Source organism: Nelumbo nucifera, chromosome 5, assembly GCF_055504915.1.
Source record: "Nelumbo nucifera cultivar China Antique chromosome 5, China Antique-T2T, whole genome shotgun sequence".
Classification (NCBI taxonomy): Eukaryota; Viridiplantae; Streptophyta; class Magnoliopsida; order Proteales; family Nelumbonaceae; genus Nelumbo; species Nelumbo nucifera.
In genome coordinates, this window is record NC_142653.1 from 25256820 (window position 1) to 25385298 (window position 128479).

Below are 128479 nucleotides of genomic sequence, written 5' to 3' on the forward strand. Positions count from 1 at the left end.
CGGACCCTCATGAGTGTCACGGAGTACGAGCTCGACTTCGGTAGGTCGCAAGCAACGCAGGTAGGGGAGCATGTAGGATCTCCGGTATAGCCGTTCGTCTATCATGACGTATTTGGCTGCCTAGCGCTGCACCCTTCCGGCTGCATTGCGATCCGCAGGGAGGGTCCCGTGTAGCAAGAACCTCGCGAGCAGGTCAATCCAGCTTGGCTCCGCTTGAACGATGGGAGAGACCTCCTCTGCCCCCCCGAGAATGCTAGGCCGAGGAAGGTCCTCTATGTACATGGTTCTCATGGTGATGTCGCTGGTGCCGGCTAACCTGGACAAGGCGTCGGCCTCGGCGTTCTTCGACCTAGGGATTTGTCCGATGAAGTGTGACTGGAAGTTGAGCAGGGCCTCTCCGACTTTGGCCAAGTAGGCGACCATGGTCGGCTTATGAGCTTCGTACTCACTAGTGACCTGGTTGACCACGAGCCGGGAGTCGCTGCAGATAATGATGTGCTTGGCTTTTACTTCTTTGGCTAAGGCTAGTCCAGCTATCAACGCCTCGTACTCCGCTTCATGGTTAGATGCCGCGAACTCGAAGCGTAGCGCGTACTCCGGTTTCGTGCCACTTGGGCCGTGCATAACTATTCCGGCTCCGTTGCCCCGTTGGTTCGAGGAGCCATCTACATGAAGGATCCAGGGCTCCTCATCCCGGATTGCGCTTGGCCTAGCTAGGAGAGATGCCACACCGGCTACTACCTCACGGGGTTCGGACTGAACTGGCCTAGGAGCTTCGGGCTCACCCGAACCGGGGACCTCGTGCTCAACCGGCCCGGGAACTTCAGAGCTGAATGTGCACTCGGCGATGAAATCTTCTAAGGCTTGAGCTTTAATGGCAGTTCGCGGCTTGTACTGGAGGTCGTACTCGCTGAGCTCAACGGCCCACTTCGTCAACCGACCAGACCTCGGGCTTAAGTAAGACTTGCCTTAGAGGTTTGTCGGTGAGGACGATAACAGCATGAGCTTGGAAGTACAGGCGGAGCTTCCGAGCTGCAACTACCAAGTGCGTATGCTAGCTTTTCTATCTCCGTGTATCTCGTCTCTGCTCCCTACAATACTTTACTAACATAATAGATGGGTCGTTGGACCCGATCTACTTCCATTATTAGTACCGAACAGACCACTTCGTCGCTCGCCGAGAGGTACAGTTCTAAGACATCGCCCTCCTCGGGCCGGGTTAAGATCGGCACACTAGCGAGGTATTTCTTGAGCTCGTCAAACGCGAGCTGGCAGTCTTGGGTCCATTCAAACCCTTTTCTCTTAATTGCCTTAAAGAACGGCAGACAGCGGTCCACCGACTTGGACATGAAACGGCTCAGGGCGGCTATGCGGCCATTCAACCTCCGAACCTCCTTCAACTTCCGGGGTGGTTTCATATCAAAATTGCCTTAATCTTATCCAAGTTGGCCTCAATGTCGCACCGGTTAATGATGTATCCTACGAACTTGCCCAAGGTCACACCGAATACACACTTGTTTGGGTTCGGTCTCATATTAAACTTACGCAAAATTTCAAAAAACAAAATGCAAATCTTGTATTAATTCATGTGAGAATTGAGTTTTGACAACCATGTCGTCTACATAGCATTCTACTTTACCGCCAATTAATGGTGCAAATAACTTATTTACAAGCCTTTGAAAGATTGCCCCCGCGTTTTTCAACCCGAAGGGCATAACCTTGTAACAAGTATAGACCGAACCCCGTGATGAAGGTAGTCTTTTCTTCGTCCGCCGGGTCCATCTTGATTTGGTTATACCACGAATAGGCATCCAAGAAACTTAGCAACTCATGCCCCGAGGTCGCGTCCGCCAAGCGGTCAATTCGGGGGAGTGGGAAGCAGTCTTTTGGGCAAGCCCGGTTTAGGTCGGTGTAGTCGACGCACATGCGCCACTTGCCGTTGGCTTTCTTACCAGGACGGGGTTGGTTACCCAGCTCGGGTAATGGATTTCTCTCATGAAGTCAGCTGCGAGGAGCTTCTCGACCTCCTCGTCGTCCGCTTTCCACCGCTCCGGGGCTAGGTTGCGTTTCTTCCGTCTAACGGGCCTAACTACAGGATCAGTATTCAGCTTGTGAGTTATAAGGTCGGGGTCTATACCGGGCATCTCTGTCGCGGACCATGCAAAAATATCCAAATTTTGAAGTAAGAAACTTACCGGTTCGGATCGTAGAGGTTCCCGGACGGAAACGTCGATCCGAAGCGTCCGAGCTGGGTCTGCTGCTAAGGTTGGAACTGCAACTGTTTCTTCCGTGGGCGCGACTCGTTCTTCGCCTTGCTCCGTAGGCCGCTCCAGCTTCGAGGTCGTCGACCACCTTGGTCTTTCCCTTCAGGGTGGCGACATAGCACTTGCGGGACTCGAGTTGGTCGCCCCGCCCTCCCCCCACACCGAAGTCCGTAGGGAACTTCATTACCAAATGGTAAGTGGAGACCACCGCCCGTAGGATATGGGTGATCGGCTGACCTATTATGGCATTGTATGGGGAGGGGGTCGCGACCACCAGGAAGTCGTGGTTGAGTCCGACTACGCAGGGCCATGTGCCGCCTTCCACAGGTACTGTTATTTTCCGAAGGGGCCGGACTTCTTCTCCGCTAAAGCCCACCAAAGGAGTGTTCGCAGGTTTCAAGTCGCTTTTCCGCAACTAAAGCTGGTCGAACGCAGCTTTGAAGAGGATATCTGCCGAGCTGCCCGAGTCAACGAGTACGCGCTTGACCTCGAAGTCGTTGATCCTTAGCTTTATCACCAGTGCGTCATCGTGGGGGTAGTGGACCCCTTGCACGTCATCTTCTCGTGAAGAAAATTGACTCTTCTGTCCTCGGCCGCTTCGGAGGATTCCGTTCTTCCCGGGCGGCTTCGCGAACCGACGTCCGAGCTGCTGCTGAAGTGCAACCCACGACGATCGAACCTCCTACTATAACATGGATGGTGCCCCGGACCGGCCTCTCTTCCGGAGGCTGCCTCCGTGACTGTTCGGCCAGCCCGCTGCTGGACTCGAGAGCATCCTTACCGTCCTCCCCTTGCCGATCTGCTTTATTATTATTATTGTTGATTTCCCCTCAAACGGGGTGGCCACTTCACATACGGGACGTCCTTGATCGCCATCAGGATTTCAGCCCACTTCGTGTTCACTGAGGTGTAATCAGTTCGGTCCGCTGTAGGAGCTCGGAACGACTGATCTGGCTTTGCCCCCCGAGCTACATCCTTTTTCTTTCAGCTGTCCCCTTGGTTGGATGGCTCTCCTTCCCTCTTCCTCTTTTCAGGCGCGCTCTCGCCCTTTTGGTTGATCTCCTCTTCGGTAGCTATGAACTTGTCCGCGAGCTTAAGAAAGTCAGTTATGGTCGCTGGTTGGTTGACGACCATTTTCCATTTGAACTCTTTGTGCGTCACACCTTTCTTAGCTGGTGCAAGGCACACGGCAGGGTCCAGGCGCGGTATCTACATGCAAGCATCGTTGAACCGCTTGACGTAGCCCCGGATGGATTCTCCTTCTCTATGCACTATGTTGAGGAGGCTTTCTTCAGTTCGCGGGCACCGCTTACTAGTAACAAAGTGGGACGTGAAAGCCTGCGCGAACTGCGCCCAACCTCTTGTCCAATGAAGACAGTAGGAAGCTAGGGTTGTTCCCTGGAGTTATCCATCTCCGTGCTTCATCCGATGTTGCTAGAGGAAGCCATGAGTGTTGAGTTTCTGGAGAGTAAAGAGATGTGAAAGTTTGGAGAAAGGCTTTTCGAAGCGCTTCCCACAGATGGCGTCAAATGATGTAGCGTGATCCGGTCACTCCTAGTTGGCACTCACGTGGCTCCTGAGAGGTACCTGAAACGAGGAGGAAGAAGAAGAATCCCCGGGGGGTTTGCCTGGCAGGAATGCTCTGACGATTAAGTCAGTATTTTGTGTGAGAAGCAAAGGGAAGACGAAGGCTAAGAGTGCAAATTGCGCAAGTGGTTCGAAGATACCTTGTTCCTTGAGAATAAGCCACTTATAACAAAATTCCGTTGCATCAGGCCCCCTGGCTTCTGACAGGGCAGGTATATTCGCCACTGTCAGTTTGCCACAACCGTTACAGGCAAGGTTGAGGTGGCATGCGTGGGGCCGTCGTCGCAGGCTATGTGCCTGTCAGGTGTAAGGCACCTTCTAAAGGTGGCAGGCGCGACGATGTCTGACGAGGGACATGGCTGCTGTCCTCAGATTTGTCGGGTATGGTGGTCGGGCAAGAGATCTTTTGGCGGTACGCCGAACTACCCTTTCGTGAGTTACCCTGTGCCGGGCTATCTCATGGGCGGCAAGCTGCCTGTGGCAAGCTATGCCGAGCTGTCTGGCCCGAAGTGTTTTCACCCCGGGGTGTGGTGTCTAGAGGTGGTTCGGTGAACTCCCGTCGGGGAGTGGCCCGAAGTGTTTTCACCCCGGGGTGTGGTGTCTAGAGGTGGTTCGGTGAACTCCCGTCGGGGAGTGGCCCGAAGTCCATCGGGAGGAGCTCGAGTATCGAGAAAGGTCAGGGTACCCCGACCTCGGGGCACCCCGAAGTGCCTTAACCCCGGGGAGGAGATGCAAGCAAGACAGCTTCTGGCCAGTAGTTTATCCGCCTAGTTGCCGAGCTCAACTCGGTGAGACCCCCCCCTTCCCCTCCCCCCCGAGTTGTGGTTATGTCAGTTGCGTTGTCACGCTGAGTCACTGTTTGAGCAAGGTCACGCCCACGTGTACCCGTGCTGCGAGGTCGGGCCAAATCACCCTCCATCAATTTAAATTTGCATGATACAAAGAATATAAAAAATTATGTTTTTAAAAGTCAAATAAATTAAATAAAATCAAAACAAAATTTACAACAATTTAAAAAAAATGCTATACAACTATTGAGTATACAAAAAATATTGACATTATCATTTTCTCCTATTGTTCTTGACTTTGATCATTGTAGGAATTGAAAATGGTGGAGGATAGGACTATTTAGATGAATTGTTGAATTGGTGTGAAGAGAATGGTGGAGGGTAGGGCTATTTATAGGAATTAAAAATAATTCAATTGTCCAAAATACCCTAGAAATGAGTCATTTTTTAGTTGTTGGGAGGGATATTTTGGTCATTGTAAAGTTATTTATCATTTTACCCAAAATGTCCCCCAAACTAGTTGTTATATAGCTGTTGGGGGGCATTTGTGTCATTTTTTCTTCCCTTTAAAACCAAAATACATGAATACCTTCCTATATAGTTGTTTATAGTTGTTTTGGGGTATTTCTATAAAAAAATCCCCCTATATAGCTACGGGCCATGCCGGCATGTGGGCCGTTGGCCTGGAACCCCTGGCCAAGCACGACCTAGACCATCATGCTAGGCCTGGCACGGTCCACATGCCGTCATGCCGTGTCATGCTAGGCCGGTCCAAATTCGTGTCGGGCTACACGCAACATGACCAGATTTACACATCAAGATTTGGGTGAAATGTGTTGATTCGAGGCAAAACTAATTTTAGTCAATAATTAATAGAAAGTTAATGCATTAATTATAATTTATTTTCACTCAAATGAAGAAAATTAAAAAATGACTAAAAAATTAATACTTGTATCTTTAATGGTTAACCTAATAGTTCTCCACAACCCAATCCATTTAAATAGACCCGATGGGGATCAACCAATTTCCAACCCGCCAAGTAAATAGATGGATTGTGTGAATTAGATATTGGGTGGAGTGAGTGGGTTCAGGGGGTTGGGTGAAAAATTGCCACCCCTAATCATATTTTTATTTGAGGCTAAGTTAAAGTCTAAATTCAAGCCATTTTTATTATTTAAAAAATATTTATGTCATTTATGATTCATTCTATAAATAATATATAATATCCAAATCCTTTGTTCGATGGAAACGGGTCGGATTCAAATCCGATTAATCAGATTTTTGAAAAAACAAAAACATGTCTTCTTCATCCTAGACAATCACTTCTCGTAACTTGGAAAGAAAGGTCGATAATTTGTTTTCTCCACTTACAAGGAAGTTTTTGTTCATCTTTAAATGATTTGGTGCACTATAATTCAGCTGTCCTAAACGCCCAATTATTAACCATTTAACCATATCCTTCGGTAATCAGTAAATCACAGGGCAATGGGCCCTCATAGACAAGAATGGTTCAATGGGCCATTATAAGATTCTTCTATGTCAAGCTTAAGGTCGCAGAAACTTCGCTCTACGGAATGCGTTTTCTTCGGTGGAAGGATCTTTACGGTTTCAAATATTTTGCAAAAGATTGTTGAACATGGGGCTAGGCACAAAAACTTGCAGTGCTTTTCGCAGTAGTGAAATACAACTCTAGAAAATAACTTTATAAATGGTCTGCCAAGTTAAGGTGGTAAGGTAAGGGAAGGCGTTCAGATGTGCTGGTTGGGTGAGTTTCATCAAAATATATATCCTCATATTTAAGTTTAATTTGGAAAGAGTACAAATATATATATTAAAACTGTTTCTGCTATGAACTTCCCAAGTGTCTCCCGCCCATGTATGTCATTGATTCCACCTACAAGGCATTAATCTCGTTAATTTGAATTTCAAATTTGGTCAAAAATCCATTAATCTCCATTAATTTTTGGCAGCCTTCCCCATAAATCTCGTTAATTTGGGCTATAATAGGCAAACCACAAAAATTCCATGAATTTCTGCTATCTTCGTCATTAATCCCATTAAATTAAGCCCCCTATAAACCACAACACACAAAATTAATATTATAATACTCTATTCGGAAGGATGGAATCCTGCTCTGTGCTCACCCGATTGATCCTTAGCATTCAATATGTTGCACACAAACATTCCTAACGAGTCTCTGTTTCCATAGGAATTTGGATGCTAAGATTCAGATTCGTTCTCACTTCCATTTTACCCTTCATAGATCAGAGGATGATCTAAAACAAGATTTACTGAAAGGGAAGCATGCCTTTCGGTAATAAAAAATGAAAACAAATAATCGGATCCTCATAAAACCCGTTTTAACGATCGGGCAAAAAAGACGACGAGCGCGACGAACCCGTGTTTCGGACGGTTCGCACTAACAGTGAATCATAGGTTGTATAAAATCAGTAGCAGTAATCAATTAATCAATAATAATAGAATTAACAGTCATTAATAAACGTTATTATCAGAAAAATACAAAAGTCAACTGTAGGTCTGTAGTTAACAGTAATTATTTTTAAATTACAATTAAATAATTACAGTATTTCCAAATTAACAGTAATTTAATAATTACAATATTTTTCTTAATTAAAGTATTTTCCATAATTTTTAATAATCTACATAATTACCAAAAATACAGTATTTATTACAGTATTTAATTAAATTAACAATATATTCAATAAAACGGTATTTTGTTAATTACAGTATTTATTTAAAAACAATGTATTTATATTACTTTTTAAAAAATGTATTTACAAAAACCAAGAAAATTAACAGTAATTATTTTTTAAAATTACATTTAATGACGTTTAAATAATTACAGTATTTTAATAATGTCGTATTTACTAATTACAAGTATTAATAATTACAGTATTTATTAAAAATAATGTATTTATTAATTAACAGTAATTTAACAATTACAATGTTTAAAAATTATAGTATTTGTCATAATTTTTAATAATTAAAGTATTTAATTGAATTTACAGTATTTTCAATAAATTAAATAACAGTATTTTCAAAAAAATAGCCAAAAACAAAGTAACAAAAATAAACTGTAATTAATATTAATTATTAAAAAATTAACAGTAACTATTTTTTGTAATTAACATTATTTTTTATAATGTTTAATAATTAACATTAGTGTGGAAAATACAGTTTTTATTAATTAATAGTATTGAATACAGTATTTAATTATAATTATAAGTAATTATCAGAAAATTAATAGTAATTATTTTGTATAATTAACGGTAATAATTTATATAATTAACAAAAATCAACACACAGTAATTTTATAATTAACAGTACTTATTAAAAATTACAGTATTTATTAATTAACAGTATTTTCGATAAATGCAGTACTTAGTTAATTAATAGTATTTATTAATTAATATTAAATACAGTATTTAGTTATAATTAATGAACAGTATTTATTACTTAACAGTATTTAATTATAATTAACAGTAGTTATCAGAAAAGCAACAGTAATTATTTAACAGTAGTTATCAGAAAATTACATTTATTTACATTTAAATAATTACAGTATTTCAAATAATTAATATTATTTATTAATTAACAGTAATTACATTTATATAATTATCAGAAAATTAACAGTAATTATTTATATAATTAAAAAAATAAACATATGGTTATTTTAAAATTATTAAAAAATTACCTTTAATTACACTTAAATAATTACTGTATTTTTAGTAATTAGCAGTATTTATTAATTAGAAGTATTAGTAATTACAATAGTTATTAAATAATTATTTTATAATTAAGAAAAATCAACATATGGTTATTTTATAATTAACAGTAATTATTTTTAAAAAATTACATTTAATTACATTATATGTTATTTTATAATTAACAGGAATTATTTTTAAAAAATTACATTTAATTATATTTATATAATTATAATATTTTTAATAATTGGGTATGGCAATTCATACTTTGATATAGTGACAAGTGAATGCAACATTTAAACTAGGGATAGCAATTTTTACCATACTCAGTGGGTACCCATCCCTACCCTCCTGAATGACAACAATGAGACAGGTTTTTTTGCTTGAAGAATGGGTTTTGAGGTTTTACAACCCATACGGGTACAGGTTAGTTTAATTAATAGTATTTTTCATAATCACAATAGTTTTAATAATTAACAGTATTAATTAATTAATATTATTAATTACATTAATAATTAATAAAAAGTAACAATTGTTTATAACTTAAGCAACTATTAGATCTATAAATTTGCAAGTTCAAGCAACTATTCTCTTTTGAGTTAGGTCTAGTTGAGATATGCACCATGCCCACACATTATCAGGGATAATTAGATTCGAAATCTAATTGAGTATCAAACTTTTGAAGTCCAATGATGGCTTTAGCGGATAGGACCCAAGCCAAATAACCCTAATAAGCTCAACTTGGAAGTTATATGCATATATGGTAAATATTATTATATAATATTTAAATAACAAATTTTATATTAATATATATAGAAATATTATATTTTTTATACTAGACAAGAATTAAATAAAAAATTTAATTTGTAAAAAATCATAATTTTATAATTAACACGGGCCTCTTAATCAACAGAAAATATGCAAGCCCAAGCCCAGCCCTTATATAAAGCATGAAGCTTGAGTTTGAGCCCGAGCCCGAAGCCTAATCTGTACACAAAATGTCTTATTTTCAATATACTTTTATAAACTAATATTATATTAATTTAGTAATAATTTAATAAATTAATAAAGTAATTTATATTTCCTAATAGTAAATTGATATTTATTAATAATTTAAGAAACATATATATAGATATTTATATTTATTATATATAACATAAGTACTTTTTTATATATGTAATAGTATTAGGTTGGGCATATTTAAGAAACCTCGAGCTTGAGCCCACGAGGCTGAAATCTTGTCCAAGCTTGGAAAATAACAAGTTAGGTTAGGCCGAGCCATTGGGTTACCAGGCACATGAATGGGCTTAATTGTATATATAAACAACTATATACATCAAAAATCATATGAAATAAAAATTTAAACATCTTTTTCTATTTTTTTTAAATGGACCTCTCATAGCTTGGTCTGATCTGTGGCCTGGCTTGGCCCAAGGCTCAGCACATGGACCAACCCAGCCCACGGTATGGCACGGGTCCGTGTGGACTCGGGCCGTTGGCCGTGCTAAACTGATCCCCCAAATTATCCTAGGGGGGGAGGCATGACCCATGACACCCCATGGGCTAGCACGACATAGCCCACACTTTGTGTTGGCCACATGCGAGTTGTGCCATGTCGGCACAGCACGACCCGATTTACACCTTTACTTGAACCCGCCCAATACTGGGGACGGGGCGAGGAAATTTGAGGATCCCCATCCTTGATGAGGAGTGGAGTGCCTTGCCTTTAAACTTGCTCGACATTGGGGAGTGGTTGCCTTGCCTTGAACCTGCCTGACACACGGGGACAAGGCGAGGATGAAGTAGAGTGTCTTGACTATGGGGCAGGGATAAGGATGGGGTACCCCGCCCTGAACCCACTCCGTAGTCATTCCTATATAATTGTTAATTATTAGTGAAATTAATAAAAAATGTTAACTTTTGTAATTATTTTTATTTATTTAAAGTTAATTGAAATTTCATTTAAAAATAATAAAAATAATAACAATTATTAAAATTACTACAAATCATTAATAAAACTAAATTTAATAAAAATATTTATTCATATTAAATTAATAATAATTATTTTCTATAAATCAACATTAAATAAAAAATACAATTATTAAAATTATAAACATTAACAATAACTTTGAATACTTTTAGTCAATTAACATCAAATTTTGATTATTAATTTAATATTAATTAATAGTAAATAAAATTATTAAATCTTTTAGATTTTCATGCATCGCACAGAACAAAAGAGAACAGTGACACCTGGGTGATTTTGGATCTTTTAGAGAAGCTGATTTTGGATCTACTTGACATAGACATAGACAAAGACTGCATCGTGGATGAATGAATAGTGACACCTGGGTGGAGTCTAGTCAAATTAAAAGAGAACAACGATTGATCTAGAAATGCAATATACCAACTGTTTTGCCTTGACAACGGTTTACAAGGAACAAAGAATTTGGAATTGAGAAAGCGAGATACGTGAGAAGTTTTCAATAAATCTGCAAGATAGGACCACCGACGCTTATATACCTAGTGGGTAGTGGCGTAGTGCCATCTTGGATTTAGACAGTGACATGAAAGTAGGTCTGTCTAGCGGTCCTTGTTGGTCAAATATTCTAACCAAATTAGGTCTGGTATTTCTATGGATCAGCTTATAATAATAGTAATATGCCTTTTACAAATAATAATAATAATAATAATAATAATAATAATGTATGTTTGTTGTGGAAGTTGCATGGAAACATTGGATGTTACTCTATTAGCTTGATGCATTCATCCGTTGTTGCACAAATCTCAATCATCATTTACTTTGCTTTTAAGTCTGTAAGTAGTAGGCCCAATTTAAACTTGAATCTGCCTTCAAAATGAATCTGTGTTTGTTCCAACACCATCACATGGATATGTGGTTATTTGTCAAGTGCATGCTTGTGGTTGTAGCCAGCCACTTGGTCCATGCCTCTGTACCATGGGTCTGTTGATGAATAACTTTTGAGAGAGAGAGAGATCTTCAACCGGTCCACTGGTTGCAAGGCAAAAGCCATGTGACCCTTTAAGATATGCAGGTTCATCAACAGACCCAATTGGCAGTCAAGCAGTTACTTCACAAAACACAAATGAAAGGATCGACAACACAGTCAGTCCCACCACATGCCCAATAATGTTTCCTCAAGTGGCTGGCCTCGGCTACATATTATCTCTATATATAACTACCCACATGCCGAATGAAAGTTCATCGGTTCTTTCTGGTTTAGCCCTTCACTTAGGTGCTTTCAGAACTGAAGCAAACTTTGAGATTCATATTAGTCATTCATTCTTTTCTACAAGTAACCTCAGAAGCCATGGGTATCCGATTGCCTGGAATTGTTCATGCAAAAGCAATTCTTCGACGTTCTCTTATTTCACCTTCTGCACCAACCGCTAATGTTCCCAAGGGCCACTTTGCAGTCTATGTGGGTGAGGCTCAAAAAAAGAGGTTCATTGTTCCAATATCCTACTTGAGCCACCCTTCCTTCCAAGATTTGTTAGGCCAGGCAGAGGAAGAGTTTGGATTCCACCATCCAATGGGTGGTCTTACAATTCCTTGCAAAGAAGATCAATTTCTCGACCTTACTTCTCGTTTGAGTGGCTAGTGATCATGAGAGGAGAGGAATGCAGGAGCCTCAAATGAAGTGAAGAGGTCAATCAAGAGAATTAACAGATCTGCACCTTGGTTGACATTCTCTGCTGCAACATCGCCAGATTGCAAGTTTAAACCACACTGGTGACTGGTTAGTGGTTACAAACAAGTGGGGAGGCAATATATTTCAAAGCTGCTGAATGGAGAAAGAACTGGTATTCAAGCTTTAATTTTCTCTGGTTTGCAGAGAATGGGAAGATGATGCTCAAAGCTACAGGGAAAGCACATTGACATTGTAATCAATCTCTTCAACTTTGTAAAGGATCTGCTAGCCACTCCAATGTATAATTTTATTTTTGTACATGACTAGGGAGTAAATCTCCCCAATACAAAATCATTCAATATAACTCATTTTCATCTTTTGTTGATCAAACCATCTTGTTTCATGCATGGTATCCTCTCTACTTTGAAGCCAAAAATTAGTGGCGGAATTAATATAAGATAGAGGAGCATTGTACGATATATTTTGTGTACCCAAGATGACCTTTCTCTCAAATTAGGAATTAACACCTGGTTGATCTTTCTCGCGAATTTCTAATGAGTTCGACTAATTACATCGAAATTCAGGACTGGATAGTGCTTGATTGGGTTAGATATCCTTTCCCTTGGTTTCTCCAAAAATTCCTTCACCAGTTTTTTCTATTTTCCAAATTTATTGCTTTTCTCAGTGTTTCTTTGGTAAAAAGGGAGAATTTGAGCTACATTTATCTGGGATAGCTTGCCCCTAATAATCCTGAAAAGTTATTCTTATTTATAAATTCCAAAAATATTGTTGTTTCATGATTGGAGTAGTAATTCATGCTTTCTCCCCCATATACCAAAATATAAAAAAATTAAGTTCTCTCCCTCAATCCAGAAGGATGCAACCTTCTTCCCAAGCACTTCACTTATGATTTATGAACGCATAAGCCTCAGCTTGCAAAAAAAAAAAAAAAATGTTGGGTATGTGTCCATCACTAAAGTGCCCGAATTCCCATTTCCCAGCTATAATGCATTTGATAATTAGGACACTAAGCCTCAAGCCCCCAACTATCAGCTAATGTATCACACACTGGCTAATTTAATGGATACCATATAGGCGAATTATTCCTCAAACAAGGAATCTTTCACTCATCACCATTTTTAAATGCAGCAAAATTGTCCAAATGGAGAAAGATATGATACCTGAAACTCTATATCTCTGAAACTCTAATTTCTATGAAGCTAAGAAAAATGTAAAGAGGAATTTATGATGGGATGACAAAACCAAAAGAAATCGGTAATTGTTATATGAATTCAAGCTGAATTTGAATAAATCACATCAGTTGTAATCTGGGACCATGAAATGGTGAAACAAACCCCTGCCTTTGTGCTGACAAGAGTTTGCTTTTATTTGATAGTACCTTAGTCTGTAATCTTCCCTCGTTTGTATATTTCTTTTTTCTTTCGCAATTTCTAAATACCTGAAAAACTTTAACCATTCAGAAAATGATGAGAACTTGAATGGATGTCAGACTAGTAGATAGATTGCTTTTCAGTTTTTAGGTACCATACTTTTTTTGGTACCCATTCAAACTCTGAGGGAATCTATAAAGTTAGAATTATGTCAGTGAAAAAACGAAAAAATAATTGAACAAAAATCTATTGTATAATTTTCAGGGAGGAGAAGGAACTTGTTTTCCCTCTTCTCCGACTCTTTTACAAAAAAGCTATTTACACTCAATCATTGCTTTACAAAATTTGACCATTTTCTCATAAACTATTCAAGGAAGATGTGAGATCAGTGAAGGCATCTTCTTTGCAAGGAATGGTGAGACCTCCCATTGGATGATGGAATCCAAACTCTTCTTCTGCCTGAGTTAGCAAATCTTGAAATGAAGGGTGGTTCAAATATGATATTGGAACCACAAATCGCTTCTTTAGGGTCTCTCCAACATAAACAACCAAGTGACCTTTTGGGACATCCAAGGCCGCGGAAGTAGAGTGGTTTGCAGTCAGGAAAGAACGTCGGAGAATCATCTTAGCATGAAACAAAGCAGGCAAGCGGATACCCATGGCTTCTATTCTGAAATCAGAAAGGAATTGAAGAAGATAAACTTTTAAGAATAGAGGTTGTGATTTGTGAGTATTTGGAAGGTGAGATGGTATCTTGGACTTGTATATGCATGTATATATGGAAGAAGCTAATTAACGATTAAAAAGCAATCCCTGTCAAATATTGAACCAGTGGTGAAGAGGCAGCTGAGTGGGGGCCTTGGTTAGAGACACAAGTCATGAGGGTTCACATGGGCTTGCCTCCAGATCTGTTGTCCTTGTTTTGGTTTGGTCTTCATTTGGGTCAGACCCAGAAAAAAAATGCCCAATGATTTATCTGCATTGAGAGGATAAAAATAGGCAATGCCCAATCACTTGGCAAACAGCCTAGAGTTTACAACCTTACTTGAGTTGACGGATAAACAGGCGTCCCTTGATTATGACTAGTTGCAAACACAAGACTGGAATAGCCGGGTCCCAAAGCTCTTTGGGAGAGGTCAGAGGTCATATCATTTTTTCTTTCTTTTTTATCCTTTCCCTCTCCGGCTCTCCCTATCTCTTATTGCTGTCACAATCAAATCTCTTCATCTTGGTGAAAGAAGACCAATGACTAAAAGGTTTCGGCTTCCCTCTCTAAAACCAAAATTCTATATACTAATCTCTATGTGGGCTTATTTCCGATGACTAAGAGCACCCCTCCAAATGAGAGGCGTGGGACATGGATACATGGTATGGTATTATCCGATTGTGAGATTTCATTAGCATATCAGGGTTGAATTTGTTATGGATTAAGATTTGATAGATTTGGTTTGTATTTTTAGGTCTTGGACCTCTCTTTAAGGTATTGTGTAATACTTGGGGCCCACAACTCTGCTCCCATTAAGCCTGATCCAAGATCATCTTCTTTTTTCTGGACTCTGGATTCCAATCGTCTGATTGGAACCTAAGATGATCTAGTCTAGCAGTTGCACCTTGGACCCATCCCGAGCCTGGTGGGCCTTTGGCCTTGGCTGGCCTAATGAAAGTTTTCAGCTTGCCTATATACGGCCCGTCGTTTTATCTTTGCAGATGGCCTGGTGAAGCTGAAGTCTATCATAACTCATTATGATAAACTCTAATACATAGAGTTTTTCTTTTCACCAAGAAGAAACAGGAAAGTAAGATGAGAATAAGAGACTAGAGAATTCTAGCAACTCTGAAGGAGGTGAACAATGATGCTTATATAGCTTTCTTTAAACAGGAAACTCTAATACATAGGCTTCTGCACTCATTATGTTTAGAAGAAATCACGCCCAAGAGATTGATCGAACGGGCTCTGATACCACTAATAGTTTGCGGATGATAGTAACAGAAAAAAAAAACAGTAAAATATAAGATAGAGAAGAGGGAAATGAACTTAGTAGATCGAGAGAAGAATTCTGTAGATGTATTGTATTGTTTCTCTCAGATATCCAAATCAGTACAGGAGGGAGATATTTATAATAGCTGGAATCGGTTGAAGGTGAACCGACTTACATTGAACGAAGACTGATATTAATTCACCTTGGGAGCAGAATCGGCTGACTTGGAAGCTAACTAATCTTGGGAGATGTAACGACTCATATTGGAAAGAAACGAACATTGGAAGAAGACTCGACTTACATAGGATAGTAGTTTTACATTGGAAGAGGACTCGACTTACATTAACATCTGTGCTTCTCAAGGATGACTCGAGAACACTGAATTAATGTTCCTGAAAATGTGTAGCAGCATTTAATAGCGATGAATGATTCCAACGAGTCGGTCAACATTCTTCTTCTAACTACCATAAATACCAAGATTATCCTTCTCTCTTTGAATTCTGATTTTCTTGAGAATTAAAATCAGTCTGATCACAAAGTGGATCATTAGCGAACCATCAAACATAAAACTCTTTTACCCACCAACCATTTGATCAAAGTCTCATTCAAGCTTCAGCCTCTCCCAATTGAGATTGTAATTCACAGTTTCTTAAAAAGAACCCAAGATTCCTTCGTCGCATATGGCAGGAATATATGTGGATGGATGGGACTTGCCACCCCATTTTCCTTAATTCTTACGATTGTCTTAACATCTGTAAGGTTTCGAATTCTGAAATTCGAACTAAGTATACAATGCTTCTTGATCTTCTTTTTCTCTTATTATAAGTTTCCCGTGATTGAATGAATCCACTGAGTCATACCCTTAGGAACATGCATGCATGGAACTACGAGAAAGGACATTGATAAGCATATTGGGAAGAAAAGGTTCAGAAAGTGTTGTTTACCGGTTATCACTGGCATAAATTAATGAACTTGGACCAGCCTTGCATCCTTCGTTCCAAATAGCCGAGATCTAAACTTTCAGTACGTTGGCCAAGGGCCTGCTTGGCTAATAATGGATAGATTCTCCTTGATGTTCCCTGGAGGATTTAAAGCTTCTAAGAGCTTCATTACCACCATTATAGATCAAAGTAAAACCATTCTAAATGATACTGATAAGAAAATTATGAGACCAATTCCTTCCAACTCTTCACAGAAAAGGTCAGGCTCCTAGCTGGCATAATCTTGGGCTTTATGCAACTTCAGAACCTTGAAACAATTTAAATTTGTTCTCTTCTCCTTTCTTCTAACCATATCATCACGGAATTATATGTCATTAACTCTAGTGGCTAAAAGGGAAATGGTATCATGTCCCACAGAATTCATGTATTCATGTTCATTCTCATTTATTTTGCCTCTACATCTAGTTTTTGGAAAATTTTCTGAAAAGAAATGTTCCGGCTTCATCCTTCCCAATACCCTTTAAACTTTCTTACTAACTTGAAAATAGGACTGAGAATCATGGTTCCTACTCTTGCAAAGGAATTTTTTATTCATTTCTAACAGAGCAAAAAATTAAAGCATTGCTGCTCCAAACTTTCGGCAATTTAAATGGATTTGGTGCACCATAAGGTATGTTGTGTTTGTTTTAATTATCTGGGTGGCTGAGGATAAGAGTAAGATGTCTTTGTTGGGGTTGATTTTGTTTGGGTTGAGTCTCGGTGATTTGATTTTGTTGGGGTCTTTGTTTTGGCTCAGGGTGATTCTGTTTATACCCATTGTTAATCATCTTTTTTCTTTTATAAAATTTTTTACATTTATCTTCAAAAAAAAAAAAAAAGAAATGGGAAAACCACGTTGTTGTCCCAATTAACCATAACCAGGTTCGTCATAGATATATCCCTTCAATAAATTACTGGGTTAGGCCCTTATGGACAAGAAAGACTCAATTGGCCCTCATGAGATTCCACCGTGTCATGCTTAAACTCCCAACAACTCCTCTCTTCAGAGTTGAGAGAGAGATGTATGGCACAAAAGGAATTCGCTATGAGTTGGGCAAAAAATAGGACCGAGCACAGCCTAGAAAGAACTGGTTGGCTGATAATGGGCCTTTATAGTAACAAAAGCCCATTCGGTATTTTAAGAGGCAATGCTTTGAGGCCTGTCATTCATTATGTCTAAGGCAAAGATGCCATCTTTGTTTGGTTTGGTCTAAAATCTGGATGCCTCTAGCAGAACTGGACGTTTAACTTCTCTTGGATTCTCATGGAAGTGAATAAACCTGAGAAGTGTGTTGTGTTAGGGGTGCGTTTTCGTGTCTCTGTGCTGCCAATGTTTATTCCTCGGTTGCCACATGATAAGTTCAAGTTGAGATAACAAAAGAGACTAGTGAGAAAATCAATTTGCTTTGTAATAGAAATCTACTTTGACATATTAGACTAGTTGCTGAATGAGTGAAAGATTGTACTTACAATACTCTTCCGCAGTTGGGATGCTGTACAACTGTTGCAAACTTGATATAGCTTGTTGAATTAATTTTTGATATGCTGGTTGGGTGAGTTGTTTCGTCATCATATCCGCTGTAAGATCCATATCAATCATCCTCAGACCCATGTAGTTTTTCTTAGGATCGGGTAAAGTCCGCAACAGATATTGGTCTATTGATGAACTGGCCTGGTTTTCGATTGTCGTTTGGCATATTCACCACGTATGGAGTGGTATCTGTGTTTTCAAATTCTGGAGAAGGATGCTGCCACCGGTGAATGGTGACATATAAAACCGAAACTCTTCTCTTTCCTGAGTCATAGCAGCTAAATCATGCATGAACTGCTTGTGGCTCTAGCTCTTCCTAACAGAAACACAATATATAGGCCTAGAGATATACTGATAACGGCATGAATCAGTTTTTGATAACAATAAAAACTGAGTGGACGTCATATATGGGACTCAAATTGCTCTTCGATCGAGCTGTGTTTGTAATGAGTAGGGCGTCGGAATCAGAAACTGCTCCAGGTTCTCCTCGACATAGAGGAAAAACGGCTTTGGAAGAGATCAGCAACTAGTTTAAGGAAGATAACAAATGAACTAGAACTGCAACACAACTGTTTTTCCACGGCCATGGTTACAAGGAACAAAGATATCGAATTTGAGAAAATAAAGCAAGATATGATAAAGGTGTAAGAAATTTGCAGGGCGGGATTGTCGATGCTTAAATACCTATCTCCATATATATATGATGTAGGTCCTTGTGTCGGAGAAGCACTCAACCAACTGGTCTGTGATAAATAGTGAATACAAGTTGAGGAAACTAGAAGAAATATTAATTGCATGTTACTCTGTTAGGTTGATGCATTGCCACAAATCCCAGTCATAAATTCTTGTTTGATTTCACTTTCAACTCTCAAGTTTGGTTTTGAAGCCCTTTCGGTCTCAGGCAGTAGGGCCCAAATTAACTTGAATCTTCTTTTACAGTACACTAATAGTTATTCGTACACCAACAGTCCAACACCATCACATGGATATCATATTACGTTGTCAAGTGTATGTTGTAGCTAGCGACCACTTGCATGGTGTCTCTGCAGTCTGCACCATGGGTTGGTGCCTGGTGGATAATTAGAGAGAGAGAGAGATGTAGTAGCTACATTGTTGATACATTGATGGATGCATGAGGTGGGGATAACATGCATGTAGTAGTTATGTTTTTGATGAGGTGGGTCTTGAACAGACCTAATGACCCATGGGTTACAAGGCAAAGCCATGTGATCATTGTAGATGGTGGTCCCTCGATGGAGACAGATGGACCCATGCATTTGTGCCAGTCACGAAAGAATTTACAAATAATTACCATACAATCAGTTCGATCCCCACTACTCATTTCAATGTTTACTCAAGTGGTCAAGTGGGATATTTGCGGTGCATCGTGATGTGATGTTAAAGAGTTATACAAGGCAAACCCATGAGGCGTGTTCAGAATTTGGTATATCCATCATCTAAGTCTGTCTAACTAGTCAATATTCATTCATTTGTGTAGGTGATTAGTTTTGGGCCACATTACATAGCGTGTTGTGTATATATATCTACCCTTACTCCCAAAGGAAGTGCATCGATCCATCTTTAATTTCAAGTCTAGCCTTTACACCTCCCTCTGAAATTCAGAGCTGAAGCAAACTTCGATATCCATTTTCGTCGGTCGCTCTTTTCGTTTTCAAGTTACCTCCTCAGAAGCCATGGGTATCCGATTGCCAGGGATGGTTCTTGCAAAAGCCCTTCTCCGACGTTCTCTTTTACCTTCTGCACCAACCGCTAATGTTCCCAAGGGCCATTTTGCAGTCTATGTTGGTGATCAGGCTCAAAAGAAGAGGTTCATTGTTCCAATATCTTACTTAACCAACCCTTCCTTCCAAGATTTATTAGGTCAGGCAGAGGAGGAGTTTGGGTTCAACCATCCAATGGGTGGTCTTACAATTCCTTGCAAAGAAGATCAATTTCTCGACCTCACTTCTCGTTTGAGTGGCTAGTGATCATGAGACGATCGGAACGCAGGAGTTTCAAATTAATTGAAGAGGTCAATCAAGAGAATTAACAGACAGGTCTGTACCTTGGTTGACATTCTCTGCTTCAACATCGCCAGATCCCAATTCTAAATTAACCGAAGTACTGTTTTACAAACAAGTGGGAAAAGGATACATTCAAAGCTGGTGAATGGAGAAAGGACTAGCATTCAACCTTTCTCGGCCGGTTTTTCAGAGAATGGGAAAATTATGCTCAAAGCTGCAGCCTGCAGGGAAAGCACATTGACATCGAGTCGATCTCTTCAACTCAATTTGCAAATTAAGCATCTATTTTGCCACTCCAATGCATAATTGCATATATAAATTTACTTTTGTACATGAACAGGGAGAAAATCTCCCCAATACAAACATCATCCAATAAATTCTTTTTCATATTTATTACAGAAAAATTTTCGGCGGGAATTCTGATCTTGATCAAACTATCTTGTTTCATTTATGGTAACCTCTCTCTCTGCTTTTATGTCATGAGTTTGTAACGTAATTAATGAAAGATCGAGGATATTTAATTTTTACGATACAACATTGTCTGTTGCCCAAATGATCGTGTTATATATATTGCAATTTACAGTTGATGATGGAAATAGTAGTTGACGCCAATATGATCTGTTTCACACCAACTCCAACTCTCCAAGTGAGCGAATGCCATTCATTCAGATTGCCATTTAGGACCTGATAATGCTGAGTTGATGCTATATCTTTTGGCTTTGCTCATCACTTCTTAAAAAAGCCACATTAATTTTTTAATCTTTCATAAATATTATCTTAATAGGTTAATTAATGGTTTTAGATTTTATCTTTTGGATAATGTTGTAATTAACCTGTAATATTAATAATTATGTTGTGTTGATGTAAAATATCCTTAAAATGATAAATCTAGCATTATTTTATAATTTATAATTTATTTTTTGTAGTTTAATTTATTTACATGAATCGAACCAAATGGTTGAATTGTTTGTCTTGTGATCCAATAACGTGACTAATTCTACATCTGGCGAGAGTTTGATAACATTATGGCTTTTAGCTTTGTGTAATTGAAATGTTATTTAAGACCTTGTAATTAAGAATTGTTTGGTAACTTTTGACAAATGTTAATTAAGATGTTTATAAACCCTTAGGATTGTGGGCGTAGTCTGTTTGGAGTAATTCAAGTTTTTTTCTCCATTCTTTTAAATCCCTAACTAACTAGCGAGGACCAGGAGTGATACATCTCTCAATTAGGAGTAATACCATTTTTTTTTCTGTTTCCATCTTTCTTCCGGAGTAGTAGGGCAATAAGTCTATCGTCCTCTTTCCTCGGCCATGAAAAGGAACAATTGAGTCAAAAAGCTGGGGCCTAACCTCCATCTCAGCCCATTATTCACTTTCCTCTTTTCTTCTGTCCAGAACCCTCTAAATTTCATATTTTTTTGAGAAAATTAGACACTTATTGAGTTGGATCAACGTGGCTTCCAACCCATCCAGTCCCACAAAACCATCTTAATTTAGGCTATTCTCCTATACTCGTCCCTCTCCTTTTTCTGCTATAACCAAAGCTCTAATGTTGAAACTCAAGGAGTTTAAATTCTACCAGGGCTGTCAATTGTATCTGGTTATCCAAGTCCCGATTTGAAATTTGATTTGATTATACTGCATTTGTATTTCTAATCTACCCCAATTAAATCTAATTATTTTGATTCGAGTCCGATAATATTATGACTACATGATAAGGCTGTTTAAATATCAAAGGCTCATAAAATCAAGTGTCTAGATAAAGCCAATATTAAATTTCCTTGTTAATCAAATATCTGCCATTTATGATTCATTTTATCAATAAAATATAATATTTTGATTATTTTTAATTTAATCTATTAATAATATATAATATCTGATTCCAATCTAAGTCCAATCAAAACCCGACATATTTGAGTTTGAATTTTAATAAAGTCGGATTAAGAGGTAGATCTGATATGATGATTTCCACCTCATTACAGAACTACCCTCCAAATCAAGCTTGTCGTAACCATTGCTAAAGAGTTTCTGTTCCATCATTCACAAACACTTCTAAGCTTTGCAACCTGAAAAAAAAAAAAAAAGAAGGAATGTGCTAATTGTCTATGTTTATTTTCAAATTAGGGAGATTATTGCTACTACCAGTACTGGATCAGTGGATTGTGATGGTTCAAATATGATATAGGAACCACAAATCGCTTCTTCTGACTCTGAGCCTCTCCCACATAAATGGCCAAGTGGCCTGGGATGGTTCATGCAAAAGCCCTTCTCCGACGTTCTCTTTTGCCTTATACATCAACCGCTAATGTTCCAAAGGGTCATTTTGCAGTCTACGTTGGTGACCTGCAGACCCAAAAGAAGAGGTTCATTGTTCCAATATCCTACTTGAGCCACCCTTCCTTCCAAGATTTGTTAGGCCAGGCCGAGGAAGAGTTTGGATTCCACCATCCAATGGGTGGCCTTACAATTCTTTGCAAAGAAAATCAATTTCTCGACCTTACTTCTCGTTTGAGTGGCTAGTCAGAGGAGCGAAATGAAACAGAATCAAATTAAAGTGGCTAATCAAGAAAATGGATCTCCAGCTCGGTTGACATTTGATGCCGCAACATCGGCCAAGATTGCAAATTTAAACTGCAGTAATGACAAACAAGTGGGAAGAGAATGCATTCAAAGCTGAATTAGAAAAGACTAATATTCAAGCTTTCTCCAGTTTTACAGCTAACGGGAAGATTGTGCTCAAAGCTGCAGGGAAAGCACATTGAAGCCAATCTCTTCAACTTTGCAAGACATCTGCTTGCCACTCCAGTGTATAAATTTAATTTTGTACATAATCAGGGAGTAAATCTCCGAAATACAAACATCATTCAATAAATTGTTTTTCATCTTTATTACTGTAAAATCTTCCTTAATTTTTTGATGTTGATAAATCTATCTCGTTTCATACAGGGTAACCTCTTTGCTTTGGCATAAAAAGTTTTTAGTGGAATTAATGCAAGATAGAGGAGGTTGTACCATACCCATGATCTGTTTCACGAACTCTTATTTGGTTAGACTTAGATTGCACTTCAGGACCTGATAGTGATTGATTGGATGGGATACATCCTTTCACTTGACTTCTCCGGAATGTCCTCCAACGCTTTTTAAACAGTAATTCTTTCAAATACATTCCTAAAATATTTTTTATTGCTTGGTTGTTTTCAAGCCTTTTTCTATCCCCCCCTAATGAGATCCATGTACTTGAATATCCCATCCGAGAAAACTCAGCCCTCTTATTTTAGCCTGGTCATCACTCACTTCTCCCTCTCTCATAATGACACCTCATCATGTATGGCCTATCCCACTATCCCTCTTTCCTCTATGTTTATCCCTATCTCTTCCTAAAATTATTCTTAAAATCTTTTTCTACCAAAATCTAATTTAATCAAGCCAAGAGGCGCCACTATCCCCACTTTCTCCTAAATTATCTATAATTCCTATTGATCTCCTAAATTATCTCTAATTCCTATTTATCCTCTCCCCCACTTTTCATATGTATATATCAAAAGAAAGTTTGAATAAAACAAATTCAAGAATTATTTAAATTATGTAATAACTTTAAAAATATTTATTAAAAACACAAAAAATGTCATAGATTTAATAATATTCATATTATTAATAATTTCATACTTTTATCAAATTCATAACGCAATTGTGTACTAACAATATAAATTATAATTTTACAAAATAGTAAATTTAAATATTATTCAAATAATAAAAATTTAAAATTTAAAAATATTATTCAAAATTTTCAATAAATAAACATTATAAATAACACAATATTAAAAATATTTAATATTAAATAAAAACTTTCAAATAAATAAAATTTAAATAATAAAAAATTTAAATAATGAAGTTATGTAATAAATTTTAAATAGTTAAAATAACAAAATTATGTAATAAACTTAAAAGTAGAAAATCATTATAATCTATTTCGTAATATTTTAATTAACAATAATTTTATATTTTACAATATAAACAACAAAATTATGTAATAATAGTATAACTTGTAATTTATGGATTATGAAATTCAATAAATAAGTAATATTGAAATAACTAAACAGTGATATTATTTAAATAGATGAATAATATTGTAAATAACTAATTTTAAATATTTAGATATTAAAAAATAATAACTAAAACATATTTTAAATATTATCTAAAAATTAAATAGATTAAATAAAGAAATTATGTAATAACTTTAAAAATTTTATCAAAAACCCAAAAATAATTATAATAGTTTTAATAATATTTGATAATAAGCATATAAAATATAAATATTTTAATTTTTCTGAAATATTTTTGAAATAATGAAAAATAGATTAAATAATTTAGAGGTGCTTTCAAATAACAAAAATGGGTAATAACTTTTCAAAAAAGTTTTTAATAGATATTAAAAAATAGAATAATAATTGCAATTTTTAATGTATTAATAATAAAAAACATTATTTAACTTATATGAATTCATAATTCTAGAAAATAACTTTCAGAAAATTGATATTTATTAATAATAATTTTAAAATATTAATTAATCTATATTTGTTATATATTTATATATAGTGAAATTTATTTTATTATATTTTTAGTAATTATTTTTTATATTTTTTTGATAAATATATTTTCAATATTTATGTATAAATATAATTTTTTGTTATTTAATAAAAAATTTCAATCAATCAATCAGTCAATCTATTTATCTATCTATCTATCTATCTATCTATCTATCTATCAGTATCGATTAACATTATTTTATGATATTTATTTAATGAATTAACAGTATTAGTAGAACATTGTTTATCAATATTTATTAATTAATTATGTTATTTCTTTAATTAAATAACACAATTAATAAAAAATACTGTTACAAAAAATACATCTAATATAGTTAAATAATTAAATAAATACCATAATTAATAAAAATATTGTTCATTAATGAATTACTAATTAATTATAACAAAGTACTGATAATTAATTAATAGTATTTTCATAAATACTATTTATTAATAAAATAAATAAATTGATTGAATAAATTCCATAATTAATAACAAAAATATCATTAAAAATACTGTGATTAATTATGGTTTTTATTTGTTTATTTAATTTAGGTATTTTGGTAAGATGGGGGGTATTTTAGTCAATTCAGGTCTAAGGAGGCCAAAACAAAATTCTAATCTAATGGTTAGGCTTAGATTGCAGTTCAGGACATGATTGCTTGATTGGATGAAATATCCTTTCACTTGACTTCTCCAAAGGTCCTCTAAGGCTTTTTAAAAATAGTGTTTTCGTGGTAAGAGGAAGAAATTGAGTTACACTAACCTGTAGGGTGTAACTTAACCCCAATAATTCTGAATAATAATTCTTTTTAATACATTCCAAAAATATTTTTTCTTCCTTGCAGTTTTTCTTTTTCAAAGCCTTTTTTACTGGCAGTAATTCATGTAGCGCTCCTTCCCAAATAGTATGATATCGATATGTACCTGAGTTCCCCGGCTATCTGTTGATGTATTGTACACTAAAGTTAATTCATTAATGGATCTCACCTAGGGTATGTATTCCTCAAATTAGGAACCATTAGGTCACCATTATGGGAATTTGATATGCAAAATTATCTACATAAATCTTGTGCTGAGAACCATGAAAATATAGGTTTGAGTATGAGAGCAAGTATTTTATGCCCAAGAGATGCTAGAGATTAAGACCATAGTCACTATACTCCTTCCAAACCCTTTAGATAAATGTGACCAACATTAATTAAATAATGACCTCTATTTTCATTTTTTTAGAGATTACTTGAATAGTGATTTTGTAGGCAGGGTGCCTATAATTAGGATCTATAACCCGATAATTACTCCCCCTCTCTCTAATGTCTCATATGCCATTAAACATGCCTTAAGTTGATTCCTTTATTTAATGTTACATTTTAGATGTATTTAAAATCAAATTCAAATTTATCATACAAGTGAAAGGATTCAAACCTTAGAATTGTTTTTGTAACAATTATAAGTCTATCATTATGCTATACCATAGTTGCTTGTCATAAACATATGCACTTTTATTCTTAAATAAATTATATCTTCTTAAGAAATTTTGGATAATAAATGATAATATAATATATATCTATATATATATATATATTAAAACTGGTCCTGCCATGTCAGCATAGCTCTCCTTGAAGGAAACTCCCTTCCTAATTTACTGTTTTTTTGAATTTTCTTCTTTTTTTATTCCACGTAATTGTGATTAAACCCAATGAAAGGCGAGAGACATTTGAACTTCCAAGACGTCTTCTGCCCCCCTTATTAATTCGTTTAACAAGCTGGAATGCCAGACGTTTGGACGTGCCAATCTTCTTCCAATTTCAATTCTTTATTTTGATTTTTTTTTTTTATTTAGATTTCCCGATTTCATTTGGGTTTTGCAAATAGATTAGGTTTTGTTAGCCATTCTCCAGCTCTAGCTCAAACCTTTGATTTCACTATCAAAGCTCCAGTCATTCTTCAAGACAGGTATGGTACAAAACTTTTCCTCTGTTATGTATATGAGGAACTACACATCTTGGAGTAACACCATCATATGGAGGTACAAGAAACATACAAAAAGACTGCGTTCAGGTTTGAAGTCTTTCTTTTGGATACCAAAACAGGGGCTCCGCCCCATTGTCCCTTTCAACCTATCCTTGAATGATGAAGATCTTTTATGGGGCGTTTTTTTTCTGGATTTTGAAAGGGGGGAAAGTTGGTTGACCAAGAATCCCATGTTTTTTTTTTCAGATTCATGTGGGGATCAAGGAAAATTTATTTTTCTGTGTATAAGTAATACGCATCTCCTATGTGGATAAATAACTTTCCCACCTTGAGAAAAATTTGTCAACACTTGAATGGGACAAAAATGCCCCTTTTAATAATGAATTTTTATGGCTAAAATGGCCATTGCCTTATTTACATGAGAAATAAAAGAATGTGGATAAATGCACTTACCTAGATAACTCTTTCCTAAAAAGCACTTATTTGGGTAAGTGCGCTTACCCGGAAAAATAACTTACCAAAAAGCGAACTAGGCCTTAATGTTTTACATGAACAGGTTATTCAAGTGGTAGTAACAACTAAGTTCATGTACCATAACACAAACCTTCGTTTCAGGCAAACTCTCTGTCCGAAAATCACATTTTAGATGGCAAAACATTCTCCCTCTACCTATCTGCGAAATATCATTTTATTTTAATGTTTGAGAAATCATCTCAAACAGTTCATCTATTTCTTCTAATATCGCTTTTAGGTGAACAGTTTTATTTTTTTACCTCTATTTTATGCATTGCATTCTTCATATAAACAGTTCACTGCTTTTGTTTGAGAAACCAAGTCTCTTCAGTTGCTTTGTGCTATGCATTCTCTCTTTTCTTTAGTTAGTAGTAGTTCAAATCTTTATTCTCTATTTTTCTAAGTGGAAGTTGAATGTAACATACAGTATATATGTTCTGCAATTGTAGATTTTAGAAGCACAACATCATCAAGGCCTTAAGAGGATTGGGAGCTTTGTCTTTGATCACCTGACAATGATACCAGAACAACTATCGACAGAACAGCGAAGGCATGGGAAGATAAATAGACCCCCACAACGACTTACCTGAGTTGGAGAGACGAAGATGAAAATTTCCTTGCAAATGTAACCTGACACAACCTGTCCACGATGGATGAATAGATCGTAATGAGGACTTGAGGATAGCCTACCCAATTGGAGATGAATAGATTGTTGTCGGTGTTGGTAGTTCCATTAGAACAATAGAGATGAGTTTCTAGATATCCATCTGTTGGGATTTTTGCTTAGACAAAGTAGGAGTTTCTACTTTCCTTTTTAGCGTCCCTTTTCTCACTTCTCAATTTTCTTCGGTCCTTTACAAGCCAACCCATGACTGGAACAACAATAAAACTTGCCTAGATTTCGTTCAGAATGGCCACTAGCCATTTTCCGATTAATTGGGCTTGGGCAATTGGAAGTAATTGATTGCGCGTATAGACCGTTTATACATTCGGGTAAGGACGACAAAGTAAATATGCATCATGCCCACACATTATCAGGGATAATTTGATCCGAAGTTTAATTGGGTATCAACCTTTTGGAGTGCAATGATAATTTTAGGGGATAGGGCCCAAGTTAAACAATCCCTAATAAGTTCAACTTAGAAGTTATATGCATATATGGTAAATATTATTATATATAATTTAAATAACAAATTTTATATTAATATATATAGAAAATGTTATATATTTTTATACTAGACTAGAATTAAGTAGAAAATTTAATTTGTAAAAAATCATAGTTTTATAATTAACGCAAACCTCTTTATTAGCAGGAAATGTGCAAGCCCGAGCCCGAACCCAGCTTAACCATCGGCCCTACATCTTGAGCCCGAGCCCAGCCCTTATATAAAGCCCAAAGCTCGAGCCTGAGCCTGAGCCTGAGCCTGAGCCCAAAGCCCGATCTATACACAAAGTGTCTTATTTTCAATATACTTTTATAAACTAATATTATATTAATTTAGTAATAAATTAATTTGTATTTCCTAATAGTAAATTGATATTTATTAATAATTTAAGAAGCATATACATTATTATATTTATTATATATAACATAAGTACTTTTTTATATATGTAATAGTATCGGGCTAGACTTATTTGAGAAAGCTCAAGCTTGAGCCCACAAGCCTAAAATTTTGTCCAAGCCTGAAAAATAGCGGGTCAGGTCGGGTCGGGCCGTCGGGCTACCTGGCCCATGAATAGGTCTAATTGTATACATAAAAAATCATATGAAATAAAAATTTAAACATCTTTTTCATTTTTTTTAAATGGACCTCTCATAGTTTGGCTCGGTTTGCGGCCTGGCCTGGCCCAAGGCTCGGCCCAACATGACCCAATTTACACCTCTACTTGAATTTGCCCAATACTGGGAACAGGGTGGGGAAATTTGAGGATTCCCCATCTTTGATGAGGAATGGGGTCCCTTGCCCCTGAACTCGCCCAACATTGAGGAGTGGTTGCCTTGCCTTGAACCTGCTTGGCATTGAGGATGGGGCAAAAATGGGGTAGAGTGTATTGATGATGGGGCAGGGACAGGGATGCCGACGCCCTGCCCTGAATCCACCCGTTGTCATTCCTATATAATTGTTAATTATTAGTGAAGTTAATAAAAATGTTAGTTTTTGTAATTATTTTTATTTATTTAAAGTTAATCAAAATTTCATTTAAAAATAATAAAAATAATAACAATTATTAAAATTACTATAAATGATTAATAAAACTAAATTTATTAAAAATTATTTATTCATATTAAATTAACAATAATTATTTTCCATAAATCAACATTAAATAAAAATTCAATTATTAAAATTTTAGATATTAACAATAACTTTGAATAATTTTGGTTAATTAACAAAAACTTTTGATTATTAATTTAATATTAATTAATATTAAATAAAATTATTAAATCTTTCCGACTTTCCCGTGCATCACACGAGCCCCTACTAGTTGATTATTAAAATTTATATATTAATAAAAAATAATACAAACTATATTGATTTTATGAAAATTAATACATTAAAATTTTAATTCTTCCAGCATTTTTCAATGATATTAAATGTGTTTCGATGTGTCACAATGTATATAAACCATTAAAATATGTTTTTGTTTAAATAACTCCATTATAGTTATATAAAACTTACATTTATTGTTATGAATATAGTTTTATGATTTATTTGAATTTTCTAGTGTATTTTGATTTTTCGTTTGTATCCATGCATATATATCCAAAGAGTATCCCGATATGTCTCTTAAAATTATCTTATTGATACATCTTGCGTTTTCGATACTTTGAACCTTGCCAAGTGCTTAATTATGAGTCCAGTAATAGAGGTTTAACTTAGATGGAATATAGAAAGTTGGAATCATATCCATGAAGAAAAATAAATTTGAACATGATTAATTTAGAACTCAAAAAAGAGAAGATGAAAAAAATACTATTGTATAATTTTCAGGGAGGACAAGGAACTTCTTTTCCCCATTCCTCAACTCTACAAAAAATCTATTTACACTTAATCATAAAATTTGATCAATTTCTCATAATAAACTATTCAAGGAAGTTGCGAGATCAATGAAGGCATCTTCTTTGCAGGGAATGGTAAGAGCACCCATTGGATGAACGAATCCAAACTCTTCTTCAGCCTGACTTAGCAAATCTTGGAAGGAAGGATTGTTCAAAGTGGCCTTTAGGGACATCCAACACCGCTGAAGTAGAGTGGTTTGCAGTCAGAAAAAAACGCCGAAGAATCATCTTAGTGTGAGACAAAGCTGGTAAAAGGATACCCATGGCTTCTATGGTGAAGTCCAAAAGGGTTTGCAGAAGAACAACTTTTTGTAAATTGGGAGGACTTTGGAAGGTAAGATGGTATATATATAGGAGAAGCGATTAGAAGGTAGCAATCCCTATCAAATGGTTGAATGAGCGGTTAAGAGGCAATTGGTTGGGTCATGATTTGGGACATAAGTCATGAGGGTTCATCCAAGAAATCCATTCATCCAATCTCTAGTCATCGTATTCCTCATTTGCGGGTTTTAAACTTCTTTTACAGGCATTACTTTTTAGGGTGCAAAAGGGCAAGAGAACTACACGATTATCATAAATTTGTAAGTAGAAACACATGTATTAACTCTATCAGTTTGTCAGAATAGTTCAAGAACTGATAGAGTTCTTGAGGTGGGAGAAGTTCAGAACCCGCAAATGAGGAATACGATGGCTAGAGATTGGATGAATGGGTTTCTTGAGGTGAAATCGCAGGTGAAGGCTTCAAGAACAGAAGCCCCAATCAACCAGTTGCAATGGCTGAAGGTCCAGAGGTGGAAGAACCCTAAATGGCAAAAAGTTGGAAATGGAGAGAAAGGCGCATTAACTGAGATAGGTTTTCCTTTTTTTTTGTTTTTTGACAAAAATAATAAAATAATAGATAAACACCTAATGAAGCAAAAACGCACCTAATAGTTGGGACAGGTATCACACAGCTATTAGGTAGTTACTTAATGTGCTTTACTAACGTGCCTATTAATAAGTAAGCTCCAAGCTTCTACTCTTTCTTTGTCAAATTGTTAATGATGCGTTCCCTACTGGTCATAGGCTGAAAAAAGCAATTAGAGGTTTGTGTATATGTCCTGCCCTCTTTGAGACAAAAATGAAGAGACTTATATTTTGCCCAATTGCAAAATTGGGTTGGTTTGGATCCGGCCAGAGCTTTCAGGCGGAGGTATACCCACACTCCCACAGCGATGTCTAGTGGGCCCCATTGGAATTGGATCGCCCTTGTGATAGTCAGACATCTACTTCCATCATATTTGTCAACATACTTTGGCACATCTGGCTTGCAAGAAATGCAGCAATATTCCACCATGAGATTTAGAGCCCTAAGTTAATTTTTTGTAAAGCCCATATATCCTGGACTCAGATCACCGAAAAGGAGATGGGTCGTCCATGATCCATATTATTACAGCAAGATGGGCAACTTAATTCATTACCACCCCGTCTTTTAGTGGATAAATTAAATTAAACCTCCTCTTGGTGCTGATTTGTGAAAATAAACTTGGATGGTGCTATACTGTTCATATTCATATGGTAGGGGATAGGAAGGCGTTCGGATGTGCTGGTTGGGTGTATTTCATCAATATATATCCCCTGTATTTGTTTCGGAGGACCAAGCCTGGCATTAATTGTTACTATGTTTAGAATGTATTGATCTATGCTTTTAAATTTTTCTGGGACAATGTTGAAGGTGCCAACCTATCAACTTAATTGATAAGGTCTCTGGCAGGCAGGTTGTAGTGGAGATTTATTATTAATTTGTTGTTGGGATCAATCCTGGTTTCATCAGGGTTGGGGGTTATGGGCTACTCTCCCTTTGTGTAGTCCCATGGAACCAAAAAAAATTAGAAGTTTGCTGCATGCATCAGTGATAGAATCCAAACTTTTTAATTTTTGGCATCATGCATGGAAGGAAGCGAAATTATGAAATGCTTCTAGCTCTTCTTAACATAAACACACAATAAACCTTGATAGAGAATTAGAGATACTAAAAGGGGTATCAACTGGATTTTCATACAATAAAAAATGATTGATTATATATAGAACCCAAATTCTTCCTCTACCTGTTCTTGTTTTGAGTAGTGTCGGAATCAAAAGCTGCTTCTGGATCTCTTCTAATTAGACAAAGACTGCCTTGTGGATGAATCAACAGTGACACCTGAGTGGAGTCTAGACAGAAGAGGACAACAGTTGAACTAGAAGTGCAATATACCAACAGTTGTGCCTTGACAATAGTTACAAGGAACAAAGAAATTGGATTTTGGAAAGTGAAATGTGAGAGAGTCGTTTCGATTAATCTACAAGATGGGACTACGGACGCTTATAAACCTAGTGTCTAGTGCCACCAAGGATTTAGATAGTGACATGCATGGAAGTAGGTCCTTGTGTTAACGTTGGCCAAATATATTATCCAAATTAGGTCTAAATCGTCAATTCTTTTGCCTTCAAGTCTGCAAGTAGTAGGCCCAAACTTGAATCCGCCTTCAAAATGAATATGTGTATTTGTACCAACACCATCACATGGATATGTGATTATTTGTCAAGTGTATGCAGCTATACTACACGCTTGCTTTCATGACTCTGTACCATGGGTTGGTGTGATACTGGATGATTAACTAGAGGGGAGGGGGGGGTAGGTGTGGATCTTCAACCGGTCCATTGGTTTCAAGGCAAAGCCATGTGACCTTTGAAGATATATATATATATATATATATATATACAGGTTCCTTAACCGACCCAATTAGCAATCAAGCACTTCACAAGACATGCATTACGATTGAAATGATCGACAACAAAGTCAGTCCCACCACTTAACCTCTGTTTCCTCAAGTGGCTGGCCAAGTGGGATTTATTGGGAAAGACGTTCTTTCAATTTTAAGCTATAACATGTACATTTTTTCTGCCCAGAGATCTTTGACAATGAATTACAAGACAAGACCATGTGGTTTCGTGATCGTGTGTTCAAAAGTTGGTATATCCCTTCAACCACTCATTCAATTATCTCTCTCTCTCTTATATATATCTTCCCACAATCTAAAAGAAAGTGCATCGATGTTTCAAGTCTAATCTTCACCTCCGTTTTTTCAGAGTTGAAGAAGCAAACTTTGAGATCCATATTCCGTCACTCTTTCTCTTTCCAATTCCAAGTTACCTCAGAAACTGATGAGGGAAGATTTGGCCCGACCTCTTGACCACCCAACACGTGGGAGAAGCAATAGCTCGGCACAGTAATACGCTCAAGGCATGAGCTCCGAAAGGAGGAACCAGTGGTTCGAGCTCCCCAAAAGGAGCCCGAACTCTCCCTTTGACCCCGAGCCTTACGAGGAGCGCAAAGGGCAACAACCCGAATTGGCCCACCCCAGGGCAGTTCGGGCTACACCTCTATCCGAACTCAAGACTTCACCTCGCACACCACTCCACCACTTCGTCTCCACGCCACCAAACTGAACAACCGTACCTAACACCAAAGGAGTCCGTATCCTGAGGCGGTGCACCTGACTGACTTAGGATCTTACGTTTGACAGTCGCACTTCAACGGCCACCTGCCACCGCCACCTCCAGTCACAAAGACGGCTCCGACAAAGAGAGTAGTGGTGGTTGCCTGCCCCAGCAAAGGTGATGACACCCGAACTGGCAGAAGTGCAGAGGTAATGATACCCGACCTGACAGGAGCTTGGGAGTGAGGGCGCGAAGTGGTTATAAAAGGCTCTCTTCCCCCCAAGAAGGAGGTATGTGATAACTTTGTGCCATCTGGTTTTTATCTTGCCTTTGAGAAGATACTAACTTGAGCTTCGGAGCACTCTCACTGGGTTCCTCCCCGGAGACTACTCGCTTTCTTCCCTATTTCAGGCACCTTTTGCTCCAGTCAGAGGCAAGATCGTTGACAGGTAGGACTGACTGTATTGTGCTCCATCAATTGGCGTCGTCCGTGGGAAACGCTTCTAAAAGCCTCCCTCTAAAATTCTCATAACCCCCATTTTTCCAAGAAACCCCAACACCCATGGCTTCTTCCAGTAATGTCGGATGTAGCACGGAGATGAACGCCACCGGGGAACAACTTCAAGTCCCCGTGGTGTGCATCGGAAAGTTCATCATCCCCCTTCCGGTGGATGGGATCCCCAGCCTGAATGCGCCACGAACGGTGGCGCCCGTGAATCTTCCCACCATGAACGTCCCCCTTCCTCTCCCTGTTGAGACAACCTTTACCGAACCAACTGTTGTCCCCCCCGGCGACTAGCCAAAACCAGTTTGATGACATGATGCAGTGCATGCGGGCAATGCAAGCCCAAATGCAGCAGTTCCAACAAGCATCGGCTTCAGCAGCACCAAGTACTGCACCACATCTCTCGGTATCACTATTAACAGCAGTTCCCCCAACCGCCTCCGAACTAACCACGGCTTCCACCTCGGCACCCCGCTCCGAAGCCGGTTAAGCCCTCCCCTCGGGGCGGACGCCTTCACCAAGGAGAAGCCTCCCAACTTCAGAACCCCTCCAAGAGTCAGGCCTCATCCCCGGGCCGGAGGGAAAGAAAAATCACCCCCGCCACGCAGCTCGCCGGCGGGTCGGGAACCTCGCCTGCCAAGTCAGCACCTTGGCACTCCAAGTTTGAGCTCCCGCCCACAGAGAACCAATTCAGTGTCCTAGCGGCGGACTACCAATAGTCCGGGCCCATCGAGCTCGGCAACACCGAGGCCAGCAGCGCCGGTACCAGGCCCACTCAGCAACGAAGACGCCGGCGAAGTCGCCGAACTACCATTCGCGTCCTGCCCGAACTCCGAGGTAAAGAAGAGACAAGCTCGGACGAGGTAAAAGCTGCCCCTATTCTCTCGGTCCCTCCCCCCTCTCATCAGAACTCCTTGTAGTCCCCATGCCCGAGAGATTTCAAACTCCCCCTTTAGACAAGTATGATGGGTCTTTCGACCCCAATGACCACGTCGATGCCTTCCAGTCCCAAATGCACCTGGCAAGGGCCAGGGAATCATGCATGTGCATGGCCTTCACTACCACCTTCAGGGGGTGGCCCCCACCTGGTACAGGAACCTGGCCCCCGGGTCAATAAGAAGTTGGACCCAGTTCATTCAGGTCTTCACCGCGCACTTCATTACCAGCAAGCGGTGCCCCCGGAACCGAGGAGAGCATCTTCGAGGTAGTCCAGAGAGAAGGAGAGTCCATCCGGGGCTACATCAAGCGGTTCAATGATGCGTGCTTGCAGATACCGCGACTGGACCCCGCGGTGCAGCTTGCGATAGCCAAGAGAGGAGTGACACACAAAGAGTTCAAGTGGCACATGGTAGTTAGCCAGCCCGCGACTATAGCTGAATTCCTCAAGCTCGCGAGATAAATTCATGAGAACGAGAGGAGGAGATCAACCAAAGGACCGAAAGCGAGATCGAGAAAAGGAAGAGGGAAGGCGAGCCCTCCAACCCAGATGATAGGAGGAGGAAAGATCCAGCTCGGGAGGCGAAGCCGAGCCAGCCGTTCCGAGCTCCCTTAGCAGCTTGGACGGACTATACACCCTTAAACGCAAAGCGGGCTGAGATCTTGATGACGATCAAAGACGTCCCGTACGTAAAATGGCCACCTCGCCTAAAAGAGAACCCCAACGAGAGGAACAAAAACTTGCACTACGGTTTCCATAGAGACCACGGTCATAGTACCGAATATTGTAATAATCTCCGGGACGAGATAGAGGGACTCATCCGTCGCGGGTACTTGAGAAATTTTGTACAGCATAATAATAATAATAATAAGACAGGTCGGCAAGGGGAGCACGGTAAGGATGTCCCCGAGTCCAGCAGCAGGCCGGCCGAACCATCGCAAAGACAACCTCCGGAAGAGAGGCTAGTTCGGGGAACCATCCACGTGATAGTGGGAGGTTCGGTAGCAGCGGGTTGTACTTCGGCGGCGGCCCGGGCATCAATTCGCGAAGCTGCTCGAGAAGAACAGAACCCTCCGAAGAGGCCGAAGACGAGAGGAACCGGTTTTCTTCATGGAAGACGATGCACGAGGGGTCCACTACCCCCATGATGATGCGCTTGTCATCAAACTAAGGATCACGGACTTCGAAGTCGGGCGCGTGCTTGTTGATTCGGGTAGCTCAGCGGACATTCTCTTCAAGTTGGCGCTTGACCAGCTTCAGTTGCAGAGAAGCGAGCTGAAGCCCGCAAACACTCCTCCGGTGGGCTTCGGAGGAGAGGAAGTCGGGCCCCTCGGAAAAATAACAGTACCAGTGGAAGTCGGCACATGGCCCTGTGCGGTCGGACTCAACTACGATTTCCTAGTGGTTGTGACCCCTTCCCCATATAATGCCATAATAGGGTGGCCAATCACTCATGTCCTACGGGCGGTGGTCTCCACCTACTACTTGGCAATGAAGTTTCCTATAGACTTCGGTGTGGGGGTAGCACGGGGTGACCAGCTTGAGTCCCGCAAGTGCTATGTTGTCACCCCGAAGGAAAAAACCAAGGTCGCCGACGACCTCGAACTGGAGCGGCCTACAGAGCAAGGCGAAGAACGAGTTTCGCCCACGGAAGAAACGGTCGCAATCCCAACTTCAACTGCAGACCCGGCTCGGACACTACAGATCGGTGCTTCCGTCCAGGAACCTCTACGAACCGAACTGGTGAGTTTCTTACTTCAAAATTTAGATATCTTTGCATGGTCCCGGGCCGATATGCCCGGTATTGACCCCAGTCTTATAACTCACAAACTTAATACTGACCACTGTAGTCGGACCCATTAAACAGAACAAATGCAACTTAGCCCTAGAACGCTGGAGGGCGGTCGGCGAGGAGGTCGAAAAGCTCCTCGCAGTAGACTTCATAAGGGAAGTTCATTACCCGAGCTAGGTAGCCAACCCAGTGCTGGTAAAAAAGGCAAACAGAAAGTGGCGCATGTGCGTTGACTACACCGACCTGAACCGAGCTTGCACGAAAGATTGCTTCCCCCTCCCCAGAATTGACCGCCTAGTGGACGCGACCTCGGGACATGAGTTGCTAAGCTTCTTGGACACCTACTCGGGCTACAACCAAATCAGGATGGACCAGTCCGATGAGGAAAAAACCACCTTCATAACCGAGTTCGGCCTGTCTTGCTACAAGGTCATGCCCTTCGGACTGAAGAATTCAGGGGCGACCTTCCAAAGACTCGTGAATAAGCTGTTTCAGCCCTTAATTGGCACGAAGATAGAATGTTACGTAGACGACATGGTCGTCAAGATACAGTTTTCGCATGAATTAATACAAGACTTAGATTCTGTCTTCCAAATTCTCCGTCAATTTAGCATGAAACTAAACCAAAATCCCAGGGTACATCGTCAACCGGCATGGTATTGAGGCCAACCCGGACAAGATAAAGGCCATCCTAGATATGAGACCACCCCGAAAAGTAAAAGAGGTTTAGAGGTTAAATGGCCGCATAGCTGCTCCGAGCCGCTTCGTGTCCAAGTCGGCAGACCGGTACCTGCCTTTCTTTAAAGCAATTAAAGGCAAAGGGTTCGAATGGACCCAAGACGCCAACTCGCGTTCAACGAGCTAAAGAAATACCTCGCTAGTGTACCGGTCTTAACCAGGCGCGAGGAGGGCGAGGTCTTAGAACTATACCTCTCGGCCAGCGACGAGGTGGTCAGTTTGGTACTAATAAAAGAAATAGATCGAGTCTAACGATCCATCTATTATGTTAGTAAAATTCCGTAGGGAGTAGAGACGAGATACCCGCAGATAGAAAAGCCGGCATACGCACCGATAATTGCAGCTCGGAAATTCCTCCCATATTTCCGGACTCACACTGTCATCGTCTTGATCGACAAACCTCTAAGGCAAGTCTTACTCAAGCCCGAGGTTTCCGGTCGGCTGACGAAGTGGGTCATCGAGCTCAGCGAGTACGACCTCTAGTATAAGCCACGAATTACTATTAAGGCCCAAGCCTTAGCAGATTTTATCGCCGAGTGCACGTTCAGCCTCGAAGTCCCTAGGCCGGTTGAGCCCGAGATCCCCGGTTCGGGTGAGCCCGGAGCTCCCAGGCCAATAGAATCCGAACCCCGTGAGGTAGCAGCCAGGGCGGCATCTCTCCTATTTAGGCCAAACGCGAACTAGGATGAGGAGCCCTAGATCCTTCACGTAGATGGCTCCTCGAACCAATAGGGCAGCGGGGCTGGAATAGTCTTGCACGGCCCGGGTGGCACGAAATTGGAATACGCGCTACGCTTTGAGTTCGCGGCATCCAACCATGAGGCGGAGTACGAGGCATTGATAGCCGGGCTGGCCCTAGCGCAAAAGGTAAGAGCGAAACACATAGTTATCTGCAGTGATTCCCGGCTTGTGGTCAACCAAGTTACGGGCGAATACGAAGCATGAGAGCTAACTATGATCGCCTACTTGGCAATGGTAAAGGAGGCTCTGCTCAACTTCTAGTCACACTTCATCAAGCAAATCCCGAGGTCAAAGAACACCGAGGCCGACGCCCTGTCCCGGTTAGCCAGCATCGGTCACAACGCCATGAGAACCGTGTACATAGAGGACTTACCTCGGCCTAGCATTCTCGGTGGGGCGAGAGGAGGTTGCTCCCATCCTGTAAGCAAAGCTGAACTGGATCGACCCACTCGCGAGCTTCTTGCTAGATGGGACCCTCCCTGTGGACCGCAATGCATCCAGAAGGGTGCAGCGCCAAGTAGCCAAATATGTCATAATAGACGAATGGCTGTACCGACGGTTGTACACGCTCCCCTACCTACGTTGCTTGTGACCTGCCGAAGCCGAGCTCATACTCCGCGACACTCATGAAGGTCCGTGCGGCAGACACTTAGGAGGCGGGGCCCTCGCCCCGAAGGCACTTCGACAAGGGTACTACCGGCCAACGATGAAGGTAGAGGCCATCGAGCTCGTCGAGAAAATGCGATAAGTGTCGAAGCATGCCAATATCCACCATCAGCCTGCCGCCGACCTCAAGTATCTCACCAGTCCATGGCCCTTTACGCAATGGAGCATCGACCTCCTAGGGCCATTCCCACTAGCAACAGGCGGGAGGAAGTTTTTAGTGGTGGCGGTAGATTACTTCACAAAGTGGGTAGAAGTTGAACCTCTCGCAACGGTTACAGGTCGAAACGTACGGAACTTCTTTTGGAAGAACATAGGATGTCACTTCGGGTTACCTCAGGTACTGATCTCCGACAATGGCAAGCAGTTTGAGGACATCAAGTTTCGGGAATGGTGCAAAGATATGGGGATTCGACAAAACTTCACATCGGTCGCGCACCCGCAGTGCAAATGGTCAAACAGAAGTGATGAACAGAGCTATCCTCCGCGGACTGAAAGCACGACTAGACCGAGCTAAAGGGTTGTGGACGGACGAGCTACCAAGTGTTTTATGGGCTCACCGAACTACAGAAAAAACTGCCACGGGAGAGACCCCCTTTAACCTCACCTACGGCATTGAAGCGGTAATCCCGGCGGAGATCGAAGTACCTACACTGCGACTAGAAGCATACGACGACCAGACAAACGGAGATGAGCTACGTACCAACCTCGATCTCCTGGACGAGGTAAGAGACCTCGCGTACATATGGACTGCAGCTTACCAGCAAAGAGTAGCTCGGTACTACAATGCCGGAGTAAAAAAGCGGAACTTCCGCGTCGGCGACCTGGTTTTCCGTAAGATCATGGCACCCGAGCCCGGCGTAAGCAAACTTGGACCGAATTGGGAACGGCCCTACCGAGTAAAGAGAGCACTCGGGGGAGCATACGATTTTGAAACATTAGAGGGTAAACAAGTGCCCCGAGCATGGAACGTCGTTAACTTAAGATGATACTACCTATAAATTACCAAGCGAAGTGGACTAGGAGTCACTATCGGAGCCCGAGGGTTAGAACGACGAGCTAACAAGGACCACGGCACCATAAGACTTAGTCACCTCTTCGGCATGGACACGCAAAAGCAAATGGTCGGTTCGGCAATATAGTCATCAGAGACATATAACAAGGACCTCGGCATCTCGTCATCGGAGGCATATGGCCGGTTCGGCAATATAGTCGGTTCGGAAAAAAGAGGGTGACAACAACTTAATCAAAAGAACGTTTCATTACAAAATACCCTGTTTACATTCCAAAAAAAAAAAAAACTCTGTTTACATTCTAACAGTCCGACAATCTCGGTCCTCACCCTCGGAAGGCACGTCGACGATACCCGAGGGTCCTACCTCCTTAGAATCTGGTTCACCATCAGCCGCGTCGGCCATCTCCTGAGTAATGCGCGAAGTAGTTATGGCGCTGATGTCGAGCTCGGGGTACGTATTCCCGATCATCCACCGGCTCGGTTTAAAACCCTTCTGTACGAGCCCACCATCAGGTCGTCAAAGCGCGGCGAGGCGATATAGTCTTCAACGGCCTTCTTCTTGGCATCCTCGATGCCCCGAGAAAAGATCTCTGTCCTCTCCCTAATATCCTCTTGAAGGTATTCGACCTAATGTTGCAAGTCCAGCCTCAAATCCGCCATGTGCTTCACCACCACTCCCATGGCCTCGGTGTCTCTCCGAGACCTCGCCAGCCTGGCTTGTGCAGCGCGAGAAGTCGCTTCGGCGGTGCGGGAAGCCTCTTCGGCAGCTCGTGCCCGCCTCGAGCTCCTTTCCGCTTGGGCCGCTAAGGCATGGATGGAGGAGTTCTCATACCAAAAGGAAAAATAACGGGAATGTTCAAAGAGCAATAGCAAGAAAGGTAATGACAAGGAGCCCAACAAAAAGTCGCTGACTTACCACCATGGCATAAGAGGCAGCATGCCCAGCTACATGGTTCAAAGGAAGCTCGGTCCACGCCGCGACCTCCTCGGGGTAAACGGCCTCCCTACTTTTTTTGAAGAGCGGGGTTCGGCGACAACACGCTCCTGAACTCGCCTTGGCCTCCCGAGCCTGAAGGCCCAGCTCACGTATAAGCAATCTCGGTGTAAGGAGGAGCCCCCATATAAGCAGCCTCGGCGTAAGGGGCCCCTGCCGCTTCTTGTCTTGGAGGGGCCATCTCGGGCTCCCCGGGTAGATCCACTAGTGGGTTCCGCATCTCGAGGCAGTTCGGCACGAGTTCGTTTGGCAACTCGCTTCCTCCTCTTCATGGCATGAAACAGGTTCCCACCACGAGTCTTCTCTGCGTCCATTACACCCGCAAAAAGAGCTCGGCGTCGGGAAAGCGAAAGAGCGGAAAGCAAAACAAAAGGCAAGCCTCCGAGCAAGGAACCTACCCGAACTCAGGCCGGCCTGGATGAGCTTGGCCTCCGTCGGATAATGGTGGTATTTTAGCCCAAGCCGGGCCCATTCCCGGAGGCCCTTCGCCATCTCCCTATCTAGTGTAACACCGGCATCGGGGGCAGCCATCCCCCACCCGGTTTGGAACGGCCACCCCATTGCACTTCACACCCTGAAGTAGTCTCCTTTCCACGCCGGGACCTTGTTGGGAAGATCGTGTAAAAGCTTGAAACCCGGGCGAGGAGACAGGTAGTACGCCCGCCTACACCCGGGAAGGGGACCCGCTTGCTTCTAAAGCATTAGAATGGAAGAAAAGATCTCCAGGTCTAAAGGCAAAATCTGTTCGCAAAAGTGGGAGATAGTCCCAACCAAATTACGGATAAAATTCGGGTGGAGCTGGCCGACGGTAACGCCGAAGTGGTTCATAACCTCGACGATGAGGGGGTGGAAAGGTAGGCGCAACCCAGCGACGAGCTGCTCCCGGAATATCACGATCTCGTCGGGACCGTGTCTCCAAGGGAAGTCGCCCGAGGGTATAAAGTAAGTGTATTCCCTAGGTAGGTTGAGCTGGGTGATAAGGGGAGTAAAGCCCCTCGGGCATCATGGTTGAGGGCCCAAACTTGTCTATTGTCCGACCTCGACGGGAGGAGGACGCCAAACTACCCGAGGCGACTCGGCCTACGGGTTCGAACTCTTCCTCGAGCTCTTCCTCGAGCTCTACCTAGGGTTCACTAAGGTTGTCGGGGGATGCAGCTCGGTTCGTAGAACCTGCATCCGATCCCCTCGAAGAACTGTCTAAGCTGTCCGAGCTAGACATCGGGAGGAAAAGAATACCGGGAGGAAAGTACCGACTCACCCAGAAAAAGCAAACAGACTACGGAAGGTTGACGCGAGATAAAAACTTGGACGCAAGCTCAAGAAGCAAACGCAGGAGAATGGCAATGAAAAGCGGCCGGGGGTCCCCCACTATTTATACCCACAGTGACCGAAAACCGATGGTTCCGATCGAGGCAAATCCAACGGCCCACGATCAAGCTGACCGCACGCCTCCTAAGACCGAGACGTGATTGGCCGCACGTCTTTTGAAACTGAAGCAGCGCCGATGCACGTCTCCCCGAATTAAAGGCGGCAATGACGCGTTTTTCAATTTTGAAATAATGCCCGCTGTCACGTCTCCCGGCGGCGCGTTTTTTAAATTTTGAAATAACGCGCGTTGTCACGTCTCCCAGCATTTAAAGAAGGATTGGTGCGTTTCCCGACTTTTCGGTGCTCGAGAAACCCGTAAATCTCCTGACGAAGGCACACTTCGCGCTATCAGTCAAACCGGTTCAAAGTACGGGTCAAATCCACCCGCCACCTCGTGAACTCCCCGCGCCGGGGCAAGCCCCTTAGCGCGAGGAGTGGGGGGCAATTGATGAGGGAAGATTTGGCCCGACCTCTTGACCACCCAACACGTGGCAGAAGCAACAACTCGGCACAGCAGTACGCTCAAGGCGCGAGCTCCGAGAGGAGGAACCAACGGTTCGAGCTCCCCAAAAGGAGCCCGAACTCTCCCTTTGATCCTGAGCCTTACGAGGAGCGCAAAGGGCAACAACCCGAACTGGCCCACCCCAGGGCAGTTCAGGCCACACCTCTATCCGAACTCAAGACTTCCCCTCGCACACCACTCCACCACTTCGTCTCCAGGCCGCCAAACCGAACAACCGTACCAGACACCAAAGGAGTCTGTATCCTGAGCGGCGCACCTAACCGACTTAGGATCCGACACTTGACAGTCGCACTTTAACGGCCACATGCCACCGCCACCTCCAGTCACAGAGACGGCTCCGATAAAGAGAGCAGTGGCGGTTGCCTGCCCCAGCGAGAGGTGATGACACCCGAACCGACAGAAGTGCGAGAGGTAATGATACCCGACCTGACGGGAGCTTGGGAGTGAGTGCGTGAAGTGGTTATAAAAGGCTCTCTTCCCCCCAAGAAGGAGGTATTTTGTGCCATCTGGTTTTTTATCTTGCCTTTGAGAATATACTAACTTGAGCTTCGGAGCACTATCACCGAGTTCCTCCCCGGAGACTACTCGCTTTCTTCCCCGTTTCAGACACCTTTTGCTCCAGTCAGAGGCAAGATCGTTAACAGGTAGGACCGACCGGATTGCGCTCCATCAGAAACCATGAGTATCCGATTGCCTGGGATGGTTCAAGCAAAAGCCCTTCTCCGACGTTCTCTCTTACCTTCTGCACCAACGGTTAATGTTCCCAAGGGCCATTTTGCAGTCTATGTTGGTGATCAGGCTCAAAAGAAGAGGTTCATTGTTCCAATATGTTACTTAACCAACCCTTCCTTCCAAGATTTATTAGGTCTGGCAGAGGAGGAGTTTGGGTTCAACCATCCAATGGGTGGTCTTACAATTCCTTGCAAAGAAGATCAATTTCTCGACCTAGCTTCTCGTTTGAGTGGCTAGTGATCATGAGAGGAGCGGAATGCAGGAGCCTGAAATCAATTGAAGAGGTCAATCAAGAGAATTAACAGATCTGCATCTTGGTTGACATTCTCTTCTGCAACATCGCCAGATCGCAAGTTTAAACCGCATTTCTTACAAGTAAGAAGACAATATATTCAAAGCTGCTGAATGGAGAAAGGACTTTCGTTTAAACTTTCTCTGGTTTTACAGCAAATGGGAAGATTGTGCTCAAAGTTGCAGCCTCAAGGAAAAACACATTAACATGGAAATCAATTTGCAAAGCATCTGCTTTGCCACTCCAATGCATATATAAATTTACTTTTGTACATGACCAGGGAGTAAATCTCCCCAATACAAACATCTTTCAATAAATTCCTCTTCATCTTTTGTTGATCAAACCATTTTGTTTCATTCATGGATACCTTTCTATTTTGATGTAAAGAATTAGTGGCCGAATTATTAATACAAGATAGAGGAGTGTTATCATAGGATAGATTATGGGTATTGGTTGCAATTAACAGTACTGTTGAAAATTGTGACCCAACAGTTGAAGAAAATAGTCTGGGGTTAGCTTATCTCCCATAAATTCTGGAGTACAGTAGTTCTTTTTAATAAATTTATTGTTCTTGCTTGGAATAATTCATGTATTTTCCCCTAAAATGGTTTGAGATCCAAGTAACCCAACCCCAATTACCTAACCATATAGGTGTTGCATACACATGCAACATAAAAAGGGTCAATTGCTGAAGCCCTCAATTATCAGTTGATTTATTGGACGCAATAGCTAATCCAATAATGGATCCTATCAAGGGGAATTATTCTTCAATGAGGAAACCATTCAGTCACCATGAATTTTGAATTTAATTTGCAAAATTATACAAATATAGAAAGTCAACTTGAATAGTTGCAGGATTAGCAGGGAGAGTGGGTATAATCAAAATGTCGAACAATATGACCTTAGTTCTGATCAGACACCTGTTTCCTTACAAATAAATTTTGTAAATTGAGCACTGCATATTGTAAATTGTGGGTCTGTCTATATCTCAGACATGATGTTTGTATACCGTAAATGGTGGGTCTAGACCTGATGATCTTGTTTGTATACTTGTTTTTTACTTTTTATTTGGCAATTTCTATGATACTGGAAAGATATGGTAGCTGTAAAAGCTTTAGTCAATATGATACCCATGTGAATTTGAATGGATACCAGTTCATTAATTGGTTATAAAGTTTTTAAGTGCCATATACACCTTTTTGGTATGCAATCAAAGATTTAACTTGGAGAGATGGAATATAGAATTATGTCAATCAAAAATGTTTGAACAAAAATAATTTACAACTCAAAAAGATATTGGTAAAAAAAAATTCTATTAATTGATACGGAACTTTTTTCCCTCTTCCTCAACTCTTGTACAAAAGGCTATTTAAACTGAATCATTGCTTTACAAAATTAATTTGATGATTTCTCATAAACTATTCAAGGAAGATGTGAGATGAAGGAAGGCATCCTCTTTGCAGGGGATGGTGAGAGCACCCATTGGATGATCGAATCCGTACTCCTCTTCGGCCTGACTTAACAAATCTTGGAAAGAAGGATGGTTCAGATGTGATATGGGAACCACAAACCGCTTCTTCTGATGAGCCTCTCCCACATACACCGCCAAGTGGCCTTTTGGGACAACCAATGCCACCGCTGAAGCAGTTTGGTTTGCAATCAGAAAAGAGCGTCGAAGCATCATCTTAGCGTGAGACAAAGCAGTAGGCAAACGGATACCCATGGCTTCTACCTACGGTGAAGTCAGAAAGAATTTGCAGATCTAAGAACAAATTATCTTTTAAGAATAGAGAGGCTGTGATTTATGAGGACTTGATTGGAAGGTGAGATTGTATATGGGACGACTAAGTATATATATATATAACTAGAAGAAGCAATCAGAAGTCAAATAATCCCTATCAAATATTGGATGAGTGGTGAAGAGGGGTTTGGGTGGGTCATGATTAGGGACATAAGTCATGAAGGTTCACATGGCTTTGCCGCCAGCTCCATTGTCCTTATTTTAGTTAATTAGGTATTGATAGGGACAAGGAATGCCCAATTATGTCTCTAGATGAGTGAGAGGACGAAAATAGCTTAGACAATGCCCAATCACTTGGGAAACAACGTAGAATATTCTACAACCCAACTTGATGGATGCATGGATAAGCTAGCAGTCGCCCCTTGGTTGTGAATTGAATTATTACAAATACATAACTGGAAATTCTGGCCCTACAGCCTAGCTAGAATCCAACTATGACTTGTTGACTAGCCTGTCGAAATGGTTTTGAATTGTTGTACGTAGCTCCTCGCATAGTCACTACGAGTAGAATGTGCTTTTTAATGTTTTCAAATTTGGGAGAAGGATGAAGGTTCCTACTGGCTCAGTTAGTAAAGCTTCATGGAACAAAAAAAAAGAGAGAAATTCACTGCACCGGTGGCCGGTGTTGGGTTGTTATGGAAATCCAAAAATTTTTTCTTTCCTGCCTCATGAAATCCAAATTATGAACTGCTTCTAGCTCTTCTTAACACAAGCACAATAAGCCTAGCTTGAGAGATACTGATAGCTCATAGCATGCATGCCTCATTTGGATCTTGATGAAAAAATGGATGGGTAATGGTGAAACTCTAATATATTTCTCCTAGCTCTATGCTGTTCTTGTTTTGAGTAAACTGTTGGAAACTTGGAATCAAAAGCTACTTCCGGCCGGTTCTCGTTGACATGGACAAAGACCGGCTTGTGGATGAATCACCATTAATGACATGCCTATATATATATACTGCGTCGAGTCTAGTCAAAAGAGGACAATAATTGAACTTGAACGGCAATACCAATTGTTCTAATTTCCTTGACAATGGTTACAAGGAACAAAGAATTCGGAATTGAGAAATGAAAGAAAGAAATGTTAGATTTTTCGAATAATTGTGAAAGGACAGGAATACCACCAACAACACATGGATGTGTGGTCGATCACTTGTTAAGTGTATGTGTGTAGCTAAGCCAACACTGGGCATACCCCCACCCCTGTACAAGTATACGATGAGTACTCGGTGTGGAAGATTAACTCAAAAAGAGAAATCAAGAACATGTTGCAGTTGTTAGGTATGTAATACGGATCTTCAACAGATCCATTGGTTGCAAGGTACAAATTAAGCCATGTGATCCTTGACGGTATGCAGTTCCCTCAACAGACCCAATTGCTGGTCACTTCAGAAAACATGTATTAATTAGGAATGAATTGAAAGGCGATTGACACTACAATCACTTCCCCACAACTTATCCCAATGTTTACTCAAATGGTCTAGCTTTAGTCATAGTGGGAGGATTTGAATTGAAGTAGTCCATCATGATGTGCTGGCATTTTGAAAATACAATATATATATATATATATATGTTTGCTCTCCAAAAATCTTTGACAAGTCGTTACAAGACAAGACCATGTGATTTCATGATATGTGTTCAAAATTTGGTATATGGATCCGTCTAATCCCTTGTTCATTTGACTGACGTCGGGCCACATAGTACTACTATATATCTATCTACAGCTCTCTCTCTCTCTCTCTCTCTCTCTCTCTTTATATATATACTCTACCCACATTCTGAAAGAAAGTGCAACGATCTTTCCATAGTCTAGCCTTCACCTCTGTACTTTTCAGAGAGACTTGAGATCCAAGTAGCTTCAGAAGGGATGGGTATTCGATTGCCTGGGATGCTTCATGCAAAAGCCCTTCTCCAACGTTCTCTCTTGCCTTTTACATCAACCGCTAATGTTCCCAAGGGTCATTTTGCCGTCTACGTTGGTGACCTGCAGACCCAAAAGAAGAGGTTCATTGTTCCAGTATCCTACTTGAGCCACCCTTCCTTCCAAGATTTGTTAGGCCAAGCAGAGGAAGAGTTTGGATTCCACCATCCAATGGGTGGTCTTACAATTCCTTGCAAAGAAGATCAATTTCTCGACCTTACTTCTCGTTTGAGTGGCTAGTGACCATGAGAGGAGAGGAATGCAGGAGCCTCAAATGAATTGAAGAGGTCAATCAAGAGAATTAACAGATCTGCACCTTGGTTGATATTCTCTTCTGCAACATCGTCAGATCTCAAGTTTAAAACCGCACTGATTACAAACAAGTGAGAAGACAATATATTCAAAGGTGCTGAATGGATGAAGGACCAGCATTCAGCAAGTTTTCTCCAGTTCTATAGCAATTGGAAGGATTATTGCTCCGAGTTGCAGCCTGGAGGAAAATTAAAACACAATGACATCGAATCAATCTCTTCAACTTTGCAAAGCATCTACTTTGCCACTCCAAACTTGGAGCATATATAGATTTACTTTTGTACATGACCGGGTAGTAAATCTCCCCAATACAAACATCATTCAATAAATTCCTTTTCGTCTTTTTTGATCAAACCATTTTGTTTCATTCATGGATACCTCTCTACTTTGATGTAAAGAATAATAATTAATGGTGGATAAATTACAAATACCGAAGTTAGTTTGTAATTAACAGTGTTGAAAATTGTGACCTAACAGTTGAAAAATGCGACTCTGGTTGCAATTCAGGACCTGATAGTGCTTGGTTGGATGAGATCATGAGATAACCTTTCACTTGATGAATTTGTCCATATGGTGCTTCAAGGTTTTTCGATCGAGGAGTACAGAACTTGTTTGTGATTTGCTACCATAAAGCTGTGTTCATAGTGTCTTGTTGGTAGTAGACCTGGGCTCATAAATTTGTATACAGCCAGCTGATAAGTCTGCAGTAGTATAGAGCGTACCTTTTTACAGCCTTTTGTGTTATTAGTACAGTACCTTTACAGCTCCAAGCGCGCATGATTTACAGCTTCACAGTGCTTTTGTGGTATTTAGTGCTACAAACATTTTTTTAAAAGCTGTAGAATTTCTATATAACTATCTCTCTCTATATATATATATGAATTCAAGCTGAATTTGAATAACTCATGGGATGAAAAAGGACCAAAAGAAATTGATGATTGTAATATGAATCCAGGCCGAATTTGAATAAACTACATTAGATGTAATGTGGAGCCATGAAATTATGGCACTAATCCATGCCTGTGTGCTAATAATTAGAGTTTGTGCTTATTTGACAGAACCTTAGGCTGTGTTTGGAAACAATGTAAATAAATGTGAATGTAAAGATGTAGAGTGTAAAATGGTTCATATAAATTGTAAAGTTGGGTTAATTTTACACTAGTAAATTTATCTTCTTACCAAATAGATTTTTAGCTGTAATGAATGCAAACATGAATTTTAATAAAGCATATGCTTTTTTAATCAAACACCCATTTGAATGCAAATTTACTTCTTTTTTATTAATGTACTTTTACATTTTATTATCAATGTAAATATGCATTGGTTTATCATTTGTCAATGTATAAATGTAATGTTGCCAAACACAGGCAAAAGTGAACCAAAGTGCAAATTTACCTTGAATCAGGATTTCTTTACATTGTTTCCAAACGCAGTCTTAGACTCAGTTTGGAAGGAGTATAAATACAAATATGTACAATACAAATACATACAAAATAATACAAAATGTAAGATTTTGCACTCTACATATTTGTATTTGTATTTGTATTCTTCCCAACTGAGCCAATTTGTAAGCTGCTGTTGTGTTGTTTGTGTACTTTCTTTTATTTTTATTTTTTTGAGCAATTTCTACGATACCGAAAAGGTATGGTAATTGAAAAACTTTCATAAATCACACCCGCATGAAGTTGAATGAGTACCCGTTTTGGTTTTCAGATTTTAGGTGCCGCTTATACGATCTTTTTGGTACCCAACCAAAGGTTTAGCTTGAGGGAATAAAAAAAGCTATTATTATGTCAATGAAAAAAGTTCGAACAAAAATGATTAATTTAAAACTCAAAAAGATATGGATAAAAAAAAAAGAAATCTATTGTATAATTTTCAGGAACTTGTTTTCCCTCATCCTCAACTCTTCTACAAAAAGCTATTTACACTTGATCATTAATCGCTTTACAAAATGTCATCATTTTCTAATCATAAACTAGACAAACAAGATGTGAGATCAAGAAAGTCATCTTCTTTGCAGGGGATGGTGAGAGCACCCATTGGATGATCGAATCCGAACTCCTCTTCGGAACCACAAATCGCTTCTTCTGACTCTGAGTCTCTCCCACATAAACGGCCAAGTGGCCTTTTGGGACATCCAAGGTTGCTGATGAACTAGATTGGTTTAGAGTCAGGAGGAAAGAAGGTCGAAGAATCATCTTAGCATGAGACAAAGCAGTAGGCAAACGGATACCCATGGCTTCTACGTACGTACGGTGAAGTCAGAAAGAGTTTGCAGATCCAAGAACAAACTTTTAAGAATAGAGCTAATAGCTAGGTTGCAATTTGTGAGGAATTGGAAGGTGAGATGGTATATCAAACCTGTATTGCATATATATATATATATATGGTTTTGCCTCCAGATGAATTGGTTGAGCCTTGAGTAGGGACATAAGTCATGAAGGTTCACATGGCTTTGCCTCCAGATCCATTGTCCTTATATTTTAGTTAATTAGGTCTAGATAGGGACATTAAGGAATGCCCGATCATGTCTGTAGAAGTGTAGAGTGAGAGGACGAAAATAGATCACAATGCCCAATCACTTGGGAAACAGCCCTAGTGTCTTGTCTACACAACCCAACTTGACCTTGACCTTGAGGAAGGAATTAATTAATAAGCAGGCGCCCCTTGATTGTGAGTTGCAACAAATACATGACTGGAAATTAATTCTGGGCCCTACTGCCTCTGCCTGGTATCTATCATGCACCCATTCTGGCCTTTACAAGTTTTGTTGTAATCTGTACGTAACGTGTGAGTTGCTGACTGGGTCAAGTGTATGCTTATAGCTAGCTAGTTAGTCACCACTTGGCCGGTGTTGGTGCATGCCCCTCCCTGTACAATGGGTAATGGGTCGGTGTGAAAGACATCTCGACAGTAGAGAAACCCTTGCAGTTATTGATAAGACGGATCTCCAACAAGGCCATGTGATCATCCTTGACGATATATGCGAGTCCCTCCCTCAACAAGTCAACAGACAACAGACCCAATTGCCAGCCACTCCTTATCTCATTGTTTACTCAAATCCTTATCTCTAGTGGGATTTGCAGTCCATTGTGATGTGCTGATGAAAATTTAATTTGTAGATACAATATGTTTGCTCTATCCAAAAATCTTTGACAAGTAGTTAAAAGACAAGACCCTCTAACCACTTGTTCATTTGATGAGTGATGTCGGGCCACATACTATCTATTTACAGCTCCCTCTCTCTATATATCTCTACCCACATTCTGAAAGAAAAGTACAACCATCTTTCCATAGTCTAGCCTTCACCTCTGTACTTTTCAGAAGAGATGGGTATCCGATTGCCTGGGATAGTTCATGCAAAAGCCCTTCTCCGACGTTCTCTTTTGCCTTCTACATCAACCGCTAATGTTCCAAAGGGTCATGTTGCAGTCTACGTTGGTGACCTGCAGACCCAAAAGAAGAGGTTCGTTGTTCCAATATCCTACTTGAGCCACCCTTCCTTCCAAGATTTGTTAGGCCAGGCAGAGGAAGAGTTTGGATTCCACCATCCAATGGGTGGTCTTACAATTCCTTGCAAAGAAGATCAATTTCTCCACCTTACCTCTCGTTTGAGTGGCTAGCTAATGAAAAGAGGGAAATGCAAGAACCTCACATTAAAGAGGCCAATCAAGAAAAATGGATCTGCAGTTCAGTTAGCATTCTGTGCCTAGCTACAACATCGCCAAATCAGAGGTTTGAACCACGATGATATCAAGCAAGTGGGAAGAGAACACATTCAAAAGCTGAATAAGAAAATGGAAGCTTTCTCCAGTTTTACAGCCAGCGGGAGAAGATTGTGCTCAAAGCTGCAGGGAAAGAACATTAACATTGATATATAAATTTACTTTCGTACACTCCAATGTATAAATTTACGTTTTTACACGACCAGGGAGTAAATCTCCCCAATACAAACATCATTAATTCAATAAATTCTTTTCCGTCTTTAATACTGCAAAATCTTATTGGTTACTTTTTGTTTTGATGTTGATAAATCCGTGCATCTTGTTTTATGCAGGATAACCTCTCTCCTTTCGTATTAAGAATTGTAGTGGAATTAATACATGGTAGAGGAGGGTATTGTACCATACATTATGTACCCAAGTTAGATTGCGATTAACAGTTGCCGAAAATTGTTAACCGTCCGGGATGATTTATCTCACCAACTCTCAGTACCTGATAGTGCTCGATTGGATGCTGAGACATCCAATCAAAAATAATGTTTTCTTGGTAAAAGGAAAAAGGTGAGCTATACAGACTGTAAAGTAGATTTTCGATTATGAGTTGGAAATTAAAAGATATGATATCTGAAAAATATTTGGCCAATTAACTGGAATCAAGAAAGTGGTACGAAATTAGTGTTATTTATCAAAATTCATGGGTGGGTTTTGATTGGTCAATTTTTTTTTCATACCATATCTTTCTTCCATCATAGATTTTCCCATTTTTTCTTGTTTGTTGTATGAGATCAACCTGATTTCTTATTCTTTGGTTATATTGATGCCTTCATTTGATAATTAGGATATTGGGTTCATACCCCTAAGAGTCTGTTTGATTTACAGTCAGAATTGGAATTAAAATCCTCTGAAATTAAAATTGGAATAGTCTATTCCCATTGTCAGTTTGGTTTAGACAAGAATGGAAATAGGAATTGAAATTAGCAGAAATAGAATTTTATTCCTTAAAAAGAGACAGTAATTAGGATATTGGGTTCATACCCCTAAGAGTCTGTTTGGTTTACAGTCAGAATTAGAATCAAAATCCTCTGAAATTAAAATTGGAATAGTCCATTCCCATTGTCAGTTTGGTTTAGACAGAAATGGAAATAGGAATTGAAATTAGCAGAAATAGGATTTTATTCCCAAAAAAGAGACAGAAAATGATCATTCCCTCAAATGATAAAATGCTATTCCAGTAGAAATGGGAATAAGATTCTGATTCCAGCCAACCAAACAGTTGGAATCGAAATAGCTTATTCCAATTCTAATTCCAGTAGGGCTGTTCACGGGTCGGGTTGGGTCAGTTTATAAGGGTTTTCCCAACCGACCCGACTTGGTCGGGTTACATGAGGTGGAAATCGAAACTGACCCACTGGTAGGCAAAACTGACCTGATCGGTTTGAGTCGGGTTGGATTGATTTGAGTCGGTTTCGGTTTTGCTCCTATACAAAAATGATAGAGAAGCGTAGAACTAGGAGGACACCTAATTCTAATTGTAATTGACTAATGGGTTGCCTATTTAGTATAAAAGACTAGAGAAATTAGAAGATATGGCTGTTCTAGTTCTAGTAGAAGAATAGTAAGTAAGAAACTAGGAACTACCGAACTAGAAAACTAATTGGTTCGGTTTGGTCCGAATCGGTTTCAATTTTTACATAAGAAAACCGAAACCGACCCGATATATCGATTTATGATTTTGCCCAACCTAAAATCGACCGATACTAATGAAAACTCGACTAACTCGGATTAGATCGGTTTAATCGAATTGAACCTTCTTATGAACAGCCCTAGATTCTAGACCCCTATTCCCGCAAACCAAACGGGACTATCAATTGATGTATTGATCGGTAAAACTAATTCACTAATGGATCCCATTCCTCAAACTGGAATCATTCGGTCACCACCGTTTTGTATTTGATATACAAAACTCCAAATAAAATCTTGGGCTGAGAAGAGCGGAAACATAAGTTCGCAGAAGATACTTTGTATACAAACTCACGAGAGTATCTGAGTGCTCAGATATTCAATCAATATTAGGTTGGATGTATAATTGGTTTTTTTTTTTTATTTTATAGAGTCAAAAAAATTGAACAACAAAATTTTTTTTTTTTTAATATTATAACTATACCCCCAGTCAAAAATGTAATAGACTGTCTCCCGATTGTCTCATACACTTGTGAGAAAAAAGGTAAATTACAAAGAGCCCCCCGTATTATGGGGTCTGTAACAAAGACCCCTTATACACGAACAGCACCTCAGATTCTTTCATATTTCTCTCTCTCCCGATCTCTCTTTCTTCCCCTTCCCCCTTTCTCGTATCATTTGGGAAGAATAATCTGACGATGTGAAATTTCAATTCTCCCTCTGGCTGTCGGTCTAAACAAGCCCATTTTAGATTTATAGGCTGAAGCTTTTTGATCGATCAGTTGGCTCTTCTCGGTCAATCCAAGACTCCGATCCTTGAAAATTGCTGCTCGAGAATCTGGCACTGCCAAAAATCTCCCGTCACCACTGTAAATGAAGCTTGCGTCGATACTCTTAAATTCAATTTGGTGACTTGCACCGGATTTCAGCAACAGGTCCACGGAAGGATCAGCATAGAACAAAACCCTAGGCCCTGAGATATCCAAGCTGAATTTTTTTGAAGGTTCTAGAGATTCCGGGGATACGTGAGAGGAGATCCCAAAGTTGGAGTACAGAACGGGATTCAAGGCCTACAACCACGCAATCGCTCTGGCTGTAATTTTGTATTGATGTAGAGTATTCCTTCTAGGTTCCACATGGGAGCCCATTTAGAGAGAGAGAGAGAGGGAGAGAGAGAGGGATTACCACCGATCACAAAGCTGGTCAAAATGGTTCCACACGGGAACCCATTTTGACATCGTCAGATTATTCTTTCCAAATGACACGAAGAAAGGGGAGGGGAGAAAGGGGAAGGGAAAGAAGAGAGATGTGTGAAGGAATCTGAAGGGATTTACCATCGTTACTCTTTGTGTATTGTGAGGTCGGAGAAGATGAACAGTATTTTTCTTCTTATTGTTAAAATAGTTATTATAAAGGTAATACAAGGATTAAAAAATATTGTAACAACGGATTTCAATGAAAAATTAATGAAAGAGGGTCTTTGTCTCAAGGTCATAGTATAAGGAAGGTTTTTGTCGCAAAACAAAATACAGAGGGGTTTTTGTAATTTACTCAAAAAATGTCAAAATTGGAACCATACTCAATATACTCCTTCCAAGACCCAGATAACTGTGATCAACATTAATTAAATAAAGGTAGGTTGCCGAATAGAAGCGAGCTGGTATAATCATGGTTTTGAAAACCGGGTCGGACCTGTTGCCATGGAACCTGTTTCATTTTATCCTAAAACTGTTCTTAGGCCAAAAATCATTAATTTGGTTAGTAATCTATTGACAATGATTTTTTGCTATTTTTTATTTTAATTATTTATTAAAATTTTTATTTTTTAAACCCAAAACAGTTTAAATCCTTGGAACATAGACACTTATTCATTACAAACAAGTTGTAAATTAAGCGCTGCATGCTGTAAATTGCATACAGCCTAACAAGTGTGCGTTGGTATATGGAGTAACATTGAGAGCTTATTCAAAAAAAAAACAAAAAAAAAACGTTTCATAAAGTTGGTTTGAATTTCATGTTAGCGGTGGCAATTGCGGGCTGGTTGGATTGGGTTTGAAGTTCAACCCAAATCATCCGCTCAAATCCATTAATTTTATATTTATGTACTTAAAATAAAAAATTTGTTCTCATTAGTTATAGCTTGGTGCTAATAGTAATTGTTATTTATATAAGTAGTGAAGGTTCAAATTATATTGCATGTATATTATTTTTACACAAGTGGCGAAGCCATTTAATTATGTTTGGGTTTTGGGTTTGATCGAATTACTTGGTTCAAACCGGTCAGACCAACAATTTGAATTATCTATTTGGATTGTCTTGAGCTAATCACATCAAGAGTGGTTGAACCATTTAGATTCGGATCGGTCTGGTTGGACTGGACCAAACCGGTTCAGTCGGTGGCGGATTGACTTGAATCGACCCTTGTCGGGTTGTGCACGGGTTAGGGACCGAACCAACTAGTCCGAAGCAGGTCAATGGAATCAATCCAAGTCGGTGTAGATTCGGACCAAGTTATGTGGATACGGGTTGGGATGGTTGGACCGAGCCGAGGGCCAAAGAAATCGGGTCAGATCTCGGATCGGACTAGGTCAGGTCCATTTCGAGTTCGGGGTTGACACAAATCTGGATCTGGTTGGGTTCGGGCTGGGGTGGTCGAACCAAATAAACTGAACCGAGGTGATCGGGTCTATTCAGATTTAGACCGGGTTGAACTGTTCCATACTCGGGTTGGGTTTATTTGAATTATACCGATTTGGGTAGAGGTCTAAAATGGGTCGTGCCGGGCCTGCGGCTCGCGAGGCCATCCTGGGCTGTGTCGCCCTCCCTAGGGATAATTTGGGTGGTCGGCCTGGCACAACCCATGGCCCAAGCCCGTGCGGGCCTGGGCTGTGCCAAGCTAGGCCATATTGGTTTTTTTTTCGCTTTTTTGTTTTTTTGCTTTTTTTTGTTTTCTTGTCATTTTTTATTTTTTTATTTCTTTGCTAAGTAAAACTAAAATATTTAACTTTCCTTTGGGAACTATTTGAAAAAAATAGGAGAGCTAACAAAGAAATGAAACAAATATTTAACCGACTAAGAAGTCAAAGAAACAAAGACTAAAGTGAATAACAAATTGGAATAAAAATAGGAATTTTATTTCATTTATGATGTAGCGCGATCCGGTCACTCCTAGCTGGCACTCACGTGGCTCCTGAGAGGTACCCGAAACGAGGAGGAAGAAGAAGAATCCCCGGGGGGTTTGCCGGCGGGAACGCTCCGACGATTAAGTCGGTATTCTATGTGAGAAGCAAAGGGAAGACGAAGGCTAAGAGTGCATATTGCGCAAGTGGTTCGAAGATACCTTGTTCCTTGAGAATAAGCCCCTTATAACAGAATTCTGTTGCATCATGCCCTCCGGCTAATGATAGGGCAGGTATATCCGCCGCTGTCGGTCTGCCACAGCCGTTACACGCAAGGCTGAGGTGGCACGTGCGGGGCCGTCGTCGCAAGGTACGTGCTTATCGGGTGTAAGGCACCTTTTAAAGGTGGCAGGTGCGATGATGTCTAACGAGGGACATGGCTGTTGTCCTCAGATTTGTCGGGTACGGTGGTCGGGCGGGGAGATCTTTTGGCGGTACGCCGAACTACCCCTTTCGCGAGTTACCCTGTGTCGGGCTATCTCACGGGCAGCGAGCTGCACTGTGGCAAGCTATGCCGAGCTGTCCGGCCCGAAGTGTTTTCACCCCGGGGTGTCTAGAGGTGGGTCGGTGAGCTCCCGTCGGGGAGTGGCCCGAAGTCCATCGGGGAGGAGCTCGGGTATCGAGAAAGGTCGGGGGCACCCCGACCTCGGGGCACCCTGGAGTGCTTTAACCCCGAGAGAGGAGATGCGGGCAAGACGGCTTCCGGCGAGTAGTTTATCCGCCCGGTTGCCGAGCTCAACTCGGTGAGACCCCCCCCCGAGTTGTGGTTATGTCGGTTGCGTTGTCACGCCGAGTCCCTTGTTTGAGCAAGGTCACGCCCACGTGTACCTGTGCTGCGAGGTTGGGCCAAATCACCCTCCATCAATTGCCCCCCACTCCCTGCGCTGGCGGTGATGACCCAGTGCGGGGAGGTCATGACGCGCCGGGTGGATTTGGCATCGGTATTTATGCCGCTTTGTTGCGCGCTCCGTCCAACTAGACCAGTCTAGTGCCCGGTTCGATCGATAAAAGACTCGAGTCGCGTCCAGATCACGCACGGACTTCATGCGACTTGGACTTCGAGGACGTCAAAAACGCGCTAAACCGTTTTCGCCTCGATGATCCCGCAGCTGTGGCTATAAATAGGGGGACCCTTGGCCATTTTCTTCGCCACAAAGCTTTCGTCGTTAGCGTTTGAGCTCGCGCCAAAGGTCTCTTAGCTCGGGTCTTCCGGTTCGGTTGCGTTCCTTTGGTGAGTCCTCTCGAGCTCCCTTTTCCCTTCTAGTTTGTTTCTTTCCCTTAAGTCTGCTATGTCGTCTAGCGTAGACAGCCTCATCAACGAGCCCGAGGTGGGTACCTCGGCTCGGGGTGTCCCCTTCTACCTCCCAGCCATCCGATGCACGGGTGGCTTCGGGTCATTTGGCATCCACTTCCCACCGAGGTCGGGTGCCGGATCAGTTCGGCCCTTCCACCATGACTATGGAGAGACTCCAGGACCTCATACAGAAGTTCCATCTTCCTGGGGAGTACTCTTACGGTCTTCCTACCGGTAGTTTCCCATGGGAGCACGGTCCTGATGAGATCGTGGTCTTCGGGGAACAATTAGTAGCCGGTCTCCGACTTCCTCTCCACCGCTTAATTTCCGAGGTGCTGGTGCACTTCAACATAACCTTGGACCAACTTCATCCAAATTCCATACGGAATATTGCTGGGACCATTTCTCTTTGCTTCGACCGTTCCCTTCTTATTGACCTGGACATCCTTAGCACCATTTTGGCCATAAAGAAGAGTGCTTCGGGCACTCTCCCCGGGCACGAGACGGTCTTACTACCTATCTCCCCGCCTGGGGTTCAAGCTTATGCACAAACTCCCAAGTAAAGTCCCGGCATGGAAGCGGGACTACTTTGTAGTTCGGAGGAGCACGGGATGGCCCTTCCCTACTGGCTGGAGGGTGGCTGTTCAAGACCCCGGTGTCATCTTTGATGGTAAGACCAAGAAGGCACTCCAGACGCTGGCTCAGCTCGGGTTAAATTATAAAGACTTCACATCCGATGAGAAGCTTGTCTAGGCCGGCTTGAGCTTGGGTAGGTTTTGCTTTACTTCGGCCTTTTGTATGTATGTTTGTTTCGGGATTGCTAATGTTGAACTTCACTGCAGGTCCCATGGAGGCAGAGAAGATTGACAACCAAAGACTCTTCCGCCGGATGAAGAGGAAGAAGCGCGTAGCCAAGAAGGCACACGTTGAGTCTCCCCAAGCCTCGGCCAAGACTCAACCTCCGCAGAATTCAGCTCCGGGGCCCGAGGTGGTAGCGGAGCCTGTCATCGACTTGGAAGGAGGGGTTGTGCCTCGGGGGCCCGAGGTGGTAGCGGAACCTGCCGTTAGGCCCACCAAACCTGCTGCCAAGCCCACTGAACCTCCTTGTTGAGAGCGTTGCCGAGGCTAGTGCTGCGGGGGGCTGCTGCCGGGGCTCATCCTGCCGAAGCTACCGCCGAGGCCTCCGAGAGTTCCACTCACGATGTAGAGATGACGACGTCTAGCTCGGAGGGTCGGGGGAGTGAAACCGTCCTGAACCCCTAGTGCAGCCTGGAGAAGAGCAAGCTGGCTGCATACCCGGGGGAGGTCGGCGAGTGGGGTGATCTTACTCCTGGTCAGCTTGGTCTCTTCTCTTCCTTTTTTTTTTTTTTTTTTGGTTTCCCTCTTGATTGGTTTCCCTTTTGCAGGTGAACACCGCCATTCGCGCCTTGACCCTTCAATCAGATCGGCACCTGAGGTGGGCTTTGGAGGCTGAGAAGTCATCCCGCACAGCCCATATTGAGTTGAGGGCAGCTCGCTGTTAGGTCCACCGCACGGAGAGTGACACCTTGGCTCAAAAGAGCTTCATCGAGGTGTTAATGGCGAGAGAAGGGGGAGCTGGCCTGAGACAAAGATAAGCCGAGGGCCGAGGTAAACAGGCTTAAGGTCGGTCAAGAGGCTTTAGGGCTTGAGGTGAACAGCCTCAAGGCTGAGAGGGATGCCCTGAAGCTCGAGATGCAAGGCCTCAAGGAGGCAAAGGGGAAGGCTGGAGCACGAGGTGGAGTACCTCCAAGAAGATATAAGAGAGAAGGCCGCGATCTTCGAGGGTGCTCTCAAGGAGGCCAAGACTCGGGCCGTCATTGACTTTGTCAAATCTTCAAGGTTTGACGACGTGATGACCGAGGCCTACCGCAAGGGCTTCAAGCTCGGTCGGTGGCTAATCAGGCACCTCTACCCCGACCTGGATACGAGCACCATCACCACTTCATGAATCACCGACGACATCGTGCGTCGGTCAAAAGATGATCCAGATTCCGAAGATGAGGGCGCCAAAGATGAAGCGAGAGGATGCTGGCCCAGTTACTACCCCCATGGAGGTCCCTAACAAAGGCAGCGAGCTTCCAAAGTAGTTTGCTCCCTGTATTTGTAAACTTAATCTTCTCCCTTTTTCTTTCTTGTAATCAAGACGTTCTTAATGGAATTCATGTAATGAATCTTCCGCAATGAAGCGAGTTTTTCTTTTTGTCAAAAGTTTGTGCAATTTATTTTTGTCGAAATGGTTATCTCACCCCAAGTTGTTAACCTATCAAGTTGAACTTTCGAAGTGGGTGTTCCTTAACGGCCATCATGGCCCTGAACCGTTTAATAGGGGTAGCCTTGTGTACGCCGGGGTGAGGGACATAGTAGGGCGCATGCCCGACCTGTCTGCACCCGAGGTAGGTTGCCGTCCGTTATCCTTAACAGGTCCAACCCTTTGCATGCCGGGCGGGCTATTTGTTGTAAGGTTCATGCCCGGGCCGCCTGCACCTCAAGCGTTGCAAGTACTTAGTTCATGCTGATGGGGCAACTTAGTTTTGTATGCTACCGAGGTTTCTTCATTAGCTCGGCGTTTCAGCCCTTAGGGCTGGAGGAGTGTCTCGTGGCCCATTCTCGGAGTCTGCCCATGCCACAGAGGCGGCCGGGTCCTGTTGTGCCGAGGTCATATTAGCTCGGTATTCCGGCCCTTAGGCTTTGGGAGTGGCTCGTGCCCTACTCAATTCTTACGAGATAGTATTGTCTTAGGTTGACAATATTCCATGCCCGAGGTACTTGTTTCCCTTCGAGGGTCTCGAGCTCGTACGTTCCTTCCTCGAGTACTCGCTTCACTCGGTAGGAACCTTCCCAGTTGGACCCGAGCTTGCCGGCGCCGGGCTCGGGTACCATAACTTTACGAAGGACCAGGTTGCCAACGCGGAGGTTCCGCCTCTTGACCCTGGCATTATAGTACCGAGCTACTCTCTGCAGGTAGGCTACGGTCCTGATGTACGCGAGGTCCCTTACTTCGTTGAGTAGATCGAGGTTGGTACGTAGATCATCTTCGTTTGTCCGATCCTTTGTATGCTTCTAGTCGCAGCGTAGGTACTTCGATCTCTCCGGAGATCAACGCTTCGGTGCCGTACGTGAGATTGAAGGGTGTTTCTCCCGCGGCAGTCTTCTCCGTGGTCCGGTATGCCCATAGAACACTTTGGGTAGTTCATCTGCCCACAATCCTTTAGCTCGGTCCAATCGTGCCTTTAATCCGCGGAGGATGGCTCTATTCGTGACTCTGCCTAACCGTTTGCTTGAAGGTGTGCGGCTGAAGTAAAATTCTGTCGGATTCCCATGTCTTGGCACCAGTCTTGAAATTTGATGTCCTCGAACTGCTTGCCATTGTCGGAAATCAATACCCGAGGTAATCCGAAGCGGCACACGATGTTCTTCCAAAAGAAGTTTTGAACATTTCGGGCTGTGATCATTACGAGGGGTTCGGCTTCTACCCACTTGGTAAATTAGTCCATTGCTACTACTAAGAACTTCCTTCCACCCGCTGCTGGCGGGAATGGCCCGAGTAGATCGATGCCCCACTGTGCAAAGGACCACGGGCTGGTGAGATACTTGAGGTCAACAACGGGTTAGTGGTGAATATTGGCATGTCTCTAGCATTTGTCACATTTTCCCGACGAGTTCAATGGCATCTGCCTTCATTGTTGGCCAATAATACCCTTGTCGAAGTGCCTTTTGGGCGAGGGCCCTACTCCCCAAGTGTCCGCCGCACAGACCCTCATGAGTGTCACGGAGTACGAGCTCGACTTCGGTAGGTCGCAAGCAACGCAGGTAGGGGAGCATGTAGGATCTCCGGTATAGCCGTTCGTCTATCATGACGTATTTGGCTGCCTAGCGCTGCACCCTTACGGCTGCATTGCGATCTGCGGGGAGGGTCCCGTGTAGCAAGAACCTCGCGAGCAGGTCAATCCAGCTTGGCTCCGCTTGAACGATGGGAGAGACCTCCTCTGCCCCCCCGAGAATGCTAGGCCGAGGAAGGTCCTCTATGTACATGGTTCTCATGGTGATGTCGCTGGTGCTGGCTAACCTGGACAAGGCGTCGGCCTCGGCGTTCTTCGACCTAGGGATTTGTCCGATGAAGTGTGACTGGAAGTTGAGCGGGGGCCTCTCCGACTTTGGCCAAGTAGGCGACCATGGTCGGCTTATGAGCTTCGTACTCACTAGTGACCTGGTTGACCACGAGCTGGGAGTCGCTGCAGATAATGATGTGCTTGGCTTTTACTTCTTTGGCTAAGGCTAGTCCAGCTATCAACGCCTCGTACTCTGCTTCATGGTTAGATGCCGCGAACTCGAAGCGTAGCGCGTACTCCAGTTTCGTGCCACTTGGGCCGTGCATAACTATTCCGGCTCCGTTGCCCTGTTGGTTCGAGGAGCCATCTACATGAAGGATCCAGGGCTCCTCATCCCAGTTGCGCTTGGCCTAGCTAGGAGAGATGCCACACCGGCTACTACCTCACGGGGTTCGGACTGAACTGGCCTAGGAGCTTCGGGCTCACCCGAGCCGGGGACCTCGTGCTCAACCGGCCTGGGAACTTCAGAGCTGAATGTGCACTCGGCGATGAAATCTTCTAAGGCTTGAGCTTTAATGGCAGTTCGCGGCTTGTCCTGGAGGTCGTACTCGCTGAGCTCAACGGCCCACTTCGTCAACCGACCAGACCTCGGGCTTAAGTAAGACTTGCCTTAGAGGTTTGTCGGTGAGGACGATAACGGTATGAGCTTGGAAGTACGGGCGGAGCTTCCGAGCTGCAACTACCGGTGCGTATGCTAGCTTTTCTATCTCCGTGTATCTCGTCTCTGCTCCCTACAATACTTTACTAACATAATAGATGGGTCGTTGGACCCGATCTACTTCCATTATTAGTACCGAACAGACCACTTCGTCGCTCGCCGAGAGGTACAGTTCTAAGACATCGCCCTCCTCGGGCCGGGTTAAGATCGGCACACTAGCGAGGTATTTCTTGAGCTCGTCAAACGCGAGCTGGCAGTCTTGGGTCCATTCAAACCCTTTTCTCTTAATTGCCTTAAAGAACGGCAGACAGCGGTCCACCGACTTGGACATGAAACGGCTCGGGGCGGCTATGCGGCCATTCAACCTCCGAACCTCCTTCAACTTCCGGGGTGGTTTCATATCAAAATTGCCTTAATCTTATCCAAGTTGGCCTCAATGTCGCACCGGTTAATGATGTATCCTACGAACTTGCCCAAGGTCACACCGAATACACACTTGTTTGGGTTCGGTCTCATATTAAACTTACGCAAAATTTCAAAAAACAAAATGCAAATCTTGTATTAATTCATGTGAGAATTGAGTTTTGACAACCATGTCGTCTACATAGCATTCTACTTTACTGCCAATTAATGGTGCAAATAACTTATTTACAAGCCTTTGAAAGATTGCCCCTGCGTTTTTCAACCCGAAGGGCATAACCTTGTAACAGTATAGACCGAACCCCGTGATGAAGGTAGTCTTTTCTTCGTCCGCCGGGTCCATCTTGATTTGGTTATACCACGAATAGGCATCCAAGAAACTTAGCAACTCATGCCCCGAGGTCGCGTCCGCCAAGCGGTCAATTCGGGGGAGTGGGAAGCGATCTTTTGGGCAAGCCCGGTTTAGGTCGGTGTAGTCGACGCACATGCGCCACTTGCCGTTGGCTTTCTTACCGGGACGGGGTTGGTTACCCAGCTCGGGTAATGGATTTCTCTCATGAAGTCAGCTGCGAGGAGCTTCTCGACCTCCTCGTCGTCCGCTTTCCACCGCTCCGGGGCTAGGTTGCGTTTCTTACGTCTAACGGGCCTAACTACGGGATCAGTATTCAGCTTGTGAGTTATAAGGTCGGGGTCTATACCGGGCATCTCTGTCGCGGACCATGCAAAAATATCCAAATTTTGAAGTAAGAAACTTACCGGTTCGGATCGTAGAGGTTCCTGGACGGAAACGTCGATCTGAAGCGTCCGAGCTGGGTCTGCTGCTAAGGTTGGAACTGCAACTGTTTCTTCCGTGGGCGCGACTCGTTCTTCGCCTTGCTCCGTAGGCCGCTCCGGTTCGAGGTCGTCGACCACCTTGGTCTTTCCCTTCGGGGTGGCGACATAGCACTTGCGGGACTCGAGTTGGTCGCCCCGCCCTCCCCCCACACCGAAGTCCGCAGGGAACTTCATTACCAAATGGTAAGTGGAGACCACTGCCCGTAGGATATGGGTGATCGGCTGACCTATTATGGCATTGTATGGGGAGGGGGTCGCGACCACCAGGAAGTCGTGGTTGAGTCGACTACGCGGGGCCATGTGCCGGCTTCCACAGGTACTGTTATTTTCCGAAGGGGCCGGACTTCTTCTCCGCTAAAGCCCACCAAAGGAGTGTTCGCAGGTTTCAAGTCGCTTTTACGCAACTAAAGCTGGTCGAACGCAGCTTTGAAGAGGATATCTGCCGAGCTGCCCGAGTCAACGAGTACGCGCTTGACCTCGAAGTCGTTGATCCTTAGCTTTATCACCGGTGCGTCATCGTGGGGGTAGTGGACCCCTTGCACGTCATCTTACGTGAAGAAAATTGACTCTTCCGTCCTCGGCCGCTTCGGAGGATTCCGTTCTTCCTGGGCGGCTTCGCGAACCGACGTCCGAGCTGCTGCTGAAGTGCAACCCACGACGATCGAACCTCCTACTATAACATGGATGGTGCCCCCGGACCGGCCTCTCTTCCGGAGGCTGCCTCCGTGACTGTTCGGCCAGCCTGCTGCTGGACTCGAGAGCATCCTTACCGTCCTCCCCTTGCCGATCTGCTTTATTATTATTATTGTTGTTTTGTACAAAGTTCCTTAAATATCCGCGACGATGAGTTCTTCAATCTCGTCGCGGAGATTTTTACAATTTTCAGTACTATGACCGTGATCTTTGTAATAGCTACAATATAGATTCTTATTTCTCTCATTGGGATTTCCCCTCAAACGGGGTGGCCACTTCACATACGGGACGTCCTTGATCGCCATCGGGATTTCAGCCCACTTCGTGTTCACCGAGGTGTAATCAGTTCGGTCAGCTGTAGGAGCTCGGAACGGCTGATCCGGCTTTGCCCCCGAGCTACATCCTTTTTCTTTCAGCTGTCCCCTTGGTTGGATGGCTCTCCTTCCCTCTTCCTCTTTTCAGGCGCGCTCTCGCCCTTTTGGTTGATCTCCTCTTCGGTAGCTATGAACTTGTCCGCGAGCTTAAGAAAGTCGGTTATGGTCGCTGGTTGGTTGACGACCATTTTCCATTTGAACTCTTTGTGCGTCACACCTTTCTTAGCTGGTGCAAGGCACACGGCAGGGTCCAGGCGCGGTATCTACATGCAAGCATCGTTGAACCGCTTGACGTAGCCCCGGATGGATTCTCCTTCTCTATGCACTATGTTGAGGAGGCTTTCTTCGGTTCGCGGGCACCGCTTACTAGTAACAAAGTGGGACGTGAAAGCCTGCGCGAACTGCGCCCAACCTCTTGTCCAATGAAGACAGTAGGAAGCTAGGGTTGTTCCCTGGAGTTATCCATCTCCGTGCTTCATCCGATGTTGCTAGAGGAAGCCATGAGTGTTGAGTTTCCGGAGAGTAAAGAGATGTGAAAGTTTGGAGAAAGGCTTTTCGAAGCGCTTCCCACGAGATGGCGTCAAATGATGTAGCGTGATCCGGTCACTCCTAGTTGGCACTCACGTGGCTCCTGAGAGGTACCTGAAACGAGGAGGAAGAAGAAGAATCCCCGGGGGGTTTGCCCGGCGGGAATGCTCGACGATTAAGTCAGTATTTTGTGTGAGAAGCAAAGGGAAGACGAAGGCTAAGAGTGCAAATTGCGCAAGTGGTTCGAAGATACCTTGTTCCTTGAGAATAAGCCACTTATAACAAAATTCCGTTGCATCGGGCCCCCCGGCCCGACGGGGCAGGTATATTCGCCCCTTGTCGGTTTGCCACAACCGTTACAGGCAAGGTTGAGGTGGCATGCGTGGGGCCGTCGTCGCGAGGCTATGTGCCTGTCGGGTGTAAGGCACCTTCTAAAGGTGGCAGGCGCGACGATGTCCGACGAGGGACATGGCTGCTGTCCTCGGATTTGTCGGGTATGGTGGTCGGGCAAGAGATCTTTTGGCGGTACGCCGAACTACCCCTTTCGTGAGTTACCCTGTGCCGGGCTATCTCATGGGCGGCAAGCTGCCTGTGGCAAGCTATGCCGAGCTGTCCGGCCCGAAGTGTTTTCACCCCGGGGTGTGGTGTCTAGAGGTGGTTCGGTGAACTCCCGTCGGGGAGTGGCCCGAAGTGTTTTCACCCCGGGGTGTGGTGTCTAGAGGTGGTTCGGTGAACTCCCGTCGGGGAGTGGCCCGAAGTCCATCGGGAGGAGCTCGAGTATCGAGAAAGGTCGGGGTACCCCGACCTCGGGGCACCCCGAAGTGCCTTAACCCCGGGGAGGAGATGCAAGCAAGACAGCTTCCGGCCAGTAGTTTATCCGCCTAGTTGCCGAGCTCAACTCGGTGAGACCCCCCCTTCCCCTCCCCCCGAGTTGTGGTTATGTCGGTTGCGTTGTCACGCTGAGTCCCTTGTTTGAGCAAGGTCACGCCCACGTGTACCCGTGCTTTGCGAGGTCGGGCCAAATCACCCTCCATCAATTTAAATTTGCATGATACAAAGAATATAAAAAATTATGTTTTTAAAAGTCAAATAAATTAAATAAAATCAAAACAAAATTTACAACAATTTAAAAAAAATGCTATACAACTATTGAGTATACAAAAAATATTGACATTATCATTTTCTCCTATTGTTCTTGACTTTGATCATTGTAGGAATTGAAAATGGTGGAGGATAGGACTATTTAGATGAATTGTTGAATTGGTGTGAAGAGAATGGTGGAGGGTAGGGCTATTTATAGGAATTAAAAATAATTCAATTGTCCAAAATACCCTAGAAATGAGTCATTTTTTAGTTGTTGGGAGGGATATTTTGGTCATTGTAAAGTTATTTATCATTTTACCCAAAATGTCCCCCAAACTAGTTGTTATATAGCTGTTGGGGGGCATTTGTGTCATTTTTTCTTCCCTTTAAAACCAAAATACATGAATACCTTCCTATATAGTTGTTTATAGTTGTTTTGGGGTATTTCTATAAAAAAATCCCCCTATATAGCTACGGGCCATGCCGGCATGTGGGCCGTTGGCCTGGAACCCCCGGCCAAGCACGACCTAGACCATCATGCTAGGCCTGGCACGGTCCACATGCCGTCATGCCGTGTCATGCTAGGCCGGTCCAAATTCGTGTCGGGCTACACGCAACATGACCAGATTTACACATCAAGATTTGGGTGAAATGTGTTGATTCGAGGCAAAACTAATTTTAGTCAATAATTAATAGAAAGTTAATGCATTAATTATAATTTATTTTCACTCAAATGAAGAAAATTAAAAAATGACTAAAAAATTAATACTTGTATCTTTAATGGTTAACCTAATAGTTCTCCACAACCCAATCCATTTAAATAGACCCGATGGGGATCAACCAATTTCCAACCCGCCAAGTAAATAGATGGATTGTGTGAATTAGATATTGGGTGGAGTGAGTGGGTTCAGGGGGTTGGGTGAAAAATTGCCACCCCTAATCATATTTTTATTTGAGGCTAAGTTAAAGTCTAAATTCAAGCCATTTTTATTATTTAAAAAATATTTATGTCATTTATGATTCATTCTATAAATAATATATAATATCCAAATCCTTTGTTCGATGGAAACGGGTCGGATTCAAATCCGATTAATCAGATTTTTGAAAAAACAAAAACATGTCTTCTTCATCCTAGACAATCACTTCTCGTAACTTGGAAAGAAAGGTCGATAATTTGTTTTCTCCACTTACAAGGAAGTTTTTGTTCATCTTTAAATGATTTGGTGCACTATAATTCAGCTGTCCTAAACGCCCAATTATTAACCATTTAACCATATCCTTCGGTAATCAGTAAATCACAGGGCAATGGGCCCTCATAGACAAGAATGGTTCAATGGGCCATTATAAGATTCTTCTATGTCAAGCTTAAGGTCGCAGAAACTTCGCTCTACGGAATGCGTTTTCTTCGGTGGAAGGATCTTTACGGTTTCAAATATTTTGCAAAAGATTGTTGAACATGGGGCTAGGCACAAAAACTTGCAGTGCTTTTCGCAGTAGTGAAATACAACTCTAGAAAATAACTTTATAAATGGTCTGCCAAGTTAAGGTGGTAAGGTAAGGGAAGGCGTTCAGATGTGCTGGTTGGGTGAGTTTCATCAAAATATATATCCTCATATTTAAGTTTAATTTGGAAAGAGTACAAATATATATATTAAAACTGTTTCTGCTATGAACTTCCCAAGTGTCTCCCGCCCATGTATGTCATTGATTCCACCTACAAGGCATTAATCTCGTTAATTTGAATTTCAAATTTGGTCAAAAATCCATTAATCTCCATTAATTTTTGGCAGCCTTCCCCATAAATCTCGTTAATTTGGGCTATAATAGGCAAACCACAAAAATTCCATGAATTTCTGCTATCTTCGTCATTAATCCCATTAAATTAAGCCCCCTATAAACCACAACACACAAAATTAATATTATAATACTCTATTCGGAAGGATGGAATCCTGCTCTGTGCTCACCCGATTGATCCTTAGCATTCAATATGTTGCACACAAACATTCCTAACGAGTCTCTGTTTCCATAGGAATTTGGATGCTAAGATTCAGATTCGTTCTCACTTCCATTTTACCCTTCATAGATCAGAGGATGATCTAAAACAAGATTTACTGAAAGGGAAGCATGCCTTTCGGTAATAAAAAATGAAAACAAATAATCGGATCCTCATAAAACCCGTTTTAACGATCGGGCAAAAAAGACGACGAGCGCGACGAACCCGTGTTTCGGACGGTTCGCACTAACAGTGAATCATAGGTTGTATAAAATCAGTAGCAGTAATCAATTAATCAATAATAATAGAATTAACAGTCATTAATAAACGTTATTATCAGAAAAATACAAAAGTCAACTGTAGGTCTGTAGTTAACAGTAATTATTTTTAAATTACAATTAAATAATTACAGTATTTCCAAATTAACAGTAATTTAATAATTACAATATTTTTCTTAATTAAAGTATTTTCCATAATTTTTAATAATCTACATAATTACCAAAAATACAGTATTTATTACAGTATTTAATTAAATTAACAATATATTCAATAAAACGGTATTTTGTTAATTACAGTATTTATTTAAAAACAATGTATTTATATTACTTTTTAAAAAATGTATTTACAAAAACCAAGAAAATTAACAGTAATTATTTTTTAAAATTACATTTAATGACGTTTAAATAATTACAGTATTTTAATAATGTCGTATTTACTAATTACAAGTATTAATAATTACAGTATTTATTAAAAATAATGTATTTATTAATTAACAGTAATTTAACAATTACAATGTTTAAAAATTATAGTATTTGTCATAATTTTTAATAATTAAAGTATTTAATTGAATTTACAGTATTTTCAATAAATTAAATAACAGTATTTTCAAAAAAATAGCCAAAAACAAAGTAACAAAAATAAACTGTAATTAATATTAATTATTAAAAAATTAACAGTAACTATTTTTTGTAATTAACATTATTTTTTATAATGTTTAATAATTAACATTAGTGTGGAAAATACAGTTTTTATTAATTAATAGTATTGAATACAGTATTTAATTATAATTATAAGTAATTATCAGAAAATTAATAGTAATTATTTTGTATAATTAACGGTAATAATTTATATAATTAACAAAAATCAACACACAGTAATTTTATAATTAACAGTACTTATTAAAAATTACAGTATTTATTAATTAACAGTATTTTCGATAAATGCAGTACTTAGTTAATTAATAGTATTTATTAATTAATATTAAATACAGTATTTAGTTATAATTAATGAACAGTATTTATTACTTAACAGTATTTAATTATAATTAACAGTAGTTATCAGAAAAGCAACAGTAATTATTTAACAGTAGTTATCAGAAAATTACATTTATTTACATTTAAATAATTACAGTATTTCAAATAATTAATATTATTTATTAATTAACAGTAATTACATTTATATAATTATCAGAAAATTAACAGTAATTATTTATATAATTAAAAAAATAAACATATGGTTATTTTAAAATTATTAAAAAATTACCTTTAATTACACTTAAATAATTACTGTATTTTTAGTAATTAGCAGTATTTATTAATTAGAAGTATTAGTAATTACAATAGTTATTAAATAATTATTTTATAATTAAGAAAAATCAACATATGGTTATTTTATAATTAACAGTAATTATTTTTAAAAAATTACATTTAATTACATTATATGTTATTTTATAATTAACAGGAATTATTTTTAAAAAATTACATTTAATTATATTTATATAATTATAATATTTTTAATAATTGGGTATGGCAATTCATACTTTGATATAGTGACAAGTGAATGCAACATTTAAACTAGGGATAGCAATTTTTACCATACTCGGTGGGTACCCATCCCTACCCTCCTGAATGACAACAATGAGACAGGTTTTTTTGCTTGAAGAATGGGTTTTGAGGTTTTACAACCCATACGGGTACAGGTTAGTTTAATTAATAGTATTTTTCATAATCACAATAGTTTTAATAATTAACAGTATTAATTAATTAATATTATTAATTACATTAATAATTAATAAAAAGTAACAATTGTTTATAACTTAAGCAACTATTAGATCTATAAATTTGCAAGTTCAAGCAACTATTCTCTTTTGAGTTAGGTCTAGTTGAGATATGCACCATGCCCACACATTATCGGGGATAATTAGATTCGAAATCTAATTGAGTATCAAACTTTTGAAGTCCAATGATGGCTTTAGCGGATAGGACCCAAGCCAAATAACCCTAATAAGCTCAACTTGGAAGTTATATGCATATATGGTAAATATTATTATATAATATTTAAATAACAAATTTTATATTAATATATATAGAAATATTATATTTTTTATACTAGACAAGAATTAAATAAAAAATTTAATTTGTAAAAAATCATAATTTTATAATTAACACGGGCCTCTTAATCAACAGAAAATATGCAAGCCCAAGCCCAGCCCTTATATAAAGCATGAAGCTTGAGTTTGAGCCCGAGCCCGAAGCCTAATCTGTACACAAAATGTCTTATTTTCAATATACTTTTATAAACTAATATTATATTAATTTAGTAATAATTTAATAAATTAATAAAGTAATTTATATTTCCTAATAGTAAATTGATATTTATTAATAATTTAAGAAACATATATATAGATATTTATATTTATTATATATAACATAAGTACTTTTTTATATATGTAATAGTATTAGGTTGGGCATATTTAAGAAACCTCGAGCTTGAGCCCACGAGGCTGAAATCTTGTCCAAGCTTGGAAAATAACAAGTTAGGTTAGGCCGAGCCATTGGGTTACCAGGCACATGAATGGGCTTAATTGTATATATAAACAACTATATACATCAAAAATCATATGAAATAAAAATTTAAACATCTTTTTCTATTTTTTTTAAATGGACCTCTCATAGCTTGGTCCGATCTGTGGCCCGGCTTGGCCCAAGGCTCGGCACATGGACCAACCCAGCCCACGGTATGGCACGGGTCCGTGTGGACTCGGGCCGTTGGCCGTGCTAAACCGATCCCCCAAATTATCCTAGGGGGGGAGGCATGACCCATGACACCCCATGGGCTAGCACGACATAGCCCACACTTTGTGTTGGCCACATGCGAGTTGTGCCATGTCGGCACGGCACGACCCGATTTACACCTTTACTTGAACCCGCCCAATGCGGGGACGGGGCGAGGAAATTTGAGGATCCCCATCCTTGATGAGGAGTGGAGTGCCTTGCCTTTAAACTTGCTCGACATTGGGGAGTGGTTGCCTTGCCTTGAACCTGCCCGACACACGGGGACAAGGCGAGGATGAAGTAGAGTGTCTTGACTATGGGGCGGGGATAAGGATGGGGTACCCCGCCCTGAACCCACTCCGTAGTCATTCCTATATAATTGTTAATTATTAGTGAAATTAATAAAAAATGTTAACTTTTGTAATTATTTTTATTTATTTAAAGTTAATTGAAATTTCATTTAAAAATAATAAAAATAATAACAATTATTAAAATTACTACAAATCATTAATAAAACTAAATTTAATAAAAATATTTATTCATATTAAATTAATAATAATTATTTTCTATAAATCAACATTAAATAAAAAATACAATTATTAAAATTATAAACATTAACAATAACTTTGAATACTTTTAGTCAATTAACATCAAATTTTGATTATTAATTTAATATTAATTAATAGTAAATAAAATTATTAAATCTTTTAGATTTTCATGCATCGCACAGAACAAAAGAGAACAGTGACACCTGGGTGATTTTGGATCTTTTAGAGAAGCTGATTTTGGATCTACTTGACATAGACATAGACAAAGACTGCATCGTGGATGAATGAATAGTGACACCTGGGTGGAGTCTAGTCAAATTAAAAGAGAACAACGATTGATCTAGAAATGCAATATACCAACTGTTTTGCCTTGACAACGGTTTACAAGGAACAAAGAATTTGGAATTGAGAAAGCGAGATACGTGAGAAGTTTTCAATAAATCTGCAAGATAGGACCACCGACGCTTATATACCTAGTGGGTAGTGGCGTAGTGCCATCTTGGATTTAGACAGTGACATGAAAGTAGGTCTGTCTAGCGGTCCTTGTTGGTCAAATATTCTAACCAAATTAGGTCTGGTATTTCTATGGATCAGCTTATAATAATAGTAATATGCCTTTTACAAATAATAATAATAATAATAATAATAATAATAATGTATGTTTGTTGTGGAAGTTGCATGGAAACATTGGATGTTACTCTATTAGCTTGATGCATTCATCCGTTGTTGCACAAATCTCAATCATCATTTACTTTGCTTTTAAGTCTGTAAGTAGTAGGCCCAATTTAAACTTGAATCTGCCTTCAAAATGAATCTGTGTTTGTTCCAACACCATCACATGGATATGTGGTTATTTGTCAAGTGCATGCTTGTGGTTGTAGCCAGCCACTTGGTCCATGCCTCTGTACCATGGGTCTGTTGATGAATAACTTTTGAGAGAGAGAGAGATCTTCAACCGGTCCACTGGTTGCAAGGCAAAAGCCATGTGACCCTTTAAGATATGCAGGTTCATCAACAGACCCAATTGGCAGTCAAGCAGTTACTTCACAAAACACAAATGAAAGGATCGACAACACAGTCAGTCCCACCACATGCCCAATAATGTTTCCTCAAGTGGCTGGCCTCGGCTACATATTATCTCTATATATAACTACCCACATGCCGAATGAAAGTTCATCGGTTCTTTCTGGTTTAGCCCTTCACTTAGGTGCTTTCAGAACTGAAGCAAACTTTGAGATTCATATTAGTCATTCATTCTTTTCTACAAGTAACCTCAGAAGCCATGGGTATCCGATTGCCTGGAATTGTTCATGCAAAAGCAATTCTTCGACGTTCTCTTATTTCACCTTCTGCACCAACCGCTAATGTTCCCAAGGGCCACTTTGCAGTCTATGTGGGTGAGGCTCAAAAAAAGAGGTTCATTGTTCCAATATCCTACTTGAGCCACCCTTCCTTCCAAGATTTGTTAGGCCAGGCAGAGGAAGAGTTTGGATTCCACCATCCAATGGGTGGTCTTACAATTCCTTGCAAAGAAGATCAATTTCTCGACCTTACTTCTCGTTTGAGTGGCTAGTGATCATGAGAGGAGAGGAATGCAGGAGCCTCAAATGAAGTGAAGAGGTCAATCAAGAGAATTAACAGATCTGCACCTTGGTTGACATTCTCTGCTGCAACATCGCCAGATTGCAAGTTTAAACCACACTGGTGACTGGTTAGTGGTTACAAACAAGTGGGGAGGCAATATATTTCAAAGCTGCTGAATGGAGAAAGAACTGGTATTCAAGCTTTAATTTTCTCTGGTTTGCAGAGAATGGGAAGATGATGCTCAAAGCTACAGGGAAAGCACATTGACATTGTAATCAATCTCTTCAACTTTGTAAAGGATCTGCTAGCCACTCCAATGTATAATTTTATTTTTGTACATGACTAGGGAGTAAATCTCCCCAATACAAAATCATTCAATATAACTCATTTTCATCTTTTGTTGATCAAACCATCTTGTTTCATGCATGGTATCCTCTCTACTTTGAAGCCAAAAATTAGTGGCGGAATTAATATAAGATAGAGGAGCATTGTACGATATATTTTGTGTACCCAAGATGACCTTTCTCTCAAATTAGGAATTAACACCTGGTTGATCTTTCTCGCGAATTTCTAATGAGTTCGACTAATTACATCGAAATTCAGGACTGGATAGTGCTTGATTGGGTTAGATATCCTTTCCCTTGGTTTCTCCAAAAATTCCTTCACCAGTTTTTTCTATTTTCCAAATTTATTGCTTTTCTCAGTGTTTCTTTGGTAAAAAGGGAGAATTTGAGCTACATTTATCTGGGATAGCTTGCCCCTAATAATCCTGAAAAGTTATTCTTATTTATAAATTCCAAAAATATTGTTGTTTCATGATTGGAGTAGTAATTCATGCTTTCTCCCCCATATACCAAAATATAAAAAAATTAAGTTCTCTCCCTCAATCCAGAAGGATGCAACCTTCTTCCCAAGCACTTCACTTATGATTTATGAACGCATAAGCCTCAGCTTGCAAAAAAAAAAAAAAAAAATGTTGGGTATGTGTCCATCACTAAAGTGCCCGAATTCCCATTTCCCAGCTATAATGCATTTGATAATTAGGACACTAAGCCTCAAGCCCCCAACTATCAGCTAATGTATCACACACTGGCTAATTTAATGGATACCATATAGGCGAATTATTCCTCAAACAAGGAATCTTTCACTCATCACCATTTTTAAATGCAGCAAAATTGTCCAAATGGAGAAAGATATGATACCTGAAACTCTATATCTCTGAAACTCTAATTTCTATGAAGCTAAGAAAAATGTAAAGAGGAATTTATGATGGGATGACAAAACCAAAAGAAATCGGTAATTGTTATATGAATTCAAGCTGAATTTGAATAAATCACATCAGTTGTAATCTGGGACCATGAAATGGTGAAACAAACCCCTGCCTTTGTGCTGACAAGAGTTTGCTTTTATTTGATAGTACCTTAGTCTGTAATCTTCCCTCGTTTGTATATTTCTTTTTTCTTTCGCAATTTCTAAATACCTGAAAAACTTTAACCATTCAGAAAATGATGAGAACTTGAATGGATGTCAGACTAGTAGATAGATTGCTTTTCAGTTTTTAGGTACCATACTTTTTTTGGTACCCATTCAAACTCTGAGGGAATCTATAAAGTTAGAATTATGTCAGTGAAAAAACGAAAAAATAATTGAACAAAAATCTATTGTATAATTTTCAGGGAGGAGAAGGAACTTGTTTTCCCTCTTCTCCGACTCTTTTACAAAAAAGCTATTTACACTCAATCATTGCTTTACAAAATTTGACCATTTTCTCATAAACTATTCAAGGAAGATGTGAGATCAGTGAAGGCATCTTCTTTGCAAGGAATGGTGAGACCTCCCATTGGATGATGGAATCCAAACTCTTCTTCTGCCTGAGTTAGCAAATCTTGAAATGAAGGGTGGTTCAAATATGATATTGGAACCACAAATCGCTTCTTTAGGGTCTCTCCAACATAAACAACCAAGTGACCTTTTGGGACATCCAAGGCCGCGGAAGTAGAGTGGTTTGCAGTCAGGAAAGAACGTCGGAGAATCATCTTAGCATGAAACAAAGCAGGCAAGCGGATACCCATGGCTTCTATTCTGAAATCAGAAAGGAATTGAAGAAGATAAACTTTTAAGAATAGAGGTTGTGATTTGTGAGTATTTGGAAGGTGAGATGGTATCTTGGACTTGTATATGCATGTATATATGGAAGAAGCTAATTAACGATTAAAAAGCAATCCCTGTCAAATATTGAACCAGTGGTGAAGAGGCAGCTGAGTGGGGGCCTTGGTTAGAGACACAAGTCATGAGGGTTCACATGGGCTTGCCTCCAGATCTGTTGTCCTTGTTTTGGTTTGGTCTTCATTTGGGTCAGACCCAGAAAAAAAATGCCCAATGATTTATCTGCATTGAGAGGATAAAAATAGGCAATGCCCAATCACTTGGCAAACAGCCTAGAGTTTACAACCTTACTTGAGTTGACGGATAAACAGGCGTCCCTTGATTATGACTAGTTGCAAACACAAGACTGGAATAGCCGGGTCCCAAAGCTCTTTGGGAGAGGTCAGAGGTCATATCATTTTTTCTTTCTTTTTTATCCTTTCCCTCTCCGGCTCTCCCTATCTCTTATTGCTGTCACAATCAAATCTCTTCATCTTGGTGAAAGAAGACCAATGACTAAAAGGTTTCGGCTTCCCTCTCTAAAACCAAAATTCTATATACTAATCTCTATGTGGGCTTATTTCCGATGACTAAGAGCACCCCTCCAAATGAGAGGCGTGGGACATGGATACATGGTATGGTATTATCCGATTGTGAGATTTCATTAGCATATCAGGGTTGAATTTGTTATGGATTAAGATTTGATAGATTTGGTTTGTATTTTTAGGTCTTGGACCTCTCTTTAAGGTATTGTGTAATACTTGGGGCCCACAACTCTGCTCCCATTAAGCCTGATCCAAGATCATCTTCTTTTTTCTGGACTCTGGATTCCAATCGTCTGATTGGAACCTAAGATGATCTAGTCTAGCAGTTGCACCTTGGACCCATCCCGAGCCTGGTGGGCCTTTGGCCTTGGCTGGCCTAATGAAAGTTTTCAGCTTGCCTATATACGGCCCGTCGTTTTATCTTTGCAGATGGCCTGGTGAAGCTGAAGTCTATCATAACTCATTATGATAAACTCTAATACATAGAGTTTTTCTTTTCACCAAGAAGAAACAGGAAAGTAAGATGAGAATAAGAGACTAGAGAATTCTAGCAACTCTGAAGGAGGTGAACAATGATGCTTATATAGCTTTCTTTAAACAGGAAACTCTAATACATAGGCTTCTGCACTCATTATGTTTAGAAGAAATCACGCCCAAGAGATTGATCGAACGGGCTCTGATACCACTAATAGTTTGCGGATGATAGTAACAGAAAAAAAAAACAGTAAAATATAAGATAGAGAAGAGGGAAATGAACTTAGTAGATCGAGAGAAGAATTCTGTAGATGTATTGTATTGTTTCTCTCAGATATCCAAATCAGTACAGGAGGGAGATATTTATAATAGCTGGAATCGGTTGAAGGTGAACCGACTTACATTGAACGAAGACTGATATTAATTCACCTTGGGAGCAGAATCGGCTGACTTGGAAGCTAACTAATCTTGGGAGATGTAACGACTCATATTGGAAAGAAACGAACATTGGAAGAAGACTCGACTTACATAGGATAGTAGTTTTACATTGGAAGAGGACTCGACTTACATTAACATCTGTGCTTCTCAAGGATGACTCGAGAACACTGAATTAATGTTCCTGAAAATGTGTAGCAGCATTTAATAGCGATGAATGATTCCAACGAGTCGGTCAACATTCTTCTTCTAACTACCATAAATACCAAGATTATCCTTCTCTCTTTGAATTCTGATTTTCTTGAGAATTAAAATCAGTCTGATCACAAAGTGGATCATTAGCGAACCATCAAACATAAAACTCTTTTACCCACCAACCATTTGATCAAAGTCTCATTCAAGCTTCAGCCTCTCCCAATTGAGATTGTAATTCACAGTTTCTTAAAAAGAACCCAAGATTCCTTCGTCGCATATGGCAGGAATATATGTGGATGGATGGGACTTGCCACCCCATTTTCCTTAATTCTTACGATTGTCTTAACATCTGTAAGGTTTCGAATTCTGAAATTCGAACTAAGTATACAATGCTTCTTGATCTTCTTTTTCTCTTATTATAAGTTTCCCGTGATTGAATGAATCCACTGAGTCATACCCTTAGGAACATGCATGCATGGAACTACGAGAAAGGACATTGATAAGCATATTGGGAAGAAAAGGTTCAGAAAGTGTTGTTTACCGGTTATCACTGGCATAAATTAATGAACTTGGACCAGCCTTGCATCCTTCGTTCCAAATAGCCGAGATCTAAACTTTCAGTACGTTGGCCAAGGGCCTGCTTGGCTAATAATGGATAGATTCTCCTTGATGTTCCCTGGAGGATTTAAAGCTTCTAAGAGCTTCATTACCACCATTATAGATCAAAGTAAAACCATTCTAAATGATACTGATAAGAAAATTATGAGACCAATTCCTTCCAACTCTTCACAGAAAAGGTCAGGCTCCTAGCTGGCATAATCTTGGGCTTTATGCAACTTCAGAACCTTGAAACAATTTAAATTTGTTCTCTTCTCCTTTCTTCTAACCATATCATCACGGAATTATATGTCATTAACTCTAGTGGCTAAAAGGGAAATGGTATCATGTCCCACAGAATTCATGTATTCATGTTCATTCTCATTTATTTTGCCTCTACATCTAGTTTTTGGAAAATTTTCTGAAAAGAAATGTTCCGGCTTCATCCTTCCCAATACCCTTTAAACTTTCTTACTAACTTGAAAATAGGACTGAGAATCATGGTTCCTACTCTTGCAAAGGAATTTTTTATTCATTTCTAACAGAGCAAAAAATTAAAGCATTGCTGCTCCAAACTTTCGGCAATTTAAATGGATTTGGTGCACCATAAGGTATGTTGTGTTTGTTTTAATTATCTGGGTGGCTGAGGATAAGAGTAAGATGTCTTTGTTGGGGTTGATTTTGTTTGGGTTGAGTCTCGGTGATTTGATTTTGTTGGGGTCTTTGTTTTGGCTCAGGGTGATTCTGTTTATACCCATTGTTAATCATCTTTTTTCTTTTATAAAATTTTTTACATTTATCTTCAAAAAAAAAAAAAAAAGAAATGGGAAAACCACGTTGTTGTCCCAATTAACCATAACCAGGTTCGTCATAGATATATCCCTTCAATAAATTACTGGGTTAGGCCCTTATGGACAAGAAAGACTCAATTGGCCCTCATGAGATTCCACCGTGTCATGCTTAAACTCCCAACAACTCCTCTCTTCAGAGTTGAGAGAGAGATGTATGGCACAAAAGGAATTCGCTATGAGTTGGGCAAAAAATAGGACCGAGCACAGCCTAGAAAGAACTGGTTGGCTGATAATGGGCCTTTATAGTAACAAAAGCCCATTCGGTATTTTAAGAGGCAATGCTTTGAGGCCTGTCATTCATTATGTCTAAGGCAAAGATGCCATCTTTGTTTGGTTTGGTCTAAAATCTGGATGCCTCTAGCAGAACTGGACGTTTAACTTCTCTTGGATTCTCATGGAAGTGAATAAACCTGAGAAGTGTGTTGTGTTAGGGGTGCGTTTTCGTGTCTCTGTGCTGCCAATGTTTATTCCTCGGTTGCCACATGATAAGTTCAAGTTGAGATAACAAAAGAGACTAGTGAGAAAATCAATTTGCTTTGTAATAGAAATCTACTTTGACATATTAGACTAGTTGCTGAATGAGTGAAAGATTGTACTTACAATACTCTTCCGCAGTTGGGATGCTGTACAACTGTTGCAAACTTGATATAGCTTGTTGAATTAATTTTTGATATGCTGGTTGGGTGAGTTGTTTCGTCATCATATCCGCTGTAAGATCCATATCAATCATCCTCAGACCCATGTAGTTTTTCTTAGGATCGGGTAAAGTCCGCAACAGATATTGGTCTATTGATGAACTGGCCTGGTTTTCGATTGTCGTTTGGCATATTCACCACGTATGGAGTGGTATCTGTGTTTTCAAATTCTGGAGAAGGATGCTGCCACCGGTGAATGGTGACATATAAAACCGAAACTCTTCTCTTTCCTGAGTCATAGCAGCTAAATCATGCATGAACTGCTTGTGGCTCTAGCTCTTCCTAACAGAAACACAATATATAGGCCTAGAGATATACTGATAACGGCATGAATCAGTTTTTGATAACAATAAAAACTGAGTGGACGTCATATATGGGACTCATTACTCTGTTAGGTTGATGCATTGCCACAAATCCCAGTCATAAATTCTTGTTTGATTTCACTTTCAACTCTCAAGTTTGGTTTTGAAGCCCTTTCGGTCTCAGGCAGTAGGGCCCAAATTAACTTGAATCTTCTTTTACAGTACACTAATAGTTATTCGTACACCAACAGTCCAACACCATCACATGGATATCATATTACGTTGTCAAGTGTATGTTGTAGCTAGCGACCACTTGCATGGTGTCTCTGCAGTCTGCACCATGGGTTGGTGCCTGGTGGATAATTAGAGAGAGAGAGAGATGTAGTAGCTACATTGTTGATACATTGATGGATGCATGAGGTGGGGATAACATGCATGTAGTAGTTATGTTTTTGATGAGGTGGGTCTTGAACAGACCTAATGACCCATGGGTTACAAGGCAAAGCCATGTGATCATTGTAGATGGTGGTCCCTCGATGGAGACAGATGGACCCATGCATTTGTGCCAGTCACGAAAGAATTTACAAATAATTACCATACAATCAGTTCGATCCCCACTACTCATTTCAATGTTTACTCAAGTGGTCAAGTGGGATATTTGCGGTGCATCGTGATGTGATGTTAAAGAGTTATACAAGGCAAACCCATGAGGCGTGTTCAGAATTTGGTATATCCATCATCTAAGTCTGTCTAACTAGTCAATATTCATTCATTTGTGTAGGTGATTAGTTTTGGGCCACATTACATAGCGTGTTGTGTATATATATCTACCCTTACTCCCAAAGGAAGTGCATCGATCCATCTTTAATTTCAAGTCTAGCCTTTACACCTCCCTCTGAAATTCAGAGCTGAAGCAAACTTCGATATCCATTTTCGTCGGTCGCTCTTTTCGTTTTCAAGTTACCTCCTCAGAAGCCATGGGTATCCGATTGCCAGGGATGGTTCTTGCAAAAGCCCTTCTCCGACGTTCTCTTTTACCTTCTGCACCAACCGCTAATGTTCCCAAGGGCCATTTTGCAGTCTATGTTGGTGATCAGGCTCAAAAGAAGAGGTTCATTGTTCCAATATCTTACTTAACCAACCCTTCCTTCCAAGATTTATTAGGTCAGGCAGAGGAGGAGTTTGGGTTCAACCATCCAATGGGTGGTCTTACAATTCCTTGCAAAGAAGATCAATTTCTCGACCTCACTTCTCGTTTGAGTGGCTAGTGATCATGAGACGATCGGAACGCAGGAGTTTCAAATTAATTGAAGAGGTCAATCAAGAGAATTAACAGACAGGTCTGTACCTTGGTTGACATTCTCTGCTTCAACATCGCCAGATCCCAATTCTAAATTAACCGAAGTACTGTTTTACAAACAAGTGGGAAAAGGATACATTCAAAGCTGGTGAATGGAGAAAGGACTAGCATTCAACCTTTCTCGGCCGGTTTTTCAGAGAATGGGAAAATTATGCTCAAAGCTGCAGCCTGCAGGGAAAGCACATTGACATCGAGTCGATCTCTTCAACTCAATTTGCAAATTAAGCATCTATTTTGCCACTCCAATGCATAATTGCATATATAAATTTACTTTTGTACATGAACAGGGAGAAAATCTCCCCAATACAAACATCATCCAATAAATTCTTTTTCATATTTATTACAGAAAAATTTTCGGCGGGAATTCTGATCTTGATCAAACTATCTTGTTTCATTTATGGTAACCTCTCTCTCTGCTTTTATGTCATGAGTTTGTAACGTAATTAATGAAAGATCGAGGATATTTAATTTTTACGATACAACATTGTCTGTTGCCCAAATGATCGTGTTATATATATTGCAATTTACAGTTGATGATGGAAATAGTAGTTGACGCCAATATGATCTGTTTCACACCAACTCCAACTCTCCAAGTGAGCGAATGCCATTCATTCAGATTGCCATTTAGGACCTGATAATGCTGAGTTGATGCTATATCTTTTGGCTTTGCTCATCACTTCTTAAAAAAGCCACATTAATTTTTTAATCTTTCATAAATATTATCTTAATAGGTTAATTAATGGTTTTAGATTTTATCTTTTGGATAATGTTGTAATTAACCTGTAATATTAATAATTATGTTGTGTTGATGTAAAATATCCTTAAAATGATAAATCTAGCATTATTTTATAATTTATAATTTATTTTTTGTAGTTTAATTTATTTACATGAATCGAACCAAATGGTTGAATTGTTTGTCTTGTGATCCAATAACGTGACTAATTCTACATCTGGCGAGAGTTTGATAACATTATGGCTTTTAGCTTTGTGTAATTGAAATGTTATTTAAGACCTTGTAATTAAGAATTGTTTGGTAACTTTTGACAAATGTTAATTAAGATGTTTATAAACCCTTAGGATTGTGGGCGTAGTCTGTTTGGAGTAATTCAAGTTTTTTTCTCCATTCTTTTAAATCCCTAACTAACTAGCGAGGACCAGGAGTGATACATCTCTCAATTAGGAGTAATACCATTTTTTTTTCTGTTTCCATCTTTCTTCCGGAGTAGTAGGGCAATAAGTCTATCGTCCTCTTTCCTCGGCCATGAAAAGGAACAATTGAGTCAAAAAGCTGGGGCCTAACCTCCATCTCAGCCCATTATTCACTTTCCTCTTTTCTTCTGTCCAGAACCCTCTAAATTTCATATTTTTTTGAGAAAATTAGACACTTATTGAGTTGGATCAACGTGGCTTCCAACCCATCCAGTCCCACAAAACCATCTTAATTTAGGCTATTCTCCTATACTCGTCCCTCTCCTTTTTCTGCTATAACCAAAGCTCTAATGTTGAAACTCAAGGAGTTTAAATTCTACCAGGGCTGTCAATTGTATCTGGTTATCCAAGTCCCGATTTGAAATTTGATTTGATTATACTGCATTTGTATTTCTAATCTACCCCAATTAAATCTAATTATTTTGATTCGAGTCCGATAATATTATGACTACATGATAAGGCTGTTTAAATATCAAAGGCTCATAAAATCAAGTGTCTAGATAAAGCCAATATTAAATTTCCTTGTTAATCAAATATCTGCCATTTATGATTCATTTTATCAATAAAATATAATATTTTGATTATTTTTAATTTAATCTATTAATAATATATAATATCTGATTCCAATCTAAGTCCAATCAAAACCCGACATATTTGAGTTTGAATTTTAATAAAGTCGGATTAAGAGGTAGATCTGATATGATGATTTCCACCTCATTACAGAACTACCCTCCAAATCAAGCTTGTCGTAACCATTGCTAAAGAGTTTCTGTTCCATCATTCACAAACACTTCTAAGCTTTGCAACCTGAAAAAAAAAAAAAAAGAAGGAATGTGCTAATTGTCTATGTTTATTTTCAAATTAGGGAGATTATTGCTACTACCAGTACTGGATCAGTGGATTGTGATGGTTCAAATATGATATAGGAACCACAAATCGCTTCTTCTGACTCTGAGCCTCTCCCACATAAATGGCCAAGTGGCCTGGGATGGTTCATGCAAAAGCCCTTCTCCGACGTTCTCTTTTGCCTTATACATCAACCGCTAATGTTCCAAAGGGTCATTTTGCAGTCTACGTTGGTGACCTGCAGACCCAAAAGAAGAGGTTCATTGTTCCAATATCCTACTTGAGCCACCCTTCCTTCCAAGATTTGTTAGGCCAGGCCGAGGAAGAGTTTGGATTCCACCATCCAATGGGTGGCCTTACAATTCTTTGCAAAGAAAATCAATTTCTCGACCTTACTTCTCGTTTGAGTGGCTAGTCAGAGGAGCGAAATGAAACAGAATCAAATTAAAGTGGCTAATCAAGAAAATGGATCTCCAGCTCGGTTGACATTTGATGCCGCAACATCGGCCAAGATTGCAAATTTAAACTGCAGTAATGACAAACAAGTGGGAAGAGAATGCATTCAAAGCTGAATTAGAAAAGACTAATATTCAAGCTTTCTCCAGTTTTACAGCTAACGGGAAGATTGTGCTCAAAGCTGCAGGGAAAGCACATTGAAGCCAATCTCTTCAACTTTGCAAGACATCTGCTTGCCACTCCAGTGTATAAATTTAATTTTGTACATAATCAGGGAGTAAATCTCCGAAATACAAACATCATTCAATAAATTGTTTTTCATCTTTATTACTGTAAAATCTTCCTTAATTTTTTGATGTTGATAAATCTATCTCGTTTCATACAGGGTAACCTCTTTGCTTTGGCATAAAAAGTTTTTAGTGGAATTAATGCAAGATAGAGGAGGTTGTACCATACCCATGATCTGTTTCACGAACTCTTATTTGGTTAGACTTAGATTGCACTTCAGGACCTGATAGTGATTGATTGGATGGGATACATCCTTTCACTTGACTTCTCCGGAATGTCCTCCAACGCTTTTTAAACAGTAATTCTTTCAAATACATTCCTAAAATATTTTTTATTGCTTGGTTGTTTTCAAGCCTTTTTCTATCCCCCCCTAATGAGATCCATGTACTTGAATATCCCATCCGAGAAAACTCAGCCCTCTTATTTTAGCCTGGTCATCACTCACTTCTCCCTCTCTCATAATGACACCTCATCATGTATGGCCTATCCCACTATCCCTCTTTCCTCTATGTTTATCCCTATCTCTTCCTAAAATTATTCTTAAAATCTTTTTCTACCAAAATCTAATTTAATCAAGCCAAGAGGCGCCACTATCCCCACTTTCTCCTAAATTATCTATAATTCCTATTGATCTCCTAAATTATCTCTAATTCCTATTTATCCTCTCCCCCACTTTTCATATGTATATATCAAAAGAAAGTTTGAATAAAACAAATTCAAGAATTATTTAAATTATGTAATAACTTTAAAAATATTTATTAAAAACACAAAAAATGTCATAGATTTAATAATATTCATATTATTAATAATTTCATACTTTTATCAAATTCATAACGCAATTGTGTACTAACAATATAAATTATAATTTTACAAAATAGTAAATTTAAATATTATTCAAATAATAAAAATTTAAAATTTAAAAATATTATTCAAAATTTTCAATAAATAAACATTATAAATAACACAATATTAAAAATATTTAATATTAAATAAAAACTTTCAAATAAATAAAATTTAAATAATAAAAAATTTAAATAATGAAGTTATGTAATAAATTTTAAATAGTTAAAATAACAAAATTATGTAATAAACTTAAAAGTAGAAAATCATTATAATCTATTTCGTAATATTTTAATTAACAATAATTTTATATTTTACAATATAAACAACAAAATTATGTAATAATAGTATAACTTGTAATTTATGGATTATGAAATTCAATAAATAAGTAATATTGAAATAACTAAACAGTGATATTATTTAAATAGATGAATAATATTGTAAATAACTAATTTTAAATATTTAGATATTAAAAAATAATAACTAAAACATATTTTAAATATTATCTAAAAATTAAATAGATTAAATAAAGAAATTATGTAATAACTTTAAAAATTTTATCAAAAACCCAAAAATAATTATAATAGTTTTAATAATATTTGATAATAAGCATATAAAATATAAATATTTTAATTTTTCTGAAATATTTTTGAAATAATGAAAAATAGATTAAATAATTTAGAGGTGCTTTCAAATAACAAAAATGGGTAATAACTTTTCAAAAAAGTTTTTAATAGATATTAAAAAATAGAATAATAATTGCAATTTTTAATGTATTAATAATAAAAAACATTATTTAACTTATATGAATTCATAATTCTAGAAAATAACTTTCAGAAAATTGATATTTATTAATAATAATTTTAAAATATTAATTAATCTATATTTGTTATATATTTATATATAGTGAAATTTATTTTATTATATTTTTAGTAATTATTTTTTATATTTTTTTGATAAATATATTTTCAATATTTATGTATAAATATAATTTTTTGTTATTTAATAAAAAATTTCAATCAATCAATCAGTCAATCTATTTATCTATCTATCTATCTATCTATCTATCTATCTATCAGTATCGATTAACATTATTTTATGATATTTATTTAATGAATTAACAGTATTAGTAGAACATTGTTTATCAATATTTATTAATTAATTATGTTATTTCTTTAATTAAATAACACAATTAATAAAAAATACTGTTACAAAAAATACATCTAATATAGTTAAATAATTAAATAAATACCATAATTAATAAAAATATTGTTCATTAATGAATTACTAATTAATTATAACAAAGTACTGATAATTAATTAATAGTATTTTCATAAATACTATTTATTAATAAAATAAATAAATTGATTGAATAAATTCCATAATTAATAACAAAAATATCATTAAAAATACTGTGATTAATTATGGTTTTTATTTGTTTATTTAATTTAGGTATTTTGGTAAGATGGGGGGTATTTTAGTCAATTCAGGTCTAAGGAGGCCAAAACAAAATTCTAATCTAATGGTTAGGCTTAGATTGCAGTTCAGGACATGATTGCTTGATTGGATGAAATATCCTTTCACTTGACTTCTCCAAAGGTCCTCTAAGGCTTTTTAAAAATAGTGTTTTCGTGGTAAGAGGAAGAAATTGAGTTACACTAACCTGTAGGGTGTAACTTAACCCCAATAATTCTGAATAATAATTCTTTTTAATACATTCCAAAAATATTTTTTCTTCCTTGCAGTTTTTCTTTTTCAAAGCCTTTTTTACTGGCAGTAATTCATGTAGCGCTCCTTCCCAAATAGTATGATATCGATATGTACCTGAGTTCCCCGGCTATCTGTTGATGTATTGTACACTAAAGTTAATTCATTAATGGATCTCACCTAGGGTATGTATTCCTCAAATTAGGAACCATTAGGTCACCATTATGGGAATTTGATATGCAAAATTATCTACATAAATCTTGTGCTGAGAACCATGAAAATATAGGTTTGAGTATGAGAGCAAGTATTTTATGCCCAAGAGATGCTAGAGATTAAGACCATAGTCACTATACTCCTTCCAAACCCTTTAGATAAATGTGACCAACATTAATTAAATAATGACCTCTATTTTCATTTTTTTAGAGATTACTTGAATAGTGATTTTGTAGGCAGGGTGCCTATAATTAGGATCTATAACCCGATAATTACTCCCCCTCTCTCTAATGTCTCATATGCCATTAAACATGCCTTAAGTTGATTCCTTTATTTAATGTTACATTTTAGATGTATTTAAAATCAAATTCAAATTTATCATACAAGTGAAAGGATTCAAACCTTAGAATTGTTTTTGTAACAATTATAAGTCTATCATTATGCTATACCATAGTTGCTTGTCATAAACATATGCACTTTTATTCTTAAATAAATTATATCTTCTTAAGAAATTTTGGATAATAAATGATAATATAATATATATCTATATATATATATATATTAAAACTGGTCCTGCCATGTCAGCATAGCTCTCCTTGAAGGAAACTCCCTTCCTAATTTACTGTTTTTTTGAATTTTCTTCTTTTTTTATTCCACGTAATTGTGATTAAACCCAATGAAAGGCGAGAGACATTTGAACTTCCAAGACGTCTTCTGCCCCCCTTATTAATTCGTTTAACAAGCTGGAATGCCAGACGTTTGGACGTGCCAATCTTCTTCCAATTTCAATTCTTTATTTTGATTTTTTTTTTTTATTTAGATTTCCCGATTTCATTTGGGTTTTGCAAATAGATTAGGTTTTGTTAGCCATTCTCCAGCTCTAGCTCAAACCTTTGATTTCACTATCAAAGCTCCAGTCATTCTTCAAGACAGGTATGGTACAAAACTTTTCCTCTGTTATGTATATGAGGAACTACACATCTTGGAGTAACACCATCATATGGAGGTACAAGAAACATACAAAAAGACTGCGTTCAGGTTTGAAGTCTTTCTTTTGGATACCAAAACAGGGGCTCCGCCCCATTGTCCCTTTCAACCTATCCTTGAATGATGAAGATCTTTTATGGGGCGTTTTTTTTCTGGATTTTGAAAGGGGGGAAAGTTGGTTGACCAAGAATCCCATGTTTTTTTTTTCAGATTCATGTGGGGATCAAGGAAAATTTATTTTTCTGTGTATAAGTAATACGCATCTCCTATGTGGATAAATAACTTTCCCACCTTGAGAAAAATTTGTCAACACTTGAATGGGACAAAAATGCCCCTTTTAATAATGAATTTTTATGGCTAAAATGGCCATTGCCTTATTTACATGAGAAATAAAAGAATGTGGATAAATGCACTTACCTAGATAACTCTTTCCTAAAAAGCACTTATTTGGGTAAGTGCGCTTACCCGGAAAAATAACTTACCAAAAAGCGAACTAGGCCTTAATGTTTTACATGAACAGGTTATTCAAGTGGTAGTAACAACTAAGTTCATGTACCATAACACAAACCTTCGTTTCAGGCAAACTCTCTGTCCGAAAATCACATTTTAGATGGCAAAACATTCTCCCTCTACCTATCTGCGAAATATCATTTTATTTTAATGTTTGAGAAATCATCTCAAACAGTTCATCTATTTCTTCTAATATCGCTTTTAGGTGAACAGTTTTATTTTTTTACCTCTATTTTATGCATTGCATTCTTCATATAAACAGTTCACTGCTTTTGTTTGAGAAACCAAGTCTCTTCAGTTGCTTTGTGCTATGCATTCTCTCTTTTCTTTAGTTAGTAGTAGTTCAAATCTTTATTCTCTATTTTTCTAAGTGGAAGTTGAATGTAACATACAGTATATATGTTCTGCAATTGTAGATTTTAGAAGCACAACATCATCAAGGCCTTAAGAGGATTGGGAGCTTTGTCTTTGATCACCTGACAATGATACCAGAACAACTATCGACAGAACAGCGAAGGCATGGGAAGATAAATAGACCCCCACAACGACTTACCTGAGTTGGAGAGACGAAGATGAAAATTTCCTTGCAAATGTAACCTGACACAACCTGTCCACGATGGATGAATAGATCGTAATGAGGACTTGAGGATAGCCTACCCAATTGGAGATGAATAGATTGTTGTCGGTGTTGGTAGTTCCATTAGAACAATAGAGATGAGTTTCTAGATATCCATCTGTTGGGATTTTTGCTTAGACAAAGTAGGAGTTTCTACTTTCCTTTTTAGCGTCCCTTTTCTCACTTCTCAATTTTCTTCGGTCCTTTACAAGCCAACCCATGACTGGAACAACAATAAAACTTGCCTAGATTTCGTTCAGAATGGCCACTAGCCATTTTCCGATTAATTGGGCTTGGGCAATTGGAAGTAATTGATTGCGCGTATAGACCGTTTATACATTCGGGTAAGGACGACAAAGTAAATATGCATCATGCCCACACATTATCAGGGATAATTTGATCCGAAGTTTAATTGGGTATCAACCTTTTGGAGTGCAATGATAATTTTAGGGGATAGGGCCCAAGTTAAACAATCCCTAATAAGTTCAACTTAGAAGTTATATGCATATATGGTAAATATTATTATATATAATTTAAATAACAAATTTTATATTAATATATATAGAAAATGTTATATATTTTTATACTAGACTAGAATTAAGTAGAAAATTTAATTTGTAAAAAATCATAGTTTTATAATTAACGCAAACCTCTTTATTAGCAGGAAATGTGCAAGCCCGAGCCCGAACCCAGCTTAACCATCGGCCCTACATCTTGAGCCCGAGCCCAGCCCTTATATAAAGCCCAAAGCTCGAGCCTGAGCCTGAGCCTGAGCCTGAGCCCAAAGCCCGATCTATACACAAAGTGTCTTATTTTCAATATACTTTTATAAACTAATATTATATTAATTTAGTAATAAATTAATTTGTATTTCCTAATAGTAAATTGATATTTATTAATAATTTAAGAAGCATATACATTATTATATTTATTATATATAACATAAGTACTTTTTTATATATGTAATAGTATCGGGCTAGACTTATTTGAGAAAGCTCAAGCTTGAGCCCACAAGCCTAAAATTTTGTCCAAGCCTGAAAAATAGCGGGTCAGGTCGGGTCGGGCCGTCGGGCTACCTGGCCCATGAATAGGTCTAATTGTATACATAAAAAATCATATGAAATAAAAATTTAAACATCTTTTTCATTTTTTTTAAATGGACCTCTCATAGTTTGGCTCGGTTTGCGGCCTGGCCTGGCCCAAGGCTCGGCCCAACATGACCCAATTTACACCTCTACTTGAATTTGCCCAATACTGGGAACAGGGTGGGGAAATTTGAGGATTCCCCATCTTTGATGAGGAATGGGGTCCCTTGCCCCTGAACTCGCCCAACATTGAGGAGTGGTTGCCTTGCCTTGAACCTGCTTGGCATTGAGGATGGGGCAAAAATGGGGTAGAGTGTATTGATGATGGGGCAGGGACAGGGATGCCGACGCCCTGCCCTGAATCCACCCGTTGTCATTCCTATATAATTGTTAATTATTAGTGAAGTTAATAAAAATGTTAGTTTTTGTAATTATTTTTATTTATTTAAAGTTAATCAAAATTTCATTTAAAAATAATAAAAATAATAACAATTATTAAAATTACTATAAATGATTAATAAAACTAAATTTATTAAAAATTATTTATTCATATTAAATTAACAATAATTATTTTCCATAAATCAACATTAAATAAAAATTCAATTATTAAAATTTTAGATATTAACAATAACTTTGAATAATTTTGGTTAATTAACAAAAACTTTTGATTATTAATTTAATATTAATTAATATTAAATAAAATTATTAAATCTTTCCGACTTTCCCGTGCATCACACGAGCCCCTACTAGTTGATTATTAAAATTTATATATTAATAAAAAATAATACAAACTATATTGATTTTATGAAAATTAATACATTAAAATTTTAATTCTTCCAGCATTTTTCAATGATATTAAATGTGTTTCGATGTGTCACAATGTATATAAACCATTAAAATATGTTTTTGTTTAAATAACTCCATTATAGTTATATAAAACTTACATTTATTGTTATGAATATAGTTTTATGATTTATTTGAATTTTCTAGTGTATTTTGATTTTTCGTTTGTATCCATGCATATATATCCAAAGAGTATCCCGATATGTCTCTTAAAATTATCTTATTGATACATCTTGCGTTTTCGATACTTTGAACCTTGCCAAGTGCTTAATTATGAGTCCAGTAATAGAGGTTTAACTTAGATGGAATATAGAAAGTTGGAATCATATCCATGAAGAAAAATAAATTTGAACATGATTAATTTAGAACTCAAAAAAGAGAAGATGAAAAAAATACTATTGTATAATTTTCAGGGAGGACAAGGAACTTCTTTTCCCCATTCCTCAACTCTACAAAAAATCTATTTACACTTAATCATAAAATTTGATCAATTTCTCATAATAAACTATTCAAGGAAGTTGCGAGATCAATGAAGGCATCTTCTTTGCAGGGAATGGTAAGAGCACCCATTGGATGAACGAATCCAAACTCTTCTTCAGCCTGACTTAGCAAATCTTGGAAGGAAGGATTGTTCAAAGTGGCCTTTAGGGACATCCAACACCGCTGAAGTAGAGTGGTTTGCAGTCAGAAAAAAACGCCGAAGAATCATCTTAGTGTGAGACAAAGCTGGTAAAAGGATACCCATGGCTTCTATGGTGAAGTCCAAAAGGGTTTGCAGAAGAACAACTTTTTGTAAATTGGGAGGACTTTGGAAGGTAAGATGGTATATATATAGGAGAAGCGATTAGAAGGTAGCAATCCCTATCAAATGGTTGAATGAGCGGTTAAGAGGCAATTGGTTGGGTCATGATTTGGGACATAAGTCATGAGGGTTCATCCAAGAAATCCATTCATCCAATCTCTAGTCATCGTATTCCTCATTTGCGGGTTTTAAACTTCTTTTACAGGCATTACTTTTTAGGGTGCAAAAGGGCAAGAGAACTACACGATTATCATAAATTTGTAAGTAGAAACACATGTATTAACTCTATCAGTTTGTCAGAATAGTTCAAGAACTGATAGAGTTCTTGAGGTGGGAGAAGTTCAGAACCCGCAAATGAGGAATACGATGGCTAGAGATTGGATGAATGGGTTTCTTGAGGTGAAATCGCAGGTGAAGGCTTCAAGAACAGAAGCCCCAATCAACCAGTTGCAATGGCTGAAGGTCCAGAGGTGGAAGAACCCTAAATGGCAAAAAGTTGGAAATGGAGAGAAAGGCGCATTAACTGAGATAGGTTTTCCTTTTTTTTTGTTTTTTGACAAAAATAATAAAATAATAGATAAACACCTAATGAAGCAAAAACGCACCTAATAGTTGGGACAGGTATCACACAGCTATTAGGTAGTTACTTAATGTGCTTTACTAACGTGCCTATTAATAAGTAAGCTCCAAGCTTCTACTCTTTCTTTGTCAAATTGTTAATGATGCGTTCCCTACTGGTCATAGGCTGAAAAAAGCAATTAGAGGTTTGTGTATATGTCCTGCCCTCTTTGAGACAAAAATGAAGAGACTTATATTTTGCCCAATTGCAAAATTGGGTTGGTTTGGATCCGGCCAGAGCTTTCAGGCGGAGGTATACCCACACTCCCACAGCGATGTCTAGTGGGCCCCATTGGAATTGGATCGCCCTTGTGATAGTCAGACATCTACTTCCATCATATTTGTCAACATACTTTGGCACATCTGGCTTGCAAGAAATGCAGCAATATTCCACCATGAGATTTAGAGCCCTAAGTTAATTTTTTGTAAAGCCCATATATCCTGGACTCAGATCACCGAAAAGGAGATGGGTCGTCCATGATCCATATTATTACAGCAAGATGGGCAACTTAATTCATTACCACCCCGTCTTTTAGTGGATAAATTAAATTAAACCTCCTCTTGGTGCTGATTTGTGAAAATAAACTTGGATGGTGCTATACTGTTCATATTCATATGGTAGGGGATAGGAAGGCGTTCGGATGTGCTGGTTGGGTGTATTTCATCAATATATATCCCCTGTATTTGTTTCGGAGGACCAAGCCTGGCATTAATTGTTACTATGTTTAGAATGTATTGATCTATGCTTTTAAATTTTTCTGGGACAATGTTGAAGGTGCCAACCTATCAACTTAATTGATAAGGTCTCTGGCAGGCAGGTTGTAGTGGAGATTTATTATTAATTTGTTGTTGGGATCAATCCTGGTTTCATCAGGGTTGGGGGTTATGGGCTACTCTCCCTTTGTGTAGTCCCATGGAACCAAAAAAAATTAGAAGTTTGCTGCATGCATCAGTGATAGAATCCAAACTTTTTAATTTTTGGCATCATGCATGGAAGGAAGCGAAATTATGAAATGCTTCTAGCTCTTCTTAACATAAACACACAATAAACCTTGATAGAGAATTAGAGATACTAAAAGGGGTATCAACTGGATTTTCATACAATAAAAAATGATTGATTATATATAGAACCCAAATTCTTCCTCTACCTGTTCTTGTTTTGAGTAGTGTCGGAATCAAAAGCTGCTTCTGGATCTCTTCTAATTAGACAAAGACTGCCTTGTGGATGAATCAACAGTGACACCTGAGTGGAGTCTAGACAGAAGAGGACAACAGTTGAACTAGAAGTGCAATATACCAACAGTTGTGCCTTGACAATAGTTACAAGGAACAAAGAAATTGGATTTTGGAAAGTGAAATGTGAGAGAGTCGTTTCGATTAATCTACAAGATGGGACTACGGACGCTTATAAACCTAGTGTCTAGTGCCACCAAGGATTTAGATAGTGACATGCATGGAAGTAGGTCCTTGTGTTAACGTTGGCCAAATATATTATCCAAATTAGGTCTAAATCGTCAATTCTTTTGCCTTCAAGTCTGCAAGTAGTAGGCCCAAACTTGAATCCGCCTTCAAAATGAATATGTGTATTTGTACCAACACCATCACATGGATATGTGATTATTTGTCAAGTGTATGCAGCTATACTACACGCTTGCTTTCATGACTCTGTACCATGGGTTGGTGTGATACTGGATGATTAACTAGAGGGGAGGGGGGGTAGGTGTGGATCTTCAACCGGTCCATTGGTTTCAAGGCAAAGCCATGTGACCTTTGAAGATATATATATATATATATATATATATACAGGTTCCTTAACCGACCCAATTAGCAATCAAGCACTTCACAAGACATGCATTACGATTGAAATGATCGACAACAAAGTCAGTCCCACCACTTAACCTCTGTTTCCTCAAGTGGCTGGCCAAGTGGGATTTATTGGGAAAGACGTTCTTTCAATTTTAAGCTATAACATGTACATTTTTTCTGCCCAGAGATCTTTGACAATGAATTACAAGACAAGACCATGTGGTTTCGTGATCGTGTGTTCAAAAGTTGGTATATCCCTTCAACCACTCATTCAATTATCTCTCTCTCTCTTATATATATCTTCCCACAATCTAAAAGAAAGTGCATCGATGTTTCAAGTCTAATCTTCACCTCCGTTTTTTCAGAGTTGAAGAAGCAAACTTTGAGATCCATATTCCGTCACTCTTTCTCTTTCCAATTCCAAGTTACCTCAGAAACTGATGAGGGAAGATTTGGCCCGACCTCTTGACCACCCAACACGTGGGAGAAGCAATAGCTCGGCACAGTAATACGCTCAAGGCATGAGCTCCGAAAGGAGGAACCAGTGGTTCGAGCTCCCCAAAAGGAGCCCGAACTCTCCCTTTGACCCCGAGCCTTACGAGGAGCGCAAAGGGCAACAACCCGAATTGGCCCACCCCAGGGCAGTTCGGGCTACACCTCTATCCGAACTCAAGACTTCACCTCGCACACCACTCCACCACTTCGTCTCCACGCCACCAAACTGAACAACCGTACCTAACACCAAAGGAGTCCGTATCCTGAGGCGGTGCACCTGACTGACTTAGGATCTTACGTTTGACAGTCGCACTTCAACGGCCACCTGCCACCGCCACCTCCAGTCACAAAGACGGCTCCGACAAAGAGAGTAGTGGTGGTTGCCTGCCCCAGCAAAGGTGATGACACCCGAACTGGCAGAAGTGCAGAGGTAATGATACCCGACCTGACAGGAGCTTGGGAGTGAGGGCGCGAAGTGGTTATAAAAGGCTCTCTTCCCCCCAAGAAGGAGGTATGTGATAACTTTGTGCCATCTGGTTTTTATCTTGCCTTTGAGAAGATACTAACTTGAGCTTCGGAGCACTCTCACTGGGTTCCTCCCCGGAGACTACTCGCTTTCTTCCCTATTTCAGGCACCTTTTGCTCCAGTCAGAGGCAAGATCGTTGACAGGTAGGACTGACTGTATTGCGCTCCATCAATTGGCGTCGTCTGTGGGAAACGCTTCTAAAAGCCTCCCTCTAAAATTCTCATAACCCCCATTTTTCCAAGAAACCCCAACACCCATGGCTTCTTCCAGTAATGTCGGATGTAGCACGGAGATGAACGCCACCGGGGAACAACTTCAAGTCCCCGTGGTGTGCATCGGAAAGTTCATCATCCCCCTTCCGGTGGATGGGATCCCCAGCCTGAATGCGCCACGAACAGTGGCGCCCGTGAATCTTCCCACCATGAACGTCCCCCTTCCTCTCCCTGTTGAGACAACCTTTACCGAACCAACTGTTGTCCCCCTGGCGACTAGCCAAAACCAGTTTGATGACATGATGCAGTGCATGCGGGCAATGCAAGCCCAAATGCAGCAGTTCCAACAGCATCAGCTTCAGCAGCACCAAGTACTGCACCACATCTCTCAGTATCACTATTAACAGCAGTTCCCCCAACTGCCTCTGAACTAACCACAGCTTCCACCTCGGCACCCCGCTCCGAAGCCGGTTAAGCCCTCCCCTCAGGGCGGACGCCTTCACCAAGGAGAAGCCTCCCAACTTCAGAACCCCTCCAAGAGTCAGGCCTCATCCCTGGGCCGGAGGGAAAGAAAAATCACCCCCGCCACGCAGCTCGCCGGCGGGTCGGGAACCTCGCCTGCCAAGTCAGCACCTTGGCACTCCAAGTTTGAGCTCCCGCCCACAGAGAACCAATTCAGTGTCCTAGCGGCGGACTACCAATAGTCCGGGCCCATCGAGCTCGGCAACACCGAGGCCAGCAGCGCCAGTACCAGGCCCACTCAGCAACGAAGACGCCGGCGAAGTCGCCGAACTACCATTCGCGTCCTGCCCGAACTCCGAGGTAAAGAAGAGACAAGCTCAGACGAGGTAAAAGCTGCCCCTATTCTCTCAGTCCCTCCCCCCTCTCATCAGAACTCCTTGTAGTCCCCATGCCCAGAGATTTCAAACTCCCCCTTTAGACAAGTATGATGGGTCTTTCGACCCCAATGACCACGTCGATGCCTTCCAGTCCCAAATGCACCTGGCAAGGGCCAGGGAATCATGCATGTGCATGGCCTTCACTACCACCTTCAGGGGGTGGCCCCCACCTGGTACAGGAACCTGGCCCCCGGGTCAATAAGAAGTTGGACCCAGTTCATTCAGGTCTTCACCGCGCACTTCATTACCAGCAAGCGGTGCCCCAGAACCGAGGAGAGCATCTTCGAGGTAGTCCAGAGAGAAGGAGAGTCCATCCGGGGCTACATCAAGCGGTTCAATGATGCGTGCTTGCAGATACCGCGACTGGACCCCGCGGTGCAGCTTGCGATAGCCAAGAGAGGAGTGACACACAAAGAGTTCAAGTGGCACATGGTAGTTAGCCAGCCCGCGACTATAGCTGAATTCCTCAAGCTCGCAGATAAATTCATGAGAACAGAGGAGGAGATCAACCAAAGGACCGAAAGCGAGATCGAGAAAAGGAAGAGGGAAGGCGAGCCCTCCAACCCAGATGATAGGAGGAGGAAAGATCCAGCTCAGGAGGCGAAGCCGAGCCAGCCGTTCCGAGCTCCCTTAGCAGCTTGGACGGACTATACACCCTTAAACGCAAAGCGGGCTGAGATCTTGATGACGATCAAAGACGTCCCGTACGTAAAATGGCCACCTCGCCTAAAAGAGAACCCCAACGAGAGGAACAAAAACTTGCACTACAGTTTCCATAGAGACCACGGTCATAGTACCGAATATTGTAATAATCTCCGGGACGAGATAGAGGGACTCATCCGTCGCGGGTACTTGAGAAATTTTGTACAGCATAATAATAATAATAATAAGACAGGTCGGCAAGGGGAGCACGGTAAGGATGTCCCCGAGTCCAGCAGCAGGCCGGCCGAACCATCGCAAAGACAACCTCTGGAAGAGAGGCTAGTTCGGGGAACCATCCACGTGATAGTGGGAGGTTCGGTAGCAGCGGGTTGTACTTCGGCAGCGGCCCGGGCATCAATTCGCGAAGCTGCTCGAGAAGAACAGAACCCTCTGAAGAGGCCGAAGACAGAGGAACCGGTTTTCTTCATGGAAGACGATGCACGAGGGGTCCACTACCCCCATGATGATGCGCTTGTCATCAAACTAAGGATCACGGACTTCGAAGTCAGGCGCGTGCTTGTTGATTCAGGTAGCTCAGCGGACATTCTCTTCAAGTTGGCGCTTGACCAGCTTCAGTTGCAGAGAAGCGAGCTGAAGCCCGCAAACACTCCTCTGGTGGGCTTCAGAGGAGAGGAAGTCAGGCCCCTCGGAAAAATAACAGTACCAGTGGAAGTCGGCACATGGCCCTGTGCGGTCAGACTCAACTACGATTTCCTAGTGGTTGTGACCCCTTCCCCATATAATGCCATAATAGGGTGGCCAATCACTCATGTCCTACGGGCAGTGGTCTCCACCTACTACTTGGCAATGAAGTTTCCTATAGACTTCGGTGTGGGGGTAGCACGGGGTGACCAGCTTGAGTCCCGCAAGTGCTATGTTGTCACCCTGAAGGAAAAAACCAAGGTCGCTGACGACCTCGAACTGGAGCGGCCTACAGAGCAAGGCGAAGAACGAGTTTCGCCCACAGAAGAAACGGTCGCAATCCCAACTTCAACTGCAGACCCGGCTCGGACACTACAGATCGGTGCTTCCGTCCAGGAACCTCTACGAACCGAACTGGTGAGTTTCTTACTTCAAAATTTAGATATCTTTGCATGGTCCCGGGCCGATATGCCCGGTATTGACCCCAGTCTTATAACTCACAAACTTAATACTGACCCTGTAGTCAGACCCATTAAACAGAACAAATGCAACTTAGCCCTAGAACGCTGGAGGGCGGTCGGCGAGGAGGTCGAAAAGCTCCTCGCAGTAGACTTCATAAGGGAAGTTCATTACCCGAGCTAGGTAGCCAACCCAGTGCTGGTAAAAAAGGCAAACAGAAAGTGGCGCATGTGCGTTGACTACACCGACCTGAACCGAGCTTGCCTGAAAGATTGCTTCCCCCTCCCCAGAATTGACCGCCTAGTGGACGCGACCTCGGGACATGAGTTGCTAAGCTTCTTGGACACCTACTCGGGCTACAACCAAATCAGGATGGACCAGTCCGATGAGGAAAAAACCACCTTCATAACCGAGTTCGGCCTGTACTGCTACAAGGTCATGCCCTTCGGACTGAAGAATTCTGGGGCGACCTTCCAAAGACTCGTGAATAAGCTGTTTCAGCCCTTAATTGGCACGAAGATAGAATGTTACGTAGACGACATGGTCGTCAAGATACAGTTTTCGCATGAATTAATACAAGACTTAGATTCTGTCTTCCAAATTCTCCGTCAATTTAGCATGAAACTAAACCAAAATCCCAGGGTACATCGTCAACCGGCATGGTATTGAGGCCAACCCAGACAAGATAAAGGCCATCCTAGATATGAGACCACCCCGAAAAGTAAAAGAGGTTTAGAGGTTAAATGGCCGCATAGCTGCTCTGAGCCGCTTCGTGTCCAAGTCGGCAGACCGGTACCTGCCTTTCTTTAAAGCAATTAAAGGCAAAGGGTTCGAATGGACCCAAGACTGCCAACTCGCGTTCAACGAGCTAAAGAAATACCTCGCTAGTGTACCGGTCTTAACCAGGCGCGAGGAGGGCGAGGTCTTAGAACTATACCTCTCGGCCAGCGACGAGGTGGTCAGTTTGGTACTAATAAAAGAAATAGATCGAGTCTAACGATCCATCTATTATGTTAGTAAAATTCTGTAGGGAGTAGAGACGAGATACCCGCAGATAGAAAAGCTGGCATACGCACTGATAATTGCAGCTCGGAAATTCCTCCCATATTTCCAGACTCACACTGTCATCGTCTTGACTGACAAACCTCTAAGGCAAGTCTTACTCAAGCCCGAGGTTTCCGGTCGGCTGACGAAGTGGGTCATCGAGCTCAGCGAGTACGACCTCTAGTATAAGCCACGAATTACTATTAAGGCCCAAGCCTTAGCAGATTTTATCGCCGAGTGCACGTTCAGCCTCGAAGTCCCTAGGCCGGTTGAGCCCGAGATCCCCGGTTCGGGTGAGCCCGGAGCTCCCAGGCCAATAGAATCCGAACCCCGTGAGGTAGCAGCCAGGGCGGCATCTCTCCTATTTAGGCCAAACGCGAACTAGGATGAGGAGCCCTAGATCCTTCACGTAGATGGCTCCTCGAACCAATAGGGCAGCGGGGCTGGAATAGTCTTGCACGGCCCGGGTGGCACGAAATTGGAATACGCGCTACGCTTTGAGTTCGCGGCATCCAACCATGAGGCGGAGTACGAGGCATTGATAGCCGGGCTGGCCCTAGCGCAAAAGGTAAGAGCGAAACACATAGTTATCTGCAGTGATTCCCAGCTTGTGGTCAACCAAGTTACGGGCGAATACGAAGCATGAGAGCTAACTATGATCGCCTACTTGGCAATGGTAAAGGAGGCTCTGCTCAACTTCTAGTCACACTTCATCAAGCAAATCCCGAGGTCAAAGAACACTGAGGCCGACGCCCTGTCCCGGTTAGCCAGCATCAGTCACAACGCCATGAGAACCGTGTACATAGAGGACTTACCTCGGCCTAGCATTCTCGGTGGGGCAGAGGAGGTTGCTCCCATCCTGTAAGCAAAGCTGAACTGGATCGACCCACTCGCGAGCTTCTTGCTAGATGGGACCCTCCCTGTGGACCGCAATGCATCCAGAAGGGTGCAGCGCCAAGTAGCCAAATATGTCATAATAGACGAATGGCTGTACCGACGGTTGTACACGCTCCCCTACCTACGTTGCTTGTGACCTGCCGAAGCCGAGCTCATACTCCGCGACACTCATGAAGGTCTGTGCGGCAGACACTTAGGAGGCAGGGCCCTCGCCCAGAAGGCACTTCGACAAGGGTACTACTGGCCAACGATGAAGGTAGAGGCCATCGAGCTCGTCAGAAAATGCGATAAGTGTCAGAAGCATGCCAATATCCACCATCAGCCTGCCGCCGACCTCAAGTATCTCACCAGTCCATGGCCCTTTACGCAATGGAGCATCGACCTCCTAGGGCCATTCCCACTAGCAACAGGCGGGAGGAAGTTTTTAGTGGTGGCGGTAGATTACTTCACAAAGTGGGTAGAAGTTGAACCTCTCGCAACAGTTACAGGTCGAAACGTACAGAACTTCTTTTGGAAGAACATAGGATGTCACTTCGGGTTACCTCAGGTACTGATCTCTGACAATGGCAAGCAGTTTGAGGACATCAAGTTTCAGGAATGGTGCAAAGATATGGGGATTCGACAAAACTTCACATCGGTCGCGCACCCGCAGGCAAATGGTCAAACAGAAGTGATGAACAGAGCTATCCTCCGCGGACTGAAAGCACGACTAGACCGAGCTAAAGGGTTGTGGACGGACGAGCTACCAAGTGTTTTATGGGCTCACCGAACTACAGAAAAAACTGCCACGGGAGAGACCCCCTTTAACCTCACCTACGGCATTGAAGCGGTAATCCCGGCGGAGATCGAAGTACCTACACTGCGACTAGAAGCATACGACGACCAGACAAACGGAGATGAGCTACGTACCAACCTCGATCTACTGGACGAGGTAAGAGACCTCGCGTACATATGGACTGCAGCTTACCAGCAAAGAGTAGCTCGGTACTACAATGCCAGAGTAAAAAAGCGGAACTTCCGCGTCGGCGACCTGGTTTTCCGTAAGATCATGGCACCCGAGCCCGGCGTAAGCAAACTTGGACCGAATTGGGAACGGCCCTACCGAGTAAAGAGAGCACTCGGGGGAGCATACGATTTTGAAACATTAGAGGGTAAACAAGTGCCCCGAGCATGGAACGTCGTTAACTTAAGATGATACTACCTATAAATTACCAAGCGAAGTGGACTAGGAGTCACTATCAGAGCCTGAGGGTTAGAACGACGAGCTAACAAGGACCACGGCACCATAAGACTTAGTCACCTCTTCGGCATGGACACGCAAAAGCAAATGGTCAGTTCGGCAATATAGTCATCAGAGACATATAACAAGGACCTCGGCATCTCGTCATCAGAGGCATATGGCCAGTTCGGCAATATAGTCAGTTCGGAAAAAAGAGGGTGACAACAACTTAATCAAAAGAACGTTTCATTACAAAATACCCTGTTTACATTCCAAAAAAAAAAAAAACTCTGTTTACATTCTAACAGTCCGACAATCTCAGTCCTCACCCTCGGAAGGCACGTCGACGATACCCGAGGGTCCTACCTCCTTAGAATCTGGTTCACCATCAGCCGCGTCGGCCATCTCCTGAGTAATGCGCGAAGTAGTTATGGCGCTGATGTCGAGCTCGGGGTACGTATTCCTGATCATCCACTGGCTCAGTTTAAAACCCTTCTGTACGAGCCCACCATCAGGTCGTCAAAGCGCGGCGAGGCGATATAGTCTTCAACGGCCTTCTTCTTGGCATCCTCGATGCCCTGAGAAAAGATCTCTGTCCTCTCCCTAATATCCTCTTGAAGGTATTCGACCTAATGTTGCAAGTCCAGCCTCAAATCCGCCATGTGCTTCACCACCACTCCCATGGCCTCGGTGTCTCTCCGAGACCTCGCCAGCCTGGCTTGTGCAGCGCGAGAAGTCGCTTCGGCAGTGCGGGAAGCCTCTTCGGCAGCTCGTGCCCGCCTCGAGCTCCTTTCCGCTTGGGCCGCTAAGGCATGGATGGAGGAGTTCTCATACCAAAAGGAAAAATAACGGGAATGTTCAAAGAGCAATAGCAAGAAAGGTAATGACAAGGAGCCCAACAAAAAGTCGCTGACTTACCACCATGGCATAAGAGGCAGCATGCCCAGCTACATGGTTCAAAGGAAGCTCGGTCCACGCCGCGACCTCCTCAGGGTAAACGGCCTCCCTACTTTTTTGAAGAGCGGGGTTCGGCGACAACACGCTCCTGAACTCGCCTTGGCCTCCCGAGCCTGAAGGCCCAGCTCACGTATAAGCAATCTCAGTGTAAGGAGGAGCCCCCATATAAGCAGCCTCGGCGTAAGGGGCCCCTGCCGCTTCTTGTACTGGAGGGGCCATCTCGGGCTCCCTGGGTAGATCCACTAGTGGGTTCCGCATCTCGAGGCAGTTCGGCACGAGTTCGTTTGGCAACTCGCTTCCTCCTCTTCATGGCATGAAACAGGTTCCCACCACGAGTCTTCTCTGCGTCCATTACACCTGCAAAAAGAGCTCGGCGTCAGGAAAGCGAAAGAGCGGAAAGCAAAACAAAAGGCAAGCCTCTGAGCAAGGAACCTACCCGAACTCAGGCCGGCCTGGATGAGCTTGGCCTCCGTCAGATAATGGTGGTATTTTAGCCCAAGCCGGGCCCATTCCCGGAGGCCCTTCGCCATCTCCCTATCTAGTGTAACACCGGCATCGGGGGCAGCCATCCCCCACCCGGTTTGGAACGGCCACCCCATTGCACTTCACACCCTGAAGTAGTCTCCTTTCCACGCCGGGACCTTGTTGGGAAGATCGTGTAAAAGCTTGAAACCCGGGCGAGGAGACAGGTAGTACGCCCGCCTACACCCGGGAAGGGGACCCGCTTGCTTCTAAAGCATTAGAATGGAAGAAAAGATCTCCAGGTCTAAAGGCAAAATCTGTTCGCAAAAGTGGGAGATAGTCCCAACCAAATTACGGATAAAATTCGGGTGGAGCTGGCCGACGGTAACGCCGAAGTGGTTCATAACCTCGACGATGAGGGGGTGGAAAGGTAGGCGCAACCCAGCGACGAGCTGCTCCCGGAATATCACGATCTCGTCAGGACCGTGTCTCCAAGGGAAGTCGCCCGAGGGTATAAAGTAAGTGTATTCCCTAGGTAGGTTGAACTGGGTGATAAGGGAGTAAAGCCCCTCAGGCATCATGGTTGAGGGCCCAAACTTGTCTATTGTCCGACCTCGACGGGAGGAGGACGCCAAACTACCCGAGGCGACTCGGCCTACGGGTTCGAACTCTTCCTCGAGCTCTTCCTCGAGCTCTACCTAGGGTTCACTAAGGTTGTCGGGGGATGCAGCTCGGTTCGTAGAACCTGCATCTGATCCCCTCGAAGAACTGTCTAAGCTGTCCGAGCTAGACATCGGGAGGAAAAGAATACCAGGAGGAAAGTACTGACTCACCCAGAAAAAGCAAACAGACTACGGAAGGTTGACGCGAGATAAAAACTTGGACGCAAGCTCAAGAAGCAAACGCAGGAGAATGGCAATGAAAAGCGACTGGGGGTCCCCCACTATTTATACCCACAGTGACCGAAAACCGATGGTTCTGATCGAGGCAAATCCAACGGCCCACGATCAAGCTGACCGCACGCCTCCTAAGACCGAGACGTGATTGGCCGCACGTCTTTTGAAACTGAAGCAGCGCCGATGCACGTCTCCCCGAATTAAAGGCGGCAATGACGCGTTTTTCAATTTTGAAATAATGCCCGCTGTCACGTCTCCCAGCGGCGCGTTTTTTAAATTTTGAAATAACGCGCGTTGTCACGTCTCCCAGCATTTAAAGAAGGATTGGTGCGTTTCCTGACTTTTCGGTGCTCGAGAAACCCGTAAATCTCCTGACGAAGGCACACTTCGCGCTATCAGTCAAACCGGTTCAAAGTACGGGTCAAATCCACCCGCCACCTCGTGAACTCCCCGCGCCAGGGCAAGCCCCTTAGCGCGAGGAGTGGGGGGCAATTGATGAGGGAAGATTTGGCCCGACCTCTTGACCACCCAACACGTGGCAGAAGCAACAACTCGGCACAGCAGTACGCTCAAGGCGCGAGCTCCGAGAGGAGGAACCAACGGTTCGAGCTCCCCAAAAGGAGCCCGAACTCTCCCTTTGATCCTGAGCCTTACGAGGAGCGCAAAGGGCAACAACCCGAACTGGCCCACCCCAGGGCAGTTCAGGCCACACCTCTATCCGAACTCAAGACTTCCCCTCGCACACCACTCCACCACTTCGTCTCCAGGCCGCCAAACTGAACAACCGTACCAGACACCAAAGGAGTCTGTATCCTGAGCGGCGCACCTAACTGACTTAGGATCTGACACTTGACAGTCGCACTTTAACGGCCACATGCCACCGCCACCTCCAGTCACAGAGACGGCTCCGATAAAGAGAGCAGTGGCGGTTGCCTGCCCCAGCAGAGGTGATGACACCCGAACTGACAGAAGTGCAGAGGTAATGATACCCGACCTGACAGGAGCTTGGGAGTGAGTGCGTGAAGTGGTTATAAAAGGCTCTCTTCCCCCCAAGAAGGAGGTATTTTGTGCCATCTGGTTTTTTATCTTGCCTTTGAGAATATACTAACTTGAGCTTCGGAGCACTATCACCGAGTTCCTCCCCGGAGACTACTCGCTTTCTTCCCCGTTTCAGACACCTTTTGCTCCAGTCAGAGGCAAGATCGTTAACAGGTAGGACCGACCGGATTGCGCTCCATCAGAAACCATGAGTATCCGATTGCCTGGGATGGTTCAAGCAAAAGCCCTTCTCCGACGTTCTCTCTTACCTTCTGCACCAACGGTTAATGTTCCCAAGGGCCATTTTGCAGTCTATGTTGGTGATCAGGCTCAAAAGAAGAGGTTCATTGTTCCAATATGTTACTTAACCAACCCTTCCTTCCAAGATTTATTAGGTCTGGCAGAGGAGGAGTTTGGGTTCAACCATCCAATGGGTGGTCTTACAATTCCTTGCAAAGAAGATCAATTTCTCGACCTAGCTTCTCGTTTGAGTGGCTAGTGATCATGAGAGGAGCGGAATGCAGGAGCCTGAAATCAATTGAAGAGGTCAATCAAGAGAATTAACAGATCTGCATCTTGGTTGACATTCTCTTCTGCAACATCGCCAGATCGCAAGTTTAAACCGCATTTCTTACAAGTAAGAAGACAATATATTCAAAGCTGCTGAATGGAGAAAGGACTTTCGTTTAAACTTTCTCTGGTTTTACAGCAAATGGGAAGATTGTGCTCAAAGTTGCAGCCTCAAGGAAAAACACATTAACATGGAAATCAATTTGCAAAGCATCTGCTTTGCCACTCCAATGCATATATAAATTTACTTTTGTACATGACCAGGGAGTAAATCTCCCCAATACAAACATCTTTCAATAAATTCCTCTTCATCTTTTGTTGATCAAACCATTTTGTTTCATTCATGGATACCTTTCTATTTTGATGTAAAGAATTAGTGGCCGAATTATTAATACAAGATAGAGGAGTGTTATCATAGGATAGATTATGGGTATTGGTTGCAATTAACAGTACTGTTGAAAATTGTGACCCAACAGTTGAAGAAAATAGTCTGGGGTTAGCTTATCTCCCATAAATTCTGGAGTACAGTAGTTCTTTTTAATAAATTTATTGTTCTTGCTTGGAATAATTCATGTATTTTCCCCTAAAATGGTTTGAGATCCAAGTAACCCAACCCCAATTACCTAACCATATAGGTGTTGCATACACATGCAACATAAAAAGGGTCAATTGCTGAAGCCCTCAATTATCAGTTGATTTATTGGACGCAATAGCTAATCCAATAATGGATCCTATCAAGGGGAATTATTCTTCAATGAGGAAACCATTCAGTCACCATGAATTTTGAATTTAATTTGCAAAATTATACAAATATAGAAAGTCAACTTGAATAGTTGCAGGATTAGCAGGGAGAGTGGGTATAATCAAAATGTCGAACAATATGACCTTAGTTCTGATCAGACACCTGTTTCCTTACAAATAAATTTTGTAAATTGAGCACTGCATATTGTAAATTGTGGGTCTGTCTATATCTCAGACATGATGTTTGTATACCGTAAATGGTGGGTCTAGACCTGATGATCTTGTTTGTATACTTGTTTTTTACTTTTTATTTGGCAATTTCTATGATACTGGAAAGATATGGTAGCTGTAAAAGCTTTAGTCAATATGATACCCATGTGAATTTGAATGGATACCAGTTCATTAATTGGTTATAAAGTTTTTAAGTGCCATATACACCTTTTTGGTATGCAATCAAAGATTTAACTTGGAGAGATGGAATATAGAATTATGTCAATCAAAAATGTTTGAACAAAAATAATTTACAACTCAAAAAGATATTGGTAAAAAAAAAATTCTATTAATTGATACGGAACTTTTTTCCCTCTTCCTCAACTCTTGTACAAAAGGCTATTTAAACTGAATCATTGCTTTACAAAATTAATTTGATGATTTCTCATAAACTATTCAAGGAAGATGTGAGATGAAGGAAGGCATCCTCTTTGCAGGGGATGGTGAGAGCACCCATTGGATGATCGAATCCGTACTCCTCTTCGGCCTGACTTAACAAATCTTGGAAAGAAGGATGGTTCAGATGTGATATGGGAACCACAAACCGCTTCTTCTGATGAGCCTCTCCCACATACACCGCCAAGTGGCCTTTTGGGACAACCAATGCCACCGCTGAAGCAGTTTGGTTTGCAATCAGAAAAGAGCGTCGAAGCATCATCTTAGCGTGAGACAAAGCAGTAGGCAAACGGATACCCATGGCTTCTACCTACGGTGAAGTCAGAAAGAATTTGCAGATCTAAGAACAAATTATCTTTTAAGAATAGAGAGGCTGTGATTTATGAGGACTTGATTGGAAGGTGAGATTGTATATGGGACGACTAAGTATATATATATATAACTAGAAGAAGCAATCAGAAGTCAAATAATCCCTATCAAATATTGGATGAGTGGTGAAGAGGGGTTTGGGTGGGTCATGATTAGGGACATAAGTCATGAAGGTTCACATGGCTTTGCCGCCAGCTCCATTGTCCTTATTTTAGTTAATTAGGTATTGATAGGGACAAGGAATGCCCAATTATGTCTCTAGATGAGTGAGAGGACGAAAATAGCTTAGACAATGCCCAATCACTTGGGAAACAACGTAGAATATTCTACAACCCAACTTGATGGATGCATGGATAAGCTAGCAGTCGCCCCTTGGTTGTGAATTGAATTATTACAAATACATAACTGGAAATTCTGGCCCTACAGCCTAGCTAGAATCCAACTATGACTTGTTGACTAGCCTGTCGAAATGGTTTTGAATTGTTGTACGTAGCTCCTCGCATAGTCACTACGAGTAGAATGTGCTTTTTAATGTTTTCAAATTTGGGAGAAGGATGAAGGTTCCTACTGGCTCAGTTAGTAAAGCTTCATGGAACAAAAAAAAAGAGAGAAATTCACTGCACCGGTGGCCGGTGTTGGGTTGTTATGGAAATCCAAAAATTTTTTCTTTCCTGCCTCATGAAATCCAAATTATGAACTGCTTCTAGCTCTTCTTAACACAAGCACAATAAGCCTAGCTTGAGAGATACTGATAGCTCATAGCATGCATGCCTCATTTGGATCTTGATGAAAAAATGGATGGGTAATGGTGAAACTCTAATATATTTCTCCTAGCTCTATGCTGTTCTTGTTTTGAGTAAACTGTTGGAAACTTGGAATCAAAAGCTACTTCCGGCCGGTTCTCGTTGACATGGACAAAGACCGGCTTGTGGATGAATCACCATTAATGACATGCCTATATATATATACTGCGTCGAGTCTAGTCAAAAGAGGACAATAATTGAACTTGAACGGCAATACCAATTGTTCTAATTTCCTTGACAATGGTTACAAGGAACAAAGAATTCGGAATTGAGAAATGAAAGAAAGAAATGTTAGATTTTTCGAATAATTGTGAAAGGACAGGAATACCACCAACAACACATGGATGTGTGGTCGATCACTTGTTAAGTGTATGTGTGTAGCTAAGCCAACACTGGGCATACCCCCACCCCTGTACAAGTATACGATGAGTACTCGGTGTGGAAGATTAACTCAAAAAGAGAAATCAAGAACATGTTGCAGTTGTTAGGTATGTAATACGGATCTTCAACAGATCCATTGGTTGCAAGGTACAAATTAAGCCATGTGATCCTTGACGGTATGCAGTTCCCTCAACAGACCCAATTGCTGGTCACTTCAGAAAACATGTATTAATTAGGAATGAATTGAAAGGCGATTGACACTACAATCACTTCCCCACAACTTATCCCAATGTTTACTCAAATGGTCTAGCTTTAGTCATAGTGGGAGGATTTGAATTGAAGTAGTCCATCATGATGTGCTGGCATTTTGAAAATACAATATATATATATATATATATGTTTGCTCTCCAAAAATCTTTGACAAGTCGTTACAAGACAAGACCATGTGATTTCATGATATGTGTTCAAAATTTGGTATATGGATCCGTCTAATCCCTTGTTCATTTGACTGACGTCGGGCCACATAGTACTACTATATATCTATCTACAGCTCTCTCTCTCTCTCTCTCTCTCTCTCTCTTTATATATATACTCTACCCACATTCTGAAAGAAAGTGCAACGATCTTTCCATAGTCTAGCCTTCACCTCTGTACTTTTCAGAGAGACTTGAGATCCAAGTAGCTTCAGAAGGGATGGGTATTCGATTGCCTGGGATGCTTCATGCAAAAGCCCTTCTCCAACGTTCTCTCTTGCCTTTTACATCAACCGCTAATGTTCCCAAGGGTCATTTTGCCGTCTACGTTGGTGACCTGCAGACCCAAAAGAAGAGGTTCATTGTTCCAGTATCCTACTTGAGCCACCCTTCCTTCCAAGATTTGTTAGGCCAAGCAGAGGAAGAGTTTGGATTCCACCATCCAATGGGTGGTCTTACAATTCCTTGCAAAGAAGATCAATTTCTCGACCTTACTTCTCGTTTGAGTGGCTAGTGACCATGAGAGGAGAGGAATGCAGGAGCCTCAAATGAATTGAAGAGGTCAATCAAGAGAATTAACAGATCTGCACCTTGGTTGATATTCTCTTCTGCAACATCGTCAGATCTCAAGTTTAAAACCGCACTGATTACAAACAAGTGAGAAGACAATATATTCAAAGGTGCTGAATGGATGAAGGACCAGCATTCAGCAAGTTTTCTCCAGTTCTATAGCAATTGGAAGGATTATTGCTCCGAGTTGCAGCCTGGAGGAAAATTAAAACACAATGACATCGAATCAATCTCTTCAACTTTGCAAAGCATCTACTTTGCCACTCCAAACTTGGAGCATATATAGATTTACTTTTGTACATGACCGGGTAGTAAATCTCCCCAATACAAACATCATTCAATAAATTCCTTTTCGTCTTTTTTGATCAAACCATTTTGTTTCATTCATGGATACCTCTCTACTTTGATGTAAAGAATAATAATTAATGGTGGATAAATTACAAATACCGAAGTTAGTTTGTAATTAACAGTGTTGAAAATTGTGACCTAACAGTTGAAAAATGCGACTCTGGTTGCAATTCAGGACCTGATAGTGCTTGGTTGGATGAGATCATGAGATAACCTTTCACTTGATGAATTTGTCCATATGGTGCTTCAAGGTTTTTCGATCGAGGAGTACAGAACTTGTTTGTGATTTGCTACCATAAAGCTGTGTTCATAGTGTCTTGTTGGTAGTAGACCTGGGCTCATAAATTTGTATACAGCCAGCTGATAAGTCTGCAGTAGTATAGAGCGTACCTTTTTACAGCCTTTTGTGTTATTAGTACAGTACCTTTACAGCTCCAAGCGCGCATGATTTACAGCTTCACAGTGCTTTTGTGGTATTTAGTGCTACAAACATTTTTTTAAAAGCTGTAGAATTTCTATATAACTATCTCTCTCTATATATATATATGAATTCAAGCTGAATTTGAATAACTCATGGGATGAAAAAGGACCAAAAGAAATTGATGATTGTAATATGAATCCAGGCCGAATTTGAATAAACTACATTAGATGTAATGTGGAGCCATGAAATTATGGCACTAATCCATGCCTGTGTGCTAATAATTAGAGTTTGTGCTTATTTGACAGAACCTTAGGCTGTGTTTGGAAACAATGTAAATAAATGTGAATGTAAAGATGTAGAGTGTAAAATGGTTCATATAAATTGTAAAGTTGGGTTAATTTTACACTAGTAAATTTATCTTCTTACCAAATAGATTTTTAGCTGTAATGAATGCAAACATGAATTTTAATAAAGCATATGCTTTTTTAATCAAACACCCATTTGAATGCAAATTTACTTCTTTTTTATTAATGTACTTTTACATTTTATTATCAATGTAAATATGCATTGGTTTATCATTTGTCAATGTATAAATGTAATGTTGCCAAACACAGGCAAAAGTGAACCAAAGTGCAAATTTACCTTGAATCAGGATTTCTTTACATTGTTTCCAAACGCAGTCTTAGACTCAGTTTGGAAGGAGTATAAATACAAATATGTACAATACAAATACATACAAAATAATACAAAATGTAAGATTTTGCACTCTACATATTTGTATTTGTATTTGTATTCTTCCCAACTGAGCCAATTTGTAAGCTGCTGTTGTGTTGTTTGTGTACTTTCTTTTATTTTTATTTTTTTGAGCAATTTCTACGATACCGAAAAGGTATGGTAATTGAAAAACTTTCATAAATCACACCCGCATGAAGTTGAATGAGTACCCGTTTTGGTTTTCAGATTTTAGGTGCCGCTTATACGATCTTTTTGGTACCCAACCAAAGGTTTAGCTTGAGGGAATAAAAAAAGCTATTATTATGTCAATGAAAAAAGTTCGAACAAAAATGATTAATTTAAAACTCAAAAAGATATGGATAAAAAAAAAAAGAAATCTATTGTATAATTTTCAGGAACTTGTTTTCCCTCATCCTCAACTCTTCTACAAAAAGCTATTTACACTTGATCATTAATCGCTTTACAAAATGTCATCATTTTCTAATCATAAACTAGACAAACAAGATGTGAGATCAAGAAAGTCATCTTCTTTGCAGGGGATGGTGAGAGCACCCATTGGATGATCGAATCCGAACTCCTCTTCGGAACCACAAATCGCTTCTTCTGACTCTGAGTCTCTCCCACATAAACGGCCAAGTGGCCTTTTGGGACATCCAAGGTTGCTGATGAACTAGATTGGTTTAGAGTCAGGAGGAAAGAAGGTCGAAGAATCATCTTAGCATGAGACAAAGCAGTAGGCAAACGGATACCCATGGCTTCTACGTACGTACGGTGAAGTCAGAAAGAGTTTGCAGATCCAAGAACAAACTTTTAAGAATAGAGCTAATAGCTAGGTTGCAATTTGTGAGGAATTGGAAGGTGAGATGGTATATCAAACCTGTATTGCATATATATATATATATATGGTTTTGCCTCCAGATGAATTGGTTGAGCCTTGAGTAGGGACATAAGTCATGAAGGTTCACATGGCTTTGCCTCCAGATCCATTGTCCTTATATTTTAGTTAATTAGGTCTAGATAGGGACATTAAGGAATGCCCGATCATGTCTGTAGAAGTGTAGAGTGAGAGGACGAAAATAGATCACAATGCCCAATCACTTGGGAAACAGCCCTAGTGTCTTGTCTACACAACCCAACTTGACCTTGACCTTGAGGAAGGAATTAATTAATAAGCAGGCGCCCCTTGATTGTGAGTTGCAACAAATACATGACTGGAAATTAATTCTGGGCCCTACTGCCTCTGCCTGGTATCTATCATGCACCCATTCTGGCCTTTACAAGTTTTGTTGTAATCTGTACGTAACGTGTGAGTTGCTGACTGGGTCAAGTGTATGCTTATAGCTAGCTAGTTAGTCACCACTTGGCCGGTGTTGGTGCATGCCCCTCCCTGTACAATGGGTAATGGGTCGGTGTGAAAGACATCTCGACAGTAGAGAAACCCTTGCAGTTATTGATAAGACGGATCTCCAACAAGGCCATGTGATCATCCTTGACGATATATGCGAGTCCCTCCCTCAACAAGTCAACAGACAACAGACCCAATTGCCAGCCACTCCTTATCTCATTGTTTACTCAAATCCTTATCTCTAGTGGGATTTGCAGTCCATTGTGATGTGCTGATGAAAATTTAATTTGTAGATACAATATGTTTGCTCTATCCAAAAATCTTTGACAAGTAGTTAAAAGACAAGACCCTCTAACCACTTGTTCATTTGATGAGTGATGTCGGGCCACATACTATCTATTTACAGCTCCCTCTCTCTATATATCTCTACCCACATTCTGAAAGAAAAGTACAACCATCTTTCCATAGTCTAGCCTTCACCTCTGTACTTTTCAGAAGAGATGGGTATCCGATTGCCTGGGATAGTTCATGCAAAAGCCCTTCTCCGACGTTCTCTTTTGCCTTCTACATCAACCGCTAATGTTCCAAAGGGTCATGTTGCAGTCTACGTTGGTGACCTGCAGACCCAAAAGAAGAGGTTCGTTGTTCCAATATCCTACTTGAGCCACCCTTCCTTCCAAGATTTGTTAGGCCAGGCAGAGGAAGAGTTTGGATTCCACCATCCAATGGGTGGTCTTACAATTCCTTGCAAAGAAGATCAATTTCTCCACCTTACCTCTCGTTTGAGTGGCTAGCTAATGAAAAGAGGGAAATGCAAGAACCTCACATTAAAGAGGCCAATCAAGAAAAATGGATCTGCAGTTCAGTTAGCATTCTGTGCCTAGCTACAACATCGCCAAATCAGAGGTTTGAACCACGATGATATCAAGCAAGTGGGAAGAGAACACATTCAAAAGCTGAATAAGAAAATGGAAGCTTTCTCCAGTTTTACAGCCAGCGGGAGAAGATTGTGCTCAAAGCTGCAGGGAAAGAACATTAACATTGATATATAAATTTACTTTCGTACACTCCAATGTATAAATTTACGTTTTTACACGACCAGGGAGTAAATCTCCCCAATACAAACATCATTAATTCAATAAATTCTTTTCCGTCTTTAATACTGCAAAATCTTATTGGTTACTTTTTGTTTTGATGTTGATAAATCCGTGCATCTTGTTTTATGCAGGATAACCTCTCTCCTTTCGTATTAAGAATTGTAGTGGAATTAATACATGGTAGAGGAGGGTATTGTACCATACATTATGTACCCAAGTTAGATTGCGATTAACAGTTGCCGAAAATTGTTAACCGTCCGGGATGATTTATCTCACCAACTCTCAGTACCTGATAGTGCTCGATTGGATGCTGAGACATCCAATCAAAAATAATGTTTTCTTGGTAAAAGGAAAAAGGTGAGCTATACAGACTGTAAAGTAGATTTTCGATTATGAGTTGGAAATTAAAAGATATGATATCTGAAAAATATTTGGCCAATTAACTGGAATCAAGAAAGTGGTACGAAATTAGTGTTATTTATCAAAATTCATGGGTGGGTTTTGATTGGTCAATTTTTTTTTTCATACCATATCTTTCTTCCATCATAGATTTTCCCATTTTTTCTTGTTTGTTGTATGAGATCAACCTGATTTCTTATTCTTTGGTTATATTGATGCCTTCATTTGATAATTAGGATATTGGGTTCATACCCCTAAGAGTCTGTTTGATTTACAGTCAGAATTGGAATTAAAATCCTCTGAAATTAAAATTGGAATAGTCTATTCCCATTGTCAGTTTGGTTTAGACAAGAATGGAAATAGGAATTGAAATTAGCAGAAATAGAATTTTATTCCTTAAAAAGAGACAGTAATTAGGATATTGGGTTCATACCCCTAAGAGTCTGTTTGGTTTACAGTCAGAATTAGAATCAAAATCCTCTGAAATTAAAATTGGAATAGTCCATTCCCATTGTCAGTTTGGTTTAGACAGAAATGGAAATAGGAATTGAAATTAGCAGAAATAGGATTTTATTCCCAAAAAAGAGACAGAAAATGATCATTCCCTCAAATGATAAAATGCTATTCCAGTAGAAATGGGAATAAGATTCTGATTCCAGCCAACCAAACAGTTGGAATCGAAATAGCTTATTCCAATTCTAATTCCAGTAGGGCTGTTCACGGGTCGGGTTGGGTCAGTTTATAAGGGTTTTCCCAACCGACCCGACTTGGTCGGGTTACATGAGGTGGAAATCGAAACTGACCCACTGGTAGGCAAAACTGACCTGATCGGTTTGAGTCGGGTTGGATTGATTTGAGTCGGTTTCGGTTTTGCTCCTATACAAAAATGATAGAGAAGCGTAGAACTAGGAGGACACCTAATTCTAATTGTAATTGACTAATGGGTTGCCTATTTAGTATAAAAGACTAGAGAAATTAGAAGATATGGCTGTTCTAGTTCTAGTAGAAGAATAGTAAGTAAGAAACTAGGAACTACCGAACTAGAAAACTAATTGGTTCGGTTTGGTCCGAATCGGTTTCAATTTTTACATAAGAAAACCGAAACCGACCCGATATATCGATTTATGATTTTGCCCAACCTAAAATCGACCGATACTAATGAAAACTCGACTAACTCGGATTAGATCGGTTTAATCGAATTGAACCTTCTTATGAACAGCCCTAGATTCTAGACCCCTATTCCCGCAAACCAAACGGGACTATCAATTGATGTATTGATCGGTAAAACTAATTCACTAATGGATCCCATTCCTCAAACTGGAATCATTCGGTCACCACCGTTTTGTATTTGATATACAAAACTCCAAATAAAATCTTGGGCTGAGAAGAGCGGAAACATAAGTTCGCAGAAGATACTTTGTATACAAACTCACGAGAGTATCTGAGTGCTCAGATATTCAATCAATATTAGGTTGGATGTATAATTGGTTTTTTTTTTTATTTTATAGAGTCAAAAAAATTGAACAACAAAATTTTTTTTTTTTAATATTATAACTATACCCCCAGTCAAAAATGTAATAGACTGTCTCCCGATTGTCTCATACACTTGTGAGAAAAAAGGTAAATTACAAAGAGCCCCCCGTATTATGGGGTCTGTAACAAAGACCCCTTATACACGAACAGCACCTCAGATTCTTTCATATTTCTCTCTCTCCCGATCTCTCTTTCTTCCCCTTCCCCCTTTCTCGTATCATTTGGGAAGAATAATCTGACGATGTGAAATTTCAATTCTCCCTCTGGCTGTCGGTCTAAACAAGCCCATTTTAGATTTATAGGCTGAAGCTTTTTGATCGATCAGTTGGCTCTTCTCGGTCAATCCAAGACTCCGATCCTTGAAAATTGCTGCTCGAGAATCTGGCACTGCCAAAAATCTCCCGTCACCACTGTAAATGAAGCTTGCGTCGATACTCTTAAATTCAATTTGGTGACTTGCACCGGATTTCAGCAACAGGTCCACGGAAGGATCAGCATAGAACAAAACCCTAGGCCCTGAGATATCCAAGCTGAATTTTTTTGAAGGTTCTAGAGATTCCGGGGATACGTGAGAGGAGATCCCAAAGTTGGAGTACAGAACGGGATTCAAGGCCTACAACCACGCAATCGCTCTGGCTGTAATTTTGTATTGATGTAGAGTATTCCTTCTAGGTTCCACATGGGAGCCCATTTAGAGAGAGAGAGAGAGGGAGAGAGAGAGGGATTACCACCGATCACAAAGCTGGTCAAAATGGTTCCACACGGGAACCCATTTTGACATCGTCAGATTATTCTTTCCAAATGACACGAAGAAAGGGGAGGGGAGAAAGGGGAAGGGAAAGAAGAGAGATGTGTGAAGGAATCTGAAGGGATTTACCATCGTTACTCTTTGTGTATTGTGAGGTCGGAGAAGATGAACAGTATTTTTCTTCTTATTGTTAAAATAGTTATTATAAAGGTAATACAAGGATTAAAAAATATTGTAACAACGGATTTCAATGAAAAATTAATGAAAGAGGGTCTTTGTCTCAAGGTCATAGTATAAGGAAGGTTTTTGTCGCAAAACAAAATACAGAGGGGTTTTTGTAATTTACTCAAAAAATGTCAAAATTGGAACCATACTCAATATACTCCTTCCAAGACCCAGATAACTGTGATCAACATTAATTAAATAAAGGTAGGTTGCCGAATAGAAGCGAGCTGGTATAATCATGGTTTTGAAAACCGGGTCGGACCTGTTGCCATGGAACCTGTTTCATTTTATCCTAAAACTGTTCTTAGGCCAAAAATCATTAATTTGGTTAGTAATCTATTGACAATGATTTTTTGCTATTTTTTATTTTAATTATTTATTAAAATTTTTATTTTTTAAACCCAAAACAGTTTAAATCCTTGGAACATAGACACTTATTCATTACAAACAAGTTGTAAATTAAGCGCTGCATGCTGTAAATTGCATACAGCCTAACAAGTGTGCGTTGGTATATGGAGTAACATTGAGAGCTTATTCAAAAAAAAAACAAAAAAAAAACGTTTCATAAAGTTGGTTTGAATTTCATGTTAGCGGTGGCAATTGCGGGCTGGTTGGATTGGGTTTGAAGTTCAACCCAAATCATCCGCTCAAATCCATTAATTTTATATTTATGTACTTAAAATAAAAAATTTGTTCTCATTAGTTATAGCTTGGTGCTAATAGTAATTGTTATTTATATAAGTAGTGAAGGTTCAAATTATATTGCATGTATATTATTTTTACACAAGTGGCGAAGCCATTTAATTATGTTTGGGTTTTGGGTTTGATCGAATTACTTGGTTCAAACCGGTCAGACCAACAATTTGAATTATCTATTTGGATTGTCTTCGAGCTAATCACATCAAGAGTGGTTGAACCATTTAGATTCGGATCAGTCTGGTTGGACTGGACCAAACCGGTTCAGTCAGTGGCGGATTGACTTGAATCGACCCTTGTCAGGTTGTGCACGGGTTAGGGACCGAACCAACTAGTCCGAAGCAGGTCAATGGAATCAATCCAAGTCGGTGTAGATTCGGACCAAGTTATGTGGATACGGGTTGGGATGGTTGGACCGAACTGAGGGCCAAAGAAATCGGGTCAGATCTCGGATCGGACTAGGTCAGGTCCATTTCGAGTTCGGGGTTGACACAAATCTGGATCTGGTTGGGTTCGGGCTGGGGTGGTCGAACCAAATAAACTGAACCGAGGTGATCGGGTCTATTCAGATTTAGACCGGGTTGAACTGTTCCATACTCGGGTTGGGTTTATTTGAATTATACCGATTTGGGTAGAGGTCTAAAATGGGTCGTGCCAGGCCTGCGGCTCGCAGGCCATCCTGGGCTGTGTCGCCCTCCCTAGGGATAATTTGGGTGGTCGGCCTGGCACAACCCATGGCCCAAGCCCGTGCAGGCCTGGGCTGTGCCAAGCTAGGCCATATTGGTTTTTTTTTCGCTTTTTTGTTTTTTTGCTTTTTTTTGTTTTCTTGTCATTTTTTATTTTTTTATTTCTTTGCTAAGTAAAACTAAAATATTTAACTTTCCTTTGGGAACTATTTGAAAAAAATAGGAGAGCTAACAAAGAAATGAAACAAATATTTAACCGACTAAGAAGTCAAAGAAACAAAGACTAAAGTGAATAACAAATTGGAATAAAAATAGGAATTTTATTTCATTTATGATGTAGCGCGATCCGGTCACTCCTAGCTGGCACTCACGTGGCTCCTGAGAGGTACCTGAAACGAGGAGGAAGAAGAAGAATCCCCAGGGGGTTTGCCCGGCGGGAACGCTCCGACGATTAAGTCAGTATTCTATGTGAGAAGCAAAGGGAAGACGAAGGCTAAGAGTGCATATTGCGCAAGTGGTTCGAAGATACCTTGTTCCTTGAGAATAAGCCCCTTATAACAGAATTCTGTTGCATCATGCCCTCTGGCTAATGATAGGGCAGGTATATCCGCCGCTGTCAGTCTGCCACAGCCGTTACACGCAAGGCTGAGGTGGCACGTGCGGGGCCGTCGTCGCAAGGTACGTGCTTATCAGGTGTAAGGCACCTTTTAAAGGTGGCAGGTGCGATGATGTCTAACGAGGGACATGGCTGTTGTCCTCAGATTTGTCGGGTACGGTGGTCGGGCAGGAGATCTTTTGGCGGTACGCCGAACTACCCTTTCGCGAGTTACCCTGTGTCGGGCTATCTCACGGGCAGCGAGCTGCCTGTGGCAAGCTATGCCGAGCTGTCTGGCCCGAAGTGTTTTCACCCCGGGGTGTCTAGAGGTGGGTCGGTGAGCTCCCGTCGGGGAGTGGCCCGAAGTCCATCAGGAGGAGCTCGGGTATCGAGAAAGGTCAGGGCACCCCGACCTCGGGGCACCCTGGAGTGCTTTAACCCCAGAGAGGAGATGCAGGCAAGACGGCTTCTGGCGAGTAGTTTATCCGCCCAGTTGCCGAGCTCAACTCGGTGAGACCCCCCCCCCCCCCCCGAGTTGTGGTTATGTCAGTTGCGTTGTCACGCTGAGTCACTGTTTGAGCAAGGTCACGCCCACGTGTACCTGTGCTGCGAGGTTGGGCCAAATCACCCTCCATCAATTGCCCCCCACTCCCTGCGCTGGCGGTGATGACCCAGTGCGGGGAGGTCATGACGCGCCGGGTGGATTTGGCATCGGTATTTATGCCGCTTTGTTGCGCGCTCCGTCCAACTAGACCAGTCTAGTGCCCGGTTCGATCGATAAAAGACTCGAGTCGCGTCCAGATCACGCACGGACTTCATGCGACTTGGACTTCGAGGACGTCAAAAACGCGCTAAACCGTTTTCGCCTCGATGATCCCGCAGCTGTGGCTATAAATAGGGGGACCCTTGGCCATTTTCTTCGCCACAAAGCTTTCGTCGTTAGCGTTTGAGCTCGCGCCAAAGGTCTCTTAGCTCGGGTCTTCCAGTTCGGTTGCGTTCCTTTGGTGAGTCCTCTCGAGCTCCCTTTTCCCTTCTAGTTTGTTTCTTTCCCTTAAGTCTGCTATGTCGTCTAGCGTAGACAGCCTCATCAACGAGCCCGAGGTGGGTACCTCGGCTCGGGGTGTCCCTTCTACCTCCCAGCCATCCGATGCACGGGTGGCTTCGGGTCATTTGGCATCCACTTCCCACCGAGGTCGGGTGCCAGATCAGTTCGGCCCTTCCACCATGACTATGGAGAGACTCCAGGACCTCATACAGAAGTTCCATCTTCCTGGGGAGTACTCTTACAGTCTTCCTACCGGTAGTTTCCCATGGGAGCACGGTCCTGATGAGATCGTGGTCTTCAGGGAACAATTAGTAGCCGGTCTCCGACTTCCTCTCCACCGCTTAATTTCTGAGGTGCTGGTGCACTTCAACATAACCTTGGACCAACTTCATCCAAATTCCATACGGAATATTGCTGGGACCATTTCTCTTTGCTTCGACCGTTCCCTTCTTATTGACCTGGACATCCTTAGCACCATTTTGGCCATAAAGAAGAGTGCTTCGGGCACTCTCCCAGGGCACAGACGGTCTTACTACCTATCTCCCCGCCTGGGGTTCAAGCTTATGCACAAACTCCCAAGTAAAGTCCCGGCATGGAAGCGGGACTACTTTGTAGTTCGGAGGAGCACGGGATGGCCCTTCCCTACTGACTGGAGGGTGGCTGTTCAAGACCCCGGTGTCATCTTTGATGGTAAGACCAAGAAGGCACTCCAGACGCTGGCTCAGCTCGGGTTAAATTATAAAGACTTCACATCCGATGAGAAGCTTGTCTAGGCCGGCTTGAGCTTGGGTAGGTTTTGCTTTACTTCGGCCTTTTGTATGTATGTTTGTTTCGGGATTGCTAATGTTGAACTTCACTGCAGGTCCCATGGAGGCAGAGAAGATTGACAACCAAAGACTCTTCCGCCAGATGAAGAGGAAGAAGCGCGTAGCCAAGAAGGCACACGTTGAGTCTCCCCAAGCCTCAGCCAAGACTCAACCTCCGCAGAATTCAGCTCCGGGGCCCGAGGTGGTAGCGGAGCCTGTCATCGACTTGGAAGGAGGGGTTGTGCCTCAGGGGCCCGAGGTGGTAGCGGAACCTGCCGTTAGGCCCACCAAACCTGCTGCCAAGCCCACTGAACCTACTGTTGAGAGCGTTGCCGAGGCTAGTGCTGCAGGGGCTGCTGCCGGGGCTCATCCTGCCGAAGCTACCGCCGAGGCCTCTGAGAGTTCCACTCACGATGTAGAGATGACGACGTCTAGCTCGGAGGGTCAGGGGAGTGAAACCGTCCTGAACCCCTAGTGCAGCCTGGAGAAGAGCAAGCTGGCTGCATACCCGGGGGAGGTCAGCGAGTGGGGTGATCTTACTCCTGGTCAGCTTGGTCTCTTCTCTTCCTTTTTTTTTTTTTTGGTTTCCCTCTTGATTGGTTTCCCTTTTGCAGGTGAACACCGCCATTCGCGCCTTGACCCTTCAATCAGATCGGCACCTGAGGTGGGCTTTGGAGGCTGAGAAGTCATCCCGCACAGCCCATATTGAGTTGAGGGCAGCTCGCTGTTAGGTCCACCGCCTGGAGAGTGACACCTTGGCTCAAAAGAGCTTCATCGAGGTGTTAATGGCAGAGAAGGGGGAGCTGGCCTGAGACAAAGATAAGCTGAGGGCCGAGGTAAACAGGCTTAAGGTCGGTCAAGAGGCTTTAGGGCTTGAGGTGAACAGCCTCAAGGCTGAGAGGGATGCCCTGAAGCTCGAGATGCAAGGCCTCAAGGAGGCAAAGGGGAAGCTGGAGCACGAGGTGGAGTACCTCCAAGAAGATATAAGAGAGAAGGCCGCGATCTTCGAGGGTGCTCTCAAGGAGGCCAAGACTCAGGCCGTCATTGACTTTGTCAAATCTTCAAGGTTTGACGACGTGATGACCGAGGCCTACCGCAAGGGCTTCAAGCTCAGTCGGTGGCTAATCAGGCACCTCTACCCCGACCTGGATACGAGCACCATCACCACTTCATGAATCACTGACGACATCGTGCGTCAGTCAAAAGATGATCCAGATTCTGAAGATGAGGGCGCCAAAGATGAAGCAGAGGATGCTGGCCCAGTTACTACCCCCATGGAGGTCCCTAACAAAGGCAGCGAGCTTCCAAAGTAGTTTGCTCCCTGTATTTGTAAACTTAATCTTCTCCCTTTTTCTTTCTTGTAATCAAGACGTTCTTAATGGAATTCATGTAATGAATCTTCTGCAATGAAGCGAGTTTTTCTTTTTGTCAAAAGTTTGTGCAATTTATTTTTGTCGAAATGGTTATCTCACCCCAAGTTGTTAACCTATCAAGTTGAACTTTCGAAGTGGGTGTTCCTTAACGGCCATCATGGCCCTGAACTGTTTAATAGGGGTAGCCTTGTGTACGCCGGGGTGAGGGACATAGTAGGGCGCATGCCCGACCTGTCTGCACCCGAGGTAGGTTGCCGTCTGTTATCCTTAACAGGTCCAACCCTTTGCATGCCAGGGCGGGCTATTTGTTGTAAGGTTCATGCCCAGGCCGCCTGCACCTCAAGCGTTGCAAGTACTTAGTTCATACTGATGGGGCAACTTAGTTTTGTATGCTACCGAGGTTTCTTCATTAGCTCGGCGTTTCAGCCCTTAGGCTGGAGGAGTGTCTCGTGGCCCATTCTCGGAGTCTGCCCATGCCACAGAGGCGACTGGGTCCTGTTGTGCCGAGGTCATATTAGCTCGGTATTCTGGCCCTTAGGCTTTGGGAGTGGCTCGTGCCCTACTCAATTCTTACAGATAGTATTGTCTTAGGTTGACAATATTCCATGCCCGAGGTACTTGTTTCCCTTCGAGGGTCTCGAGCTCGTACGTTCCTTCCTCGAGTACTCGCTTCACTCGGTAGGAACCTTCCCAGTTGGACCCGAGCTTGCCAGCGCCGGGCTCAGGTACCATAACTTTACGAAGGACCAGGTTGCCAACGCGGAGGTTCCGCCTCTTGACCCTGGCATTATAGTACCGAGCTACTCTCTGCAGGTAGGCTACGGTCCTGATGTACGCGAGGTCCCTTACTTCGTTGAGTAGATCGAGGTTGGTACGTAGATCATCTTCGTTTGTCTGATCACTGTATGCTTCTAGTCGCAGCGTAGGTACTTCGATCTCTCCGGAGATCACTGCTTCGGTGCCGTACGTGAGATTGAAGGGTGTTTCTCCCGCGGCAGTCTTCTCCGTGGTCCGGTATGCCCATAGAACACTGGGTAGTTCATCTGCCCACAATCCTTTAGCTCGGTCCAATCGTGCCTTTAATCCGCGGAGGATGGCTCTATTCGTGACTCCTGCCTAACCGTTTGCTTGAAGGTGTGCGACTGAAGTAAAATTCTGTCGGATTCCCATGTCTTGGCACCAGTCTTGAAATTTGATGTCCTCGAACTGCTTGCCATTGTCAGAAATCAATACCCGAGGTAATCCGAAGCGGCACACGATGTTCTTCCAAAAGAAGTTTTGAACATTTCGGGCTGTGATCATTACGAGGGGTTCGGCTTCTACCCACTTGGTAAATTAGTCCATTGCTACTACTAAGAACTTCCTTCCACCCGCTGCTGGCGGGAATGGCCCGAGTAGATCGATGCCCCACTGTGCAAAGGACCACGGGCTGGTGAGATACTTGAGGTCAACAACGGGTTAGTGGTGAATATTGGCATGTCTCTAGCATTTGTCACATTTTCTGACGAGTTCAATGGCATCTGCCTTCATTGTTGGCCAATAATACCCTTGTCGAAGTGCCTTTTGGGCGAGGGCCCTACTCCCCAAGTGTCCGCCGCACAGACCCTCATGAGTGTCACGGAGTACGAGCTCGACTTCGGTAGGTCGCAAGCAACGCAGGTAGGGGAGCATGTAGGATCTCCGGTATAGCCGTTCGTCTATCATGACGTATTTGGCTGCCTAGCGCTGCACCCTTCTGGCTGCATTGCGATCTGCAGGGAGGGTCCCGTGTAGCAAGAACCTCGCGAGCAGGTCAATCCAGCTTGGCTCTGCTTGAACGATGGGAGAGACCTCCTCTGCCCCCCCGAGAATGCTAGGCCGAGGAAGGTCCTCTATGTACATGGTTCTCATGGTGATGTCGCTGGTGCTGGCTAACCTGGACAAGGCGTCGGCCTCAGCGTTCTTCGACCTAGGGATTTGTCTGATGAAGTGTGACTGGAAGTTGAGCAGGGCCTCTCTGACTTTGGCCAAGTAGGCGACCATGGTCGGCTTATGAGCTTCGTACTCACTAGTGACCTGGTTGACCACGAGCTGGGAGTCGCTGCAGATAATGATGTGCTTGGCTTTTACTTCTTTGGCTAAGGCTAGTCCAGCTATCAACGCCTCGTACTCTGCTTCATGGTTAGATGCCGCGAACTCGAAGCGTAGCGCGTACTCCAGTTTCGTGCCACTTGGGCCGTGCATAACTATTCCGGCTCCGTTGCCCTGTTGGTTCGAGGAGCCATCTACATGAAGGATCCAGGGCTCCTCATCCCAGATTGCGCTTGGCCTAGCTAGGAGAGATGCCACACTGGCTACTACCTCACGGGGTTCGGACTGAACTGGCCTAGGAGCTTCGGGCTCACCCGAACTGGGGACCTCGTGCTCAACCGGCCTGGGAACTTCAGAGCTGAATGTGCACTCGGCGATGAAATCTTCTAAGGCTTGAGCTTTAATGGCAGTTCGCGGCTTGTACTGGAGGTCGTACTCGCTGAGCTCAACGGCCCACTTCGTCAACCGACCAGACCTCGGGCTTAAGTAAGACTTGCCTTAGAGGTTTGTCGGTGAGGACGATAACAGTATGAGCTTGGAAGTACAGGCGGAGCTTCCGAGCTGCAACTACCAGTGCGTATGCTAGCTTTTCTATCTCCGTGTATCTCGTCTCTGCTCCCTACAATACTTTACTAACATAATAGATGGGTCGTTGGACCCGATCTACTTCCATTATTAGTACCGAACAGACCACTTCGTCGCTCGCCGAGAGGTACAGTTCTAAGACATCGCCCTCCTCGGGCCGGGTTAAGATCGGCACACTAGCGAGGTATTTCTTGAGCTCGTCAAACGCGAGCTGGCAGTCTTGGGTCCATTCAAACCCTTTTCTCTTAATTGCCTTAAAGAACGGCAGACAGCGGTCCACCGACTTGGACATGAAACGGCTCAGGGCGGCTATGCGGCCATTCAACCTCTGAACCTCCTTCAACTTCCGGGGTGGTTTCATATCAAAATTGCCTTAATCTTATCCAAGTTGGCCTCAATGTCGCACCGGTTAATGATGTATCCTACGAACTTGCCCAAGGTCACACCGAATACACACTTGTTTGGGTTCAGTCTCATATTAAACTTACGCAAAATTTCAAAAAACAAAATGCAAATCTTGTATTAATTCATGTGAGAATTGAGTTTTGACAACCATGTCGTCTACATAGCATTCTACTTTACTGCCAATTAATGGTGCAAATAACTTATTTACAAGCCTTTGAAAGATTGCCCCTGCGTTTTTCAACCCGAAGGGCATAACCTTGTAACAGTATAGACCGAACCCCGTGATGAAGGTAGTCTTTTCTTCGTCCGCCGGGTCCATCTTGATTTGGTTATACCACGAATAGGCATCCAAGAAACTTAGCAACTCATGCCCCGAGGTCGCGTCCGCCAAGCGGTCAATTCGGGGGAGTGGGAAGCAGTCTTTTGGGCAAGCCCGGTTTAGGTCGGTGTAGTCGACGCACATGCGCCACTTGCCGTTGGCTTTCTTACCAGGACGGGGTTGGTTACCCAGCTCGGGTAATGGATTTCTCTCATGAAGTCAGCTGCGAGGAGCTTCTCGACCTCCTCGTCGTCCGCTTTCCACCGCTCCGGGGCTAGGTTGCGTTTCTTCTGTCTAACGGGCCTAACTACAGGATCAGTATTCAGCTTGTGAGTTATAAGGTCGGGGTCTATACCGGGCATCTCTGTCGCGGACCATGCAAAAATATCCAAATTTTGAAGTAAGAAACTTACCAGTTCGGATCGTAGAGGTTCCTGGACGGAAACGTCGATCTGAAGCGTCCGAGCTGGGTCTGCTGCTAAGGTTGGAACTGCAACTGTTTCTTCCGTGGGCGCGACTCGTTCTTCGCCTTGCTCCGTAGGCCGCTCCAGTTCGAGGTCGTCGACCACCTTGGTCTTTCCCTTCAGGGTGGCGACATAGCACTTGCGGGACTCGAGTTGGTCGCCCCGCCCTCCCCCCACACCGAAGTCTGTAGGGAACTTCATTACCAAATGGTAAGTGGAGACCACTGCCCGTAGGATATGGGTGATCGGCTGACCTATTATGGCATTGTATGGGGAGGGGGTCGCGACCACCAGGAAGTCGTGGTTGAGTCTGACTACGCAGGGCCATGTGCCAGCTTCCACAGGTACTGTTATTTTCCGAAGGGGCCGGACTTCTTCTCCGCTAAAGCCCACCAAAGGAGTGTTCGCAGGTTTCAAGTCGCTTTTCTGCAACTAAAGCTGGTCGAACGCAGCTTTGAAGAGGATATCTGCCGAGCTGCCCGAGTCAACGAGTACGCGCTTGACCTCGAAGTCGTTGATCCTTAGCTTTATCACCAGTGCGTCATCGTGGGGGTAGTGGACCCCTTGCACGTCATCTTCTGTGAAGAAAATTGACTCTTCTGTCCTCGGCCGCTTCGGAGGATTCCGTTCTTCCTGGGCGGCTTCGCGAACTGACGTCCGAGCTGCTGCTGAAGTGCAACCCACGACGATCGAACCTCCTACTATAACATGGATGGTGCCCCGGACCGGCCTCTCTTCTGGAGGCTGCCTCTGTGACTGTTCGGCCAGCCTGCTGCTGGACTCGAGAGCATCCTTACCGTCCTCCCCTTGCCGATCTGCTTTATTATTATTATTGTTGTTTTGTACAAAGTTCCTTAAATATCCGCGACGATGAGTTCTTCAATCTCGTCGCGGAGATTTTTACAATTTTCAGTACTATGACCGTGATCTTTGTAATAGCTACAATATAGATTCTTATTTCTCTCATTGGGATTTCCCCTCAAACGGGGTGGCCACTTCACATACGGGACGTCCTTGATCGCCATCAGGATTTCAGCCCACTTCGTGTTCACTGAGGTGTAATCAGTTCGGTCCGCTGTAGGAGCTCGGAACGACTGATCTGGCTTTGCCCCCCGAGCTACATCCTTTTTCTTTCAGCTGTCCCCTTGGTTGGATGGCTCTCCTTCCCTCTTCCTCTTTTCAGGCGCGCTCTCGCCCTTTTGGTTGATCTCCTCTTCGGTAGCTATGAACTTGTCCGCGAGCTTAAGAAAGTCAGTTATGGTCGCTGGTTGGTTGACGACCATTTTCCATTTGAACTCTTTGTGCGTCACACCTTTCTTAGCTGGTGCAAGGCACACGGCAGGGTCCAGGCGCGGTATCTACATGCAAGCATCGTTGAACCGCTTGACGTAGCCCCGGATGGATTCTCCTTCTCTATGCACTATGTTGAGGAGGCTTTCTTCAGTTCGCGGGCACCGCTTACTAGTAACAAAGTGGGACGTGAAAGCCTGCGCGAACTGCGCCCAACCTCTTGTCCAATGAAGACAGTAGGAAGCTAGGGTTGTTCCCTGGAGTTATCCATCTCCGTGCTTCATCCGATGTTGCTAGAGGAAGCCATGAGTGTTGAGTTTCTGGAGAGTAAAGAGATGTGAAAGTTTGGAGAAAGGCTTTTCGAAGCGCTTCCCACAGATGGCGTCAAATGATGTAGCGTGATCCGGTCACTCCTAGTTGGCACTCACGTGGCTCCTGAGAGGTACCTGAAACGAGGAGGAAGAAGAAGAATCCCCGGGGGGTTTGCCTGGCAGGAATGCTCTGACGATTAAGTCAGTATTTTGTGTGAGAAGCAAAGGGAAGACGAAGGCTAAGAGTGCAAATTGCGCAAGTGGTTCGAAGATACCTTGTTCCTTGAGAATAAGCCACTTATAACAAAATTCCGTTGCATCAGGCCCCCTGGCTTCTGACAGGGCAGGTATATTCGCCACTGTCAGTTTGCCACAACCGTTACAGGCAAGGTTGAGGTGGCATGCGTGGGGCCGTCGTCGCAGGCTATGTGCCTGTCAGGTGTAAGGCACCTTCTAAAGGTGGCAGGCGCGACGATGTCTGACGAGGGACATGGCTGCTGTCCTCAGATTTGTCGGGTATGGTGGTCGGGCAAGAGATCTTTTGGCGGTACGCCGAACTACCCTTTCGTGAGTTACCCTGTGCCGGGCTATCTCATGGGCGGCAAGCTGCCTGTGGCAAGCTATGCCGAGCTGTCTGGCCCGAAGTGTTTTCACCCCGGGGTGTGGTGTCTAGAGGTGGTTCGGTGAACTCCCGTCGGGGAGTGGCCCGAAGTGTTTTCACCCCGGGGTGTGGTGTCTAGAGGTGGTTCGGTGAACTCCCGTCGGGGAGTGGCCCGAAGTCCATCGGGAGGAGCTCGAGTATCGAGAAAGGTCAGGGTACCCCGACCTCGGGGCACCCCGAAGTGCCTTAACCCCGGGGAGGAGATGCAAGCAAGACAGCTTCTGGCCAGTAGTTTATCCGCCTAGTTGCCGAGCTCAACTCGGTGAGACCCCCCCCTTCCCCTCCCCCCCGAGTTGTGGTTATGTCAGTTGCGTTGTCACGCTGAGTCACTGTTTGAGCAAGGTCACGCCCACGTGTACCCGTGCTGCGAGGTCGGGCCAAATCACCCTCCATCAATTTAAATTTGCATGATACAAAGAATATAAAAAATTATGTTTTTAAAAGTCAAATAAATTAAATAAAATCAAAACAAAATTTACAACAATTTAAAAAAAATGCTATACAACTATTGAGTATACAAAAAATATTGACATTATCATTTTCTCCTATTGTTCTTGACTTTGATCATTGTAGGAATTGAAAATGGTGGAGGATAGGACTATTTAGATGAATTGTTGAATTGGTGTGAAGAGAATGGTGGAGGGTAGGGCTATTTATAGGAATTAAAAATAATTCAATTGTCCAAAATACCCTAGAAATGAGTCATTTTTTAGTTGTTGGGAGGGATATTTTGGTCATTGTAAAGTTATTTATCATTTTACCCAAAATGTCCCCCAAACTAGTTGTTATATAGCTGTTGGGGGGCATTTGTGTCATTTTTTCTTCCCTTTAAAACCAAAATACATGAATACCTTCCTATATAGTTGTTTATAGTTGTTTTGGGGTATTTCTATAAAAAAATCCCCCTATATAGCTACGGGCCATGCCGGCATGTGGGCCGTTGGCCTGGAACCCCTGGCCAAGCACGACCTAGACCATCATGCTAGGCCTGGCACGGTCCACATGCCGTCATGCCGTGTCATGCTAGGCCGGTCCAAATTCGTGTCGGGCTACACGCAACATGACCAGATTTACACATCAAGATTTGGGTGAAATGTGTTGATTCGAGGCAAAACTAATTTTAGTCAATAATTAATAGAAAGTTAATGCATTAATTATAATTTATTTTCACTCAAATGAAGAAAATTAAAAAATGACTAAAAAATTAATACTTGTATCTTTAATGGTTAACCTAATAGTTCTCCACA

The 128479-nt window shown here is 41.6% G+C and overlaps 13 protein-coding genes and 2 pseudogenes across 15 annotated transcripts; 9 read left to right on the forward strand and 6 right to left on the reverse strand.

Moving 5' to 3' along the window:
* The first annotated feature begins 11257 nt into the window (after window positions 1–11257).
* On the forward strand, window positions 11258–12385 carry LOC148791312 (auxin-responsive protein SAUR23-like). The gene has a single exon (XM_088888694.1). The coding sequence runs from the start codon at window positions 11697–11699 to the stop codon at window positions 11985–11987; it is 291 nt and encodes a 96-aa protein (XP_088744820.1). The 5' UTR covers window positions 11258–11696; the 3' UTR covers window positions 11988–12385.
* A 1254-nt stretch (window positions 12386–13639) lies between these two features.
* On the reverse strand, window positions 13640–19597 carry LOC104607461 (auxin-induced protein 6B-like). 2 transcript variants are annotated; one of them, XM_088888692.1, is made up of 2 exons: window positions 17838–19597; window positions 13640–16466 (listed from the first exon to the last, which is right to left on the reverse strand). In XM_088888692.1, the coding sequence occupies exon 2, from the start codon at window positions 14066–14068 to the stop codon at window positions 13766–13768; it is 303 nt and encodes a 100-aa protein (XP_088744818.1). In that variant the 5' UTR covers window positions 14069–16466; window positions 17838–19597; the 3' UTR covers window positions 13640–13765. The 2 variants fall into 2 exon arrangements, with proteins under 2 accessions (XP_088744818.1, XP_088744819.1); XM_088888693.1 differs by having other exon boundaries at window positions 13640–14078; window positions 17838–18948.
* Window positions 19598–43262: 23665 nt separating this feature from the next.
* Window positions 43263–44161, forward strand: LOC148791313 (auxin-responsive protein SAUR21-like). The gene has a single exon (XM_088888695.1). It carries the CDS (start codon window positions 43473–43475, stop codon window positions 43761–43763), a length of 291 nt encoding a protein of 96 aa, XP_088744821.1. The 5' UTR covers window positions 43263–43472; the 3' UTR covers window positions 43764–44161.
* Window positions 44162–45105: 944 nt separating this feature from the next.
* LOC104591143 (auxin-induced protein X10A-like) lies at window positions 45106–45652 on the reverse strand. Its single transcript, XM_088888781.1, has one exon. It carries the CDS (start codon window positions 45539–45541, stop codon window positions 45230–45232), a length of 312 nt encoding a protein of 103 aa, XP_088744907.1. The 5' UTR covers window positions 45542–45652; the 3' UTR covers window positions 45106–45229.
* A 1700-nt stretch (window positions 45653–47352) lies between these two features.
* Window positions 47353–48206, forward strand: LOC148791314 (auxin-induced protein 15A-like). The gene has a single exon (XM_088887152.1). The coding sequence runs from the start codon at window positions 47487–47489 to the stop codon at window positions 47778–47780; it is 294 nt and encodes a 97-aa protein (XP_088743278.1). The 5' UTR covers window positions 47353–47486; the 3' UTR covers window positions 47781–48206.
* Window positions 48207–49685: 1479 nt separating this feature from the next.
* LOC148791315 (indole-3-acetic acid-induced protein ARG7 pseudogene) lies at window positions 49686–50278 on the reverse strand (annotated as a pseudogene).
* A 763-nt stretch (window positions 50279–51041) lies between these two features.
* LOC148791316 (auxin-induced protein 15A-like) lies at window positions 51042–52039 on the forward strand. The gene has a single exon (XM_088887151.1). The coding sequence runs from the start codon at window positions 51185–51187 to the stop codon at window positions 51476–51478; it is 294 nt and encodes a 97-aa protein (XP_088743277.1). The 5' UTR covers window positions 51042–51184; the 3' UTR covers window positions 51479–52039.
* Window positions 52040–72892: 20853 nt separating this feature from the next.
* Window positions 72893–74015, forward strand: LOC104607462 (auxin-responsive protein SAUR23-like). Its single transcript, XM_019199469.2, has one exon. It carries the CDS (start codon window positions 73327–73329, stop codon window positions 73615–73617), a length of 291 nt encoding a protein of 96 aa, XP_019055014.1. The 5' UTR covers window positions 72893–73326; the 3' UTR covers window positions 73618–74015.
* Window positions 74016–75271: 1256 nt separating this feature from the next.
* Window positions 75272–79942, reverse strand: LOC148791317 (auxin-induced protein 6B-like). 2 transcript variants are annotated; one of them, XM_088888539.1, is made up of 2 exons: window positions 79471–79942; window positions 75272–75710 (listed from the first exon to the last, which is right to left on the reverse strand). In XM_088888539.1, the coding sequence occupies exon 2, from the start codon at window positions 75698–75700 to the stop codon at window positions 75398–75400; it is 303 nt and encodes a 100-aa protein (XP_088744665.1). In that variant the 5' UTR covers window positions 75701–75710; window positions 79471–79942; the 3' UTR covers window positions 75272–75397. The 2 variants fall into 2 exon arrangements, with proteins under 2 accessions (XP_088744665.1, XP_088744664.1); XM_088888538.1 differs by having other exon boundaries at window positions 75272–78098.
* Window positions 79943–96309: 16367 nt separating this feature from the next.
* Window positions 96310–98190, forward strand: LOC148791318 (uncharacterized). Its single transcript, XM_088888537.1, has 2 exons — window positions 96310–97947; window positions 98058–98190. Exons 1-2 carry the CDS (start codon window positions 96310–96312, stop codon window positions 98064–98066), a joined length of 1647 nt encoding a protein of 548 aa, XP_088744663.1. The 3' UTR covers window positions 98067–98190.
* A 6510-nt stretch (window positions 98191–104700) lies between these two features.
* On the forward strand, window positions 104701–105399 carry LOC148791319 (auxin-responsive protein SAUR21-like). The gene has a single exon (XM_088888540.1). It carries the CDS (start codon window positions 104711–104713, stop codon window positions 104999–105001), a length of 291 nt encoding a protein of 96 aa, XP_088744666.1. The 5' UTR covers window positions 104701–104710; the 3' UTR covers window positions 105002–105399.
* An 870-nt stretch (window positions 105400–106269) lies between these two features.
* Window positions 106270–106891, reverse strand: LOC148791320 (auxin-induced protein X10A-like). The gene has a single exon (XM_088888751.1). The coding sequence runs from the start codon at window positions 106778–106780 to the stop codon at window positions 106469–106471; it is 312 nt and encodes a 103-aa protein (XP_088744877.1). The 5' UTR covers window positions 106781–106891; the 3' UTR covers window positions 106270–106468.
* Window positions 106892–108591: 1700 nt separating this feature from the next.
* Window positions 108592–109445, forward strand: LOC148791321 (auxin-induced protein 15A-like). Its single transcript, XM_088887182.1, has one exon. It carries the CDS (start codon window positions 108726–108728, stop codon window positions 109017–109019), a length of 294 nt encoding a protein of 97 aa, XP_088743308.1. The 5' UTR covers window positions 108592–108725; the 3' UTR covers window positions 109020–109445.
* Window positions 109446–110720: 1275 nt separating this feature from the next.
* On the reverse strand, window positions 110721–111526 carry LOC148791322 (indole-3-acetic acid-induced protein ARG7 pseudogene; annotated as a pseudogene).
* Window positions 111527–112281: 755 nt separating this feature from the next.
* LOC104591067 (auxin-induced protein 15A-like) lies at window positions 112282–113279 on the forward strand. Its single transcript, XM_010249862.3, has one exon. The coding sequence runs from the start codon at window positions 112425–112427 to the stop codon at window positions 112716–112718; it is 294 nt and encodes a 97-aa protein (XP_010248164.1). The 5' UTR covers window positions 112282–112424; the 3' UTR covers window positions 112719–113279.
* The last annotated feature ends 15200 nt before the right edge of the window (window positions 113280–128479 follow it).

Excerpts from the sequence above, each read along its gene's own strand:
- LOC148791312 (XM_088888694.1), top strand. The coding sequence starts at position 11,697 with ATGGGTATCCGATTGCCTGGAATTGTTCATGCAAAAGCAATTCTTCGA.
- LOC104607461 (XM_088888692.1), bottom strand. The coding sequence starts at position 14,068 with ATGGGTATCCGCTTGCCTGCTTTGTTTCATGCTAAGATGATTCTCCGA.
- LOC148791313 (XM_088888695.1), top strand. The coding sequence starts at position 43,473 with ATGAGTATCCGATTGCCTGGGATGGTTCAAGCAAAAGCCCTTCTCCGA.
- LOC104591143 (XM_088888781.1), bottom strand. The coding sequence starts at position 45,541 with ATGGGTATCCGTTTGCCTACTGCTTTGTCTCACGCTAAGATGATGCTT.
- LOC148791314 (XM_088887152.1), top strand. The coding sequence starts at position 47,487 with ATGGGTATTCGATTGCCTGGGATGCTTCATGCAAAAGCCCTTCTCCAA.
- LOC148791316 (XM_088887151.1), top strand. The coding sequence starts at position 51,185 with ATGGGTATCCGATTGCCTGGGATAGTTCATGCAAAAGCCCTTCTCCGA.
- LOC104607462 (XM_019199469.2), top strand. The coding sequence starts at position 73,327 with ATGGGTATCCGATTGCCTGGAATTGTTCATGCAAAAGCAATTCTTCGA.
- LOC148791317 (XM_088888539.1), bottom strand. The coding sequence starts at position 75,700 with ATGGGTATCCGCTTGCCTGCTTTGTTTCATGCTAAGATGATTCTCCGA.
- LOC148791318 (XM_088888537.1), top strand. The coding sequence starts at position 96,310 with ATGCATGTGCATGGCCTTCACTACCACCTTCAGGGGGTGGCCCCCACC.
- LOC148791319 (XM_088888540.1), top strand. The coding sequence starts at position 104,711 with ATGAGTATCCGATTGCCTGGGATGGTTCAAGCAAAAGCCCTTCTCCGA.
- LOC148791320 (XM_088888751.1), bottom strand. The coding sequence starts at position 106,780 with ATGGGTATCCGTTTGCCTACTGCTTTGTCTCACGCTAAGATGATGCTT.
- LOC148791321 (XM_088887182.1), top strand. The coding sequence starts at position 108,726 with ATGGGTATTCGATTGCCTGGGATGCTTCATGCAAAAGCCCTTCTCCAA.
- LOC104591067 (XM_010249862.3), top strand. The coding sequence starts at position 112,425 with ATGGGTATCCGATTGCCTGGGATAGTTCATGCAAAAGCCCTTCTCCGA.